Here is a 144,179-nt window from a genome sequence, read left to right on the forward strand (position 1 = left end):
TAGTTACCCCTTACCGTCGCGCCGTAGGTTCTTTATACAGTAGAAGAATGGTTTGTGCAAGGCATACCCAATAGAAGACCAAAACTTATAATTTTCACGAAGATTGGGAAATTGAGTATATCTTTATGATGATCACAGACAAGTTTTGCTGTTTAATTGACTTTAACCAAATATATTCCATTTATCGGAGTTGAAGAATGATGATGTGTTTTGATACTGGATATTAAATCTCAGTCTAATTGAAGTTGGACATGCGTGATATATAAGATGCTTGTAACTAACCTGTTCTTGTGAGATTTCTACGTGAGATGAGAATATTGTCCACTGAACAACTTCGTTACAACCTGGAGTTGTTAGAGATCCAAAATACCTATAATATTCATTTGTGTTATCTGGCAGGAGTTGTCTGTAAAAAGGATAATAATATTTTTTATAGCAACATTCAAACCATAAAACATGTAGATATTCGAATAATAAATATTTTTTGAAAAAGGAATAACTTGGTGCTCTGAGATTTAAAACAAATGTAAGCGTAATCAACGACATGGACCCTGTAAACTATTTCATTATTTGAGGAACTGAAGGTTGAAAGAATATGAATCCAATAGTGACCAAGTAAATTCCAATTAAAGTATTGTAAATTCTACATAACAGTTTGTAAAATCCTGTGAATGAGGTTTTCTTCTCAAATAATTTGTGTTAATAATATCAAAAATATTGATATTTCTTTATGTTTACAATACTTTCTGTAATACAAAAGCCGATCGCCAATAGTACCTCAATTTGGAAAACGCTTCAGAGAGTATTAAAAGCTATTACTTAAAATTTGTCACAATTAAGTATGACGCCATTAGCATAGTGGTCTATGTGCATGGGCGCGATACTCGAGAGATGCAGGTTCGATTCCTGCGGGGGTGTCTTACTTTTTTTAAAAAGATTTTTTCTTTTGGTTATAATACCGTCGCTGTAGGATTGGTTTGTCGAATAGACCAAATGTCAAATGTTCAGGAGACGAAAAACAAATTTGATTATCCTATATTTAAATACATGAAGGTATTTAAATTGTTGTTTTTACAGCATATGAATGCTGTTTTCATTACAAAGAAATTTAAAGAAAAGGATGGTTATGGTCCATTTAGATACAAAAAATCATTCTGCAATAAAAGGTTGATTTCGACAAAAACGGATATTCCACAAACCAATCCTATAGCGACGATATATTTTCTCAGAAGTGTTAATGTTAATGTATGTTCAATAATTAGAATGTTACATTCAAATCTTGTGAATAATTATTCGTTGAATAAAGAAAATAGTTAATTAAAAAGTTTAATATTAGATATTTCTTAAAACCTTAAAAGTTTACCTACATATTTAAAACAGTACCTAGTGTAAATTAAAGCGTTTTACTATGCACACAAGTTTTAAAAGAATACATATTGAAATTTAACATATCATACAATACAGGCGGACCTCGACTTACGAACGTTCGACTTTCGCACAATTCGCTATTTCGCACATTTCAAAAAAAATCGTTTTTTTAAAACGTCGCGCTGGCCGTGGGGTTAAGATATCCCCTTCTCGCTCACTCACAAGCAAGTGCATTTCTTGCGTCACTTGCATCCTGCTCGCACCCGTCACTTTGCTTGTGAGCTAGCTAGGATAGGTGTCTTGAGCAGGAGCGCGTGCGGGCGTGTCATGTTGTGCGTTTTGTTAATTTTCTTCATTTGAAATACTTCACCCTAAAAATTTATAAACATGAGTGAGAAACGGAAAAACTGCAGTATTGATACGAACAAAAAGAAATCAAGGACTTATAAACTTCACATGACGTTCTGATTGCGGTGAATCTTTTGCTTCAATTGGACGTTCGTATGATACAAACAGGTCTACTACGATATGTTCAATTTTGAAAAATAAAAATAAAATTAAGGAATACGTTCAAAATTGTGGAAATATATTATCTTTAAAGGTTGTTTCTAAAGGACACGGCATAGTGATGGATGAAATGGAAAAATATTTGTCATCATGGATCATGGACATCAAAAAGATGTCCCTCTGAATATTTCAATTATTCAAGCGAAGGCTCTTAGTTTGTACAAAGATTGGAAGGCTAGAAAAAGAAGATTCTAACACGATTTTTCAAGCAAGTAACAGTTGGTTTATATTAAATTCACTGGAAAATCGGCTGATGCGGATAAAGATGCTGCAAAAGAATTTATTTCCTCATTATCCAAAATTATTGAAGATGGAGAATATTCCTCTAGCCAAATATTTAATGTAGATGACACAGGTTTATTTTGGAAAAAAATGCCTAGTCGTACATTCTTATCTAAGGAAGAATCAGTTGCCCCAGGGCATAAACCTTCTAAAAACCGATTGACATTGCTTCTTGGTGGAAACTTGGCTGGTGATTTAAAATTGATGCCAATGTTAATTTATCAACCAGAAAATCCCAGAGCATTGAAATGGAAGGATAAAGAATTGCTTACAGTAATCAAATAAAAAAACCTGGGTTTACTGCGTTAATATTAAACGATTGGTTCACTTTACATTTCGTGCCAGCAGTTAAGCAATGTTGTAAAGTTAATGATTTACCATTTAAAATATTTTATTTAAAATAAGAAAAAGAAGCGTGGCAAAGAGCTACCTCTTGGTAACTTTTTAAGGGAAACACCCGCAAACCCCACTTAAACATGTCTCTTAAACATCTTATATTTACTTGATAAATAAATATTTCAAAATACACACAATTTAATTTTTTTTACTTCCCTCTACTTTCGAACATTCAACATTCGCACACCTTTTCAGCACAAAGTCGAGGTCCTCCTGTAGTTGTAACAGTTTTAATATACTCTTTTAAATCTGGCTGTTGGTAAAGTTTTTCTCCTTTTAAATCTGTCTTCAATGGGTTAATTAGAAATTCAACGAAACTGAAGAGTTCTGAACCATTCAACTATTTTTTTATTCAACGAATAATTCACAAGATTTAAAAATGTAAAATTCTTTATTTATAAATTTATTTCCTTACTTGGGTGAAAAAATCAGCGAATTTCTCTGGCCTACCGTTGAAACAGACGCAAATATGTCCACAACATTGGTAATGTGTGTGTTGTTTGTAGTTGACAACTGGAATCAGAAAAAGTAAACATTGTATGTTAAGTCAATGAGAGCATGGTATGGTCTCAAGAGGGTCTGCATTTTCTCCAAGTAAACTAATCTCCAGCTGTTAAATGACACGTATGTAGTATATTAACCTAGGGGCGGCATGTTATATGAAAGTATGGTGAAGCAGGCTAGTATGGTGAAAACGTATGGTGAGGCGGGCTGATAATCGAGTTGCGGCAAAATTTCCACGTTAACATAATATTATATGGGTAGGTTATAATGACCAAAGTATATCCGCCGTGATGCCCTGATTTTTTTTTATCGTGTCGCTATTTCTCGTAAGTTGTCGGCTATTGTTGGCCTGCTTCATTCAGCTGTGTGAGAAAGCCGATTCTTTGCCACACTTTTTATTTTATATCTCTATGATATTAACTGTGGGATGCTGGTATGACCTGAGAGGATACGAAGATTGGCAAGATTTTGTGTCACTATAAGGCGTCCATATGCTCCATCTGAAGAGCGGACATGGACTATCAAGAAGAAACAGAAGATGTGAAAATGATCAGCCATTGAAAGTAGTCATGAAGAGTTGGTACTAAACAATTAAAAATAAATTATTCACGATGGCTGAGCGGTTACACAACTGGTCTAGAATGTCGTGGGTCCCGGGTCTGTAAAAAAATCATATGTTGTTTTTTAATGTGTGTTTGGACCCGGAGTATGGACTTAATAGGTTGAACAAGTGGCTAACATACATTTTTCATAAAAAACAAAAATCTGACGATACAACCTCTTGGTTTCAAAAAACAAGTTATAAATATAATATAATTTATATATTTTTTTTTTTTTTTCCGACCATGTCCGATCCTAATAGGATCATATGGGCCTCCACAGAGTAGAGGTTTGTATTAACAGATTTTTTTTTTTAAGAGAAATGGATGTCAGCCACTTGCTCAACCTAATAGGTCCATACCCTGACTCACACACAAATTGAAAAACAATATATTGTGTACTTGCCAGACCCAGGATTCGAACCTGAGACCCACGGCATGATAGTCCAACGCTTAAGCCACTTATTTTATTCTTTCATTCGTTTCTATTAAGATTACAATGCGAAAAACTAGCGACATCTATAAATAGTATTGGGATAGTAATAAGTTGAATGTGTGAAACTATTATTCAAGAATCCTAACTTAGAAATAAATAACAAAATTAGCGTCGCACTTTAGATAAATTAAAATGAAATTTCTATATAAAAAAAAAATCTAAAAACCTGACTTTTGAGCGTTTACAAGAATGAATTAATTTTCACTCATTCCTGTGTATGCAGATTGGTGTAAAAATTACTATTTAATGTACAGGTTGGACAAATGGTTGCTCGACCTGTTGTGTCAATTCTCTGAAAAATTATAAAATAACAACATGTGCTTTGCGTGATTAAACCAGCAATTCATGGGTTATATTACGCCACTCTGATCACTTCAATTATTATTAACCACTGGCAACATTCTTTACCTTATATAACACGGCTAAGACGTGAAGAGAGTCGTCTTGGGCAACACCTCCGTGTCTTTTACTTCTATTTTTCTCCAAGCCGTGAACAAAATGAACTTCCATTGGATAACTGAAACCATTCGAGGCTGGTAAATCTCAAATTTACAGTAAACTTTACTTTGGGGAATAAAATTCTACATAAAACACAGTGACTATCTATATCAGTGATTCCAATTTTTTTTGGTTGGGGGAACCCCTGACATATTTTGTAAAATTTTCAGGGAACTTACCTGGCGCCATGGCCCTCGCCCTGAAGTGGGCCCCCAGGCTAGGATTTTTATCAGGCCCCCTACCTATCGCTAAGGTTAAAGGCAGAGTGACGCTTTTTGTCTTCACGGTAATATTAAGACCTACATCAATTATGAAGTTGTCGAGTATCGACACTCAACTAAAAATTGCATTGCAAAACCATATATTTTAAAATATTAACATTAGCGAATAAACTTCAATTCAATTGCAATGAGAGAATGTGTGTTTATCTCACTTATGTGGCAGATTCGGCACACCAGGTCCCCTGACCCCGGCCCCCAGGCTAGAGCCCTGTCAGCCCCTCCATTGTGGGGGCCATGCCTGGCGGATATATATTATATTCGGCTGTTCTGTATGTATGCACTATAATCCGTCACTTTTACTTATTGGACACTTGTCTGGTTTTTGGAGTGGCGGATTACTGAGAAAGTAAATGTAGGTAATAATAAAATTCCAAACCTTTCACCGTTTATTTTGTGTTCAGAATTCCAGTGGAAGTGAATTTGCTGCAACACAAATTTCTCTTCATAATCCCCGCCGATGATGTAAACATGGTCTTCAGAATTTATCTTAATATTCACTGAAAGCCACCATCTTAAATTTATTATTAAATTATAATGACAAATTGTCAAATGCTATTAGAAACGGTAACTGTCAAACAAACTAGTGTGACAAAAACAGAAAATCACAACTTAAAAAGTTAATGTGATATTATATCTGTGGTATTATAGACAAAATAAGGATCATAATGTTGTCCGTAAATGACGTAATTCAGTGGTGAAGGGTGGAGGTAGGCTGTTAAGATCCGCCATAAATAGTGCACATTTAACTTTGTCAGTCATACGTATTTGTTTTCATTAAAATAAGATTACAATTTACAGATGGTGTTGGTAAGTTTTTAAAATTCAATTAAACCCTGCGGACACCAAGCCATAATAGATAATAGTCAAAAAATACTCGTCTATCTATAAAATATCTAAAATTATGCAATTAAATCACACATAACTTTGGATATTTTATAGATGGAATAATAATTTTATCTATTATAGTTTGGTTTAGGCTGGAAATGAATTCAAAAAAATGAACCAACAATATGACTTGTAATACGAGGGTGGGTCAATAATTCCTTAGAAAAAAGCATTAAAACAGTTTTTATTTTTGTATTTTTTTTTTATTTCTCAACATAATCTCCTTGGAGCTCAATACACTTGGTTAGACGTTTCTCAATTTTTTTTAAACCGTCAGAAAAATAAGTTTTCGGAAGGTCCTCAAAATAAGCATTTGTCCGATCGATGACTTCTTCATTTGAAAAAAAACGTTGTCCACTTAGCCATTTTTTTAAGTTTGGGAAAAGGAAAAAGTCACTGGGGGGGGGCTAAATCTGGCGAATACGGTGGGTGGTCGACCAATTCGAACTTCAATTCTTCAATTTTAGCCATTGATCGTAAACATGTGTGAACACGGGCATTGTCCTGATGAAAGAGGATTTTTTTCCTGTTTAAATGAGGCCATTTTTCTTCAATTTCGTTTTTTAGCTGGTCCAATAAAGATGCATAATAATCCCCTGTTATTGTTTATCCTTTTTCCAAATAGTCAACGAAAATAATTTCACGTGCATCCCAAAATACAGTAGCCATAACCTTACCAGCTGATTTTACGGTTTTCGCCTTCTTTAGACATGGTTTGTCTTCGCAATCCACTGCTTTGACTGTTCTTTCGTCTCGGGAGTATAGTGGTGTATCCATGTTTCATCTACAGTCACAAAGCGACGAAAAAATTCATCCGGATTGCGTTGCATGAGCGACAACAGGGCTTTAGAGGCCACCACCCTATTGCGTTTATTGTCGACTGTGAGCAAACGCGGCACCCATCTTGCAGAAATATTTTTCATGCCCAATTTGTCATGTAAAATAGAAATGACGCTACCTTTTGAGATCCCTGTAACCTCAATTATCTCACTCAACTTTAATCTTCGGTCACTTAACACCATATCGTGGATTTTATTGATCATGTCTGGTGTAGTCACCTCTACAGGACGTCCTGAGCGTGGTTCATCCTTTGTTGATGTACGACCACGTTTAAATTCATTTAACCAGTTATAAATAGTTGCAAGTGAAGGAGCAGATATACCGTGAACTAAATCCAACTCATTTTTTATTTCCTTTGCTGTTAAGCCTTTTATATTAAAATGTTTAATAACAGCTCTAAACTCAATTTTCTCCATTTTCCATTTTTCCATTTTCCACAAGCAAATTTTTTTTTTAAATGTACGAAAAACACACAACAACCCGACCAATCTGATTGAAACTTCGCAGCATACTGAATCGGTAGTGCCGCTGCATGAAAACAAACCGCTTACAGTACTAGTCGCGCCACTTGTCGGCTTTTCTAAGGACTTATTGACCCACCCTCGTATGTATTCTTAATCCAACGAAAACAAATAAGTATGCATGAAAAAGTTTGCATTATTTTGTCATATTACCCAAAATATACGAAAACTATTATGGTTTGGTTTAGGCAAGGCTTAATTGATTTTTGAAAACTAACTAACACTATCTGTAAATTGTAGTCTCAGTTCAATAAAAACAAATACGTATCGCTAACAAAAATTACTATGCACTATTTATGGCAGATCTTAATAGCCTACCTCCACCCTTCGCTACTGACGTGATACAATTTTCAGTATTTTTAATGTAAAATACGATGTTTGTATCGTGAACCTACCTCGAAAAATTATATCGCGGTCGCGGTTTTCAAGTATCAACGTTTTGTCAACATTAATTTACAACCAAATTAAAACCAACAAAAAAAAAACCAGAATTTTTTAGCAATACCATTCACACAGATAGTAGTTTCCACGCCGAATTTGGGCGCTTTATCACTTGACTACCGGTATAATCGAGTATGATGAGAAAAATATGTATTTATACTAATCAACGGATAAAATATTTATAATGAATAAGTACTTATTTTGTTAAATGTATTATTATATATTTTAAATTTGAATGTCATCTAATACTATGAACTGTCAGCCAATTTTTACTACGTGGACACATCATGTAGGCCAGCTATTTTCGGAATAAAATAAGCATCTTAAAAAATATGAAATAGGAACAGAATGATAAATATTTGTGAAAGCTTACCAAATAAACATGTTTCTCAAGTTTATGTTTAAGTTTCTATAGTTTTAAATGATAAATATTGTTTATAAAATATACACAAACAGTTTATTCAGAAGTTATGACGTTTACAAGAACGCACGAGCTAACTTGTCCATAGCCTGACGCAACATACATTCTTTGACAAGTTAACTCGGCTCTGGCAGTGATCAAGTACGCTAACAGATCTTGGATAACATAGCAATTTCAAATCAATTTGAATGGAGCACAATGTTTAAAAATTTGATGTAATCATGGATATATCATTTTCATAAATGTGTTCTCGATCCAATACCATACTTTGCCATCCATCCAACATGTGACAAATACCTATTACAGTGAGTAATCAAGCATCAAAGTGTATCATTATTAGGGCTTGGATTTATATGCTAGTGGATGTCAAGTTAGGGTGTATGCATAGCCATGGGAGTTGCACAGAAATCAGTTTCGAAAGACGCATAATCGAAAAATAAAATTTTATTGTGCATATAAATGCATATTTGAGACATTAGTGCATATTTCATTAATAAATGCATATTTTAGGGCTTTTGCATTTATAATTTTATCGAAACATAACTAAATCAGGTAGATGCACTTGCATTTTTAATGGCATCCCCGAGCATTTCATCAATTTATTAGAAAAAGTGAAGTCAACTCGGGCACCTTTATTTAAATTTTGCGCTATCACCTCTGGACGTTGAGAGATCATTTTCCGCATATAAACAAAATACAGACAGATATGCGGAAAATTTAATGCCAGAGAATATTGAAAAAAATATTGTAACTTATTTTTTCGGACAAAAAAAACAGCAAATAGTATTTAGGAATAGTTAAGTGTGTCGTTTTTGTTTTTTTAAGTTGTGTTTAGTTTCCACAGTTTACATTTACATTTTACATTTCTTGTTCAATTATTTGAACCCACTTGTAAACAAACTATTTTGAAAATTGTAATCGATTAACTTTATATTGATTATTTGTGTTTTTTTGTTATTGTATTATATTGCTTAAGATTATTAATTTGTTATTCGATTTTTTATCGGCAATATTGGGTGAAGTGGGTATTTACAAAATTTTCCCATAAAAATGTCAATTTTTAACTGCATATGTCTTTGGTTTCAGTGCATATTTCAATGGTTTTAAGTGTATATGTGCATGCATATAATCATGTTTTTTGTTGCATATAAATCCGCTCCCTTATCATTATTATTAGATTCCACCACTATGTGATTAGGTTAGGTTAGGTTAGGTTAGGTGAGGATTCCAACCCAAATCTAGCGTCCTGCGAAGACAGCATGGATCCGCTGTTCGGTACTAATAATTGACTGTAGCACTATTTGAAAAAAGAATGTTTCTTATTTATTGTTAAAAACAAATAACGTATCTTACACATGATGTTTTCATGAAAATTTTATATTTTATAGTCCCCACACATTGAAACCGATAACTAAGCCAGCCAGCAGATAGTATTCGATATAGTATCGATAGTATTTATATTTTATGAAACAATTAATTTTATGACTGAAATATGAACTGAACTGAAAATAAATAACAAATATAGTCAATACCTGTATGTCCATTATTCTGACACTCGGCAACAATATACTTTTCGTAATTAAAAAGTTTTAGCTCAATCGATTCTTCCTTCTCTATGTCATTGTCCATTATATCGATCGGAGACTGTTTTTTTCCTTTACATGCGTCAGACCAATTCTCAACACCTGAAATTATTCCACACAGGCTTGGATTAACATATTATTATAGTATATTCAGTGTCATTTTTCTAGAAAAGGAATCGCCATTAATTTGTTGTAAAACAAAGACCATAAGAAAAATATAAGGCTTGATGCATAGAATGTCGAAATTATGTAAAATTAACTACAGTAGAACCTTAATATTATAACGGACTGATGTGGGTGAGAAGGTATCCATTAAAGCCGAAAGTCTGTTATATAAAAACACAAACAAAATCCTATTTATTCGTCTTCAGATGATATATCTAGACACACCCGTTGTGGAGTAACGTTAATGTTCGATATCAACGCGCTTGCTTTCCGTAAACCTGCTTTATAAAAAGAATCAAGTTTTGTTTTCACTTTTGAAATCGGCTTTTTTACAACGTTTTTATTAGGTCATATTCTTGTTTGTCCAGTGGTTGTTTATCCAATATAAATCTTGCAATCGATTTTTAACTAACTTCCCGACTAGCTAGACATTTGAAACTTTCAGAATATATCAGAACACGATGCCAATACATTCTTTTAATACTTTTAGCCATCTTTAAGTAGAATTGAATTCATTTTCAGTTAATTCCGTTTTGTATGAAAAGTTATTTCAGAAGAAATCCGTAAAAATTTTACTTTTTACGGTTTTACTATTATTGGTTGCTAGGGGTCTGGGGTTCTAGCAACTAAATTATTAATATATATGTGCGTTACTATGGAAATCAATATGAAATGTCAAAATGACATTTCAGTATTATTTCTATCAATAATATTAAAGAATGATCGTATGGTCCGGCTATATGAAGCGGCTTTCTTTGCATATGACACACAATTGAACCTCAATTTTAATATTAGTAACTTCTCTATAGACTCTATAGATTTAGTGTTTCCCAACATGGGGCGTACGCCCCACCGGTGGGCAATTTGAATGTTGTGGGTGGCCATGTTTAAATCATTAATATTTGGTACATTTTTTTTTGTTAAAAAACGCATTTTCGAAAATATTTTTTTGATATTGCAACCACGACTTTCCAAGAAAAGTACTGTTGCCATTCCCATTGTAATATTTAGTTGAATGCGGTGCTTTAGCGCTGAAAATGATTTGTTACTGAAAAAAGACATCGTTTTGATAAAGAGTTTACCGGATTAGTACCTCACATAAAAACTCTTTGCATCTCGCATCAAGCACAAGGATCGCAATAATTTTCTTCCGAGTTGTGCATCTAATATAATATACATAGGTACTTACTTACGAAAGTTAAATTAAAAATAGTATTGTCTATGTGCATTTTTTATTTGAAGCAATTCATTTTTTTCAAAATTTGTTTGTTAAGTATGGGGTGGGGGGATGAAGATTTTTGAAGCGTTGAAGTGGGGCATGGCACAAATAAGGTAGGGAAACACTGTTCTATAGTATAGAAAATTATACGATCATCTTGCCTTTCAGTAAGTCACATAAATACTTGCAGTGGTTGCTCTATGCACAACAGTCAAACTAATATTTACCAGCTGCACGTCCAAAAACCTCTCTTTTATTCATATGTCTTTTATCTTATTCTAACGCTTATTGCTGAGATTATTACGCATGGCAAATGCTTTCTCACTCGCACTTATCGTTAGTTTTTGTTCGGGCCTTGACCCCTGGTACACTGATTAGGTTAGCTACAAATGACTTTACACTTTTACTATCAGACTTCTTTGCCAATTTCTAGGGTGTATGAAATAACAATACAATGATTAGATAAGCAGCCAATAATACATCTTTTTGGGATTACTAAATTTTTTATAACTGCATGCGAGTAAGTTTACTAAGCAGTGGTAAGTGGCAACCAAATAATTTTTTTTAATGTCATAATATTATTAATAGTAAGTATATTTATAAAAATCCTTCTCTATAGTCAACTAATATGGTAACGTTGCTCTCTGTGGATGAGAAGTATTGTAAGTTAATTAAAATTAATAAGGATTAATCAACTGGGAATATTGCGTACTCCTATATTACGGAGTTCAATATTAAGTACATATTGTGTTACTCTAATTTGTTGATTATCTTGAACCCTTTTCATTGTTACAAATACAATTAAAATATAAACCAAAACTATCATGACAATAACTGTTTACACACAAAAAGGCTGACTGTCTCGCCAATCTCATTCTTCAAGCGTAAAAGAACGCATTTGTTCCTGCTGTATGGTGTTATTTGAAAGGTTGTGAAAATCGGTAAATGTTAAAATGTTCTGCGTGGTGTAGTTCGTATTTTTTTCTGGCAAGTTTGCCACTATCTTTCTACTGCGCAGGCGCATATGTCGCACAAATTGCAACTATCACATGAACTTTCAGAAGTCGCTTAATTTTTTTGATCCATGCATGCAGTCTTGCAACTTGCACGATATTACATGTGTATAGATATATGCATTTCATTGTTATAGTCGCGGCAATACGTACTGCCACCAATAAATCCATGCACGTGTAAAAAGGCTAGTATATTTTGTTATCATTTAACTTAGTATATGAATAATTGCAGATGGTACATATTAGTAAGTTTTTAAAATTTAATAATACCCTGCCTAAACCAAACCATAATATACATAATTTGAAAACACATCTACTGGAAAAATCTTTGAAAAAAATACGATGCCTGGTGTTTTTCGAATCCACTGTATTCGCGTCAATGTGCTTTACCAATTGAGGGTTTTATTGAATGTTAAAAACTATCAACACCATCTGTCAACAGCATGACGTATTAATTCTAAGTTCAATGAAAATAAATATGGCTAACAAAATGTGTACTATTTATGTCCAATCTTCACAACCCAATTCTACTCTTCGCAACTGATATTATATTGAGAACTAATCATATAAATTACCATGTTTAACTAAGTTTTGATTTTAATTTGCCTGAATATATATTAATAATTATAGATATCTATTAAAAAATATTTGTAAATATATAAAATATGAAAACATACCATCGGCTGGGTAGTACCAATCGGCTTTTAGATCAACAATACCCTTGTCTTCCACTGTTTGGGTGTACACTGAAAAATCATAATTTACACAAACCATAACATATTCTAATAGTTTTTAATAATCAAGAAGCCAAAGATTGAACGAGTACAAGTGCATTTTGGTAAGTAAATCTACTTCTAAGTTAAGCATGCTATTTTAATTCTTCATAACTGTTTTCAACACTTTCATCGGCTCTACAATCCGATCCATATATTGCTGTGGCGAAGGGTGGAGGTAGGCTGTTAAGATCCGCCATAAATAGTGCACACTAAACTTTGTCAGACATATTTGTTTTCATTGAAATAGGACTATAATTTATTTACAGATGGTGTTGGTTAGTTTTTAAAATTCAATTAAACCCTGCGAAACCAAACCATAATAGATAATAGTCAAAAAATACACATCTTACTATAAAATATCTAAAATTATGCAATTAAATAATACATAACTTTGGATATTTTATAGATAGAATAATATTTTTTATCTCTTATAGTTTGGTTTAGGCAGGGCTTAATGAATTTAAAAAAATGAACCAACAATATGTGTAATATCAATCTAACGAAAATAAATAGGTATGAATGAAAAAGTATGGACAATTTTATCGTATTGCCCAAAGTATACCAAAACTATTATCGCTTGGTTTAGGCAGGACTGAATTGATTTTTAAAACACCATCTGTAAATTATAGTCTTAGTTCAATAAAAACAAATACGTATGACTGACAAAGTTTAGTATGCACTATTTATGGTGGATCTTAACAGCCTACCTTCACCCTTCGCTACTGATGTCCATGCTCAGGGTATAAACACATGTAAATTTGCCAAACATGGAATTCTACTCCAAGACCCACAATTTCACAAACAGACATATTACCATTCGGCCATTGCGAACACCAAGAAAAAATACCGATATTGAATAGGTACATATTATTATTCTAAAAAATATTCTCGATGTTCTTACTATTCAAAAAAGAAGTCAGGCCAAAACAATCATATTATATGTAGTTGCCATGAAAATAATAATGATATTTTTTATACACCATGTCCATGGGATATATTTGAATATTGTGAATAAAATGGATTATTAGTTTTCATACAAAGCTGTTACATATTTATGTTGAAATCCTGTTTCACTTATTTTTAAATTATAATAATATGTAACTTGTACTCATTTAATTCTAAGCACCTCAGTTATTATAGTCGTTGGGAACTTTTAAATAAATATTTGGTAATATTTATTAATTAATTTAGAAAAAATATCTACCTTTACTCGATAAATACACGCACATAAAAAAACAAACACGAATTTTGTGCATTTTAATAGTTTTGTATGTTTAAAATAATATAAATGGTGAGTGCAATGTGATACTTGATTATTTACACTTGAAAAAATTTCAATACAACTGAATCAAATGATTTAACTCTCTACATTTGCTGGGCCACTAATGTGTACTGAACTGATTGTAAAGGAGCCCTGCATCATATATAAATACAATATTATATTATTTAGATAAATATATATTTGTTATTGTAGACAATATTATTTAGTAGTTATTAATTGTCTTAATCACATTATTATCTCATATTGCACTGCAATATTAAACAATCATTGTTTTGAATTAATTATAAAAGAAACCAAAGTATCATTTATACATTTTAATATTGCTTTTATAAACAAATATTAAATTATTTGTATCAAATTATCTGTGTCTAATAAAATTAAATAACCCACGGTGGCCGCGCGGCTTAAGCGTTGGACTATCACGCCGTGGGTCTCAGGTTCGAATCCTGGGACTGGCAAGTGCACATATTGTTTTTCAATTTGTGTGTGAGTCAGGGTATGGATCTAATAAGTTGAGCAAGTGGCTGACATCTATTTCTCGTAAAAAAACAAAATCTGTTAATACAAACCTCTACTCTTTGGACGCCCATATGATCCTATTAGGATCGGTCATGGTCGGGAAAATAAATAAATTAATATGGTATGAAAGTATGGATACTAAACCAAGAGATGTAACACAGTTGAAGTTTTCGCGATGGGATTGTATAGACGCATCCTCAAAATTCCTTGGACTGGGTGACAAATGTTGAAGTTCTCAATCAAATGGGAAATTACCGAGAAGTTCTGCGTAGTATTAAAATCAGAAAACTACAGTATTCGACAAGTTGTCGAAGGAAAGATCAACGGTAAGTGTAGCAGAGGCCGACGCCGCATTTCGTGGCTTAAGAACCTCCGTGTATCTACAGCTGAACTGTTCCGGGTAGCAGATGATAAGGCTAAGATCTCCCTGATGGTGTCCGATCTCAGCTAGGGGATGGCACAATAAGAAGAAAAATAAAATTAACTATTCAAGTTCATGTCTTTATATACATATCAACGATGTTCAATCTCTTTTCCCTATAAAATTTTCTGAAAATAATTTCAGCTTGACGTTAGTGCCACTTTTGTACACAAAAAAATAGTATTTTACAGAGCCATAAAATATCTTCTTTTGCAGCTGGAGAAAGTTATAATCCTAGGTCTTTTGAGTATAGTAGAAGCATGATTATCAGGATTTCTTCATGAGCAACAGAAAAAGGTACGGATGATCAATGCTGGAGTTTTCAACGTCTGCTAAGCAGTGATTCTATAAATATCTTGGCTATAATATGTTACACATGTTCTGTTGAATTCCTAAATTTTCCAAATACGTAAATAATACAATTCGATTCCATATTGAGAAGTCATTTATTTTGATGATTCATATTTTACCCAATCATTTTAGGATAGTCTGTGTCGCATTTTCACACATCATTGTCATATTATGAAAGTTAACACGGGTTCGGCGACTTCACGAAATTAATGGTCATTAACTTAGAATTGACAGTTTCAGTAAATAAAAAACTATTTTGTATGTTGAAATAGTTACGATTTTGACAGATACAGAATATGAAAATAGTGAAGTGTGCTGCAAATGACTCCACAATGTAAAATGAATTGCAGCAAATTTAAACAGTAGACCATAAATTCATTTTTCAGCTTCACTTTCATTTATTTAGGTTCCAACTAGCAGAGAAGGTTTCATGCAACGTCTTTATGGTGTATTTATGGTTAAGCAGTAGGGTTTCGCCCCCAGGCCACCTCAATGACCCAATCTCATAACCCCTGCCTTCTGGACCACTTACAATTGGAAACGCCCGAGGTGGACTCTTGGCTCCTAAAGGTTGAGAATATCCTCGGTAGACGTCGGGCTTCAAAAAATTTTGTGTCAAGTTCCAATGGTTGATAGCTTCAGTGGCAGCGAATGTAAGGTTCCAAAGGTTGAGAACTTATGTGGTTTCTAGATCAATATGAGCATTGTACCGGACCATCTCCAAATTTTAATTGAATGTATGGTCACAGAATTAGCACCTGTATATCGAATTACAAATCTCGGTTACATGTAAGTTGTACGCAAAACATTTCACCGAGGCACAGTTTGCCGTGAGCTTTCTTATCGGAAAGAGATGACCGTATACTATACGGTCTCGAATTTGATTAGATTCAATATGAACATTAATTCAATTTTCATTTTCAACAATGAAAACATAATCTAACCTAACCTAACAAATAATCCAGTATATCGGCTATTTTCAAAATTTGTTTGCTGCTGGCTTCTTGTAAAGTGTAAGCCGACAAGAACCGTGTTTTATTTAGACATGAATTTTATGTCAGTACTATACGACCCAAAGAGGCTGGACAGTCTTTAATATACGGCCATATATTTCCAATACAACAATTGTAATACGGAATACTGCATATGTACAAGTTTCCGGACACGACAAATCTCTGGGACGTGACATAAAATATTGTAGTTTTTAGCTTATTCTTTTATATTGATACCAAATAACACAATAAATGCCTAAATCCAAAATCAATAATCCTATAATTGACAGAATTAGGAAGGAAATTATTATATCTAATTCGTGTGTTGTTGGTATAGTTGTAACGATAAATAAACTAAATAAAGTGAGAAAGTTAAATAAAATAATTACAAGATAAAAAGAACTTTTTATATACAACGTAAACTTGTACTTGATATTATGATGTAAATAAAAAACAAACAAACAAAAATATAGAATACTGAAATGTCATTTTGACATTTCATTTTGATTTCCATAATAACGCACATATATATTAATAATTTAGTTGCTAGGACCATCCCCTTAGCAACCAATAATAGTCTTTTATTTTGTTAACTGTCAATTCATGGTGGAACTGCACTGTATTGTTGTTTTAATTTAATAAAACGCATTTTTTTTTAAGTTGAAAATGTCCCTCTGAGGCGGACAAAACCAGTCCTATTTTATTGATTAAAAGTGGAATAAGCACTACAAAAAAAAATTCCGTTTTATTAAATTAAAACAACTTTTACTTTTTACGGATTTTTCTGAAATAACTTTCCATACAAAACAGAATTAACTGAAAATGAATTCAATTCTGCTTAAAGATGGCTAAAAGTATTAAAAGAATGCATTGGCATCGTGTTCTGATATATTCTAAAAGTTTCAAATGTCTAGCTAGTCGGGAAGTTAGTTAAAAATCAATTGAAAGATTTGTACTGGCCAAACAAGAATAAAACTTTGTAAATAGTGAAAACAAGTACCGTTGTTAGGACTTGTCGAGGTTGAAGATTAGAGAGTAGGTAGTGGGGAAGCATCCCTTGAAACTGCAAAACACTCGCCGCCTTTTTTTTTCGCACCAAAGTTTTGTTACTTCAATCTATATCCATGTCTCATATCTCATGTGAAAAGCCAAATACACTACAATATTTAATTTCCCCAAATACGTGGTTTTAATTAAAGTGTATCACCCCGACATAAACCCATACATATCAATATTGTGGATTAACTGTGGATTAGTGGTGTAATTCTATCATAAATATAATTTTATTTAATAATTCTATAATGCTTACAGGTCTATTCTTAACGGTTATCACTAGGGAGCGGATTTATATGCAACTAAAAACATGATTATTTGCATGCACATATCGATACCTCAGTTCAATAGGGGAACAACTCAAAAAACCTTGTTCCTAGATAATGGGCGTTTGAATTTTTTTGCAGAAATTCTCATTATAATTTTAAAGCCTTGATTTTGACAAAAGTGTATGTTTTTTATATTTAGTTTAGTGTAATTCAGCAATGCACAATGAAATTGTACAGTTTAATAAGGAATTAACCAATAAATTTCAGTATTAAACGGAATTACTGATAATCTCAGAAAGCGTTATTCGAGAAATTTTTGACTCTTTTTTTTTGCTGAATTATAAAGAGAAGGCATTTCTGCATCGAACGGCATTATTAACTCAAAACCTTTAAATTTTGAGTTGTTCCCCTATTGAACTCAGGTATCGATATGCACTTAAAATCATTGAAATATGCACTAAAACCAAAGAAATATGCAGTTAAAAATTGTCATTTTTATGGAAAAATATTGTAAATACCTACTTTACCCAAAATTACCGATAAAAAATCGAACAACAAATTAATAATCTTAAGAAATAGGTATAATACAATAACAAAAAAACACAAATAATCAATATCAAGTTAATCAATTAAAATTTTCATAATAGTTTGTTTAGAAGTAGGTAGGTACCTACAAATAATTGAAAAAAAAATGCAAAATGTAAATGTAAACTACTATGGAAACTAAACACAACTTAAAAAAACAAAAACGACACACTTAACTTTTCCTAAATACTATTTGCTGTTTTTTTGTCCGAAAAAATAAGTTACAAATTTTTTTTCAATATTCTCTGGCATTAAATTTTCCGCATATCTGTCAGTATTTTGTTTATATGCGGAAGATGATCTCTCAACGTCCACAGAGGTGATAGCGCAAAATTTAAATAAAGGTGCTCGGGTTGACTTCACCTTTTCTGATAAATTAATGAAATGCTCGGGGATGCCATTAAAAATGCAAGTGCATCTACCTGATTTAGTTATGTTTCGATAAAATTATAAATGCAAAAGCACTGAAATATGCATTTATTAATGAAATATGCACTAATGTCTCAAATATGCTCTAATGTCTCAAATATGCATTTATATGCACAATAAAATTTTATTTTTGGATTCTACAGCTTTCGAAACGGATTTCTGTGCAACTCCCATAGCTGTGCATACACCCTAACAAAACATGCACTAGCATATAAATCCGGGCCCTAGTTATCACTTTAGCACGTTTCCGTTATTTTCATTGGTCCAAATTAACACGGAAGGCATTCCATAAACAAAACAATTGTTGGCGGCTATCTCCAATTCATAATATGACGAAAATTTAGGTTAGTAGACATGTCAGTCAAATTTGGATATGTTCGTGCTGCCGAATCCAACCAGATAAGACCGGACACAAGCGGATAAAGCCGAACCAGCACCATCTTGTCGGTAATGAGCCAAACCATTGCTGACTGAAGAGAAAGCCGATACATTCACGACTGGTCCTACCTTTCCGCCCCTCTCCTGTCATTGTCTATAGAGTGCTCATACTGACGCGTCTCTCGTGTTCACTTATAGATGAGTTAAATGATAAACAATACACTAGCATTAATACACCTTCTACAAATATAAAGCATAGATCAATGCAACTTATTTTTTGGAAATCGATATTACTACCGGTTTATGTGTGAATGACTAGTCTGACTTTGACAGCTGATGAATAACAGGAATGTATATTATTTTTAAATAACACTGATAGTTAATATATTTGATTTGAGAATTTTTTATAATTCTGCAGTACAACAGTCGGATCTTGCATCTCAATATGTAAAATTGACATGCTCCGTCTCGTTCTCAAAGTTAGCACGGCCAACATATCTCCTTTTGACAGTTCAGACGGTTAACTTTTTTAGAATATGTAGTGATAAATGTCTCACAAATAGCTCTTTTTGGATGTTAAGCAGTGTTGCCATATTTTTAAAGTGGAATTATAGTACAAAGCCTCCAAAATTATAGTATTTCAGCAAAAAATATAGTACTGGTTGAATGACCAATACTTTTCTGCATTTTCAAAAAATTACACGTAAAGTGATTAACGAGACCTTTTTTAGACAAAATTACACGTAAACTAATTAACGAGAGATTTCTTTTACGTAAATTCCTACTGACAAAATCAAGTAATTCCGTTTTACACCTAAGATGATTAACGAGAGCTCTTTTTTTTAGATTAGTTCTATTGCGAACTTATTTTTCGAATTCTCAAAATTATAGTATTTTCGGACTTTTATATCGTATTTAGTATGCAGGCCGAATTTATAGTACGGTAGGCATCACTGATGATAAGTGATATGTTAGAATAGTTGGTGCATTATATTATAATCAAGTTGTTGATGTATATTATATAAGATCCTTTTTTTCTAATAAATGAATTATTACATTACATTAGTGCCTTGGAGGTATCCTGTGGTAGTCATTTGCTCCACCAAAAGGAACAGAGAATAATTGACCATATATTGCTAATATTTTTATAACCCATTGCAATGCTCCCCTTTGATGTTTTCGATGACTGACATCCTAGTGTAAATTTGATGTATTGTAATCAACTGAGACTATCTCTTTTGATTGAGAACTCATATGAACCTTGCTACAGGATTCACATCAAATATATATCATTTGTAAACTAATATTTCTATTCGTTTTCATATTAGTCAGTAGCGTAACTTAAAAATTTGGCCCCTCGCCCTTATATTATAAAAAAAAATTAATTGGTGGCGCTTTTAGCAGTGGACTGTAATTTGAGAGTGATGCTGGATCTAGTAGACGGGGGGGGGGGTTTATACAGGATGCCAGACACTGACCTTTATGTTGAGGGCTGGCGGACGCTGGGGCCGATTCGGTGTTCATGAACTCACGCATTGATAAACGGACGGTACACTTTTGATGGATGATATATTATGAGGTTGATGACTGATGATGATAAGTTCCGGATGGATGATAAAGGTGCGACGTTCACTCAAACCGTAACAGATTTAGTGCAACAAATGTCGAACAGATACGATAGAAAAATAGTATAAATGAATACGTGTATAAATTAAGGCGCTAAGTACCAAAAATATAAAAACTGACATTTTTAACCAATAACGTCAACTATGGTCTAAGTGCCTCAAGCAAGTCAAAAAAATACAGCAAAATATTTAAATCTGGCGACGTTGTAAGTCCGTTGGCGTGTTTTATTTATAATGGTGTAAGTACCACTGCATTGGTCAACGGCATTCAATATAAAATGACGATGGTATATTGACACTCGCGAGTTCTTAATTCCTAAAATTATGGAAGCTGCCGAGATTGCTTCACACTGTGAAAACACATTTTTCAAAAGGTCTGCTTCATGCAATTTTACTGCAATGACTCAGTATTTTGTAACCACAGGCAATACTACTTTTTGGTACTTAGAGCCTTAATTAATACACGTATTCAAATATCAAAAAGTCACTACGCAGGCTACCGCCTTTCAAATTAATAGCCTCACTTCAAAGCGTAGGTTCATTTGAGTAACCCTCGATGTATGTTTTGACAAGCTGTAATATAATAATATATCTTGAATTTATCACCTTCCTCCTGGTTTTGTGCAAAGTAGTTCTGCCACTGATTTTGGTTCTATATTATTTGATTTCACAATCAAATTGCACAACAAACATTTTTGGGTAGATAAGCATTGTTTGAATAAACATTCCATTATGCTTTGTCAACATTTTAACTAAATTAACAATTCATCGATTTATTCGTAACGTCATGATTACAGCAATATTCTCATAAAATTATTTATTGTGATTGAACTTTTTAAATTCATTCATGTGAGAAATTGAAATCTCAACTAAACGAATGCTTACTGAGATTGAAAATTATCCGCACGAAAGCCCGCCCCTGCATGAAATACAAAATGCTGCCTGCCCCAATTACACACAGAGAAATTAAATTTATTGTTTAAAATTTATTACATCATGTTACTGTCCGACAAGAAGATCTAGGCGATAACCGGAAGTCACTGTAGTCGAAGTGCGATTAACTAAATAGGAGGGGCTTGTTAGTTCACAGTTTTAACACGTGGACAACTCGTCGATAACCGGAAGTCATTGCAGTCGAAGTGCGGTTAAAAGTAGGAGGGGCTTATTGGTTCTCAGTTTTAACATGTTGACAAGAAGATCTTGTTCGACAGTAGTAGGTCTTATAAATCAATGGGTTCTTTGTACATATCCCTGTGCTTAAACCATTACGCTCCTTTCACATTATACGGTTTTCACCGTATGGTAAAAAATCGAACGGCGACATTCTTTTACTGGCATGAAGAAAAGCATGGCCCTTCACATTACAACATTGGCAAAAACTGAAACGGCGCCGTACAGCAGCCGTCCATTGTCACTGTATGCACGGCGGCTGGACGGTCACCGGTGGTGTACGTGACCTAATGCACGCTTTCATATTAGACGGTTTTAAATCGTATAAACAACACAACACTCAACCACAAACTGAGCTTGTGACGGAAAAAAACCGTGCTTAACCGTATAGTGAGAAAAGAGTGTGAACTTGTTGCCGATTCGGATTTTTACCGTACGGTTAAAACCATATAATGTGGAAGGAGGGTTATGATTGTTCTTATGAAGTATAGTTCCAAACTAAAATGCACGTGGGTTTCTATGCGCAAATTATCTTAGTCAATATACCAATCAGAAGCCTGTTATTTTAGTAATCCTCCACGCCAAAAACCAGACAAGTGTCCAATTAGTGAAAACGGCGAATTATAGTGCGTACATATAAAATATGGTAAAAATTAAAACAGGTTTGACAAATTTGTACTAGCAAATTACGGTTTTATTTATAATCAAAATCAAGTATTTAAAAATAAATTCTAAATATTAAACAGTAAATCACTTGACACAACCAGTTGTTCAGTGAGGCAGATATTCTTGAATGGCTTAGGATTCCTGGCTTTCCCTATGACCAAAAGCTTCAGTTTGTGTGTCCCGGTTGCATTGAAGCACGGCATAATTGTGATGCGGTTCTCGGGCACTTTCCTCCCTAGTAAATTACTTTCTTCGCGATGAACGTACGTTTTACGAAGAAGTTTCCAAAATAAACTCGTCTCATCTGCGCTGTATAGTTACTTGTACGCGGCGAACTACTGAATTTGACAATCGAATACCGGTCAATTTATAGCTTGATTTTGTGCTTTCAACTAGTAAAAATAACGGCGGATTATAGTAGTTGTTGGATAATCGAGCGGCAGATTACTGTGAATGTACTGTTTTGTATTTACTCGAACATGACTTTGCTAAATAAGGTGTTTTATGATTGGTACATTCCTTCCCTTAATAGTATTATGGCAGTTATTATTGAGTTTTGAATTTTTTGTAATTTCCTGATGATGATAATATTCATTGAACTTTATATTAGAAATTAGGGTAATTGTGCCGCAGAGGTGGACACGAGTTTTTATAATTTTTTTTTTTTACGAAAACAGTTTATTCCATGTAGACAATTATAATAAATACCCTTTTCTGTCGGCGCATCGGCTTTTCGATCCAATAATCGTTAATTGAAAATTTGAAATTTTCATACATTTTGATATACCATTATCACAAACTATGATTATATGAGGTAATGTTAGGTTGGGGTAGGTTCGATTAGGTAAGGTTTGGTTTGGTCTAAAAAGAAAGTTGTAAAATCTCATGTCCACCTCTGCGGCACATTTACCGAAATTAGCAGTGAACTTTTGTGTTAAGGTTAAGAGCGTACATAAGTGAAACAGCAAATAATTTTCAACAGTATATGAAACGAAATTTCGCAGTCGTCACCAATCGGAGATTGACAGTTGAGGTGTAAACACGTCAATTTGTTTTGTGATGGCGTCGGAGGAATATATTCTTAAATCATGTAAAGATGACTAAAAAATGTTCCGCATGTACTTGAAAAAGAAAACATGTAAATGAATATACTATTATTATTACGAATATAATAATAAACATAACATTAAAAGGACGCATGTTGAATTTTTATGACAAATTATATTTTGTTCGGCTCGCGTCATTTGCATAATCCGCGCATTGCCTAGTCACGATCTTTTTAGATCATGCCTCAGCTGAAGGGTAGCCTTAATGTATTTGCCATTGTTTCAAGCTTCATTCATTCCCGTTCAATAATTGAAGAGTGACATTCCAAACCGGCCTTAGTCCAAAATTACAAATTTTCATGTTTTGATGGAATCTGATAGAGTGTGCTGAGATCTATAGTCTCACTAAAACTTATATTTTACAAAAAATCTTGTCTCATCAATTTGATGTCGAAATGTGCCTTTTTTTTCAAAACAGCACTAAGGTAACGGTCTATTCTTTCCAAACTTTCCAAACAGTTGAACTCTTTTTGCTACATTTGCGCTTCAAGCGGCCATAATATAATATTGTAACACGTCAGATTAGAAATGTCAGACGAAATATTAGAGAATTTGTGTTTTATAAGTTCATGTGCACATTAGTAAACTATTTTCTTTATTGAAGATGATCCTACATTGTAGTATTATTATATAATATATTATTATGCTGTAAAAATTACAATGTTTATCTTTTTATCAAAAAATGCAATAAAGTGAACGAAATTTAATATTATTTTTATTCATTAATCATCCCAACAGACCTGTCCATGACCACATTCTATTACACAATCATAATTGTACACACAAAAGACACTCAATTTTACTTTATTGTGTTCCAAACTGTACTTAGTACAGACTTAAGGCGATTTTGAAAAAATCTCAGTTTTTGAAGTTTTACTATACTTTTTAATATTATTTATATATTATGTTTTCGAGTCTTTGAATATTCTATGAAATTGCCAAACATTAGTACCGAAAAATTAAGAGAAAATCAGATTTTTAGACTTAGGCCGGTTTGGAATGTTACTCTTCAATTATGTAATACAGTTTTAATATTAAATTTCGATTCACATTCTTAGTGCAGTTTGTGGTCACACTGTAAATACAGGTTCATGACAAAACCAATTAAGCCCGCTAACACATTTAATCCTGTGATGGGACAATTTTTCCTGTGACCCACTTATCCCATCAACAATCAAGGCTACTGAAAATATATTACCGCATGTTTTTATTTATGATATTATAATATATATACTTCGTAGGTATCTACTAAAGCACTGTTTCCCAACACATGGAACGTGATCTGAAGGGGAGTCGTGAGATAATTTTTAAGGGGTAGCCAACTCATAAATTTTGATGAAAAGCAACATGTTCATACACTTTCGTTACAAAGTTATTCCATAAATAAGAAAAAATGTTGCCTGCACCGTTGTATTGTTAAAAGTTGCTTAACATTTCAAAATATGTAGTTGCACGATACGATACTATGTATTTTACCACGTTTTTCTTAGCTCGTATTCTTATTTGTCCGGTGGTTATTTATCAAGTACAATGCTTGCAATTGATTTTTAACTAACTTCCCGACTAGCTAGACATTTGAAACTTTTAGAATATATCAGAACACGATGCCAATGCATTCTTTTACTACTTTTAGCCATCTTTAAGTAGAATTGAATTCATTTTCAATTAATTATGTTTTCTATGAAAAGTCCGTAATCCAATCCACTATTATTGGTTGCTAAGTGGGTGGTCCTAGCAACTAAATTATTAACATATACGTGAGTTACTATGGAAATCAAAATGACATTTCAGTATTCTATATTTGTTTATTTTTTATTTACTTCATATCGAGTACAAGTTTGAGCATAATAATTGAACAGAAAATTTAAAAACATTGTATATAAAAAGTTCATTTTATCTTGTAATAATTATTATTTTACCTACTTCATTGTATTGATTGGTTATATAAGTTAAAGTTAATATTATTTGTGGTCAGTGTTTATTTGCCTTTTGGTGAGAGTACACAGTGCCTGAAAATGCCGAAAGGCGAAACCTGGGTTGCAAGAAACGACTCAAATAGAATAATACAAAACTTAAATCCATTAGAATTGAAATTCCATCAAGTACATTGAAGTTAAATTCCCTCCACCAAACCCGCCCCGTTCCACCCTCGGTCTTAATCGAGAGTATCACGGGACCCATCAATTGGTGATGTGAAGCATCTAAGAATTGGCCTGGGAGTGTCCTTTGAGAAAGTGCCCAAGACTTAGGTTGCTACGCTCAAAGTGAGCTCTGACTGAGTTTACTCTAATGCAAAGTGCCAGGGAGAGAAAAAGCACATGGAAATTACTAAAAAGAAAGTGAAGCTACTTGTTTATTAAATCAAAGAACGAAGCTAATCATACAGGCAGCAATATTTATGTGAAGAGATCTTCACGCCCGTAGTAAGACGCCGCAAAGTTTTTGAAAGCAAGATAATTGGCCTTAGTAGCAACCAGGTCGGACGGGCCGATGGGTCCAACAGCTGGTTGGACCGACCTGAGCATTTCCTCCCGTTCGGAGCACATACTCAGACACTCCCATAGGATGTGGTTGGCATCCTGTATTTCCCCTCCGCATGGACATGTCGGACGGCTTGCAAGTCCAAGCTCGAAGAGCTTGCCAGCGAATCCACCATGACCAGTCACAAATTGACTGGTGTAATGGTCTGGAGTCAGATATTTGGTTATCTCCATTCGCCACTGTATGTCTGGAAAAAACGTATATGTGTGCCGGCCCTTGGTCGATTCGTCCCACTTTCGCTGCCAGGTCTTAATGGCCGCATCGAGCGACATAAGTCTAATTCTGCGCTACTCCTTCGCCAGCTAGCCGAGGAGGGGGGACGAGGTGAAAATCACCGTCGACCTCCTCGCCCTTGAGGAGCAATATTGAAGCGCCGCTGGCCTGAATGTGCAGGTCAAGTGGGAGAATGCCGGCCAGGACCGGGAGCACGTCAGTTGAGGTAGTACGATAGGCCTTGGTAATGGACAGAAGCGCGATGCGCTGTCCTCTTAAAAGAGAGATTCTAAGTTTGACACTTTTGGGAATGCGCGGGCATGGAAGGCCACCCCAGCCTTATGGACTTGGGTTTCGGCATGGTGTTGGAAATTTAACATTGTGTCCATTTTGACGCCTAGATAGGTGACGATCTTCGACACTTTCACTCTCGTGTCACCGAATCGGACTGTGGGTGGTCTCGAACAGCTAACTCGTCTTGGTCCTTTGAGGACAATGGCTTCTGTCTTGGAAGGTGCGAATGATAGTCTAGTTAATCTACCCCAAGCCTCAATTGATGCTAAGGCTTCGCCAACGGTGCTCTCAATCTTCGCCCTGGACCAGCAGCAGCGCATCGTCTGCGTAGGCGATGACAGTACAGTCGGTTGGAAGCGGAATTCTAAGGAGATCGTCGAAGAGTACGTTCCAGAGAAGGGGCCCGAGGACTGAGCCCTGGGGACATCCCATGCTGGTGTTCCTCTCTATTGTGGTTGATCCAACTCGAAACTCGATCGATCTATTGGTGAAATAACTTTGAATTGACGCGAACAAATTTCCTGGTAGTCTCTTCAGCCGGAGCTTTTGAAGTATAAGAGGCCAGGACGCACTATCAAACGCACCTGCAATGTCCAGGAAAACTCCTAGGACGTATTTACGGCGGGAATTTTCAGTAATGGCAATCGCATTCCTTATGGCGTCGACTGTTGATTTGCCTCTTCTGAATCCAAATTGCTTATCGGAAAGCGGCGAGTGTGTCTCCAGGTGGGCTTCAATCCTGCGGCACAGTAGCTTCTCCAGCACTTTGCCCAGAGCGGGCAGAAGTGTTAGAGGGCGGTAGGCTTTGGGGCTAGACGGTTCTCGGCTGCCAGCTTTGGGGATTACCTTAAGTAAGCCCCTCTTCCAGCAGTCGGGGAACGTGCCGCTCCTGATGCAGTCACTGAAGAGGGCTGTAATCTCTGGCGCGGCGATGGCCCATGTGCGTTTGACAAGTAAATTGTCAATGCAGTCCGGGCCTGGGGCTTTGCCAGCAATCAACGTGCGTACGATGTGGTTGATCTCCTGTTCGGAAGGCAACGATGAGTGATCCGTGTCGACGATGAGTGATCCGTGTCCATCAAGTACAATCAGTCAGTGACGTCCCTAGAAAAAATGCCGCCCCTAGGCATCTCCAATATGCCGCTCCATTTTTTATACAGTATTTTTTATCACCCTTTTACGACTACTCTACTACTAACAAAATACCTATTATACCACTAAAACATACAAATTCAATTTAGATATAAAAAGCGAATAAATATATCTAAATTATCAGAGTCTGAGGTTCTATATTATATAGAATCTATATGGTTAATATTCTGACACATTTGGTTTGTACCATTTAGCAATACACAGATTTATTATTTCCACACCATTTTTACTATGCTATTATTGTAGGTAGGTACAACATGTAAACAAAATAATTTTAGTTATGTCTATATATACCAAATGATTCTCCTCGATTTGCCGCCCTTCGAGTAACTGCAGCCCCCAAGCGACGCTCAATCTTCCTACCCCCACGGGATGTCACTGCCATCAGTTGATATTATTAATATTAATAGTGAAATGATTATTCTTTTTATTCAACACGAATATACATAAGGTTTAAAATGTTAGATTGTTTATTAATAACGTAATAACACAATTTTGAAAAACCCTAAAAACAAACATTAATTGCACACTCGGTCCAACTATTTTTTTTATTAGAATATTTCAAAGAACCTATGTTTTTTCTGAGGTTTGCCAAAAATTAAAAAGTCAAGAAATCACATCAAGTTTTACTAATGTCTTTTACATATTTTATGATATGCATGCTACCCCTGTCACAACAAGGTATGATGATCATTGAACACTGAACAGCTTTGAGCAACTTAAAAGATCCGCAAGTAATTGCGTTATAAAAAGAAGTCTGTCAATCATGCAATTTGGAGCAGTCCTTCACACTCAATTGTCAAATTATTCAAAACATCCTGTGTGACGACGCATCACAATATAAGGATGAATGCAGTACATACTGTCTTAACTTGCTCATTTAATATAATCTCTACAAGGGAGACACTATGGACAAGTAGCGAAGGGTGGAGGTAGGCTGTTAAGATCCACCATAAATAGTGCACATTAAACATTGTTAGTCATACGTATTCGATTTTATTGAATTTTTGGTACTGTTCGGTTATACGGAATACAGCGGAAAACGCATTTTGAAAATAGCCGATAAACTGGATTATTTGTTAGTTTAGGTTAGGTTAACCTAACAAATAATCCAGTTTATCGGCTATTTTCAAAATGCGTTTTCCGCTGTATTCCGTATAACCGAACAGTATCGAATTTTTTATTGACTACAATAATTTACAGCTGGCGTTGGAAAGTTTTTAAAAATCAATTAAACCCTGCCTAAACCAAACCATAATAGTTTTGGTATACTTTGGATACTACAAATTTATACACGCTTTTTTATGGATACTTATTTGTTTTCGTTGGATTAAGAATACATATTATTACACATGTTGTTGGTCCATTTTTTAAATTCGTTAATCCCGTCCTAAACCAAACTATAATAGATAAAAAGTATAAAATATCCAAAGTTATGTAAGATCTATTTGCATAATTTTACATATTTTATAGATAGACGAGTGTTTTTTTGACTATTATCTGTAATGGCTAGGTTTCGCAGGATTTAATTGAATTTTAAAAACTACATAAATTATAGTCTTATTTCAATGAAAACAAATACGTATGACTGACAAAGTTTAGTGTGCACTATTTATGGCAGATCTTAACAGCCTACCTCCACCCTTCGCCCCTGATGCACAGAATTTTTTCATGATTAAAATTTACACCTAAAATTCACAGAATTTTTAATCTTCATGTACTCTACCATCAAAAGTTGTATTATTCGTATTCCCTAGCCCTAAGCAACGCATGACCTGCCTACAGGCACGGTATGTCACCGTCAGTAGAGTTAGTAAACAATAATTAGTAGGTACCTACATATTATTAAAAGATATATAATATATCAAGAGATATATAATATATCAAGAGATATAACAAAATAAAAGAGGTACCTAATCTTTTATTTCGTTTTTTTTTAAACTCATAATAATACACTACTATTTTGATTAATTTAGAAATTAAAAGTCCTTTTAATGCGTGTTAATCATTTTATAATTCATTAACTGTGCAAAAAGTAGATTCTAATTAATTTAAATGCCCAGCGCAGTGTACTACAGGTGAATACAAATATATTCTCGTTTACAAAAATCAGAGTGAGTCCGGCAATGTGGCAACATGAATTTGTCGAAAACTTTATAGTAGGTACATTTCAAAAATGTTGTCTCAGCACAACGTTTTCCCAAATTCTTACATTTCGACACCTCCTACGTATAAGACGATAAATGCAAATGGTACCTTTTCAGTAGTACGATTTTAATAATTAATGTTAATGACACCACAACTTTAATTTAAATGCTGGAATCGCATTTTTTAGTTACGCCTATAATTTATTGTATTTTTTTTTCGATGTCATTTTATTATCTTTAAAATTATTTAATAAAAGCCAATTAAGTCAAAATAGCCAAAAACGCAGATAGACTATTGGATGGCCTCAAAGAAATCTTTAGAATGAAAATATTTAAAGTTACCTATCAGCAAACTTTTTAAAATAGGTAAATAGAAATACATAGATCTACCAGGAAAGTTGTCCTCTTAAGTGAAGCACCCGGGTTATTAAGAGACACTCTTTCTTTCCATGGGTATCCCGAAAGAAAGGGTTGAGTATAATGCAAAGACTACATGAGATAAATTAAATGTAAAAATTGAATGTTTCATAGGGAATTTTTTTTTGCCGGAGTTCATAACTAAACCATATTTTGAAATATTTACATTATAACTTTTAGAATATATTGAGGGTATACTGACAGAAAGCATTAACTCATTAAAACAAGTTCTGAGATAATCGCAAAAAGGACTTTTATGATTTAAAAACATTTTTTCTACATTATAAAGACTAACCTTTATGGCAAACACAATATACGACATGTTACAAGTCCTGTATTTTGTTTACGCAAAACGCATTAGGTCATTATCATGCTTTCTATCAGAATAAAAAAATAACAATATGATTTAATAATGTTTCTATTTTCTCACCATTATATCCTATGCCTTTGTGCGTTTTACCAGTACGTAAAGCGTAAAATTGTATACATTTTGGCATTTAAAACAGAAAAAACTGAAATAATGCGTTTTGTCAGTATACCCTCGATATGAAACACGATGCCAATGCATTTTTTTAATACTTTTAGCCATCTTTAAGTAGAATTGATTTTATTTTCAGTTAATTCTGTTTTGTATGAAAAGTTATTTCGATACCATTATTGGTTGCTAGGGGGTCCTAGCAACTAAATTATTAAATAATATATACGTGCGTTACTATGGAAATCAATATGAAATGACAATTCATTATTCAGTATTTCTATCTAGTACAAATTTTTTTGATCGTTTAAGCTAGTCAAGTTAAGTTTATATGATTCAACAGAAAATTTAAAAACGTTTTATATAAAAAGTTCTTTTTATCTTGTAATTATTATAAAAAATATTTTTTCAAAGGAAACAAACAAATGTTACAAAAATTGTGTTTATTGGAAATTTTTTACATAATACAAATACATATGTACACTGAAATCCTGATTTTATATTTTCGAAAATAGTGACCAAAATACGTAAAGGGAAAATGTTAATTTTTAAAAAAAAAAATTTAAATTGGTTTGGAGCATAATAGTAAGTCAATGTGTTTTTTCATCCTTTCTGGAATTTTCTTTTTCTCTCAACTGACATTGCGGATAAATTACTTGAACGGGCATAAACAAAATCAAAAAATTATGCAATCATGTTGCGTAACCTGGATCTTGGGTAACGCAGCATGTCTATAAAATGAATACACACACGCGTCTAATATTCAATTTAATGGTGTCACCCATTGAATTGAATGCGTTCAAAGAAATTGGATATCAAATTTAAATTGAGTTTTGATAATTTCATATGTAAATTGTGGGAATGAAACAGGACTGCGGAAACTACACACAAATAGTTGGGAAATCAAAAAGATTAAGATTGGGGGAATGTTAACTTTTCTATGCCTCATGATATTACTATGGCAGTATCTGAGAGACCGCAGATTTTTAATGACACACGTTGAATGTAGAGCGAAGTTCTTATTAAAATCGCTGTAATACCGGTAATTTGTGGCTTAGTATTTCACAGGGAACTCAGAAATAATGGGAACTGAAATACCCAACGGGTAAGGCGATAGCAGGTAACCGTCTCGAGTAAGGAAGAATCCGGGCTAAACTTACACACGTGTCAACAATACGTTGTACGTCTAATACTGAAAACTGCTCTCGGTTTATGCATTTACGCTCATTTAATGTTGGTGTATTACACACACTATTGCACGTGCATAATGCGTGCTTCATTTTCGTAGGACATTCACACATTCAAAAACCCTGCTTCAACGTGCGGCGTATTGAATATAGCCAATCGGTATTCTATTTATTATCTGTTCTGTGGTATTTCATAATTTATTGAAACAGATGTCAGTGTTTAATTTTTTAGACTATGCAAATCAATCGAGAGTGGCTAGTAATTTGGGTTTAAAGTCGGACAAGATAACTCGCAAAATTTGTATGTGCGGCCTGTCGATCACGGCCTTATAAAGCTAGAAAACTCGCTAAAGGCATAGGACTGATTAATTTCGAACACGTAATATCGGGGTTCCACTGTATAACAAAATACATATGTAATTACAATTTCTTGCATCCATTCATGTGAAATGGTTCAAAACATAATATACACAATGGCAATCTGCATTGTTTACAAATGTATGAAGTACGTTTTGGATCTTTAACTGTGCTACAAAAGGCGCAACGACGACTTGTGCTTTTTCCAATCCAATGAGAGGTTTCTTCGGGTATATATTTTTGTTGTCTTTTATCGATGTATGCTAAAACAAAACAATATAATTTATAGCAACAATGGTCCAATCATATTAGGTGAAAATAATTCCCCAAAAAGTGAGGAAGTCGAAAACTTTATAGTACATTTCAAAAAACATTACAATAGCGTTGTCTCAGCATAACGGTTTCCCAAATTTTTACATTTCGACACCTCCTACGTATCAGGTGGTAAATGCAAATGGTAAATTTTCAGTAGTACGATAATTTAAATGCTGGAATAGTAAAGTTATGCTTATAAAATATTGATTGAATTATTTTTCTTCGATATCATCATTTTGTTATTTAATTATTTACTAAAAGGCAATTAAATCAATATAGCCAAAAATGCAGTTACAAGGTGTCGGTTTGTGTCACTTGTATATTACTAGAGCGTTGGAGCGGACCCTTTTTTGAGTTGCTCCGCTCCGGGACCTAATACTTGCTTCAGCTCCGCTCCGGGTAAAAAGCGATAGTTGAGCTGTGAGCACGTCAATTTGTTTTGTGATGGAGTCGGAGGAATTAATTCTTAAATCGTGTAAAGATGACTAAAAAACGTTCTGTATTTACTCGAAAAACAAAACATTTCAATGAATATATTATTATTACTTAAATAACAATAAACATAACATTAAATAGACGCATGTAGAATTTTCACGACAAATTATGTTTTGTTCGTCACGCATCGTTTGCACAATCTGCGTGTCACGTAGACATGATCGTTTTAGACCATGCCTCAGCTGAATTATGTTGAACGAAGCTGAACACTGCCGAGTAATAAATAACCTCACTTTTTTGACAGAAGATGCAAATAATGAGAGACGATTTGCTGTCGGAAATTTTGTTTAAGGCTATACTTTCTTTTTCGAGTAAATGTGCAACGTTTTTTAGTCATCTTTAGACAATTTAAGAATATATTCCTCTGACGCCATCACGATACAAATTGACGTCCTCACAGCTCGACTATCGCTCTTCGATTGGCAACGAGTGCGAAATCACGTCCCACCTATTGTGGAAAAATTATTTGATGTTTCACTGAAGTATGCTCTTAAGTGAAGTAGCCGGGTTGTTAAGGGGGAGACGCATGCCAGCAGAGAACCTAGCGGAAATATACGAAGCTTGCAATTTGAGATTTTTTTTTGATAATTTACAATTTCAACTATATTATTTAATAAATATGTATCCGAAAACATTAAAAAGATTTTTTATTTTTTTTGAAACTTAAAGATAAACAAAAAATGTGAATTCATTACAGGGTCAAATCTTATTATTGCATTATATTTTATGGTCATAATTATCATTAAAATATAGTTTATTAAGTTTTAGATTTTATGTGGTGTAGATTTTTGACTAATTCGTCGTTTTAATGTTTTTTATATATATTTTAAAAAACATCGATTTTTATAAAAAGATAAATGTGTGTAACTTGAAATCCTTTTTATTTATATCAACTCGAGCTTCAATATTGTGACTATGCCTAAAATAAAATTTGATATAAATAAAAAGGATTTCAAGTTATACACGTTTATATTTTTTTTAAAATCGATGTTTTTTAAAATATATATAAAAAATATTAAAACGATGAATTAGTCAAAAATCTACACCACATAGATTCTAAAACTTAATAAACTAAATTTTAATAATAAATATGGCCATAAAATATAATGTAATAATAAGATTTGACCCTGCAACGAATTCACATTTTATTACATTTTTTTACAATTGCCAGTTTATCTTTAAATTAACAAAAAAATAAAAAATCTTTTTAGTGTTTTCAGATACATATTTATTAATTACTACAGTTGAAATTGTAAATTATCAAAAAAAATCTCAAATTGCAAGCTTCGTATTTTTCCGTTAGGTGCCTCTTTTCGCCTCTGATAGTATAAGCATCCCCCTTAAGAGACACTCTTTGTTTCCATAGTTATCCCAAAAGAAGGGTTGGGTATAACGCAAAGACTATATGAGGTACATTAAATATAAAAATTTTCATGAATGTTCATAGGGAATTTTTTTTGCCGGAGTTCAGAACTAAACCATCATATTTTGAAATATTTACGTTATACATGAAGTGAATTTCATAATAAAAATTATTCATTAGTCATCCAGAAAAACCAAAATTTCTATTGGTCATTTTTAAAAAATATTTTTTCAAAGGAAACAAACAAATGTTACAAAAATAATGTTTATTGGAATTTTTTTACATAATACAAATACATACACTGAAATCCTGATATTTTTATGTTTTCGAAGAGACCGACAAAAATACGTAAAAAAAGGGAACATGCTAAATTTTTACTAAAAAAATTATAAATTGGTTTTGTGTAACGTGTTTTTTCACCCTTTCTGGAATTTTCTTTTTCTCTCTTCAACCGACATTGTGGATAAATTATTTGAATGGGCATAAACAAAATCAAAAACTTATAAAATCATGTTGTGTAACCTGAGTCTTGAGTAACGCAAACATGTATAAATATATTTACACACATGCGTCTGAAATTCATTTCAATGATGTCACGCATTGAATTGAATGTGTTCAAAGTAATTGGGTTTTAAATTTTAATACGTTATTTTAACTGAGTTTTAAGAGGGTTCTGAGGGAATAAAAACTTAAAACTGATAGTAAAACAAAACAGGACTGCAGAAATTATACACAAATAGTAAAAAAGATTAAAGACTGGGGTAATGTTAATTCTGAACACGTAATATCGGGGTTCCATTGTAAATACAGATGCATAATATGGAATTACAATTTCTTGCATCCATTCATGTGAAATGGTTCAAAACATAATATACACAATGGCAATCTGCATTGTTTACAAATATATGAAGTACGTTTTTGATCTTTAACTGTGCTACAATAGGCGCAACGACGACTTGTGCTTTTTCCAATCCAATGAGAGGTTTCTTCGGGTATACATTTTTGTTGTCTTTTATCGATATATGCTAAAACAAAACAATGTAATTTATAGCAACAATGATCCGATCATATTAGGTGAAAATAATTCCCCAAAGATTGAGGATTTTCGACAAAAGTGCTATTAAACAAAAGCCCGCGTCTGGAAAATGTATGTTTGCAGTTGGGTGTTCTGCTGTACACACTCTGTAGATAGCATTTAGAGGGCTGGAATCCGGTTGACTTGAAGAACTGGCAAGTCAGGTTGAAATTCTCTTTAGTTGTTCGCAGAACATGGCCGAGCCAGGTCCAAACGTCACCTCTTCACTCTACTCGTAAAGTCATACATCACACCATTTGTTTTCGATGCTCAGTATAAAACTGTTGTCAACACTACGGACTAGGTAATTTGAGATTTATTATATTTCATGATTTTTTTGTTGATAATGACCATTTGATCCAATACCTTTTTTTTTTGATATAATGGCCTTATCACGTGCAAGGATTTACTGCTGACAGAACGTATTATCGCGGCCACAACAAGAAAATGCATGTGTAAACAACATGTATTATCAAAAAAGTTTGGAAACATCAGAACTTTCACGCGACAGTTGAGATTGTTCGATATCTGCGCATTAGAACGATAGTAGCGAGCTTGCCGGTAAAAAAACCAACTACGCCACGCACTCATTTTGAGGTTAACCGATTTTCACAACCTGTCAAATAGTATTATAAAATGACATCGCGTTTTGCTTACTCTTGAAGAATGAGATTGGTAAGACAGTCAGGACTTTTACGTGTAAACAGTTATTATCGCGATAGTTTATAATACACTCTTGCTGCAAGTAATTACCTTGATGTAATAAAATACTGAAAAACAGCACCAGAGACGATTAGTTTGTGTAACTTTTTTTTAATTGACTATATATAAATACCTTTCTTAGAAATTGTCAAATATCATTTAATAATAAAAAAATGTGACCATTTCCTTCTACACTCTACTTTCTACAAGCCGCAACCTGCCCTATATACACTAGCAAGAGCATGTGATACATACTCATCGTGTACAAGATCAATTGGCAGTGCACCAGGATGGTTTTCAGTGGGTTTTCTTATAAAAAATGAAAACAGCAATTACATTGTTATTTTTGTTTATTATCGACAAATAGTAAAAGAAATGTTACAATGTCATGACAAAAGTAAAAAAGGAAATATATTTTTTATTAGAATTAGATAAGTCACTATACAATTAATTACGTGATTGATACCGTAGAAATAGAACAGCATTTTTAACAATATGGAGGTAAAAGGTATAAAAAATATAAACAGCGCGATTTGCTGAGTAAAAGGCAAGTGCCAGGTATTGAAGATAATGGAAGATTTTTAATACAAAAATCAAATCGACAATTTCTCAAAAAAAAAAAAAAAATAACTCCCCAATGTAACACCTTTACATGAACGTACATATTAATTATGTTAATCCTTATAGTAATGCATTTTAAAATAAAAACTTAACTATTGCAGATCTCAATGCTAAGTTATAAATTACAAAAGATACTCTGCACGTACTTCAAAGAAAGAAATATCAAACAGAATCAGTTTGATTTCTTTGTGATTTAATGTAACAGACAAAAATACTTTCCAGTGCCTTCGTTAATGAATCATTTTTAATATATTGGATTGATAGTTTTTTGTACTCAAATTTAATGTCACTCGGTAACACGGTAATGCAAGACGTTCGAACTCCGTGATCAGTACAGTACAGACAGCTGGACGAGTGCGACTACTGTCACTGTCATCTGTATCTGTCGCGGTGCTCGAATGGCTAGTTTAACGTATGTGCATGTTAACCCAGTACAGAGAATGTTTTATGAATCGTAAATATCGGTTAATAAAAAAAAAAACTAATAATTGACAGTTGTTATTGTTTAGAAAGACAAAGTATTGAATAATTGATGGTATGCAGAGTTTGATAACATATAATAGGCTAGTAATATTAAAATGATGGTCTCTCCTGCATAACTAAAGACAACTAAAATATCACATGACATGAAGACTTCTTGTCTTCGCAGGCGGCAGGGTGCCAAGTCAAATGCGGAAGTTGTTCCGGTTGAACTTGTCTTGGTATCCCCCGCCTCCGCCTCCCCCGAAGCCCCCTCGGCCGCCGCCTGAACTGGAGTTCAGAAACAACTCAATGTAGCGGTGATCCATGGTTGTTTTGTCCTTTCTCATGGCCTGTAATGAAGAATTGGTATGCCTTTATTATAAGATTATTCAACTGCAATCCATGCTTTAAAATGTATGAAAAACAATGGCACAGCCCGTGAACGATGACTTAAGTTTACGTCAGTGCATTTATTAATTAACAATATTGTCTGTAAGATTTTAAATTTCGTAAAGCCTCAATGACATTGAGCTACTTTACAAGCTGCTTGTTGGCGAATTTAAAAGCGGGCGAGTCAGCTACTGCAATTGTGATGACACACAAAACCACAAAACCAATCTAACAAGCTAGCGAGTTGAAACCGTTATTTTTGGTACTATTTTGACAGGACGTATTGAGTAGTTCGATTTTTTACCTGGAGGTCGCTACTATTACTTTACTGCGCAGACGCAGTAGGCCCACACGCCAGCGTGTAGCGCGTAAAGTTGACTGGCTTTCAAGTTTTCTCGGTAGATTGTTTACAATCTGCTTGTTAGCTTGGTCAATGACACTGGGCGAGTTTACAATTGTAAATTCGCCAACAAGCAGTTTATAAAGTAGCTCAATGTCTTTGAGGCTTAAGTCATTAAGTTGACCTTACTAATTACACTCTCTAGTTCAGCATATCTATTCTATACACAAGACGACTTTCGGCCGCTAAGGCAGCTATCTAGGGTAGGTTTGTATCGAAGTATTACCACTTATTGTAACAATTACAATAAGTGCTATGTTTTAACAGCACCTCTTTTGGCTGTGGTAAATTTTAGAGCAAGATAGACAGTGTTGACTGTTTAGACGGCTAACTTATTGTAATTGTTACAATAAGTGTTATTCTATAATATATCATATTTCGAGTGCTTAAAGTCAGACAACGTTATCTACAAAAAAGTGTTTATTTTTTTTTTTCAGATAACGTTATTTTACATTTACGGCTACATGATAGTCAAACAACGTTATTTCAATCTTTTATAATTTCTTATTAAATCGTCAGTAAAGTTTAACGCTAACTACATAAGTTATCCTTGTTTTCATATTTTTTTAAAACTATCCCTATAAATTTTAACATCATCATAAGCAAGATAAATGTACAATACACAATAAATTATAAAATATTAACATTAGGTTTTAAATAAACATTTCCCTTGTTAAGTTACAAGAATCTAAAATAACGATTTTTGGCTCTCCTGTAAAGTTGCACTTTTGTAGATAGTGTTGTTTGACACTAAGCCCTCGATTTGTTATTAATACTTCGATACAAACCTACCCTAGATAGCTGCCATAGCGGCTGAAAGCAGTCTTGTGTATAGAATAGATGCGCATTTATAAAACAACTCACTTTTTTTAACACTACCACACCACTTATCACGGTAACGAAATACATGAAAGAAAACATTAGAAGAAATCACATATATATATTGTAACCCCCACCAGGAAGGTTACATGTAAGTTGTACATATGCAGTTCATCGTGGGACACTTATTAGTGCGCCGCAGTATGTGAAATATGAGTTCGTATAATATTTTATCAAATGACAAGTTCTTCGTTGAACATTTCACCGTGGAATACTTTTGTACGTATCTTACAAAATGCGGCGATAATTTGCAAATTGTACCGTTCTTATTAGATTAACTCTAACCTAACCTAGTAAAGACATCTCCACATGTTGTACCATATGTACAAATATATTCCACGGTGAAATGTTCAACGAAGAACTCATAATTTGATTAAACGTTACACGAACTCATGTTTCACGTACTGCGGCGCACAAATAAGTGTCCTGCGGTGAACTGCTTATGTACAAATTTCCGGATACGCACCAGGAATCCCAGTTTAACAAATATTATATATATATTGATGGCATATTATATAATATGTAGAGCAAAATCAATAAACATGTGTACTGTAAAAATAAGTTGAAAATATTCTCTACACGACTGTAAGATCAGTTCGCAAAACAAATATATTATTACATAGGTACTGGGCAATGACTACCCAAGTTTGGAAAAAGCAGCAGTAGTGAATTTATAAATGGAACAGACTGTCCCGCCCATATAATACAAGGACTAGTTGGTGTCTTACCCTGATGGCATCGTCATGGCAGACAAATTCCACATCGGCTTCTCCGGACGGACGGTTGTTGTTGTCGAACAACAGATTTATATTAATCGGACGCAAAGGTTTGAAAAACTGCAACAATGAAAATATCCTTAATAAGAATGTATAAAAAAAACATACGAGTTAGTGCAAGATTATAAGACCAAGTTGATTTTGTAATAAAGGAATACAATTCCAACCATTTTTTATGACAAATAGTCTCTATATAGCTAAACAACTTAAGCACGGACCTCCGCAGAAGCACACTTTCTTTCATGCGCATAGAATAGGTGTGTATACGCTGCGTCTGTGTGTGAAGTCTGTTTTACATGATAGAATAATATAATTATAGTTTTACAATGGATACCCCATCTCGATTGGGGTATTACAAAAAACTTTTACAAAGACAAGTACGAGAAATCATTGTTTTTAATGTGAGCGAATATTTAAAAGTGATGAAAAAATAGTAGTTTGAAATATAATATTGTTAAATCGGCAAATGAAGCAAGCAAACAAGCCACCTATTAGCATCATTCAGAGAGTAATACGGGAGGCAAAAAATCGATAGATATGACGTAACATACATATCGGTTATTCCTTAATTACACTCCGAATAAATGCTGTGAGCACGATATAAAAATTGAAGATTCTTATAGGGCAAGTGATTTAGGAATACACATACTTTATAATAAAAATTGGTACGGAGTTGGATGACAGCGATGATTATTATTTTCAGAACAGAACAGTGAATCAGATGAGATGTCATAGTAATGCGCGATTTATATTGTTAGTAATTTAATAATTCATATTGAAAGTAATTTTAACAATTTGCTACGTGTAATATGGGCTGCTGTTTTCGTAACTGACCGAAAAATTGCAAACCCGAACTTCAAAAATGTCATGGCTTATGTTGTCTAGTTATAGTTACCAAAATGCTCAGTAATTATCATCAGCTGTAATCGACTATTTGAGGCGTCAATTCCAAAAAGCGATAACTCCACATTTGGTCAAAATCGAGAAAAAAATACGCACGTATTCTTTGTATAATTTTACACAATATGTATTATCTATAAATTCCAAAACGCAACATTACCATATGAAAAAAAATATTTTAAGTTTTGGTTTATTACAAAAAGCGCCAAATCCGTGTTTCATATTATTTAAAGCTTGGTTGATTTCGCGTGTGTTTAAGTCAACCAATAAGGGAACGTTCAATATTGAAAAGGGCGTCTCCCATACTGTAGCATCTGGTAAACTCATGACAGTGCCACGGAAATATGTGCCTTATGCGAAGTAAATTAAAAAGTGAGCTACAAATAGCGCTATGTCCAATTTTATTTTGCCTATATTTTTTACATTTAAGAGTTTATCGGCTGAAACAAATTGCCATTTGGTTCTAATTTCGACATAGAATACAACGGAAAAAATAATCTCACGTTAAAACAAATAATTGAAGCTTGAAACATAAAAACGTTGTTTCCCGAAAATATTGAATTGTGGACTTATCGCTTTTTGTAATTAGACGCCTCATTTATAGAACAATTGTTAAAAGCTTAATAATTATTGAAATATAAGATCACGAAAAGGATAAAAGATAAAACTTTTCGAGATAAAGGATTAAGAGAAAAAATGATTTATTTGTTCATGGTTCGATGCCACGTATGTATAAAAATTGTGAATAACTTACGTAGGCAACATCATTATGAGTAGCTTTGAAAGGGAGCCCTCGCATGTGGACGCAGTGGCCTCCGTCCATACTGTCGCCCGCCCTCCATCCGCCTCTTCCGCCCGAGTTATCCTGTGACCAGCTATTGTAGTTGTCATTGTAAGGACCTAGAATGAATCATAACAGAGGTAACTACCTATTGCACTATGCAGGCAAATCAATTATGAGGTCGTTTGTGAACTGGAACAAATATGCATGGCACACAGGTTAGAAGTGAAATGTAATTTTAAGAAAAATAAACAAAAATATTTGTGTTTTTTAAGACTAGGAAATCATTTTCCGTCGCCAATGAAAGAATTACATAACGTCATTGAAACTAGAAAATTGTGTAACTCCAAAAACACTACTTTACAGGAGAGACAAAAAACATTATGGTTTCCTATACAAATATATGGTTTTGGAGTTAAATCATCCATGATTTAACAATGTTACAATTTTTCTGGAATTACAAAATTTGCAAGATGGATAGATATTATCAACGGCCACTAGATGGCATTTGAAGTCAATTTTTGATTAAAACTGAGTTACAGAATTTTCTAGTTTCAACGACGATAAATAATATGAGCATTCGTGTTATAATCAATACATTCTTCTACCAAAAAAATCAATTTCTTTCAAACTTTCTATATGTTAATTTTTATGATGGCTTTTGTTCTCATACTCCATATCTTTAGGTGACTTTACGCTTCCGCGGTTAAAGAAGTATACCAACCAAAATATGATTACATCAAAAGATAATAAAACGATCAATGTCTCAGGTGCATTTGACAGTTTTCACTTTAAAACATTGTGTTGGCAAATAGGGCAAATGAAGAAAAAATAATCATGCCAACCTCTGTGTCCGCCTCTGGGAGGGAGTGGCCTCATCCTGTCGCCGTTGGAGAAGTTTCCGCCGCCGAATCGGTTGAAGCGGTCATAGGGCCCCGGCCGCTGGCCTCCGCGGGGGTTGCCGTTAGCTCCGCCCTTCTCCAGCGACACCCTCATCTCTTGCGGCGAGCTCCTGAACACTTCTATGTACCTGTTAAATGCGGCCCGACAAAATGCACACTATTAATTGATTTCCTCGAAAATATATTATAACTGTACCGTCAAACAAAGCTCCTGTTCAGATCTGACCAAAGACACTCGAATGAAAGCAGCGAGACTTCGATGCTCCTCTGTCCTGATCTAATTTTAAATGAAAATACAGGAATGAGTGAGAAGTATGAAATCAGTGGCGTGCGTGACTTTTGAGATTGAGCATGTTCTTCAATACAAATAATACTTTTCGATCAAAGTTTTGTACTATTCAATTAGTCGTTTTTTGCGACCCGGGTGTCATCTTTCGGTATCTTCAGGCACTATTAATTGGTGAGTGGCTGAAGATACCGATAGGCGAAACCAGGATCACAAAAAACGAATATCACTTAAGTAATTCAGGGATGCATAACATCTATCCATGTGATGGCACGCCACTGATGAATACGTATGAGCATTCCAGAGTAGTTATTCAAAAAAACAATCAGAGAAGTCTTGCTGGTTTACCATTCTGGGGAAAAACGAATACAAACAAAACAGACGTATTTTTAACAGATTTTAATTCTGACTCTATTATTGTTCAATGTTTGATTGTTTACGTAAATAAGAATTCAATTTTTGGTCATATACTTAAAATTTTATGTGTATAAAAATATACAACAATACATCTACATATTAAATTGTTTGGGAAAAGTATGGTTGACAACTGAAAATTAAACTATTTTTCATCCGTTTGTTTATTTTACGTACCTTCTCTTATACTGAAGTCATTAAAAAATAGTCTACAGTCCACAGGCACAAATGCAACTCACAAGTTATCATTCATACACATGGGTTACAAAATGATAAATAATTAGGTTATGCCTTAATTTTTTTATGTTGACTATGTAACCAAGGTACACAATATTTTCTGTTTCTTCAAATGAAGTTTTAATACAGTTTGCAAAGCAAATAATTTTTGTTGCTGTTAACCTGAGTATAACAGAATAATATGTAATTATCATTAAATAAATAGATGTGATTGATTATCTTTGCCATAGTTCCCAAATGAGATAGTGTAGAAGAGTGGTCCCATAGTCCCGCGCGGCGGATCGGTGATAAACGGACTATTGAAAAGAGGTCTCACCTCCCAGCCCCCGGCCCCTGTGTCCCTCCCCCTCCCATTGCCGAGAGGGTCGCCCGACATCCTCTTCTCGCCCCCTATCATCTGAATCTCACATCGCTTACAAGTAATGGCATATAAACAATATTTAATAAGCAAAAGCAACATTATTACGGCTCCTTTCTCTTTAGGATTGTATGAAGAGTTCAATGGGTGATTAAGGAAATAATAAATAATGAATTTAATCAATCGGCGTACTATTCAAAAAATGTTATACACTCAATATGAGTTATACAATGTTACGGAAATTTAATTCAATTAATTATATTTCAAATTTATATATTCCATTGGCATAGGATTCACATTTTACAAATTCAATAATTGAGGCCTCCCCTGCGACAACACTGTATATCGATTTTCACGAATGTTGGGAAAATGAAAAAAATGTTTTGAAACATTAAGGCAAACACAACATAATCATTATATTATTTCTACGGAATTAAAAATAATTTTCAACCACCTGAGAAATTAATTCAATTCAAGCAAAATTTTGACATTGTTTTGGTGGTGAATCCTTCTTTACCTTTACCAGATCGAGTTTTATATGGTAACCCACTATCCTTCAACCTCTTAGCCATATTTCTCTACCATTTATCTATCTTACTTCCCCCCCTCCTCTTTATTTATCTACTTGGCGAGAGCTCAAAAGACGACGTGTCATTTTGAATGATATACATACAGTGTTGCAGGAAGGCAACTTAAAAATTGTTTTTAATTGTATATGGTTGTTCAATACACCATACAATGCCCAGGGAGATGTTCAAAATTGTGGCATTCATAACTCAGAACCGCCCAAAATCGAAATACAGTGTTGTTGCAGGGGAGGTCTCAATTATATGATCCATGGATTTTGGCACACCTGTACAGCTTTCAGCGGAAATCGAAGGTTTATCAGCACATCTGTTAACAAGTCTAAAAACTATTTTTGGAAGCCAAGCATCATCGTGTTTGCCGCAAATTACATTGTGATATAGACAAATATCCCCTTCTAAGCATTATTGCGACAACACAATCTCATGATTTTAAATTCATTATCATCAATGGTTATTGTTATGCTTTACAACAGTTACAAAATTCAAGTTTATTTTCCGTAACAGGCTATACAATTTCAGACTTATACCTGAACGAACCGGTGGATTCAAATATGTTACATAATTTTAATTACACAATTTCCCCCTCCCGTATGTTTAATGCAAGATTGATTTTTTTGTTCCAAAAATTCTCTAAGTTCAGTTCATCGACCCGAAAACTTTACAGGCATGCCAAATGGGTCGCTTCACGTAGACCGATACCAATGCAAAATTATTATTAGGGATAATAAAAGACAATGAATGCAGGGTGATTGCTTATCGTCGATTGTTATGTTTTGAGAGATGTTTGTATGCCCCCCCACCTGTGTCCTATTTTCTCCCTGTCTTTGTGAAGGGCCTTCTCCGCAGACTCCTTGTCAACAAAGTGTACGAAGGCCTCGCCCGAGCTGCGGCCCGCGTGGTCCGACAGAATGGTCACCCCCTCCGACGACACCGCCAACCCTGCCCACCCCAACCGAACCCCATGGAAATACATCAATACATCACACAGTCAGTGCCATTCTTTAGTCTGTATGCGCGGCGCCAGCCTCACTCGGCCCCCCGCATTATTGTAAGGATATCTCGCGACATCTTTTGACTCAGTGGCCGATTCTCATTTTACCCTACTTATTGTATGGTCATACAAATTTAGAATAATTATTGATCTTGACAATTTGTAATTCATAATGTAGCATTAATAGCTTCGGAGAAAATTAATTTTAAATGTTCCTCTTATTGTAATTTTGCATACAATGTCACGAGTAATATGTGCTATTTAACCATTTATCGGCTGATCAACGAGATAGCACTACAGTCAACAATGTTAAGACGCATATAGCAACTTAAGCATGAGGCGCCATTGAGATTAGTGACGTATAAAAAAAATCTGACAAGCCACCAGAAAAAAAGTTTTAAACGTTATTTACAGTACACTCTCAGTAATCCGCCCCTCGATTATCCGACAACTACTATAATCCGGCGTCATTTTTACTAGTTGAAAGCACAAAATCAAGCTCTATAATTCGCCAGTATTCGATTGTCAAATTCAATAGTCTGCTGCGTACAAGTATACAATACAGATGAGGCAGGTTTATTTTGGAAACTTCTCCTTCGTAAAACGTACGTTCATCGCGAAGAAAGTAATGTACCAGGGAGGAAAGTGCCCAAGGACCGCATCACAATTATGCCGTGCTCCATTGCAACCGGGACACACAAACTGAAGCTTTTGGTCATAGGGAAAGCCAGGAATCCTAAGCCATTCAAGAATATCTGCCTCACTGAACTGGTTGTGTCAAGTGATTTACTGTTTAATATTTAGATAATAAACTTAATTTATAAATTAGTTAATACTTGATTTTGATTATAAATAAAACCGTAATTTGCTAGTACAAAATTCTCAAACATGTTTTAATTTTTACCATATTTTGTATGTATGCACTGTGATCTGCCGCTTTCGCTAATTGGACACTTGTCTGGTTTTTGGGGTGGCGGATTACTGAGAGAGGTACTTCTTTCTGACAAAGGAAAAATATTTTGAGTATTGTTTATAAAACCAAATACAAAAGACTAAGCATATTATAGTTAACACTGTTGACATCAATATCTTAGGTACTTTCGAAAACGGACCCCATATATGAACTTCTTGCCATGTCAATAGAAAATATATGTGACACTATAGGTATACTTTATCACCGTGAATGCATTTACAAATCAAACACTGTGATAAATTGACCACTGAATTAATTAAAGAATGTAAAATTAACTATTAGTTCATAATAATTAGTCAATATATATAATGTCGTTTGCTGGTGTATGATAATTAAAACATATTTCAATAATCTGCAATTCAACAATTCTGACTATAGACGTGACATTGCCTCATTGATTAGTCAATTTTGTAGCTGTCATTGTATTTTGGTCTACGCATGTTGATTTGACTTTTTTTGATTTAACAGAACTCAACATTTTAAGCATGTCAGAGTAAATCCTTTGATAAGGTTAAATTAATAACCATATCCAAAGTACCTCACTTGGATAATTTTATAAGGTTAAATGGAATAAATCCACATTTTTGTATTGAATACAGTAAAACCTCGTTAATACGAATTCCACGGGACCGAAAATCGAATAAAAAATTACGAATTATGAAATGTATGGGGGGAAAATATTAAAATTAATTTTTTTTTTTTTTTTGATTTTCATCAATATCGTTTACGATCATAGATTTGCCTACCAAATATCCGGTGCCGTGTGTGTTAATGAATCATAAAATGTCAGGATTATTTTAATTACCTTCTTAAAATAAGTAATTTATGATGTTTTACGAAAAGTCTGTCACAATTTTCAATGACCGGCTCATGAAATAGTGTACTTTATTACGATTTATTGAATATTTTTATATGCCAGGACTCAGAAATAATTTCGAATTACGAAATTTGAATTAAAGGTGTGGTTTTATATGAAAATAATGTTAAAGGGACTTTTTTTCACGAAAATTTCGAATTACAGAGAATTTCGAATTATCCGTGTTCTTATTAACGAGGTTCTACTGTACTGCAATTTTCTCAGAAATAAAAATGTGTTTTTACACAATATATATCGAAAGTGCTAAGAGCTAGTTAAAAGAGCATTATGAACGTCATATCATGGCAAAAAAGAGAATCCAAACGTATTGGATTACATTATTTAATGTCATCTTCATGACACATTAAAAACATATGAAAGTGCTGTATCTGTGATTCGGACCCCGAGACTTGTGACTTCATAAGCGGACACATTATCACTCTGCCATCGCAGGCGTGTTACTCATCTGATAAGTTACAAATTTTCAGCAACGCCTTATTTCAAGATACTTCAAGATACATAATTTTAAAGAGTAGTGACCTAGGAAAAATTAGTAGTAGTCAAAAGACGAGTTTGTTTAAATTGTATTTTATGGGGTTACTTCATATAAGGTAATTGGGGTAGTACTGTATAACCAGCTCAGTCGCAAACCTAGTTAAGGGTAGTTGAAATCCCACACGTTTTTTAATCAATATATTTTAAATATTTGGATCTAGGGGCTTGTCCATGTATCTTGAGATATTTCCACACACCGAGACACATACACATCCATATATATTATGGCGTGTTAGCAGACAAAGGTAGTAAGCAATTTACGAGTGAATCCTTTCACTAGCTGTATGTATACCCCAATATCAAAAGGATTTTCATCATTTGTGGTTTATTCTAGATTTGTAATAACAGAATATAAAAAAAAATTTTTTTTTGGAAAATACAGTGGTGTGCTTCGATCTAGCATTTAGATAATACATATAGGTAGGTATATTGTAATCAATGAATTCATACATAAGAGGAACATTAATTTAAAAAATAAAATATTGTCTGATAAAAAGAGAATTAGCCATAACCTTTGATTATATTAGCCATTGTGAATTCGGCCTTGGAGGAAAGCAATAATTTTCATCAAGGAAATGTATGATTCCGGGTGTGACTCTCAGAATGAATTCATACAGGGTTCAAAAATGATACGAAATGTTACGACAGCGGCCGAGAACAAAACAATTGCCGTTACAAACATCTGGCAACATCTTATGCCCTTTTGTGAATAATCATTATCTTTTATGTTTTGCATGCAAAAAAGAAAACTATTTTTAATTAACAGGGCCCATGCATGGTAGGTGGTAATTATCCAATTAAATATTCAATGTATTTTTGAGAATTTAAAAAAATAGAAAACAATTTGGTTAATGCTATCCAGTAGATACACTTAACACTACGTGTACCTATATCAAATCAAAGATAATATTTCTTCCTACCGTTGAAAAACATTACAGTACATTAACTATATCATGTGGAGATATACATATTATATTAAATTTACTATTAAACAATCTGAAACCTGACTGACTAAATTTAAACACATTTAAAATAATCCTTAGTAATTCGAAATTATTTCAGATAGAATTATGAATTACATTTAATGAAAAACTAATGTAATAAAAACTGACCATTTGACGCTAGTTTTTAATTATATTTAGAGAAAAATTATGTGACGGAGAAGAAACGAGATTTTGACAGTGATGAGAAATGTGTAGGCGAAACAAAATCATTTGACTTACGATCAGTACAAGATCAACGAATAACTACGGGACAAAACAAAAAATATTTATGAACTGCCGATTTAGAATATTGACTTCTGTAGAGAATAATTAGAAATAACGTGCTATTTTATTACTAGAGTTAAAAAAATAAATAAATTTAATTTAGTACAAAATAATAAAATGTGAAAATTAAAATTCACACAGTATCCGAAGCAAAAAAAAATCTTGTTTAATTTCCAATTGTATAAAATCAATATAACATGTACATTCACATCATGCGAAAAAAATTAACAAAACATAAATAGACATTATTTGTCTATTGAGATATAATTTTCAATTTGAAAGAAGTGGTGGTTTGAGCGGGTGTGAAGTGGGGGGGTGGGAGATTTTGCTTACCGTTGAAGAAGTGAACAATCTCGTCTTTAGAGCAGCCGAAGGGTAACCCCCGGAGCTTGACGATGCCCCCGCCGACGGGGATGTGCGACTGGCCGTTGCCCATGTGCGTGTGGTTCATGGCCCACTGCATTTCTTGCCGGTCAGACACAAACACTGTAACAAAACGAGCCCTATTAAGTTTTGTACTATTTTATTTGAGTCATTTATTGTGATACAGGTTTTGTATTTATGTCAGTGCTTTTATTTATAAACAAAATTTATGATAATTAATAACATTGATAATAGTGGTCAGTAACCTACGGCATTGGTGACACAGAATCTCTCCTTTCCTTACTCTCGCGAAATTGCTAATTCAATTGCAAACAGGCAAAATGGCAGGAAATTTATGATTAATAAATCGCTGGTTTAAAGGTAAAACTCATTATGTAACATTTTGATGTTCAGAGATAATGAGGTTTGAACATATTTTTTGCAATTAAAAATCCAATTTCAAATTAACATTTTTTCTTCTTTTTGCCTAAAATGTATAAAAAATTAGAGAATACATTGAACGTAATCAGATTCTGTAAAAAAATTAGGAACATTTAAAAAAAAAAAAGAGTTATGTATATAATGAGTTTTTCCACACACATGTTTGTTAGTAAAGTGATAGTATGTCAATACTTTGGCAAGGGTTTTGCAATGTTTTTTATTGTTTTAGATTCTTTTTGAGTAGGTACTTACTAAATTTAATAATAATAAAAGAATAAAAATATTTAAAAACAGTTTTATTTTAACCAAAATAGGAATTCGTAACAATTCAAATTGAAAACAATTAAACATACACTGAGGTTAATAATAATTATTTCACATACACTGGTGATGATAATAAGGACAAAACAATAATTATAATAAATTGAGGTAAGATAAACAGCATTAAAAATATTTTTTAATCCTTAACACATCTTGAGCGGGAAGGGTATTTCTACCCGCGCGCCGTACCGGTGCTCGTCGGCGGGACGGGTAGAAATACCTTTTACGCCGGCTCCACTTGAAGTGCGGGAAAGGTATTTCTACCCGATTATTGCATACGAATATTTTATGTCAACGGTTTGAAAATGTTTCAAACTACACACACATCTACAAAAAAAAATAATTTACCGTCGATTCATTTACTTACACACACACTCTTGCGCAGCCCAAATGAGAGCTTGTGCGTAATCAGGAAATTTGTTTAGAGTCACTAAATCAGCGAACTATATTTCTGTAGACGATAAGAATGCTAAAACTATATGCGTCTTCTTTTTACACTTGTTTATTTTTTGATGGGTGAGCAGGAAGACAACATTTTGTGAAATATCGATGTATTCTTTAAACATGGTTTGTTCGCTGTACTGTGAATGCGATTATATGTATATTTTTATGATGTGTGATAAATACATAGGCCTCCTTTTCATACTATAATATTATCCTTTGTGAGCGAGTGAAAAGACGACAATTTGTGATAGACGGAATGCATTCTTCGCACTTGTGTAAGTGATATTGTGCGGTGCGATAACGCTGGTATGCGAGCGGAGCAATAAATTATAACATAAGTGGAAACCAATGTTATTTAGATGTCTGTAATCTACTACGATCTATATTGAATATCAGTATTGAATTTTCAGTCTTGAAATACGGCGCTATAGAACGGGTGTGTTTTTACAAGTGAAATATATTTAAGTAATCGATATTTTATTTAATCTTTAAAAAATGGCTTCAGACAATTATGAAAGCGATGACGAAATATTTGCCGATAATTTGTCTGCCTATTCGGGTGAAGATTTACCAGAATTAGGCAGCGACAGTGATAGCGACAGCGATAGTGAAGAGTTCCCTCGCACGAGAAGGGTACCAGTGATACCGTTACAAATCAGTGATTCTGAAGACAGTGAAGTGGAGGAAGAGGAAGTCATGGAATGGTCTGAAATAGACAACCCACCGCATATTGAACCATTTTTAGGCAACGTTGGTATTTGCGTAGCACCAAACAATTCTGAAAATGTGATGGATATAGTTAGTTTATTTATTGGAGATGATTTACTTAGCATGATGGTAGAGGAAAGCAATCGATACCGCACACAAAATGAATCCCGAATCAAGAAAATGAAGAAATCTATCAAATGGAAGCCTGTAAATCTTGGTGAGATGAAAAAATTCCTCGGACTCATTTTGCTTATGGGACAAGTTCGAAAAGACACAAGAGATGATTATTGGTCTACTGATCCGAGTATAGAAACACCAATATATTCTAAAACAATGAGTCGTGATCGTTTTAGACAAATTTGGCAATCGTGGCACTTTTCAAATAACGATATCATTACGGATTCCAGCGATCGCCTTGAAAAGATTAGGCCAATTATGACATACCTAATACCGAAGTTTTCTTCGGTTTATAAGCCTCAAAGGGAACTTTCTTTAGATGAAGGTATTATACCGTGGCGGGGAAGACTTGTATTTAAAGTATATAATGCATCTAAGATAATAAAATACGGTATCCTAGTGCGCATGGTCAGTGAAGCCACTACGGGATACATCTGTAATATGCTCATTTACAGTGGGCAAGGAAGACCACTATTAGACACCATCCAATTGCTTCTTGGTCCGTATTTAAATTTGTGGCATCATGTCTATATGGACAATTATTATAATAGTGTAAAAACCAGTGAAGCACTTTTAGAAAATAAAATTAGGACGTGCGGAACAATGCGAATAAACCGAGGCTTCCCAGAATGTTTTAAACACGTCAATCTTAGTGCAGGACAGAGTATTTTCCGTCGGCGAAAGGATGTATTGTTACAACTCTGGAAATCAAAGAGAGATGTTCGAATGATTTCAACAATACATCCATCTACCATTTTAGAGAGTCACAACACCGATTGGAATACGAGACTACACATTTGGAAACCGCTGTGTTATCGAATATAATAAATATATGAAAGGGGTTGACCGTGCGGATCAGTATCTCTCTTACTACTCGATCATACGAAGAACAAAAAAATGGACAAAGAGAGTTGTCATGTATTTGTTAAATTGTGCTTTTTTCAATTCTTTTAAAGTTTATAAAGTATTAAATCCGACCAAAAGGCTAACTTACAAACAGTTTTTGCGTAGTATAAGCAAATTTTGGATAGCCGACCATATCGTTGAAACCGTCGCAATTTTGGAAGAAGCAGGGCCATCTACATCACGATTACCAAGAAGAGTGGGTAAAAGTGATCATCCTGGTAGGTTATCACTCGATATGAAGAAGCATCGAATGATAAAAATTGTTACAGATGGTAAAAAAAAATACCCACAAAGACAGTGTCGAGTGTGTTCGGTGCACAAAAAGAAAAGTTTGACTAGTTATATGTGTACATTTTGTGACGTCCCCCTACACAGGGGTGAGTGTTTTCATAAATATCATACTTTATCCAAATATTAGAATAATAATTTTTGTGCGGGAATTTATTTATAGTGAATGGAATATTTTTTACGAAACCTTCCTGTAAATATGTGATTAGCACCATGTACTTATGTTATTTTAAACAATTTGTTCTAAAAAGAAACACAGCACTGAGGAGCAATATATGGTGAGTGTGAATTCCAAATTTCATTTAAAAATAACTGATAGTTTGGAAGATAGAGCGATTTTTGTAAAATTCGATTTTATTTCAATTGCCGCTGGTTTTCGCCCGCTGCGTGTACCTGTGAATTTGTATTGAGGCCCGCGCAAAATGTGTTAACAATGTCTTACAAAACGTCTGGCTCTGGTAATGTGTCTAATGTGTCGCGATCAATAGATGGTAAATTTTCATACCAATATCTTAGCTCTTCCGGAATGTCACCGTTTTTACACAACTTCATAAGATCCTTTTTTTCACATTAGATATTGGTAATATGGATTGATATGAACCTACTAATTGTAGAATAACATTACTCCGTCTCCATTTTCCCGCTGCATAAATTTTTCTGTAAGGTCCTGTATGGTTATACCGATATTGGATAATTCCAGGTATTTTTTTCTCATAATGTAGACATTTAATTTGGAGCCACATTACTAGCTCTCCATGTTCCTATTATTTATTAATTTAAAATTTCTTCGTCGTATCGGGTCTTCAATAGCTATAATGTGTCGCTCCAGAAGTTAGCGAAGGAAACACCATTTTCCTCGGCTTGTAATATATAGTCGAAGTTGCAGCTTACTGGACAAGCCTTGCATGAAAATAGGTGCTCCATGATTTGCATTTTACCACACTCGCAGGTTGGGTCATCAGGGAACCCCCATTTCACCATGTTGTCTCGGCTGCGCCCTACCTAGGGTAAGACCTACCATGGTTCGCAGTCTGTTTAGGGCTTTCCATGATACCCAAGACTGGCTCCATGTGGGAGGTGCTCTGATAGCTTTACCTAGTCTTCGAAACCCTCAGAGGTTAGGTTCGCCGCCCATGCGGATAGTCTTATCTTATTCGGGTGGGACGGTCAGACGTATAGTTGTCGCCATAAAGCCTTTTCTGGATTTTAGCCTTGTTTTGCACATTTGATACCCATGCATGACGTGTTGCGGACTCTCTCTTGGGCTAGCTTTTCAACTCAAGCTACAGTTTGAAGTCGGATTAGAGGGGGGGAGGCTGTTCCTGAAAGCACGAGAACTTTAGTGACAGGCGTATATTTCAAGCACCCCGTCACGATCCTGCAGGTTTCGTTAAGCGCAGTCGTCCACTTGTCTCATGTGCGTAGACATATGCCACACCGGACAGGCATACTCGGCCACCGAGGACTGAGACCCTGAGTGTATGTAGTTGAGCTCCCTACGTATTATTGCTTAGCTTTCTCATGATACTGTTCTGTTGCTGCATTTTCATTTTAGTATTAATGCAGTGTTGCTTATAGGACAGCATCTGATCTAAGGTGATTCCCAGCTATTTGTTGGCTGTTTGTGGGTTCTAAATGCACCCCATCCCAAACAACATCAAGCAATTTCCCTGCGTCCATGTTTTGGAGATGGAACGCTGCTACCCGTGTTTTACCTGGATTTGGCTTAAGTTGATTGAGGTTGTAGTATGTCTTTAACTCGCTTAATGTATCTTTAAGCTGTTTCTCAATCACTTGAAGCTATTGCTTTGGTATAACACGGCTAGATCATCGGCATAGAGGAAATGTTTTGTGTTGACTCCGATTGGCTGATCAATAGTATAAACGTTGAACAGTATGGGCGCCAAGACGGTACCTTGTGAAAGGCCGTTCCATTGTTGTCTCCAACGGCTGCGTTTTCCGCCCAGTGTTACAAAGAATCTTCGTTTGGCCAGAAGGTTTTCAATCACTCCTGTTATTTTGAAATCATTCAGGAGGTTGTAAATGTAAAGTTTACTCAGCAGAATTCTATGGTTAACTGTATCGTACGCGGCTGTTAAGTCTACGATGGGAAACTCTTAATGTGACCGATAACCAGTTTCATGTTCGATACATTAAAATAATTATGTGGCACTTTAGTGTATGTAGTTTGCTGACCACCGAGGTATAATGCGTTTCGCCAGTTTGTAGATTGAAAAGTAAGTATTACCTTCGATGTATCGCGAGCCCATGTGCTCTTTATCCATCTTTCTGGCACTCTCCACATCTCCTTCAGACACGAGCTCCACAAAGCACTCCCCTGTTGGCCGACCCGGCCGAACTTCAGTCAAATGTACACCTGCAACAATAATTGGAATACGTTGCATCACAATGAAAAGGACGACATACGCATTGGCCGGCAAATGTTTGCTGTCGATCAACACAGTGTTGGTGTTTCAACACACATCAAAGCTACCAACCCTCGCCTTGCTTGGCTCTTCTCTTGAACCGATAGTGTAAAAAAAAAAAAAACAATACCAATTCAATCGCATCGTGCATGTCCTGGGCACTGCAGACATGTATATAAATAGAAATGCACACATGCTTATCTGGAATTCACTTTAATAATAATTAATATGCATTGAATTGAATGTGTTAAAATACCTAAAATCGATTTAAAATTTTAATATGTCATAATTTTAATTGATTTTGAATATTTCAGATGTAAATTGGGAAAAATAAATACGTACAATCGGGAATAAAACGTACTAAAATGAAACAAAACTGCAGAAACTATAGACAAATAGCAGGAAAACATGAATAGCGGATATGAAATGGATGGTCCACCTTAATAAATTCCATCACTATAATATGGTCAGGATGCCAAGCTGGCCTCACAGGTCTATCTGACTTTGCTGGTTGAATATTATTTAACTTGTTGACCATGGAGCATTTAAATAACATGCTAATTATATCGAATGGCCAAATAATGAGGGCATAAATGGGTGTGCCGTCCGCGTGGAAACGATCACAAAATTCATCAAAAAAGCGTGCTGACTGAGCGAGCAGCCTCGCGAGGCAAATGCTCGGTCAGTCAGTACGTGGCTCGCCGGGCAAACAGTCACGCCGCCTCGCCCGAGCATTGCCTCGGGTGATCCAAAACTTGTCAGTTCTTGTCGATGCACGAAGGTGCTTCAATATTGTTGCCGCGCGCACTCAGGACGGTAATATTAGATTATACCTAGCTCGCTCGCATAATGGATAAATAACTGTGTTTGAAGCTATTCTTCAAATAACCTATTCCCGTATTGTATATTTTTTTAACTCAAAACCTTTAAGATTTTTGTTTCTTTTTCATCACAAGTCGATGATGAATTACTAAAAACACAGTAGCTGTAACAGCATTATACTAAATTGCTCGGACGGGTTGTGGTTTGGCCTTGCTGCGTGCGGCAGCCTCGCGTAACTTTAATTTTGTTTCGAGCTGCCTCGCGCGGCAATTGTCGCGAGGCTGTTCGTTCAGTCAGTACGCGGTTATTAACTCAGTAATTTAAGTAAGTATAACTTAAGGCCGTACATCAGTCGAGGCACGGTCTAAAAAGATCGTTGCTAGGCGATGCGCGGATTGCGGGTGCAAATGACGCCTGTCAAACGAAATATTATTTGTCATATAAATCCAACATACGTCCATCTTATGTTCTATTAGTAACAATAATAATACAGTATAACCTCGTTTTTACATGCCCGGAATTCACGTGTATTTTTTTCAGTCCCGATGTATTTAAGTACATTTAATACCCGCATTTACGTTTTTCTTTCCCGCGATTTACGTCGGAAATATTCAAAATATGCGAGTTACGCGCACTTGACAATGATTGGGTCGTGACATTCGAACGATTTTTCAACAAAAATTTTAATTGAATGTTGTTTTTTAATAAAACGTTATTTTTTGGAAACATAAAATTTAAATGTTCTTTTTTTCAATACTGAATGTTGTTTTTTAATAAAACGTTATTTTTCTGGAAACATAAAATTTAAATGTTCTTTTTTTCAATACCCCCTTTTACATTTTCCCTCCAATTAGGTTTTTTTTCTTCAGTCCCTTAAAAAACGTAAAATAGGGGTTATACTGTATATTCATTGACATGTTTTCTTTTTAAAGTAAATGGGTAACGTTTTTAGTCATCTTTACACGATTTAAGAATTAATTGGCCCGTCGCCATCACGAAGCAAAGTGACGTGTTTCTAGCTCGACGTTCTCTCACTGAATGAGAGCGAGTCCAAAATTTCGTCGCGCCTACAGTTGAAAATTATTTGCCGTTTCACTGATGCGTCACCTTAAGATAAAATCGGTAAAGTTATAGTACTCCATATCGTTTTCGTTTAAGTCTTTTGAGACAAAAAACCAAACCAAAACCTAACAACCTATTGAATAGCAACCCAAAACCCAACAAAAAGCTACTTAATTTTTGTATAGAGGTTGTTAGGTATTGGCTTGGTTTTTAGCTAGGGGCGGTAAGTTATATGGAAGTATGGTGAAGCAGGCAAGTATGGTGAGGCAGGCAGGTAATCAATTTGCGGCAAAAATAACGTTAACATTATTAATTATATGGGTACGTTATAATGACCAAAGTAAATCCTCCATTCCTTCATCCCATTCAGTTGTATGAGAAAGCCGATTACTTCCCCCTCTTTTTATTTAATACCTCTATGGTTTTTAGCTCAATGACGATAATATGGAGTACTATAAAATTACCATAAAATCTCCAGTCGATTTTCAAACAAAAATGGCAAACGTGTGCATTATTGTAGGGAATAAGTATCAGTAATTCAGCAATTCAATATCAGACGAAAATACCAAGGTACCTACCAATTTGAACATAAATTTATCGGATTATTATGAAATTGCAGAAACTGTTATAGATAGTCAATGTGTTCTTTGTTAAGTTTCTGGTGCGGAATACATAATTGCGGTATACAAGAGAGAATAATGTCAGAATAATCGCAATATAATCTTACCATCTGCTCCGTTAAGTACTTCGACGCCGCTTAAAAAATCCAACACGTCCCGTGCGTTTGTAGAGAAAGGCAAACCGCGGAGCTTCACGACGTGGCTAGCATCCCCCGAAACCGACATTTTCGTGTCTTGCTTTAACATTGCTGGGTTATAGTGTCAACGTGTGATTGACGTAATTAATTACTGGAACTTTTAACAAAATACAGCAAAGAACGCTAACATGTTTTGCCCAGCGGATTAGCGACAAAACAAGATAATTAAAATGGCGTCGCCGAAGCTAGTCTTGCCAGCTATCGGAAATCCAATTCGTAATATTTTTATTTCAAGCTAAAAAAATCTTTTAATAAAATTTCGTTACTTTAGTCCAATTATTGTTTATCGGCTGAATTATTAATTATCACGTAAAATTGTTGTGTCAGAAATATAATTTTTTTGTCAAAATATTTTTCTTTTTCAGAAAGTAGGTAGGTATGGCAATTTAGATTCCCGGCAAAGTGACATGTCAACAACCGCTAACTGCTGTCTATACAAAAATACTTGTTTTTTTATCACAACTCAACTCTCGTGAAACTTCTGACTCACTCTTTTGCATGAATAACACTTCAATGAAATGGGTGTGTAGTCTGCCTTGATTAACGAATTGTGATCAAAGTTACCCAGTGGTTTTAAGGTGCTTGGAAAAGGTAAGCAAAAGTTTAAAATATTTTAAATAAATTATTAACTCTTGCGCTTTGCATTGCATACCGCTCTGTATTATCAATCAATAATATTAGGTGTGTACTTTTTCTTTATGAATATGCGCTACAATATCGACATATTACGTACCTATGCTTATACTATCCTGTTTTAAATATAAAACTCTCCTTACATACCTAGGTACTTTTATGAGTTTCCATGTATGTACCTAGATATATTTTACTATCATTTTGAAAGTTTTTGAAAGTTTTTGAAACCAAACTTTTTTGACTTTAATGTAGGTACCTACCTTCATTCCTGTGAGGACCCCGATTCTCGGTGATTTGATTTTTATTTTATCTGAAAACTACTAGGTATATAAATAAAATTAGGGTACTGTTCGGTTAAAGCGGATACAGCGGAAAACACATTTTGAAAATAGCCGATAAACTGGATTATTTGTTAGGTTAACCCAGTGGTCGGCAAACTATTAGTCAACAGAGCCAAATATCAATAGTACAACGATTGAGATTTCTTTGGAGAGCCAAATTTCTTAAACTTAAATTATATATGTAGGTACACTGTTTATTGACTTAATAAACTTTAGTTGCAGTTTTAAGTCTTAATTAAACTATAGGTACACTGAATAAAAATTGATAGCATACCTAATAATGATCTTATGTATTGATACAAATTAAATTGTAAGTAAGGTATCCATAAAATTAAATCATAACAATGACTGACAAACACTCAATTTGAATAATGGTTTTGCATATCCTTGGAAAAGTTGGGTAAGTCAGGTTAGTATATTGTTGTTTTTAAGTTTAATCACGATTCTGGGTTCTCATCAATAAGACGACTTCTCAATTTACTCCTGATTTCCTCTCTAGAAATCTCTTTACTAACCACAAAACTTGCTATATTAACATTATTGGAAGATTGTATTCAGTAATAAAATACAGAACTTGATTTTTCTTGACTCTTCTAAAGTTCCTCAACTGCTTTCTTCCTTGCATCACCGACAGGATATTTAGTGCGAAATGACGCGTGTTTAGTTGTATAGTGTCTCTCCAAATTTAAATGCGCCAAGTTTTCCCGACAAATAATACAGGTCGGTGGCCATTTAAGTTTAAATTCACGGTTTTCGTCTTCCTTTTCTTTGCTTCTTCTTTGTCGCCATGTCAAATAGGGCAGAGGGCAGCGGAGCCGCACTCAAGGGGCCAAAGAGCCGCATGTGGCTCTCGAGCCGCGGTTTGCCGACCACTGGGTTAACCTAACCAAACCTAACCTAACCTAAACTAACCCAAACTAACAAATAATCCAGTTTATCGGCTATTTTCAAAATACGTTTTCCGCTGTATCCGCTTTAACCGAACAGTACCAAAATTAGTATTAGGTACCTACATACATTTTACTATCAATTTGAAAGTTTTTGAAACCTTAAACTTTTTTGACTTTAATGCAGGTACCTACCCAAATTCTCAGTGATTTGATTTTTATTTTATCTGAAAACTACTAGGTATATAAATAAAATTAATATTGTAACGAAAGATGTTGAAGGAAGTTCAAATCATTCAATTTAACCAAAACTGGTTGACAATTATTTTACTTATTATTATGAGGTTTTTAAAATTAATAATAGACAGTCATTGCCAACCTCGGCATAATTTGGACCTTGTTAGTGTGGAGTTAGCGTAATAGTATTTTTTACTGGTTGTTAACCGTTTAGTCATCTATTCACTATTGGGTCGATGGGGTGGATCCAAACATATGTGAAAGATGTTAAGGGTGCTTGTTTGTTACATCACAGTATACCTACGCATGAGTCGGGTGTGTAAATGTGGCGCGGTAGAGGGACAACATCTACATTAGGTAGGTAATTCATATTTTTATTATTTTTTTCACAGAATATTAAGAACACAGCAGACAATGGCGAATTCGTGCATAGAAACATCAGCAGCGCCCGCATGGCTCTCCAAACTGGAAAGCCAGCGAGAGAAGTTGGGAAAAGGAAAACTGGGCCATGACAGCGGAGCTGGTGCAGCCTGCAACGCCTGTGGTTAGTTTCCCAAATTACCCCTTCCTTAGAATAGCACAAGTCAAATTATGTTCCAGTCTCATACGTGTATTTGGATTGGTTTTAATTTTGAGATTTGAATAGTTAAGTAGGTACTGTTCAGTTATACGGAATACAGCAGAAAACACATTTTGTAAATACCCGATATACTGGATTATTTGTTAGTTTGGGTTAGTTTAGGTTTGGTTAGGTTAACCTAACAAATAATCCAGTTTATCGGCTATTTTCAAAATGTGTTTTCCGCTGTTGAACAGTACCGTTAAGTATCTCCTGTCCCTTTTTGACTGATTTTAAATGCTATTTAAAATTTACCGTTACCTGATTTCTGTGCATTCCAGTGGCGAAGGTTGGAGGTAGGCTCTGGAGATCCGACATAAATAGTGAACACCAATGTTGCCATCTTTTGGTCACCAAATCATAGTATGCGGTGCAAGAAATTATAGTATTTCGGCAAAAATTATGGTAGGTACATGTTGTCATCTGTCGAAAATGTATAGTGTCGAAGATGTTTTTTGTTTCTCACAAAAAAATAACAGAATTTGTGAAATTTCGAGGCCCTTTATTATTATTTAAGTTCCTCTTCCGATCAAAAATTTTTACCAGCGAATTCAATAAATTAATACTAATAAAAATAAATACTTAAAAACTATAATAATTATAGTACGGTTGGCAACGGTGCACACAAAGATTTGTCAGTCATACTTATTTGTTTTCATTCAACTAAGAATACAAATTACAGATTGTATTGGTTAGTTTTAATGACATTAATATGGACGAATCATCTGGAAAAGAAAATGACACTCACTTTATTTCCGGGTCTGCCGAATGGCATAATCTGTTCTAACGCCATTACAAAAAAGGTGATATTGCTATAAATTCCTGATGCTTTTTGTTGGGTCTGCCGAATGGTTCGGTTCAAACGGGTTTTCTCAAATGAACATTGACATTAGAAACACTGCTCTAACCCTATTACAATAAAGGTCATATTGCTATAAATTCCCGATGCGTGATATCGCATAATGGAAATTGCGTGACGTCTACTTATACAAGCGAATTTACTTGCTAGCTACTGTATTGAGTGCGTCGTCCATTAATAATGTCGTTGGTTAGTTTTTAATATTCAATTTTAACCCTGCCTAAAGTAATCCATAAATATTCTTCTATCTATAAAATATCTATTATGCCATTAAATCATACATATTTTGTAGAGATTAGAATATTTTTTAGTATTATTTTTTTGGTTTACGCTGGGTTCGATCGAATTTTAATAACCATCTGCGATTTGTATTCTTAGTTCAATGAAAACAATTAAAGATGACTGACAAAGTGTGCATTATTTTTGTCGGATCTTTACTCCACAGCCTACCTCTACTATTATGGTTTTGGTCTATGCAGGGTTTAATCGAATTTTAAAAATTAACCAATAGGTTCCGTCTGCAATTTGTATTCTTAGTTCAATGAAAACAAATAAGTATGACTGACTAAGTTTAGTGTGCACAAATTATGTCAGATCTTCACAGGCTACCTCCGCCATTGTTATATTCATACCGGAGCTGCTGTGGAGTCATTAAAAAATATGAAATCTGACCCACACTCCATAATTTGTGACCTTTTCTTCAATTTTAATAATCGGGACATTTAAAAAATGCATGTAATAAAAAAGCGAGTCAGACAATTTCACCAATAATACCCTAAACCACACCGACTCTACAATTTCGATTCATACTGTTCCTTAAAACAATCTTTTTATCCCAGTAAGCTTTCATTATAGTTTTGATTGAGTTTTGTACTCATAACTTCAAGAATTAGTTTGAAGTAAAAATATCTATGAAGAGTTGTATGTCATATCTCTTCTATTTTTAATTGCAGCAGTGATGCTTTAACCTTATTTCTATTATTACTGCATTTCTATTTATAATTTTTGCTGACCAATGAATGACATTTTTTTATTATCAATTATCAATAAATTAATATAATTAATGTCTGCATTTAATACAAAAAAAACATTGCTGGGAATTTCGCAATTAAATTATTATTATATTAACACAATGCTTACTTTTGTAATTAACGTGTTAATTTGCATTTGAAAATTAATTAGCAAAAACACAATTTTGTGCGGCCCGTAAGCATTGGGTTAAATTACCTATTTGTTATGTACATCAATATGTACATAACAAATAGGTAGGTATTTTGATTCAATTCATGTCTCTTCTACAACCACATGTCTCAAAAAACACCTTTCAAAAGAGGCAAAAAACAACTTTATTCTTTCAGTTTCTAATTCAGAAATAAATTTTCTTCTGTGAAATATTTATTTAGTACATATTTTCATGAAAAAAATGTTGTGTTTCTTCAATTTATCGCACTATACTTTCGACTTATAAGTCGTATTGTTGAAGATACGAGAATGCGTTGGAACTTTACTGTGAATCATTCCACAATATTACTGCAGTAAACACGTATCTTGACTTGCGAGAAAGAACTTGAGATAATCATTGGTCGAGTTCAGTATTCTGTGTACTTACAAACACGTATCTCAAGATAAGAAGTTATAATATTTATAATAGTCTTTTATTGTGATACGATTTTTTTGTAACTGCATGAATATATTATGTTATTAAGTATATTTTGAGATACTTGTTAGTGGAATATGTGTGTATTCCAATTCTGTATTCATTACATCACATAACTCAAAACAGGCAAAAATCGAGATACGTGCTTGTAGAAAATTAATTACGCTATGCCATTTGACTTTCCATAATAAATTGTTTGTAATATTAAATGATTGAAATTTAGTATGAATTCAATTCAATTCGTATAAGAAGAAGAAGAAGAAGAATACATGTGTACGTATTTGGTGTTCATTCTTCACAAACAATAGGATATTAAAAAATTATAGTATCATGTACATATTTATCAAACTTATTATTAGACTCAACAGGAAAATGACGTCATCATTAATGATTACGGTTTGTTTTCCTGTGGCAATTTAACTCCTGTCATAATAATAGTATAATTTAGGCGTCTTGCACACATGCATTCAAAGAGAACCTCACTTGATCTTACCAAAAACTTGCTAAATAATAATCCTGAAGGGGTCCCGACAAAGCCGCCCGAACCAAAACCGCCCAGACATAAACAATTTCAAAATGAGACAATTTTTATTTTTTACATAATATTATATTTTAGATACACAAATAAAAAAAACAGGAATAATGATATAAAAAAAATAGATATTCTAAGTATTCCATTAGGAAACTCAGGTATAAGCTTTGCAGCTGTATCAGATTAAACAAGTATTATCTGCAATTTTATTGTTTTTAGTACTAAGTGTTAAAAGGTAATGATTTTAAGTTATTACTCTATTAACAGTTGTAACGGATTAAATCTCATATTACACTGATTATCGTAAGTATCTAAATTTCTATCAATACGCAATTCGAAAAACCAAAAAAGCACTTGTTTTATATATTTTTGTATTTTTTTACGGTAGTTTTTATCTAGGAGGATTTATCCGGGCGGTATACGAGCACTTGTATGGGCGGATTTGGTTTGGCGGCAATGTCCGGGTGGTTTTGTCGCGGTGTCAATCTTGAACAATGTCATTAGGAGCTCAATTTATATAAGCTGTACCATAAAAGATATGGGGAATATTAATTCGCATAATTGAATAGAATATTTTCACAAAGCGCTCAATTTAAAAAGATCGTCACATCGGAAATGGATGATATTCACAAATCAACTACAACTGTCAAATGATCGATTTGCACTATGGAAAAAGTAGTCTTCACATATCAATATACTATTGTAACTTATTAATCATAAATGAATACAAATACTAAGAAAAATAGGTTTAATGAATTTAAACAATATTTTGACAATATTCCCATCCTATTTAAAAAAAAAAATTTTAAATATAAATTAAACAAACAAAAAATCGAGAAGTGTTATATTACCTATCTACATGTTTTCGGTTTGAATGATACATACATAGTTCAAACTCACGGTACCTACTGATTATCAGATGAATTTCGGCGGCCCGAGGATTAAAATATCAAGAAATCAATAAATAATATTGTTTAAAACCAAATGAACCCTAGTTTACTTATATTTTCTATGACCCTAGTCATATTATAGACCGCAAGCTTGATATGATCTACGTGCATAGAATGGATGTTCTTAAAACCCTCTGGTTTGCATGTCACGAGGGGCGAGATTGAAAACCTATCTTAAAATATAATATATTATGCAGTCGACGGCTTGAAAAATATTTTTGGGATTGACAGGATCTATTTTTTAAGGGATATATTTATAAGGGATTATGGAAGTAATGTGGTTAATTATTTTGATTAATCGAGGCCCTACTTACTGTATTTACCCTTTTCATGTTTCAAGATGACAATCACAGAACAGATAATAAATAGAATACCGATAGGCGATATTCAATACGCAGCACGTTGAAGCAGGGTTTTTGAATGTGTGAGTGTCCTACGAAAATGAAGTACGCATTATGCACGTGCAATAGTGTGTGTAATACACCAACATTAAATGAGCATAAATGCATAAACCGAGAGCAGTTTCAGTATTCAACGTACAACGTACGTGTCACGTGTGTAAGTTTAACCCGGATTCTTCCTTACTCGAGACGGTTACCTGCTATCGCCTTACCCGTTGGATATTTCAGTTCCCATTATTTCTGAGTTCCCTGATGACAATTTATGTTAGATAAGTATGTACTGCGTTAAACATTACTTATATTGACACCTACGCATCATTTTTGCGATTGCCTTCTAATAAATTGTATTGCCGCTACAATTATTACTTTGACATTTGTGAATTTCTACCTTTTCTTTGTGCGATCTATTATTTATCGGTGAAAACATTTTTACCAATTTGTGTAGTTGTCAAAATTTAGTTAACTTATATTTACAATGAGTGATTTTTGTTTTATGAAACAAACTATTTTATGTGATTTCGTTTATTTGTTTGTGAAATCATTTAATATCTGTGAAAACTATTTTCCAAATGTTAAAGTTATTTTTTTTTTGAATTTTGATTATTGCAATGTGCGATTAATTCCCACTCAAAAGATATCACCTTGCTTTATTGCTGTATTGTACTAACGGTGTTCGATAATGCCTTGAAAATTTGGTGCGTGCATTTCGGATTGCGTGTAGTCTATGACTACACAACAGCTAAAGTTATCATGTGAACAAGAAAATAACTTAAAATGTGATAATATTATCATATTTATTGCTAACCGTTATAGTAGGATTATTAAAGTAGATAGCTAATCAATCCTTAAAGAAGCTACTTAATCCTTTTTATGCCGCAATATTTAATTGGTGTAATTAATGTAAGAAATGGTGTAATTACGGCGTGTAAATGTGCTTTCGGCAGTTAAACAGTTAGTCAATTATATACCTAATAATAATAATAATAATATCACATTGTTAAATATGAGAATGTCAGAACTGCCAATGTTTTTTACAAACCTAATAATATGCATGTAATTATATTACAAAATCGCAATAAATACTTAAATAAGAATTTACATAATATAAGGTAACACTTGCAACGATCAAATTGAAAAGAGAAAAATCACAATAATGGAGCGTTGCGACATTAGACAGCTTGAAATTCGGCAACCTGTCAAAAAGGTAAAATGGCCGGGCCGGCAACAAACTAGCACCTCTGACGGGCAAGTAGTCAAAGTTAATAACCTCCGCTGCTTTTAGATGGAATTGTACATGTTGAAGCCATATCAAAGCAAATGTAAATTATCTCATACAAAACTGAAGCAAGGTGATTTTCTTTTATAGTACAGTCGAACTTGGTTATTACGATCACAGAAATAGCAAGATCTCGGTTGTAATGAGGAAACATTCGTTGACATTTTAGTTTATGATTTTCTCCATACATTCACTTTTATAACGAGCTACTTCTCGGGTTTACCAAGCAAAACTGTTAATGTGTTGATCGTTTAAAAACAACATTTTCGACCCTCAACAATAAAATCAGAACGTTCAGTTAACTAGACCGATTCTGCCGGGATCGGATGACGTTTATGACACCAGTTAAGTGTCTTAAGTACCTAATTGTTATTTTCGCCGACAACATTGAAAAAGTATCCACGCATATCGTTGAAATTGCATGTAAAAAATCCTACCGTAGGTACGTACCAGTGCCGGCGGCTCAGCACTTCATTACAATAAACCGTCTCTGTTCTGGCAGAACACACTAACTGGGGAATACTAGTTTTGAGTAATTTGACTTTGAAGTTGTTAAAATGTTTGAAATGGTCTATCATGTGAGTTTATTAAGTAATCGTAAAAAGGAAGACTTTAAAATAAAGACTGTTTATTTACTAAGAAGGTTTCCAGACGGTAAAGTTTGAAATAAGGAACATTTTGGTATAACTAACTCAACATGTAATTTTTTCGAATTAGTGTCTTCTGCCAGAACAGTGTCGAAACAACTTCTTTTGAAGTTGATGAATGCCATGCTTGTTTTGGGGATTTTTACGATGGTTTTCAGATTTTTTATGTTCTATGCATAAATAGAATGTGGCGCGAAAAATGTTATATAACGATATAACGAGTAATGCTTATAACGAGCAAATTCAGTCGGTCCCATCTTCCTCGTAATAATTAAGTTCGACTGTATAACGTATTTGAGAAATTGCCCTCCCGGCAGAGAGGCAGTGGTTTGGAATAGAATTAGAAATATACCGATGCACAGTGTATTAATATAATTGTTGGAAGAATATTTCTCAACATCTCAAGTGATTTGACAGGCTGGCGACGAGAAATAATTTAATAATAGCTGAAAGCGACACGCATACTCTGTTGATAGAAGTTTGGTGAATTTTGTTAGGCTGGCGAAAGCAATTATGTAAACTAAGCCGAAAGTGACAATACTTTGAGCGCCTTTCTCGTTATTTTTCCAACCAGCAGAGTTGAGTGGACTCTCTGGACATTTATATGTCAAGTTACATATTATTGTGTTTTGTGAATGTCAACTGAATTGAATAGATAAAATTGGCGAGTTGTGGTTGCCTCAAGTTTGTATGTGTGAGGTCGCCTATCATGTCTATATTATATTAGTTAATGACTGCTATTATTCTAACAGGTCCTGGGTGTCCCGGATTGGACCTTCATTTCTGGAGGAAGGTTTGCCGAGCGTGTCACTGCACAAAGGATGTTCACGATGTGCAAGATGACTCCGGATGGGCCCAGTTTGAACTTCTTGGCACAGCAAGACCAAAGAGATCCAACAGTAAGAATACCTATTCGATATATGAAAATGAGTTTTTTTATACATAACAAAGTTGATCCGCAAAAAAGTTATTTCAGTAAGTACATCTGGATTATGTCAACATTAAAAGTGTTAATTGTAAATTTTAATCATTATTACCATAAAATTTGAATCTTTGTTAGGGTAATCTCTGCATTAATAATCCCTTCATGGTAGATTTCAACTCTGGTTCATTTATTTCTTGTACAAAAGAAATACTGATCGAGTTGTGTTCTGATATCACTCTGGTATTCAAATATAAAATGCAATCATTGTCTCAATTTTGGATACCACTGGAAAAAAATATCTGTATTTCAATTACAGAGCAATTAAATTATTGGTCATTTTTATGACTACCTATTTGTGACAGAAGACTAAAGCTGTGATTATATTGATATCACGTCGCGTACTGTCACGGCGACAAATTTAGTCTATAGTTTCGTCATTTTGCAGAATATTTTAAACAATCACCACCTCTGTAAATTCAATGAGGAGAGTGCCAACTATTTTGAATTATTATTCATTATTCTTGCTAATTTCAATTAATTTTAACAGTTTCTACGTGTGCGTAGGTTAAAATTACTTGCGATATTACATCCATAGACAATATTTTGAACTGAATCCAACCTGTAGGCCATAGATAATAGATAATATTCTTATAGAAAATACATGGTGTCATCCGCTAAAAACAAAAAACACGCGATTTTGACATGAATCGAAAATGTGTAGGCGTGTAGAAAATGATAAAAAACGTTCATTGAGGAATGCAGTTGTCGATGCAGTGCGATACAACGTTAGGTGACCTCATTGTTGTTCTGGTGATTTCGGCAGATTTTGCCAACTGACAATGTTCGTTTAAAGGTTCAAAATGTGCTACGAGATGGGAGCATCAGTCTGATTAGATTTTAAGCACCAGGAAAAATGAAATTACACACTTTTTCCTGTAGCGGCAGCTTACTGTGACGTCACGTGATAGTACACGACGTGCAGCATAATATAATCACAACTTTACAGTCCTATCGGTGACGGATATCAATGCAGAGTTTCTTTGAAATATTGTTATCAAATATTCTAATAAAGCAACAGTGTTCTTATCAGTATCAGTAACCTCGTCATAAAATATGACAAAATCACAGGTGATATGAATTACTCATTGACCTTGAAGAATTTGTCAAAAATACTTTCTCATTTCGAACAAGAAATAAACTTCTTACTTACAATTATTGATCTGGACGGAGAATGAATTAATTTTTGTAATAGGAATCTGATTTTGCAGTAAGTTCAACTAAAAACTGAGATTTTCTTTTTTTTTCTCTAAATTGGAAACGATAAACAAAGGGTAATATTAATAAATAATGTATGTTTATTTTTACCTCAATGGTGTACAAAATATTTCTTCTATTTTACAAAGAATCCTAGAGAAATATTATTTAGAGTAGGGTTTCCCAAACTTTTCCTGCTTTTTTCTAGTGGGTATATATCTGAAGTGTTTTTAAGTTATCTATGTTCAATAATTATTTTGTTATTTTTTAAATATAACACATAAAAATATACCTAAGCTAATAACGTTTTTAATGACTTCAACTATTTTGTGTCCCTGAATTGCAAATTCTCTTATATCAGGTGCGATATTAAAAAGTTGAAGTATATATCGTCGGTGTTTTGTAAAAAGGGCGAATCAACCATTTTGGCGAAATCGAGATTCTAAAGAAAATACAACATGTACCCCACTAGCTTTGTTGTGTAAAAACGGCGAATTTTTATCTCCACAGGAAAGTAGTTAAAAACGATAATCTACTAATATTAAATTAATTAAAATTACTAAATAAAAAGCAAATGTGACATATTAGGCCTTTTAAAATATTATATAATAATACCTATTATAATGACAGTATTCTTTCTAAGCTTTATTATAAACTTGTTAGATATTTATAATCATCTACAGGTAAAAAACAAATAAACGTCAAAAGTTAAAAACCCTCCTCCTGTAAAGTAGCATTTTGGTTAATTCGCCCTTTTTACAAAACACCGACGAAATGGCGTCAAGCCTATTCCTGGACTTGGACTTTGTTGCGGCATAATAATGCCTCGCATAAATATGATGTAAAATAAGTAAACCAATAATAGCTTGTTTTGACACACTTCTGATAACACCAGTGTTCCGCAGAACATAGTTTGGGAAACTGTGATTTAGAGAAGGGTTTTTCTACATCTTTTGGCCTGCGGCACCCTATTGAGTCTTAATATTTTTCGCCCCCTCCTCCTCTCCCTAGTTCTCAGCAGCTCAGAGGAAAAATTTTCAAAATAAACAAAAGTTCACATTACCAATTCAAACATGCTAAAATTGTTGTAATACATAAAAATATTGTAGGAATCGCTCAATGTATAGTCCAAATTCTCTGCTTTTTACTACATTTTTATCATTAAATTTGATATCGGCAATGTAAACGACCTATTTTAGTTATCACCTTTTTTGTCGATTTTGAAAGTGCAAGTTACGGGACAAATGGAATATTAATCTATTGGTAACAATGATATCATATTATTATTCAACATGAATAATAATCCAACGTGGCTCTCAATATTGTAGTCCACAATCTTGGGAAACTACAATTGAATCACATTTTTTAAGGATATTGTGGTTAATGTAAAAATGTTTGATAATATTTCCTTTATGTGTCATAGGTAACTGGAACCGTTTGAAAACAAAAAAAACAGCAAATCACCATAAATGCTTTGCTCCTGTGTGTAACATAATATGGACCTCTGTAGAATGGAGATCAAACACACATTAAAAAACAACATGTGTGTGAAACATAAAAGGTTGCTCGGTCTTGGTCTGCCAGGGTTCACTCATACAAATATCATACATTTGTAAAAAAATAATAAATAATTAGTGTGGTTAGTTCCAAATCTATGTTTTTTATATTAGTATTATCCTTTTCTGCTAACGCATCTACGGCTATCGGCCAAGTGATATTGTAATAATATAAACTATATGTAGATAAATATTAACTCTGTGTACAATACAATAAGACAACCACTAGATGTTACCACATGTCGCCGACCCGGTATACATTTCAGGGACGGGTTGGACATGAGGGTATTAGAGCCTGTCCACATGGCGCGTTGCTGCGCGTTCTTCCGAATCACCAGGTTTACAAAATATTTCTACGAGCTCTTCCCAGATGTGCGTTTTATATTTCTATTAGAATAATCAGTAGATTCCATGTCTCATAATATAGCCTTCCTTTTTTCCACTTCATCAATAAATAATTCTGTATCGAAGTATTCACGCTCCATTTTGAAAAAAAATAATGTCTATTTTAAAACTAGCCGACAAATCACTTCCGCGCACGTTGGCGATCGCGTTGTTACTGGGCGCAATAGTTGGCGGCATAGTACCTCGACTCGCGCACGGCACGTGCCAGGTCGAGAGTCTGGTGTTTGCCCGGTGCTTTCCGCGCGAGAGTCGTCACGCGTGTGCGCTTGTGGACAGCTGAATTGGGTCACATGTACTCGGAGAACGCGTGATTTGTCACTTGTGCGTAAAAACGCGCCATGTGGACAGGCTCTAAGGGTGATTTTTTTCTACAAAACATGTCACAATTTAAAATTAAGATCATAATTATTATTATGAAAATGGTTTCAGGTGCCAAGTTTTTAAAGTCATGTACAGTCACAATCACAAAATGTACTCGTGAACTATCCAGCACGATTAAATGAGGTTGTGTTCTTAACTGATCCATTATTTCTATTCAAAGAGGAACATATCGATAGTTCTTTAAGTTTATTAATGTTTTTGTGTTTTAATGAGAAGGAGTCATGCGAAAACATTCAAATCATCTCTGTTCTGGCAGAACACACTAACTGGAGAATACTAGTTTTGAGTAATTTGACTTTAAAGTTGTGAAAATGTTTGAAATGGTCTATCATGTCAGTTTATTAAGTAATTGTAAAAAAAATGACTTTAAAATAAAGACTGTTTATTTATTAAGAAGGTTTCCAGACGGTAAAGTTTGAAATAAGGAACATTTTGGTATAACTAACTCAATATGCCATTTTTTCGAATTAGTGTCTTCTGCCAGAACAGTGACGAAATTATATACATTGGTATGAAAATAATAATATTCTCATTTTATATATTGAAGAAGTGCAATCCTATGTTATTCTGCTTCACGCATTAATAGGTATGAGGTGATGTGAAACTTATTACTGACTCATCTTGTTGGTAACTTTGAACCTTTGACTTTCCAACGGGACATCAGTTGTACCTTATAGCTGTTACAAATTGCTGCTAATTTCTAAAACACCGTAACTCCTGGATGGCACGCCATATAGGACCGATTTCATAGACGTATTCTACATTTAAAAAGTTGAAAATTCTGGCTTTAGAAGCAGTTCACCAATGAGTATCGATATTGCTCGTGTATAATAAACTTATACTGTTATTAACTTATACTATATTTTTCATTATAGTTACCATCATCAAGGTGCGTGGGATTGCTGATGAACCAGTCAAATTGGAGTGGGTTCCACCCAACACATCACCGGAATTGGTAAATTTACAAAAAACATTGTTTTATTTTACATCATAATCATCGACACTATACTCCAATGTGGGTCTTGGCCGATTTTGAGAAACGTCTCCACTTCCCTATGTCTGCTGCTAGGTTCCTTCAACCCTGTGGCCTCAAGGATGCTACTTCACGACAATAGTGTAGGTCCTGACCCTTTTGTTCCCTTCTGGTCTGTTTAAGAGGTATCTATTTGGCGGTCGGATGGGTGCCGTCCATCTTTGAGACATGATTAATTGTTTTCACACAGATGAATGAAATGTGTAAAGAAATACACGTACCTCGCAGTAAGCACAAGACAAGCAAGTCTCCACATAATAATTATAATATCTACCTATAATTGACGCCTTTGGGTCCTGGATTCGAATCCCTTATCTGACAAAAAAATCATGCGTTATTCAATACGTGTTTGGACTTAAGAGTATGGTATTATTAGGTTGAACAAATAGCTAACAACCATTTCTCGTAAAAAACCAAAATCTGTTAATACAACCTCCACTCTATGGATGCCCATTTATAATCTTCTTAGGATCGAACATGATAAAAATAATTAATAAATATTAAATCTAGGCTTATGGTTGTTTTAAAGATTTGTCGATAGTCTGCTTCCAATCTTGCACTGAACCGTACCGATATTGTGCTTTATATTTGTACACAAACTATAATGATTTCAGGTGTCAGACTACATGTCGTGTCTGGGAGGTGGGTTAGCTCCTGTGACCGGGTCCGACGGCGCCATCCGAAGACGGGAGCAACTGCGAAGACAGGTTCCTCCTCACGATATCAGCATCGAACTCTGCACGCACAAACCTACTAAGGAAGAGATGGATAATCATATGGTAAATATGGCTGACAGGATTTTGCACATCAAATATCAATTGATGCAATGGATAGATTACGGAGTTGTTTTTTGACGAGGTGTGTTCAAGTTGATTGTATCATTCAAAAATTGAATTGGATTGGGATTTGTAGATCGAGTGACATATAAACCCTGTACATAAACTGTTAAAGCTTTATTTCAGGTGACGGTTAAGAATTATTGTCATATTTTCGTTTCAAAATTTACAAAATGAATATAAAACACATATACTATTCAAAACGACAACGATTCGTGGTATATGTGAGTATATACGACTTACAAGGTTTTTGTAGATAAATTTTTTAACTGATTAGAATATATCATGTAATATATGCAAGAATCTTACACAGGGGTAGATATTTGATATATATATTGGGTTGCTGCCAAAACTTGGTATATCGATAATTTAGGTATTTAGAGTTAACAACGGATTATGTGCCTATATATAAATATGTATGCTAGAAAATAAATTCAAGGTCATCCGATATATAGAACATGCACAGTGTCTAATTTTAGAGGGCACGTCAAACTTTCAAATTGCAATTAGTCTATAACATGATTATGAGAATTAATTATAATCATAATATCGTCACTGTTCTGGCAGAAGACACTAATTCGAAAAAATGACATATTGAGTTAGTTATACCAAAATGTTCCTTATTTCAAACTTTACCGTCTGGAAATCTTCTTAATAAATAAACAGTCTTTATTTTAAAGTCATCCTTTTTACGATTACTTAATAAACTCACATGATAGACCATTTCAAACATTTTAACAACTTCAAAGTCAAATTACTCAAAACTAGTATTCTCCAGTTAGTGTGTTCTGTCAGAACAGAGACGATATGGCGATAATAAAAGAAAACATTTCATTCAAAAATAAAATCACAGGACCAATCATAATATAATAAGTGACAGTTATGCCTTGATTACACGTAATGAGTATGGTGGCGAGACAGCAAAATGTCACTAGGCCGAGAGAGTGGTGTGGGCGAGAGAGTGTCTATAAGTATTTTTCTCTTTTCGACTTTTGTGGCGAGTCAGTTCATTTCGATCAAAAAGCATGCTGGTTTTGTGTACTAAAACATGGATCGTAGAAGGTACATTCAAAAATATACTAAACTGCTCATACCACTACTGATAGAAGAATTAAATGAAGTTTTGCGCGAAGAAGACAAGACAATGGATTTTAAGGAGATCAGATCATGGTGCAACATACATTCTTTTTAGTGAATTGGAGTTAGAATACCCTGATGAATTTAGAGCGCTTCTAAGAATGGCGAGTACGCACCGAGTGTGTGTTTAAACATGCCGAGCGGGCTAGCGAGTCAGTGCTGGTAGGGTGGGGGGGTTTGGGCACTTGGTCTAGTAAATAGAAAAGGGTCCGAGTGACTGTCTCGCCATCCTACTAGGCCGAACGCTCGGTAATATGTTTATACCGACCGAGCACTCGACCGAGAACACGGTCTTGCCACTGTACTCGTTACGTGTAATCAAGGCATTAATCCACATAATAGCCTCATGCTGAAACTCTTTCGGGGATGGCATAATTGTTGCATGATTACACGATCTGCTTCTTGGACTGAATCTTACCACACTCATAAAGTGGGGACTCTCTCAAGGTACTATATAAACACATCTGCAATGCCCACATCGGGTTCGTTTCAACCTATTTGCGTGGAAGCCCAAAGCTAGGGACCTCACTCAACGGATCCACAATTAAAAAGTAGTTGTTCACGCCTGATGAGGCATCCTCTCTGTCGCTGTCTGTCTAAGGTAGCTCCTCTCCTACAATCCAGAAAGGATTCCTTGAGCAAATACGCCTCTTTGATGGAACGATACGCATGCCTGTGTTAAGATGTGTGTCGATATTGTTGACATGAGAATTTCGGGACCTGACGGTGGCACTATATTCAGCAACAGAATATACTAGAGCAAATGCAGCTGCACGCAACGTATGTGGGTCACAACGCCAACTTCTCGTGCACTAATCCAGCCTGTTTGAACACTGCTATGTAATACTAGTGTTGTCAATAAAATCTTATTTTTGACCATAATGGGATTTACGGTTTTTACAAAATAGACTGATGCTATTCAAAAAATTAGTTTTGAACAAACAACTCTAGTTTTACAAAACTTACGTAATGTATTTTCTTGGTATCATCAGGTTAACTCATCACGTGTGTCCAACGCAACTATTGTGTTTTCCATTACCTGGCCATTAGATATAATTAGCATGTTATTTAACCTTTTCACCGCGGAGCATTTAATTACCACATTTAAATAACATGCTAATTATATCTAATGGCCACCTAATTAGGACACAACAGCTGTGCCGTCCGCGCTGTAAGGATTAAAATATGTAGTAATTAATTAGTAATTAACAGGTCTGCAGTGAATGCGTTAACATCCCTCTCATATATGTCCGGAATTTTGTACATAGTATGCGGTTCACCGTATCATACTTCACCGTGAAATGTTGTATCGGAAATATATGATCGTATATTAAAGACCGTCCAACCTCTTTGGGTCGTATAATACTGATATAAAATTCATGCCTAAATAAAACACGGTTCTTGTCGGCTTACTTAGGAAGTCAGCGGCAAACACATTTTGAAAATAGCCGATATACTGGATTATTTGTTAGGTTACGTACATTATTGTCTGCAATGCTCCACTAACAACGCGTAATTTTTTCATCTTGGTAGTATAGAGATGACCGTATAGTATACGGTCATCTCTTTCCTATAAGAAAGCTCACGGTGAACTGTGCTACGGTGAAATGTAATACATACAATTTACATGTAACCCTCATATCGCCCAACGATGGCCGAGCGGCTTAGGCGTCAGCTTATAATGTCGTGGGTCTCAGGTTGGAATCCTGGGTCTGGCAAATACACATTGTTTTTCAATTTGTGTTTAGTTCCAGAGGTTGGGCAGGTGGCTAACATCCATTTCTCGTAAAAACAAAAATCTGTTCATACAAAACCTTCAGTCTGTGGAGATCCATATTATGATCTTATTAGGATCGGATATGGTCTAATGATAATAATAATAATATGGATTAACAGGACATTGTTATTAAATAATGAAGATTAATAATTACTATATCAGATATCAAATTTGTGACTCAGTATATCAGATTTATTACAACATATTACCATCACGTTACGTGCTGTCATGGTAAGCTCATGCTACGGAAAAAGTGTGCAATGCAGGACAACAATTAGTTCACTTCACGCGTATTGCGCTACATCACCAACTGCACGAGTCAGTGAACGTTTTTTATTATTTTCTGCATGCCTACACATTTTCGACTTATGTCAAAACCGCATGCTCTATGTTTTTAGTGGTTTGCTCTATGGATTTTCCAGTAGATTATTATCTATGGTCTGCTGGTTGGGTTCTGTTTGAAATATTATCTATGCATGCAGTGTCGCAAGTAATTTTGACGTACACACGTAGACACTTATTAATTTTATTAATTAATCAAAATATCCGAGGAATACTCGAGTTGGCACTTTCCATACTTTATGGAGATGGTGATCATTCAAAATATATTGCGTAATGACAAAACCATAGACTAAATTTATCAGCATGACAGCATGTGACAGCACGTACCGTGATGGTAATGTGTTCGCCCCATTAGTCATCATCACAATATCCAGTATTTCAGTGCTAAGATACGTAATAGTGCAGGCGTAGTGAATACATCTACATTTATGATGACCTTTATCTTTGCAGGAATATATTTCACAAATCAAGCAAAAAGTAGTCGGCGTGGGCAATATTGTTCGAATTGGCAACCTGCGCAGAGGAGACATGGTCACCGTCGGCACTGAAGGCAGTCATCCGGTACCCGGCACCAAGTCTTACAGTCTGCCGCTCAGGTTATCCGGCCTCAACAGGGGACTCCGATTTGCCGATGTTCCCAAGAATGGCACTGACAAACTTCTGGTTTTGGACAACATGGGCAATGTTGTCAACAAGTCGGCCCACCTGCAGAACTACGCAGTCAGCCCCATCCTCAGCCGTGTGGTCAAGGACAAATTGACTTCTATGAGGATCGAATCAGACAGAGTGAAGAGCGCAGTGGAGCACGGGCCGGTCTACGATAGGCTGTTCAAAGATTTGAGTCAACTCAATGTGCCTGTCGAAAACGACGTCTACTTGAGTCCGATTAAATCATTCCGTGACGAATACAACGTCAATCCGACATTTAAAAACGAGACGACCGCATTCACCGAATTCCTCAACAGTCAAATCGTGGGTGCCGATCCGAACAGCCTCAATAACAACGCAAATTCGGCTGACAATCAGAAGGAATCCATCAATCAGTATCCGCAGAAAGGCACAATATTCGCTCCGAATGGAGAAATCTGGTCATGGGCCGTCCAAGAGCCGGCCAAATCGGTGTCCATCAAAAATACCAATCCTCACTTCATGTCCGCCACGGATAACGTGGGAGCTATAGATCCGCAAAGGAGCGAATCGCTGAAGAAACAAAACGCTCTGAATAAATCTTACGAAGACGGTTCGGACGCGCCACCGCCACCCTTGCCAAATTACAATACATATCCTGGAGCAATCACCGGTGATACTAGCGGAAATGAATATCCAGGAATCAGAAGTGAGCAAAACGTCAATAAAAATATTCCACAGTACGAGACCGTTGGGAAACATCCGCAATATGCTACCGGCGGTTTCATCGGAAACCCTGCCGAATCTGGTTTCGGTAATATTAATGAATCAAAACTGCATGGACCCCAAGAGAGTGTTATGGATTCCATGGTGGAAAATGTGGGTAACCTACATATTCACCAGCCTGAATTCCAGGATTCGTCATATTCCGTTCCCTGCTGCCGCTGCCAGGTTCCCATTGAGGAAGGTGAGATCGCCGTGAAGGCTGACAGGGCAGGAGAAGATGCCACGTGGCACCCGCAGTGCTTCTCTTGCGTAATCTGCAAAGAGCTGCTCGCCGACCTCTTCTACTTCTATCACGCAGGCGAGATATACTGCGCCAGAGATCTGGCGGTGGTTTTGAACATCCCACGGTGCTGTGCGTGCGACGAGTTGATCTTCTCGAGGTCGTATACCGCGGCAGAGAACAAAATCTTCCACGTGGACCACTTCTGCTGCTATCACTGCGACACGCCTCTCGGGGGACAGCAGTACGTGCCGGACGAGAAGTCAGGCCAGCCCACATGCCTGTCGTGCTACGATAAATATCACGCAGAGAAGTGCCACTGCTGCAAGAATCCCATCGGACCCGAACAGCAGGGCGTGTCATGGAAAGACTTCCACTGGCACGGCACCTGCTTCAATTGCACTGGGAAAAATTGCGGCAAAAGTTTGCTGGGTGGAAAGTTCATTATCAAAAATGATCTGCCTTATTGTAGCTCTGCATGCGTTCAATAGGAAATGCATCTTGTTAACATGTTAACTGTAAATTTTGGAAATGTAGGAAAATGTAGATCAGTGGTCGACTTCTTCAATAATGTTCCCTAGTTAAATTTCGTCATGGAATCCTTTTATATTACATACTTTTGTGTAACAGAACACTTTAGATATTTTTACCATGACATAAAATCTTGGTTTAAGGTCAAATACTTTGATTTAAAATTTGCGTTTTGTGCAGATGATTAAAATGCACAGATTTATATAAATATCAAACCGGTCTATACAAGTGTATGTATAACATATGGAACCATGTTGTGACTACCACATTTGCTGACACTGACAACTGAGGGGGGTGTCCCGCCTTGTGAAATACATATCCAAACACGAACCATAACTAAACACAAACTTCTGTGCATTGTTTCCTAGTATCTAGGTAAGTACGTAAGTTAATGTAATGCCCAGGTTCTGGATTAAAATATCACAAAGGCAGTTTATTTATTACACAAGTTGTGCAGCAAAAACGACCTGATCCAAATATTGTCTCGTCTGCCAGATATAAACATACCAACAATGTTTTTTTTAAACATAAAACGTATTTTACATTTTTTCCGCGGAATCTGTTTGAGAAATGCTTGTCTACATTAAATAATATGAATAAAATGACAGGCATTCATTAAAGCTGAGCGCACACCACAGACGCACAAAGCAAATGTATCACCGCATTTGTCTCACCACTTGTGGCATAATCGTCCACACCACATTACACCTGACAGCACACTTGCACTGCATTTGTAGTTACAGTGTCATCAGCCCTCGAAAAGTGTGGCAATTAATATAGAATAGATATATTTGAATTCACACTTATAATCATGGTTGTGCAAGTTTTAGCTATTCGATAGTCTAATGTTAATACCCCATATCTGACCTATATGATGAAAATGACTTTATGACGTACTAAAAACCACAAAAATACTGCCCATCGACTGCGAAATTACCGTATCTGTAGTTATTTTAACAAAAATGATCCAGCCATTTTAGTAATTTCCCGTATCTGAACATTGTAGGAATAAACCTGTAGTAGCCCGCATCTTGCCTCTAAGTTGTCAAGCCTGTTGCATGACGTGGGTTGAATTCAGCTTCAAAATGTCACTTGAATTATTTAAAAGGTAAAAGAGTAAATAGGTTATATAACAAATTTGGATGTTTATCTTTATATCAGTGGCGAAGGGTGGAGGTAGGCTGTTAAGATTCGCTATAAATAGTGCACACTAAACTTTGTTAGTCATATGTAATTGTTTTTATTGAGCTAAGACAACAATTTACAGATGGTGTTAGTTAGTTTTTAAAAATCAATTAAGCCCTGCCTAAACGAAACCATAATAGATTTGGTCTGATTTGGGCGATACGACAAAGTTGTGCACACTTTTTCATTCATAGTTATTTGTTTTCGTTGGATTAAAACTACATATTAAACATATTGTTGGTTCATTTTTTTTAATTCATTAAGCCCTGCGTAAACCAAACTATAATAAATAAAAAAATATTATTCTGTCTATAAAATACTCAAAGTTATGTACCTATGATTTAATTGCATAATTTTAGATATTTTATAGATAGACATGTATTTTTTGACTATTATCTATTATGGCTTGGTTGCTCAGGGTTTAATTGAATTTTAAAATCTAACCAACACTATCTGTAAATTGTAGTCTTATTTCAATTAAAACAAATATGTATGTCTGAAAAAGTTTAATGTGCACTATTTATGGCGTATCTTAACAGCCTACCTCCACCCTTCGCCACTGCTTTATATACATATAATATGTCAAATTTTATTAGATGTTATCATTATATTAGGCGTTATGTGCTTTACTTTACCACTTTTTACTTTACAGGTTATTGGCATGCTATGTACTTACAACATGTGTGTGCTATTTAACAGTCAGATACGGGATATTAAATATTTAGTTTTTTTAGCTTCCTGCACAATTTGTAAAAAGTCACTTACGGGATATTAACATTAGGCCATCGTAATTGTTTTATTACTAAAACAAAGAATTTTTTTATTCTTATCGAATATCTGAACATAGATTCGAATTGTTGAGTTTAGAACTGTAATTATTATTGTTATTAAGTGTGAACATCTGCATACCCCAATCGTCATTTTTATTACAATTTGAATTTCGATTACCAAACAATGAATAAATTCAATCTGTCAAATAACAAATACGTTCAATCTTGCAATCATGCGCTCAGCAGAAAATGTTCATATGTATCAGGGTTCATTAAATGGTTCTTGAAGTATTTCCTTCCTGCTCGCTTTTTGTCTTTGGTGTGCGTGTAATCACTATGTAATCACAAAAGATTCCATGACAACCTTGTAGCGCCTGTACACGTGCATGGAATTACTGCCGGCAATAGTGCTTATTTTAAACTATCGTGACAACAACTGTTTATACGTAAAAGTGCTGTCTGCCTCTCCAATCTCATTCTTCAAGAGTAAGCGAGATGCGACGTTGTTATTTTATACTACTATTTGACAGGACGTTTTGAAAATCGGTTAACATCAAAATGAGTAGTTCATTTTTTACCGGCAGGCGCAGATCTTACTTGCGCATAAAAAATCAGCACAATTCAGAAGCTTCCAAACTTGTTTGATTCATGCACGCAATCTTGCCAACTGCCAGATAATACATGTTTCCCCATACATTTACTTACTGTGCACAGTAAATCCATGCACGTGTAAATGGGGTATTACAGTTTTAAGTCGGAGATGTTGAAATCTGTTACAGTACTGTAAAAACATTCCCAAACTGAACGATCACTGACTTACAATTTGCTAGTTCTCCTACAATTTTCTAGGTTAGACTTTTGCTATATACATAATATTTAGTTCACCATTCAATGCCTTAATAATATACAAACTAAGCCATAATAACTGTCGCATACCAATAATTCATTTATTATTCAATTACCAAACGTTCGAGAAGGAAGTAAAACCGAAAAATACAAGGTATTTAATGGTGCCATAAAATATATTTAATGCTAAAAAATGTTGCAGTAGTACCCATCTTATCATTTTGGGTTAATATCCATGTTTGAGAGTTATAGGTGAGCACCGGCTTCACAAATGTCCTCTTGGTTCTTGTAGAGAGTATGCGTGACTTAAAATGTATTAATAACAAAATAGACAGTACAGTAGGTTGTAAAAGGATATAAAATTTATTCAACGCACCTAAATAATGTACCACATTCATCCAAAATCAAACTTCTGAGAATGATTGATTAAATTAAGTAAAATTTTTTTCTTTTAATCCTAAAAGGATCATATTATGGACCTCCACAGAGTGGAGGCTGTATCAATAGATTTTTGTTTATACGTGAAAACTCTGGGTCCAAATACACTTTAAAAATTACATTTGAATTTTCCAGACCCAGATTATAGTCCGAAATGTTACAGTATAATTTTGATTAGGTACTGATTTTTCAATATTAGTTGCATTCCTTATAATCAATTTTTCATGGTTTTGAATATATTATATTAGTATTTAAGTCATATAGTATTATATGTATGTATACAATATACAGGCGGACCTCGACTTACGAACGTTCGACTTTCGCACAATTCGCTATTTCGCACATTTCAAAAAAAATCGTTTTTTTAAAACGTCGCGCTGGCCGTGGGGTTAAGATATCCGTGGGCGTGTCATGTTGTGCGATTTGCTAATTTTATTCATCTGAAATATTTCACCCTAAAAATTTATAAACATGAGTGAGAAACGGAAAAACTGCAGTGTTGATACGAACAAAAAGAAATCAAGGACTTATAAACTTCACACGACGTTCTAATTGCGGTGAATCTTTTTCTTCAATCGGACATTCGCATGATACAAACAGGTCTACTACGATATGTTCAATTTTGAAAAATAAAATTAAGGAATACGTTCAAAATTGTGGATATATATCTTTAAAGGTTGTTTCCAAAAGACACGGCATAGTTATTCGAACTCTACTTTCGAACATTCAACATTCGCACACCTTTTCAGGAACCAATTATGTGCGAAAGTCGAGGTCCTCCTGTATTATTTTAATTCATTTCATATAAGTAAACGATTTTAGCAGATATTGGATACAGCAACTCAAATATCTATTATATTATAATATTTAGGTAAAGTTTGATTTAGCTATTTAAATTATTATAACAATTAAAAATTATTATTGTGTATACTTGTCATTGTTATATAGAAAATCACAAATTTATTAAAACCTCTATAGTAATACCAGGGTATAATGGGGACTGAAATACCGTATAATTCATAAATAACGGGTAACGAGTAGCAGGTAACCGATCTTGAGTAAGGAATAATCCGCGATAAACTTAAATACGTGTCAAGAATACGTTATACGTCGAATACCTACAACCGCTCTAAGTTTATGCATTGACGCTCATTTAATATTAATGTATTACACACACTATTGCACATCGTGCATAATGCGTGTTTCATTTTTGTAGGACACTCACACATTCAAAACCCTGCATCAAAATATAGTGTATTGAATATTGAAATAGGGTTCCCGTTAACGTGCTCAACATTATGTCTACTCCACTGACGTAACCAATAGAAGATTTATGGTAGATTGACTTTTGATTGTACTTCCAAAATCATATTGTATTTTATATAGATTTTTGACATTCCAAAAAATATTTATACATTAATAATACGTATTGCTTATTTTTATACAATGCTATTGTATATTGTATTTTTCTTATAATAAAGATGTTCCTATAACATTCGTGCCATTGTAATCCATTGTGATAATCGTAAAAATTATAATCGGGGTGTATTTTTTATGCAAAATTTTTTGTACTGACCATATTTTGAAAGAATAAAATATATATTTTTAATATGCCAACAATGTTTTTCATTTGCATTTTAAGTACATAACCTAACATTTGATATTGTTGGCTAACCTGTGGCCCGTTTGGCACGCGGGGAAATTATGGTGGTATGCGAAGAAATTGTCAAACCATGTAAAACCTCCACCATTGACACGCAGAACGTTCCGGTGGATATAGCGTACACTATACCCGGCGATGACAAATACGTGGCACATGTGCCAATTTGCAATTTGCTATTGTGCAATTTGGCACGCTACATGTTTTCGATATCACGTCAAAAAAATATTCAAAATGTTTATAGTGGAAAAATATAAAATCAAACATGGAAAAACATTCCTGATACTTTTATGTTAAAAAACTAGCAATCTCGTTATTGACCATTTTTTCTTCCACATACTCATGTGAAAGTATTATTTCTATATTGAATCATGTACTTACATTTCGCATCGTGAGTGTAAAACCAAGGTATCTACAAAAAACATATTTTGGTTATATTAGGGTTTGAAGTCTTCGTTTTGTTAGGAGAAATAGAGTTTCCAAAAAATACCATAATATTTGGTTTATATCTACATTATATTGCATGTTCTATCAGTTACTTCACTTTTACATTATCAAGTTCACAACTTTTGCAGTTTTTACTTAATAATCATAATTAAAAACAGTTACAAGAAAAGAAATCAAACCAAAATGAGCATATTTTAATATTTCAAAGAGAAAGTTTAAAATTGGGCTTTTTATAAATAACATAATTACAAGATAAAAAGAAAACGTTTTTAAATTTTCTGTTGAATCATATAAACTTGACTTGACTAGCTTAAACGATCAAAAAAATTTGTATTTGATAGAAATAATACTGAAATGTCATTTTGATTTCCATAGTAACGCACGTATATATTAATGATTTAGTTGCCAATAATAGTGGATTGGATTACGGATTTCTTCCGAAATAACTTTTCATACAAAACAGAATTAACTGAAAATAAATTCAATTCTACTTAAAGATGACTAAAAGTATTAAAAAAATGCATTGGCATCGTGTTCTGATATATTTTAAAAGTTTCAAATGTCTAGCTAGTCGGGAAGTTAGTTAAGAATCGATCGGAAGATTTGTACCGGACAAAGAACCATCAGACAAATAAGAATACGAGCTATGAAAAAGGTTGTAAAAATCCTAAAGAAGATGCAAAAATGGTACTAATGTACACTACATAATTATAATACATCAAAATTATTGCGGATGATGGCAGAGGTGATGAACTGACGGCCTGAAAGTATGAATATTAAATAATTTGTCATAGGTGGTGTGATTATTAATTATGTTGGTATGGTATCATTATAACATACCTTATTATTTCAATTTATATATTGTGATACTTTTTTCCTTATGATGCGCACGTTGTACATCTTCTTTCTTCTTCGACCATGTTTTCCCTTTAGCAGGAGCACATGGACACCAGACGGCGCCTCCAAGAATCCCTGTCGCTCACCAGTCGTCTTGCGTCATTACGGGTCATACCAGCATCCCGTAGCTCCGCCGTATACACTCTATAGATAGTATTTAGCGGCCTTCCATCATCATCATCATCAGGGGCGCGACAACCCGGTGTGGGTCCTGGCCTCCTCCAACAGCTCCCTCCACCTGTCCCTATCCAGTGTGGCCGCTTTCCAATTTGATACCCCCAGAATACGGCAGTCATTGGCAGCTCCATCTAACCAGCGAATCTTTGGCCTCCCTCTTCTTCTACGTCCTATTGGATTGCTAGATATCACTCTCTTTGCCGGTTCATTGTCATTCATACGGTGCACATGACCTAGCCATCGCAGTCTCCCAATCTTAATTGATTGAACTGCGCTGCAATCTTCGTAGAGCTCAGCATTATATCTTCTCCTCCAATTGGTGCCATCCCTGATCGGTCCATATATACGGCGGAGAATTTTTCTTTCAAAGATGTTCAGGGCTCGTTCATTTCGTAGAGTTAATGTCCAGGTTTCCGATGCGTAGGTGAGCACTGGCTTTACAAGTGTCTTGTAAAGAGTGCTTTTAGTTCGGCAAGATAGTAAGCGGGACTTAAAATGTCTTAACAGACCAAAGTAGCATTTATTCGCAGACATGATTCTCTTGTTGATTTCTTCTGTAATATCATTATGTCGAGTTACTAGAGATCCAAGGTATATGAAACTGTCGACCGTATCAAACTTGTATGCACCAATATCTAACTTTGGTGCGACTTCTCGTGGTGTGGTTAGCGGCCTTCCAGGATGCCGTAATCCGGTCAGCTTGAAGAACAGGTAAGTCAGGTTGAGGTTCTCTACTGGCATCCGTGTCACCTGGCCGAGCCATATCCAACGTCGCCATTTTACTCTCAGCGTGATGAGAGGCTGCATGGTTTGTTCTATTATCTTTTCGTTACTCCTGAAGTCATGCCACTACACACCCACTACACACCCAGTATACGTCCCAAGCATTTGTTCTCGAAGTTACGGTTACTCTGAGCCTACCGGAAAGTAGCACCGTCAGAAAGCAAGCGTGGAATAGAATCGTTATTCAACTACGCATTAAGTCGTATTTTAGGGATTATCAACACTCAAATGTAAATATATTTATTAGTATTTTTATATTGTGGGGCTTATTCATATTATTTGCCGTCCTCCGGAGTTGTGCAATCTACCTACTTCATACAAATGTATGAAAATATGGAATAAAAAATAAACAAAATTTGATTAATATATTTAAAATAAAATATATTCGTCTATTTTTCCGCCCCCTAAATCCTACCGCCCGACAGATGATTGGACCTTCTACTACAATTTTCTGGATGAAAATTAGTTTACTACTGAACTTTCCCCGCCATACTATCAACATGCGTTTTTTTAACGGTTTGTGATGCACTCTTGTCTATTTATTGATTTATTGATCTACGACATACTGATTGTAATTTTATTTTGAATCTGTTTAAGGTCTCTTTTCTTCTCGGAGCGTAGTTTAAGACAATAAAACAGGCCATCTGTTTAACACACAACGTCAGCTCACTAGTTAGTTGTTGTTTGTAGCAAACTGAACTAACAGACTGAAACGACCATTTCAAACCAATTCCTACCTATTTTTTTTAACTTGATACGTACCTACCTAAAACATCTTAAAAACAGATCTGTTTGTTATAACAAAATTCTAATGCCATAGATCCCATTAATATCTCTGGTGAGTATCAAAACTATACTTACCATAAACAAATGTGATAGATAATACATATTCAATTGAGCTTTGTCATCGTCGGATAATTATTTTTTAACGAATGACAACATTGAAACAGGATTCTCAAAAGTAGGGAGCACCAAGAAATGTGACAAATGGTTGAATGTTTGATTATTTGTTTTTAAATTATATATATTGCCGAGATATTAAAACAATTTGCTTTTATTTCAAAATTAAAATTTTGAAAAGAACCAACTTAATCGCTATTAAAAAACAAACATCAAATTCCTGAACGTGGTGATTAAACATAATTAATTGTATTTAATGTGACAATTAATTATATTTAATCACCACATTCTGAATGTCAGCCTGTGGTAATTACATAAACAACACATTTTTTTTAAATTTCAGTATATCTTTTTTATATCGGATTTTATTTATATATCATTCTACAGTGACACCGTTATGGGTACCTGCAGCAAAAACCATTTGCAATTGTGTTAGTGCTGTTTGCTTGCATTGGAATGGGTATTGTAGCAAACAATACCACTACACCTACGAATCGTCCATGGTGCCACTGTAGATTGATTCCATTATATCATCATTAGGAGGGTTACACGTAATTTGTACATAAAACATTTCACTGTGGTACAGTTTGCCGTGAGCTTTCTAATCGGAAAGAGATGACCGTATACTATACGGTCTCCAATTTTATTAGATTCAATATGAACTTTAAATCAATTTTCATGGCTGATTTTGGCATAATTCATGAATTCAAAAATGAAAACCTAACTAACCTAACAAATAATCCAGTATATCGGCTATTTTCAAAATTTGTTTGCAGCTGGCATCTTGTCAAGTGTAAACCGACAAGAACTGTGTTTTATTTAGACATGAATTTTCTGTCAGTACTATATGACCCAAAGCGGTTGGACGGTATTTAATATATGGCCATATATTTCCGATACAACATTCCACGGTGAAGTGTGATACGGCGTGCGATTAGGAGTGTGACAACCTAGCTATTATTCAAATTTGGTAACCCAAGAATAGTCATTAATTTCTCCATCTATCCTATGATTTTAACTGGCCTCTTCTGCCCCTACTGGATTGCTGGACAACTCTCTTTTTGCTAGTATTTACATGGTCGTTCATACAATGCACATGGCCTATTCAGCGCAGTCTTCCAATCTTTAATTATTGGAATCGTCGTACAGACCATATAGTTCAACATTGTATATTTTCTTTCAGTTGTTGACATTGCTGGCTAACTATTAAATATGGTAGAAGATTTTACTTGCGAAAATGTTTGGGACTCGGAGGGTTAATGTCCAGGTGTCAAAAGCATATATATTTGGAAGTGTCTTGTGAAGCGTGCTTTTATTTCGATTTCGTTATAGACCAAAGTAGGCTTTATTTGCTGATGTTTTTGTTAATTTCCTCGATAGCCATTTTTCTGATAGTGTTATGTCGATTCACAAGACTTGATGAAACTATCCACTATAGCAAACTTGTAATCCGACATAATGATCATCCCAGGACAGGCCTTTAGATACTATATTCACCTAGATTTGTTGCGTACACAATTTCTGACAGTTCGTGAAGTATTCGGGGCCATTCATTCAAACAGTATGCAGCCAATGAGGGATCAACTGATTAGTATGGAATGGTTTTCAGCCACTGAGATTTTATATCACTGTGATGCAGGTTTTCCCAAACCAGAGGGTTGGAGCGGGCCCTTTTTTGAGTTGCTCCGCCCAGCTCCGCTCCGGGTAAAAAGTATTATAGTATAATACATATTATGTAAGTATACAAATGTTACAAATTTTAAAAAAATAAGTAGTTTTGAAAATAAAAAAGTTTATTATTCATCCTTTTCATTATTAATTCTAGTAAACATAATATCCGAAAGCAAATCGTCTTTCATTATCTCTTCTGTCAAAAAAGTGAGGTTATTTATCACTCGGCAGTGTCAAATTTGATATTTTCATTGGATTTTAGGACGAAATTTTAATAATAAAAAAAAACATCCGGATTAGTGGAGCACCACAAATTTCTCATGCTCCGGGTAAAACCCCATTGCTTCACTGCTTCGAGCTCCGCTCCAACGCTCTGGCCCAAACTAAAAGTGGGCAATGAATGATTTTCATTTGAAAGGGTATATTCATGATCGGGGCGAAAAAATCAAGCCTCATTGGATCACCCAATACACACCCTATTATAAGAATTTAGCTTGTACATATAAACTGCGTCACTTACATGCTCTGACAGTAAGTTGCAATCAAAAATAGTGACCGAGGTATGCCAGCGACAGAGATGAACAAAATATACCAGCTCTAAAGGTATTAAGCATTGTTAAAATTTTAAATAGCCGGATAGAATAGGATAGCTGAAAATAAAACATTTAAATATCAATGAGTCACGTTTAACTACTTAACCCTTAAATGCGTGATGGCAACCCTTTAACGTTTATATTACTTTTCTAATCGATCACATTTGATTTTTAATATATTGTAATAAATTAACAGTGGCACCTGTGAATAAAAACTATAACTATTTTATCAGCACACCTTGTTCACTACAGATAACTGCAAGTTTGAATATAAAATTTCATTCACACAAAAAATATAAAAAAATAATAAATACAGTTTGTTGTTGAGAGTCAACACCATGTAGTTAAGGGTTAAAGGTGGTACTTTGCCTAGGAACATCACTGATAATTCTATTGAAAGTAAAAACAGGGAAGGGAGACTGGAGATGAGTTTCTATAAATGAGGTAGAGAAAGTACAAAAAAGTTTGAGAAATACCGGATTATATGATGTCGCTATGTGTAACCATACTATAATTTTTGGCTTATTTTGAGAATGTGGCAACACTGCGTATGGTTTTCTTACGTTGCAAGAGTTGATTTTTGTCTCCGGCACAACCATTTATATTTTTAACCGGTTGTTATAACATCTAATGTCGCAACACTCCGTTATTGTGTAAGCTTCAATGGATCCTAAATGGTTTCTAACTAGATTAACAAGTAAGTAATAATTTAATATTATAAACATAATAATAATCAGACCGCTTTCTGTATTAACGTTGACTATACAAAAATACTAAATTATCAATAGCGGTAGTTAAAATAAATATATAAGATGTGACATTTAAGATTGGTTGTTATTGCATCTAATTTGTTATCCGTCGCTGTATATTATTTTAAATTCTCTCCTTCATCATGGATTACATCTTTTTCATAGATCACAATTAATTCAGTAAATTATGTCACCATTTCTCGAACATTCATGGAATGTTCGAGAAAGGATAAATTTAACACGTGTTTTTGAGTGAGGCATTTTTTTTAAATAATAATATGTACACGTGCTAAAGCTTAACAGTGAGTGAAGCAGATGTGGTAGATAAATATTAAGTGATAACTAATTTTATAAATTAATAGTATTATAAACAAAACCCAGGTGTTATTGAGTTCAATGAATGCTTAAAATTTTTTTCTCATGACTTATGACATTGACATGTTTGCTGTTAAACCTTGGTATCACTATCAGCCAGGGTCCGTCCACTGCTGGATGAAGGCCTCCTCCTAGCTCTTTCCACTCTTCTCGGTCCCTAGTCCTAATTTGTCACTTACATATGCCGAACTTGATGGTTGTTTAGTGCCCCGACAATGAACAATGAATGAACATCACACAGTCTTGATAAAAAATAATTGTTTTGTCGTGCTATACACTAATCGAGTATACAATTTCAGTCTTATAGCGCCTGTACACGTGCATGGATTTACTAGCAGCAATAGTGTGTATTTTAAACTATCGTGATTCTGATATCTGTTTCTACAATCTCATTCATTAAGAGTGAGCGAGACGCGATGTTGTCATTTATGGTACTTTTACTACTATTTGACAGGTAGTGAAAATCGGTTAACCTCAAGATTCGTTCGAAGTTTTATTTTTTTCCTAAAAAAATCCTACTGTTACACGAAAATTCAGAAGCTTCTATTTAGAAAGATTTTATTTATTTTTGCAAAGTTTAATGCCTCCCGAAAAAAAAACTGTCTCTTTGTAGATAGCTGACTATCCTGGAACATTTAAATATGACGGAAATGTTTAATATTGTCGAGTTTGCAAGAAAAATATTTCGTGCACAAAGAAGTTTCAAATATACCAGCATGTCAAGACAAGTCTTCATATCACAGGATTGCAAAAGAAAGACCCACGACAACAACTTATAACAATGATTCCACTTCCAAAGGCAAACAAAAAACCACTTTAGCATGGATTTAGCGATGGATTTAGTTTTATTTTTTTCCTAAAAAAATCCTACTGTTACACGAAAATTCAGAAGCTTCCAAACTTTTTTGATTCATGAATGCAAGCTTGCAACTACAGGATAAATATTTACCTATACATTTTCTTGTTATGGCCACAATAATACTTACTTACGTAAATCCATGCACGTGTAAACGGGGTATAACTATTGTTGTATTCTTATATCCATTGTACTACATATTGTAATGGTAATTTATTGCACAAGCAAAACATTTAAAGCTGCCTCCAAGCCTGTCAGTGTTACAGACCTCCACGTACCTAAAACCGCTACTGTTTGAGATTAGATTTCGTGGAAATACTCACAAATCTCAGTGTGTATGTCAATTTAAAGATATTTGTGTATTCGCCTGTATAAGATATCCGAAAATAAATAATAAAATTGTTATATAATATGTACATAACAAGTTTAGACGATTTGAAACTAAAAATGAAAGGGAATCATAAAATTATTCAGGGCCGCAATTGAAAATTAGCCCAATGGCATCATGCGAAATGCAGCACAAAACAATGTTGTTAGACTAATACAATTGGAGTGTAAATTTTGAATTACTGTGAGTTATTTGCTGAATCGGCTTCAAGAAGGTTACAAACTTTCATGGATTCATGAATCAGTGTATTTCCTGGCGCCCTTTGCCATACAAAATTTCAGAAACATTTTATTTGTTCAGTATGCTATGTGACCCTTTCAATTGACAATTGATAAATGAATATTTTTTGACGATTATCTACTATGGCTTGGATTGAATAGGGTTTAATTGAATTTAAAAACTAACAAACACTATCTACAGACATTGTAGTCTTAGTTCAATGAAAACAAATACATTTGACTGTCAAAGTTTAGTGTGCACTATTTATGTAGGATTTTAACAGCCTACCTCCACCCTTCGCCACTGATATGTAGGTACTTCATATATTTCAACATAAGATTCAGTTCATGTAATTGAATTTAACAAAATTGTTTATGTTGGGTATTTTGATACCCTCTATTTTCTGCTGCCTGGGTGATACACAGCCCCAACACCCCCTGCTTAGTGTGCCCTTGTTTAGAAACAATTATTGGTGGAACATTCCTTCTAAAAGAAGATAGGATTGTAATCCCCTAAGATGGAATTTTCAAACTCTTCGGTTATTATGATTATTTATAGTAATTTAACGACGGCAATAATTCTACCATTATCAATTGAGCCCATATCCAGAAAACGAGCGTTATCTTGAAAACGGCGTTCAGAGATATTGGCAGTTAAACATTTCAGTTGGTTGTTGTGGAGATACCCGTTATCGAAAAATTTTAATTCTGATGAATAAAAGTAGTTTGAGTGATTGAGGATAAACCCCCATGCTTATAATAAAATATACGGTAACAAATTTAACACTGTTTTTCCGTATAACATAAAATAATCGTACAACTCTAATTTTGATGGTAACATCCTTTACCCTAAGTTTTTAAGTGAGTCACTTGAAGTAATGTCTTCATCAGGAGGTCCATTTCTAACATTTATTGGGATAAATTCCAATATATTTTAAAACCAATCAGCACTTTGTTGGCTTCACAAAAGGCAAACAAGACAAAATGTCTTCCATTTACTTTGCATCCCGTTGGATTTTATTTTCCATTTCCCGAAACTTGGAAAATAAATTAGTTTGTTCAACGACTGAAAAAAATGTTTAAACTCTTAAACTTATGTCTTGGAATTGGAAGCATTATCAGTCTTAACAGTCTTTGAATAAATTATTGTATGTTCTGCTTGAATTTTTTAGATCGCATCAACTACCAGCAAATTTTTAGCACACTGGTCCGAAGGACATTGGGCGAAAATCACGATGCGGTTTTTATACCGATACCAGGTAAGAAAAATGTTATATTTTTTAAGAGAATTTTGGTGAAATATACCAAATGTCTAATCCAAGATAAAGATCCACGCTGACCAACTTAATGACAGCGTTATTGTCAGGTATTGGAAACCAATCAATATAAATGAATGTTCTTATTGAATCTAATAAAGTTGGAACATCACTGTCTGCAATGCTCACGAGTAATTTTTTTTCTATCTCAATGCTATACGACAATCTCTTTCCGGTACGACAGCTCATGGCGAAATGTAATACCTACAATTTACATGTAACCGCATTAGTCATATATCAGTAATTTAAAACTCCATAATATGAATCTTAAATTATGCATTTTTAAATATATTATTTTGCATTAATTCTTCATTTGTCGTCATTTGGTAAATAGGCCTCAGCGATACGCAACATACATAGCAGTGGCGAGGGGTAGAGGTAGGCTGATAAGATTGGACATAGATAGTGCACACTAAACTTGTCAGTCATACTTATTTGTTTTCATTGAACTAAGAATAAAATTTGCAAATGGCCCTTGTTAGTTTTAAAAATCCAATTAAACCCTGCTTAACCAAACCATAATTGATAAAAATATTCATCCATCTATAAAATATCTAAAATTATGTATGTATAGTTTAATGGCATAATTTTAGATATTTTATAGAAAAACTAATATTTTTTTACTATTATCAACTATGGCTTGGATTAGACAAGGTTTAATTGAATTTCAAAAACAAATAAACACTATCTACACGTAATTGTAGTCTTAATTCAATGAAAACAAATACATTAGACTGACAAAGTTTAGTGTGCGCTATCTATGTCAGACCTTAACAGCCTACTTCCACCCTTCGTCACTGATACGTAGGTACTTCATATATCCCAACATAAGATTCAGTTTATGTAGTTGAATATAATAAAATTATTTATGTTGGGTATTTTGACACCCTCTATTTTCTGCCGCCTGGGTGATAACACACCCCCCCCCCCCCCAACACCCCTGCTGAAATATTATTGGTGGAATATTCCTTCTAAAAGAAGGATGGGATTTTCAAACTCTACAGTTATTATGATTCCAAAATAAGATTAATACAATAGTAATTTAACAATGGCAATAATTCTGCCATTATTAATTGTAGTAACTCAACTCTCTTTATATTAATTATAAAAAAATTTATCCTGTTCATTTATAATATTAATGTAATCAACCATTTACGATATTTTACATTATATCTTTAAGAATTTATTTAATCCAATATAAGGTACCGTCTTGGAATTGGAAGCATTATCAGTAGACACCGGATTATATGCAATTGCATATTTAGCCTATTCTCACCGGTTATTGCATATTTTATCTAAAATCTAGTGATGATGCATATTTTCGTTATATTTACAATATTGTGTAGTATACGTTGTAGCCGGCCAACCTATTAGCCGCACGTCTATTGTTTTCGTAGAATAATATTATGAGGCCAAATAAAACACAGACTCACGCGAGACAAGGACGGACGATACCGTTCTGCGTCGCGCTCGCCTACTGCAGCAATCCTCCCACTAGGCAATTAAATTACGCATGTTATTGTTGACACGCTCATTTCATCAGTAAACAAATTTTATTTATTTTTGCAAAGTTTAATGCCTCCCGAAAAAAAAACTGTCTCTTTGTAGATAGCTGACTATCCTGGAACATTTACATATGACGGAAATGTTTAATATTGTCGAGTTTGCAAGAAAAATATTTCGTGCACAAAGAAGTTTCAAATATACCAGCATGTCAAGACAAGTCTTCATATCACAGGATTGCAAAAGAAAGACCCACGACAACAACTTATAACAATGATTCCACTTCCAAAGGCAAACAAAAAACCACTTTAGCATGGATTTACGTGAAGCATTGCTTGCAAGTAATATTTTGAATGATCAAAGACACAATCTTACTACCGAACATTTGGAACAATACCTGCGCATCTATTCTATACACAACACTGCTATAAGCCGCTATCGGCAGCTATCGAGGGTAGTTTTTCATTTTTTGTATCAAAGTATTAGCACTTATTGTAACAATTACAATAAGCTAGTTGTAATTGTTACAATAAATGCTATGTTTTAACAGCACCCTCTCTTGGTTGTGTTAAATAACTGTTTAGACGGCTAATTTATTGTAATTGTTACAATAAGTGCTAATACTTTGATTCAAAAAATGAAAAACTATCCTCGATAGCTGCCGAGAGCGGCCTATACCAATCTAGTGTAGGTATAGAATAGATGCGTTGATTGTTAACATTCACAAGAGTAACAAAATGTTCAATTGTTGTTAATTAATAATTAATAATTATCGTCAATACTTACTAATTGTATGCTGATTTTGAAATAAAAAAACTAAAATTATATTTAATCCCTACACCGCTGACGGCACAGCTGTTGTGTCGTCGTTAGATGGCCATTAGATATAATTAGCATGTTATTTAAATGTGGTAATTAAATTCTCTGCGGTGAAGAAGTTAATGCTGCATATTTTGACACTTTTCATGCATATTTTAAGCATTTTTCATGCATATTTTCATGCTTGAATGAATTATATTATTACTAGCTGAGCAGTGAAGTATGCATAGATGGCGCCATAGTTTTCTCTTCGGGATGGGTTTTTTATTCACGTCAGACAGTTTGACATTTCGCTGATAGTAGTAGAATGAGGTTGCGGAATCCTTCATCCAGCAGTGGATTGATCCTAGTTGATGATGATGATGATAACGATATGAGTATGTAGATAAATATAATATCACCAATTTTGATAAATACAGCAATTCAAATGACAGAAAGGAGTAGAATATGGGTAGGGAGGCCTTTATTCAGCAGTGGATTGGATCAGGTCGATGCTGATGATGACGATATTAATATGTAGATAAATATAATATCACCGATTTTGATAAATACAGCAATTCAAATGACAGAAAGGAATAGAATCAGGCTAGGGAACCCTTCATCCAGCAGTGGATTGATCCTAGTTGATGATGATGATGATAACGATATGAATATGTAGATAAATATAATTTTTTGTCAAAATCTACTGAAATTTTAAATTTTGACTTGGCAACACTGGGTTGATCGCATAGTCAGTGTTGCCATGTCTTCTGAAATTTCAGTAGATCTACTGAAATTTTTGTCAGGAAAAAAAGAAATTATGATTATGAGAAGACACTTGTGAGATTATGTCAATATGCACGCTTTCACCAAACACAATCGTTGAATTTCATACATTTTTGTCAATCTACTGATATTTTGAAGAAAAAATCAAAAAATCTACTGAACTTTGAAAATTTTAGTTGGCAACACTGGTTGATACCTTTTAAATATTTTTGGGTTATAATGAGCTTATTAAATGTATAAGTTTCATTGGTTCAAAAAAAAATTCATTCAACAGCCTTACAAAAAAAAAAAAAGTGACATCAAATTTTGAAATATTATTCTTTGCGTTGAAATGACGATACGTGTGCGCCCGCAGTGAAATGAAATAAACATTTTTAATGTGAATTCGTATAAATGTTATTGTTTATTTGAATAATTATAGTTATCTATAGGTACTTGCTATAAATGTGAGTTATTATATAGTGATGTGCATCTTTAAAATCATTATAAGACGTAAATAATCTCAGCTACAAATTCGTAATGATGCGATGACGGATGATAGTTTTTAAAAGTGATTTTTTTGTGACTGTGTTGAGTTTTATAAAATTGTGCTCACTTCGAATTATAGCCACTCGAATGCATCCGATAAGTAAATATGTGGTGAGTAAATTGGAATAATGTAGTTAAGTATACATAGCGTGATAAATACGTAGTGTCAAAAGACTTCCTTTCCGTCAGAGGTGTAGAAACTTAACTAAAAACAAAGAACTTAATTCATAAAAATTTAAATAAACCAGTTCTAATATGTTTATCGGTTTATCTTATTATGATTAGTTTGTGAAAATTGATTGTATATATCGGTTAAAACGCATTTTAAATTTAAAGTGGCCATCTTTGGTTAGTTTGTTTGAGTGTTGCAAACATTGTGAAAAAATAAATTCCTGAAATAATCAGTTGTCAATAAAGTGGCGTGTCGCTGGAAAATGTATCGGAAAATGAATAAAAATCACCGACATCTTGTGGAATTTCGTCAAACGGCTGTCAACTATGGAAAACCCATTTTAAACGATCCGAGAACCGATTTTTTTTTTAACCCATCGGACATGACGAATAAGGCACACAATCGCTCGCCAAACACCGGGAAAGCTGTAGGATAATATTATATAGGAGATTCTGCTTAATTTTTTTAGATTGCATCAACTGCTGTGTAGTTATAACTACTCTGGTCCGAAGGGTGTTGGGCGAAAACCATGTTGGAATTTTTTTTCCGATAACAGGTAATAAAAATGTTATATTTTTTAAGAGAATTTTGATGAAATATAAGTAGGGATTCCAATCCCGGGATCCCGAACTATTTTCGATACCTATGAATCCTGAGATTGATAAACATAATCCTGAAACTTTCGGGATTGATTTTTTTATCAATTTTTATGGAGAATAAAATAAAACCGAAAATATAACATAAAAAATACTTTTAATAACAAATAACTACATTAGAAATAAACTGAGTTTGAATGAAGTTTGATTTTTACCCATGTGTAAGTTGCCGATTCATTTTATTTTTTCACAAAAATTAATAAAAATGAGAAAGATTGGAAAGAAACAATGCTTCGCACTATTAACAAAGTAATTCCACCATGATCTCATACGTTTACGGCAGTTTCATGTTTGGAGTCTTTACTATCAGAAACAGCAATCTCATATTAAATTCACATTATTATTTATATTACAATATTATTTACTCCATTAAACTTATGTATTTCCAAGATTGAATGTATGCAATATTAACAATGAATGTCTTAAATAGATAGTGCACACTTAACTTGTCAGTCATACTTATTTGTTTTAATTGAACTAAGAATACAATTTGCAGATGGTGCTGGTTAGTCTTTAAAATTCAATAAAACCCTGCCTAACCAAACCATAATTGATAAAAATATTCATCCATCTATAAAATATCTAAAATGATGTAGGTATGGTTTAATGGCATAATTTTAGATATTTTATAGAAAAACGAATATTTTTTTGGTATTATCAACTATGGCTTGGGTTAGACAAGGTTTAATTTAATTTCAAAAACAAACAAACACTATCTACACGTCATTGCAGTCTTAATTCAATGAAAACAAATTCGTTAGTGTGTGCTATTTATGTCGGATCTTAACAGCCTACTTCCACCCTCCGTCACTGATACATAGGTACTTCATATATCCCGACATAAGATTCAGTTTACGTAGTTGAATATAATAAAATTATTTGTTCGGTATTTTGCAACCCTTTATTTTCTGCCACCTGGGTGATGCACACCCCTGCTTAGTGCACCCTTGTTTGGAAACATTATTGGTGGAACATTCCTTCTAAAAGAATGATGGGATTTTCAAACTCTTCGGTTATGTAATCAACCATTTACGATATTTTACATTATATCTTTAAGAATTTATTTAATCCAATATAAGGTACCGTCTTGGAATTGGAAGCATTATCAGTAGATACAGGATTATATGCAATTGCATATTTAGCCCATTCTCACCGGTTATTGCATATTTTACCTAAAATCTAGTGATGATGCATATTTTTGCTATATATTTACAGTATTAGTATTCGTTGTAGCCGGCCAACCTATTAGCCGCACGGCTCTTAGAGCACACTTGCCAGCCGGGCGTCTATTGTTTTCGTAGGATAATATTATGAGGCCAAATAAAACACAGACTCACGCGAGACAAGAACAGACACTACCGTTCTGCGTCGCGCTCGCCTACTGCAGCACTCCTCCCACTAGTTAATTAAATTTTGCATGTTATTGTTGACGCGCTCATTTCATCAGTAAACTAATTTTATTTATTTTTGCAAAGTTCAATGCCTCCCGAAAAAAAAACTGTCTCTTTGTAGATAGCTGACTATCCTGGAACATTTACATATGACTCAAATGTTTTATATTGTCGAGTTTGCGAGAAAAATATTTCATGCACAAAGAAGTTTCAAATATACCAGCATGTGAAGACAAGTCTTCATATCGCAGGATTGCAAAAGAAAGACCCACGACAACAACTTATAACAATGATTCCACTTCCAAAGGCAAACAAAAAACCACTTTAGCATGGATTTACGTGAAGCATTGCTTGCAAGTAATATTTTGAATGATCAAAGACACAATCTTATAGGGTATCCATGGAAATAAGCCAAACCGAATGGTTTATGACGGTCTCACCTTACGCCGAAACCGTTTATTGGCGTAATAAAACTTGTCGAGTGTTCACTCACTTATCTGCGGATTTGTATATACGGGTGCCGCCGTGTTCCATTATGCTCCATTCAAATAACGGTGTTTGTACATGCGCGTCTATTTGAAACAAGTATTCCTTATATTAAAACAGAAAAATATTTTTCCTCTATGGTCAGTTTTTGATGTCTATGGGCACTTAACTGTCAAATAAATGACAATTTTTCACATTTTGCCGCTGGATATCCCTAGTGGTCCATATATTTTGAACTCGCTATTACATTTACTTTAATATTATTTCTTTTATTTTTCGATTAATACTACATTATGGCCGGATAATCCGAATGCCGAATAAACGTTATTGAATAAATAATCATTACAATATAAACAAATGAAAGTAAATGGTTATCGTGATAGTATACCTACCTACCATATAATTATTATGCATAAATCGATTCCAGCGTAATCATGTGAATTGAGTTGTTCAAAATATTATATTACTTGTATTTATTTGATTTCATGAATCTGCGTCTGATGTGTATTTACTAACGAGACTCTTAAATTTGAAAGCGTCGCAGCTTTTACGAAATTTGCGGCATTGTAGATTAGCTTTATCTACGAAAGCAAAGTTTAGTACCTATAAATAAAGCATTTATGATTGAATAAAATGAAGCACCAATTATAGGATTAATTGTAAAATAGATAGTACCATTAGACAATAATCAAAATAATACACTGAATCATAATGAAATACGGAAGAAAACAAGTACCTATGACAATTATCAACAAACGCGGGCTGTCAGTTGCGATCTGTCAAAAATGGACTCTGCCAAATTTAGCAGTCGGTTCGCTAAACTTATGGTAGAGGGGCATTAGGTGTTCGGATTCGGCGAGATGCTTATGTACTAAATTTGGATGAACGCAATTATACTGGCGTATTATATATCTGGTGTAAAATCGCATTCGAAAATTTTGGGTGAACACCCTATTACTACCGAACATTTGGAACAATACCTGCGCATCTATTCTATACACAACACTGCTATAAGCCGCTATCGGCAGCTATCGAGGGTAGTTTTTCATTTTTTGTATCAAAGTATTGACACTTATTGTAACAATAACAATAAGGTAGTTGTAATTGTTACAATAAGTGCTATGTTTTAACAGCACTCTCTCTTGGTTGTGTTAAATAACTGTTTAGACAGCTAACTTATTGTAATTGTTACAATAAGTGCTATGTTTTAACAGCACCCTCTCTTGGTTGTGTTAAATAACTGTTTAGACGGCTAACTTATTGTAATTGTTACAATAAGTGCTAATACTTTGATGCAAAAAATGAAAAACTAACCTCAATAGCTGCCGAGAGCGGCCTATACCAATCTAGTGTAATGCGTTGATTGTTAACGTTAACAAGAGTAACAAAATGTTCAATTGTTGTTAATTAATAATTAATATAATTATCGTCAATACTGTCGTCATTAGATGGCCATTAGATATAATTAGCATGTTATTTAAATGTGGTAATTAAATGCTCTGCGGTGAAGAATTTAATGCTGCATATTTTGACACTTTTCATGCATATTTTAACCATTTTTCATGCATATTTTCATGCTTGAATGAATTATATTAGTATTCTGCTTAATTTTTTTAGATTGCATCAACCGCTGTGTAGTTATAACTACACTGGTCCGAAAGGTGTTGGGCGAAAACCTTGTTAGAATTTTTTTTCTGATAACAGGTAAGAAAAATGTTATATTTTTTAAAAGAATTTTGATGAAATATAAGTAGGGATTCCAATCCCGGGATCCCGAGCTATTTTCGATACCTATGAATCCTGGGATTGATAAACATAATCCTGAAACTTTCGGGATTGATTTTTTTATCAATTTTTATGGAGAATAAAATAAAAACGAAAATATAACATAAAAAATACTTTTAATAACAAATAACTACATTAGAAATAAACTGAGTTTGAATGAAGTTTGATTTCTACATTCATTTTATTTTTTCACATAAATTAATAAAAATGAGAAAGATTGGAATAAAACAATGCTCCGCACTATTAACAAAGTAATTCCACCATGATCTCATACGTTTTACGGCAGTTTCATGTTTAGCTGACTAATTAGATTTATAAAGCGGATAGGCCCGAAGTACACCAAGATTTGCTTTACTATTTTAAATCTCGCTAACCCGTTCATTAAGTCTTTACTATCAGAAACAGCAATCTCATATTAAATTCACATTATTATTTATATTACAATATTATTTACTCCATTAAACTTATGTATTTCCAAGATTGAACGCAGTGGCGCACCCAGGATTTAATATTGGGGGGGGCCCAAGAAGTAGAATGTAAATTAGTCTCATAGGCTCTTTTTCTTCTTCTCGTTTATCGGTCTTTTGTCTATTACTTACACTATGGTCCCCACATCCTGAAACGGGCCCTCAGGCTAGGATTCGTGGCCCCCCTACCTACCGCTAAGATTAAAGGCAGTGTGAAACACTACATTAACGTAAAATTGTGTTTTAGTTCAAATTAAGGGTACTTATACAGTGAATTATTGGCGCTTTTTAATACATCTACTTTAATAATGGAACTGTCGAGTATCGACACATAATAAATCAACAAATATATCGCACAATTATATAAGTAATTGAAAATATTCATGACCATAAAGTATAATAGCGCAGCAGGCGACTTTTTTACTATTAAAGCTAATTTATGATGTGTGTTTATCTCACTTATCTGGTCAACCCGACACGCCGGGCCCCCCACAGCCCGGGCCCCCAGGCTAGAGCCCTGTCAGCCCTCCCCAGCCATGACCTACACCACTCCGGGATTCGGGTGGACACCGAGAATTTTTTGACAGTTCCATTAAAGATTGGGTTTCTAAAAAAACCTGACATTAGTGTTGTATTAGAAATTAAAATCTAAGAAATTTTTCTAAAAGGGGTGCTGGAGAATTACAAATTATTTTTTGCCGTGTTTTTATTTGTCTAAGCCCAAAGGTATAGTTTATTGGCTTTCAATTTCAATGTTTAAAATCATTCTGATAATTTTCATGTTTGGGGGGTGCCAGGGCCCCTTGGCCCACCCCCTGGGTGCGCCACTGATTGAACGTATACAATATTAACAATGAATGTCTTAAATAGATAGTGCACACTAAACTTGTCAGTCATACTTATTTGTTTTAATTGAACAAAGAATACAATTTGCAGATGGTGCTGGTCAGTTTTTAAAATTCAATTAAACCCTGCCTAACCAAACCATAATTGATAAAAATATTCATCCATCTATAAAATATCTAAAATGATGTAGGTATGGTTTAATGGCATAATTTTAGATATTTTATAGAAAAATGAATATTTTTTTAGTATTATCAACTATGGCTTGGATTAGACAAGGTTTAATTGAATTTCAAAAACTAACAAACACTATCAACACATTGTAATCTTAGTTCAATGAAAACAAATACATTTGACTGATAAAGTTTAGTGTACACTATTTATGTAGGATTTTAACAGCCTACCTCCACCCTTCGCCACTGATACGTAGGTACTTCATATATTTCAACATAAGATTCAGTTCATGTAATTGAATTTAATAAAATTGTTTATGTTGGGTATTTTGAGACCCTCGGAGAAAAAATGGAGAAAATTGAGTTTAGAGCTGTTATTAAACATTTTAATATAAAAGGGTTAACAGCAAAGGAAATAAAAAATGAGTTGGATTTAGTTCACGGCATATCTGCTCCTTCACTTGCAACTATTTATAACTGGTTAAATGAATTTAAACGTGGTCGTACATCAACAAAGGATGAACCACGCTCAGGACGTCCTGTAGAGGTGACTACACCAGAAATGATCAATAAAATCCACGATATGGTGTTAAGTGACCGAAGATTAAAGTTGAGTGAGATAATTGAGGTTACAGGGATCTCAAAAGGTAGCGTCATTTCTATTTTACATGACAAATTGGGCATGAAAAAATTTCTGCAAGATGGGTGCCGCGTTTGCTCACAGTCGACAATAAACGCAATAGGGTGGTGGCCTCTAAAGCCCTGTTGTCGCTCATGCAACGCAATCCGGATGAATTTTTTCATCGCTTTGTGACTGTAGATGAAACATGGATACACCACTATACTCCCGAGACGAAAAAACAGTCAAAGCAGTGGATTGCGAAAGGCAAACCATGTCCAAAGAAGGCGAAAACCGTAAAATCAGCTGGTAAGGTTATGGCTACTGTATTTTGGGATGCACGTGGAATTATTTTCGTTGACTATTTGGAAAAAGGAAAAACAATAACAGGGGATTATTATGCATCTTTATTGGACCAGCTAAAAAACAAAATTGAAGAAAAAACGGCCTCATTTAAACAGGAATAAAATCCTCTTTCATCAGGACAATGCCCGTGTTCACACATGTTTACGATCAATGGCTAAAATTGAAGAATTGAAGTTCGAATTGGTCGACCACCCACCGTATTCGCCAGATTTAGCCCCCAGTGACTTTTTCCTTTTCCCAAACTTAAAAAAATGGCTAAGTGGACAACGTTTTTTTTCAAATGAAGAAGTCATCGATCGGACAAGTGCTTATTTTGAGGACCTTCCGAAAACTTATTTTTCTGACGGTTTAAAAAAAATTGAGAAACGTCTAACCAAGTGTATTGAGCTCCAAGGAGATTATGTTGAGAAATAAAAAAAAATACAAAAATAAAACTGTTTTAATGCTTTTTTCTAAGGAATTATTGACCCACCCTCGTAATTTAACGATGGCAATAATTCTATCATTCTCAATTGAGCCCATATCCAGAAAACGAGCGTTATCTTCATAACGGCGTTTAGAGATATTGGTAGTTAAAAATTTCAATTGGTTGTTGTGGAGATACCCGTTATCGAAAATATTTAATTCTGATCATTAAAAGTAGTTTGAGTAATTGAGAACACGGTTTATTAAACAAAAAACTGTATTGGATAAACCACCATGTTTATAATAAAATATACGGTAACAAATTTAACGCTGTTTTTCCGTATAACATAACATAATCGTACAACTCTAATTTTGATGGTAACATCCTTTACCCTAAGTTTTTAATTGAGTCACTTGAAGTAATGTCTTCATCAGGAGGTCCATTTCTAACATTTTTCCATTTACTTTGCATCCCGTTGGACTTTATTTTCCATTTCCCAAAACTTGGAAAATAAATTATTTTGTTCAACGGCTGAAAAACATATATTGCCAGCACTTACCCACATACTTATACAAGTATAATATTTTCTTGACAATCTTTCCTTTAAAAGTTTTATAATTTTGACCACTATTCGTTTTTGACCTATTAATTAGTTTCATCAATGATACGCCTTTTTTAGAACAAATAGATTCAGATTTTGAAATCTGAAGAGTAAAAAAATATTTATCGCAATAACAAATGGAAATGCCGCGAACATCAGAATCTGACATTGGAATGGCGTATTCAATATGGCGTCTATATGGGTTCTAGTGGTTCCATTTTCCAGAAAAGGTGGTTGGCCTGTATGTCGTGTATTATGGTATACAGATAAACAGCGTACCCCGCGCGGTCAGTTTGGACTGTCTACTGCCACCTTTTGTTAGGATATCAAAGCAATATTTGGTGAGTGCATGCATAGGTGTATGCCGCGTAATTTAAACTGATTTAGCAAAAAACAGCGTTATCGCGATTATGCTCGTTTCCCGTATATGGGCTCAATTGCAGTATAGAATGCTCGTCACCTTCATCGCAGATAATGACCAAATTGAAAAATTATACTTGGTAACGCATGGATAATCTTTCCAACTCTGTATTTTAATTATAAAAAAAATTATCATGTTTATTAATAATTTTAATGTAATCAACCTTTTACGATATTTTACATTCTTTTTTTAAGAATTTATTTAATCCAATATAAGGTACCGTCTTGGAATTGGAAGCATTATCAGTCTTAACAGTCTTTGAATAAATTATTGTATGTTCTGCTTGAATTTTTTAGATCGCATCAACTTCCGGCAAATTTTTAGCACACTTGTCCGAAGGATATTGGGCGAAAATCACGATGCGGTTTTCATACTGATCCAATGGGCGTTGGGCGTAAATCACGATGAAGTCATAGTCATGATTGAAAGTAAGAAAAATGTTATATTTTTTAAGAGAATTTTGGTGAAATATACTAAATGTCTACTCCAAGATAAAGATCCACGCTGACCATCGTGAACAATCACTAACTTTAAATACCTAATACACGGAACAATTCAGCTACAAACTCGATCGGGTTGATGCGTGTTTTGATTGGTTCATAATCATCATATGAGTGATTCACAAGCATAGTGAACCAAGTCCATTCTGGTTATTTTTGAGTAAACTAGGTTCAAACATAATATTTAAGTATTTCTTTTTCTGTAAGGGTATGATTTCCATTACACAATAACTTAAATGTACTCTAAAATAATTATCGGACCCTTACAGAATTAGAAATACTAAAATATTATGTTTGAACCTAGCTTACTCACAAAAAACCAGAATGGACTTGGTTCACTATGCTTGTGAACCACTCAATCATCATCAGCCGGGGTCGATTTTCTGCTGTATGAAGGCCTCTCGTAGCTCCTCCCACTCTTCTCGGTCCCTAGTTCCTTACTGCCACGTAATCCATCGATATTTATGAGTTTGTCTATCCAGCAGGTTTTAGGGTGTCCCTGTGGTTTATTTTGTGATCTTTAAGCATTATGCCCAACATGCTACGTTGCGCTACTCGTAATTTTTTAATTTCTCTTACATTAGGAGTCCATGTCTCTCATGCGTACGTGAGCGTTGCTAGTACACATTGGTTGAACACTTTACGCTTAAGACACAATGGGAAGTCACTTTTGAAGATATTATTCAGGCACCCAAATGGTCTCCATGCCAGTTTGATTCTGCAAGTAATCTTGTCATAATGAGTCGTGGTTCACAATATACCATATAATAATATATACACTCAGTTGCTTGTGTTAACAGTGTTATAAGTAAACCAAAAGTATCTCTTGGTCAGCTTGGCGGCAACACTAACCAGTCTTCCCTCATGATGTTGTCACTTAAATGCCAATGGAAACTATTGGAGATTACATTTAGACAAGTAACAAGATGCTGATTGCCGGCAGTCGACCACCTTTGGACACAAAAGCCTATCGCCCTCTAACACTCTTGCCAGCTCTCGGCAAGGTGTTGAAGAAACTATTGTGGTACAGGATTGAGGCCTGTGGGTTGAAGAAGATTCCGCAGACAACGTGCACCGTGTCAATAGCATTTAAGTCATAGTTAAAAAACCTAGAAATATGTACATCATATAACTAATCTTAAAATGTATTTCAAACCAAAATTTACAGCAATATAATTTTTTACGATCAGTAAACTCGACTGTGTGAACCGACGCATTTACATTTCCCGCAGTCCGAAGGAATGTCTACGCGTCAAATTTCATCTGTTGTATTCCAAGAATCAACGAGTAAATAATGCATTTCTGCAAAATTGCAGCGAGAAATACATTATTTAATTGATAACATTTGTGTCATAGTCAAATTTCACAGACAAATTTCTAAGAATTAATCCATATGGTGGGAACCTACAGTGGTCAGTCAACTCACGCTGATTCTGATTCCTTTGTCTTCTTTTACTATAAGAACAAAGGTGGCAATACAACAGTAACTAGTACCTTCAAATCATTCAAACTAACTACACGCTTCTCGCTTCGACGTTAAATAATTTTCATTGCAAACACAATTCTTCGTAAATATTATTTGTAAACATCTCGTTGTACGAACTGTAATTGAGCTTGTATTTTTGTTTGTTAATATCCGTTTCCAACTTACCGTACTATCATTGCGTATGCGGGCGACGCGCTGCTACTAGTTGAAGCAAATAGCAGCGCGAATATTGAGTGTGCCGTCAGCGAAGCCTTAAAATCAATTGTGACTTGGGGAAAACTAACTAGACTGTCTTTCGCACCGAGTAAAACAGAAGCCTTAAAGGACCATGTAGGAAAGTAAGTTTGCGGCCGCCCACAGTCCGCATGTGGGATACTAGAGTTAAAGTATCGAAATTAGTCACCTATCTTGGCATTCAAATAGGTAATGTTAGATTTCGATCACAATGCCAGGCCCCAGGTTCACAAGTCCGGGATAGCCATCCAGAAAGTTGGTCATGTGGCTGGGGATGAGTGGGTCTGACGATAAGGGCACTCAGAATAGCCTATGACGACATTTTCATGGGGATCGCTGCCCACGCTGCCAGCGTATGGTACATGCATATCCACAAAAATGTTAAAATTAGAAATATACTTTTAAGTAGGCAGCGCAGTGCACTGTCATTCACTAAGTCCTACCGTACAATATCCACGAACGCACTCTCTTTCCTGGCCGGGATCCTTCCTCTTGACCTGCACATAGAGGTACGAGGTACATCACGATGCTCCTAAAGGGTCAGAAGGCTGTTGTTGGTGACTTTCACCTTGCTTTGCCTCCAAATTACTGAGGAATCGGACAATACGTCAAATGATGCTGGATGCGGCGTTGAAGACCTGGCAGCGAAAGTGAGATGCCTCCACCAAGAGCAGACACACATATTTGTTTCTTCCTAATGTCCAATGGCGATTGGAGATAACCAGTCTGACTCCTGACCATCACACTAGTCAATTCATGATTGGGCATGGTGGGTTCACTGCCAAGCTCTTTTAGTTTGGACTTATCACCCGACCAACATATCCATGGGGATGAGAATGTATTTTTGTATTTTTGGGTATAATTGTGATGCATTAGTCCGTATCCGGAAATTTGTACGTATGCAGTTGGCAGTACTTCAGTTCACTGTGTATCGAAAGCCGATGGTTGTATAGCATTGAGGTCAAATTCATGTGTAAATAAAACCATCAGAATGCAAGGGAAAGGATATAAGTAAATTGAAAATACAATCATATTGTATAATATGTTTATATAAAAATCTAAATGATTCAAAAGTAGGTGGTTCGATCAAGTCAAATATCTTATAATAATAACAGCGTTATTGTCAGGTATTGGAAACCAATCAATATAAATGAATGTTCTTATTGAATCTAATAAAGTTGGAACATCACTGTCTGCAATGCTCCACGAGCAAAATTTTTTCGATCTCAATGCTATATGACAATTCTTTCCGGTACGATAGCTCATGGTGAAATGTAATACATACAATTTACATGTAACCGCATTAGTCATATATCAGTAATTTAAAACGCCATAATATGAATATTAAATTATGCATTTTTAAATATATTATTTTGCATTATTTCTTCGATTTGTCGTCATTTGGTAAATAGGCCTCAGCGATACGCAACATACGTAGCAGTGGTGAGGGGTAGAGGTAGGCTGATAAGATTGGACATAGATAGTGCACACTAAACTTGTCAGTCATACTTATTTGTTTTAATTGAACTAAGAATACAATATGCAGATGGTGCTGGTTAGTTTTTAAAATTTAATTGAACCCTGCCTAACCAAACCATAATTGATAAAAATATTCATCCATCTATAAAATATCTAAAATGATGTAGGTATGGTTTAATGGCATAATTTTAGATATTTTATAGAAAAACGAATATTTTTTTACTATTATCAAATATGGCTTGGATTAGACAAGGTTTAATTGAATTTCAAAAACTTACAAACACTATCTACACATTGTAATCTTAGTTCAATGAAAACAAATACATTTGACTGATAATGTTTAGTGTGCACTATTTATGTAGGATTTTAACAGCCTACCTCCACCCTTCGCCACTGATACGTAGGTACTTCATATATTTCAACATAAGATTCAGTTCTTGTAATTGAATTTAATAAAATTGTTTATGTTGGGTATTTTGACACCCTCTATTTTCTGCCACCTGGGTGATGCACACCCTCAACACCCCTGCTTAGTGCGCCCTTGTTTGGAAACATTATTGGTGGAACATTCCTTCTAAAAGAAGATAGGATTGTAATCCCCTAAGATGGAATTTTCAAACTCTTCAGTTATTATGATTATTTATAGTAATTTAACGATGGCAATAATTCTATCATTCTCAATTGAGCCCATATCCAGAAAACGAGCGTTATCTTCATAACGGCGTTCAGAGATATTGGTAGTTAAAAATTTCAATTGGTTGTTGTGGAGATACCCGTTATCGAAAATATTTAATTCTGATCATTAAAAGTAGTTTGAGTAATTGAGAACACGGTTTATTAAACAAAAAACTGTATTGGATAAACCACCATGTTTATAATAAAATATACGGTAACAAATTTAACGCTGTTTTTCCGTATAACATAACATAATCGTACAACTCTAATTTTGATGGTAACATCCTTTACCCTAAGTTTTTAATTGAGTCACTTGAAGTAATGTCTTCATCAGGAGGTCCATTTCTAACATTTATTGGGATAAATTCCAATATAATTTTTAACCAATCAGCACTTTGTTGGCAAACAAGACAAAATGTCTTCCATTTACTTTGCATCCCGTTGGACTTTATTTTCCATTTCCCAAAACTTGGAAAATAAATTATTTTGTTCAACGGCTGAAAAAAATGTATTGCCAGCACTTACCCACATACATATTATACGACTATATTTTCTTGATAATCTTTCCTTTAAAAGTTTAATAATTTTGACCACTATTCATTTTTGACGTAATAATTAGTTTCATCAATTTTTTAGAACAAATACATTTAGATTTATACTCTGAAGAGTAAAAAAATATTTATCGCAATAACAAATGGAAATGCCGCGAAACATCAGAATCTGACATTGGAATGGCGTATTCAATATGGCGTCTATATGGGTTCTAGTGGTTCCATTTTTCAGAAAAGGTGGTTGGCCTGTATGTCGTGTATTATAGTATACGGATAAACAGCTTACCCCGCGCGGTCAGTTTGGACTGTCTACTGCCGCCTATTGTTAGAATATTATAGATTTAGCGAAAAACAGCGTTATCGCGATAACGCTCGTTTCCCGTATATGGGCTCAATTGCAGTATAGAATGCTCGTCACCGTCATCGCAGATAAGGACCAAATTGAAAAATTATACTTGCCAACTATAATCCTTCCAACTCTCTGTATTTTAATTATAAAAAAAATTATCATGTTTATTAATAATTTTAATGTAATCAATCTTTTACGATATTTTACATTCTTTTTTTAAGAATTTATTTAATCCAATATAAGGTACCGTCTTGGAATTGGAAGCATTATCAGTCTTAACAGTCTTTGAATAAATTATTGTATGTTCTGCTTGAATTTTTTAGATCGCATCAACTTCCGGCAATTTTTTAGCACACTGGTCCGAAGGATATTGGGCGAAAATCACGATGCGGTTTTCATACCGATACCAGGTAAGAAAAATGTTATATTTTTTAAGAGAATTTTGGTGAAATATACTAAATGTCTAATCCAAGATAAAGATCCACGCTGACCATCGTGAACAATCACTAACTTTAAATACCTAATACACGGAACAATTCAGCTACAAACTCGATCGTGTTGATGCGTGTTTTGATTGGTTCATAATCATCATATGAGTGATTCACAAGCATAGTGAACCAAGTCCATTCTGGTTATTTTTGAGTAAGCTAGGTTCAAACACAATATTTGAGTATTTCTTTTTCTGTAAGGGTATGATTTCCATTACATAGTAACTTAAATGTACTCTAAAATTGTAATCGGACCCTTACAGAATTAGAAATACTAAAATATTATGTTTCAACCTAGCTTACTCAAAAAAAACCAGAATGGACTTGGTTCACTATGCTTGTGAACCACTCAATCATCATCAGCCGGGGTCGATTCTCTGTTGTATGAAGGCCTCTCGTAGCTCCTCCCACTCTTCTCGGTCCCTAGTTCTTTACTGCCACGTAATCCATCGATCTTTATGAGTTTGTCTATCCAGCAGGTTTTAGGGTGTCTCTGTGGTTTATTTTGTGATCTTTAAGCGTTATGCCCAACTTGCTACGTTGCGCAACTCGTAATTTTTTAATTTCTCTTACATTAGGAGTCCATGTCTCTCATGCGTACGTGAGCGTTGGTAGTACACATTGGTTGAACACTTTACGCTTAAGACACAATGGGAAGTCACTTTTGAAGATACTATTCAGGCACCCAAATGCACTCCATGCCAGTTTGATTCTGCAAGTAATCTTGTCATAATGAGTCGTGGTTCACAATATACCATATGATACGAGGGTGGGTCAATAATTCCTTAGAAAAAAGCATTAAAACAGTTTTTATTTTTGTATTTTTTTTTTATTTCTCAACATAATCTCCTTGGAGCTCAATACACTTGGTTAGACGTTTCTCATTTTTTTTTAAACCGTCAGAAAAATAAGTTTTCGGAAGGTCCTCAAAATAAGCATTTGTCCGATCGATGACTTCTTCATTTGAAAAAAAAACGTTGTCCACTTAGCCATTTTTTTAAGTTTGGGAAAAGGAAAAAGTCACTGGGGGCTAAATCTGGCGAAAACGGTGGGTGGTCGACCAATTCGAACTTCAATTCTTCAATTTTAGCCATTGATCGTAAACATGTGTGAACACGGGCATTGTCCTGATGAAAGAGGATTTTTTTCCTGTTTAAATGAGGCCGCTTTTCTTCAATTTCGTTTTTTAGCTGGTCCAATAAAAATGCATAATAACCCCCTGTTATTGTTTTTCCTTTTTCCAAATAGTCAACGAAAATAATTCCACGTGCATCCCAAAATACAGTAGCCATAACCTTACCAGCTGATTTTACGGTTTTCGCCTTCTTTGGACATGGTTCGCCTTTCGCAATCCACTGCTTTGACTGTTCTTTCGTCTCGGGAGTATAGTGGTGTATCCATGTTTCATCTACAGTCACAAAGCGACGAAAAAATTCATCCGGATTGCGTTGCATGAGCGACAACAGGGCTTTAGAGGCCACCACCCTATTGCGTTTATTGTCGACTGTGAGCAAACGCGGCACCCATCTTGCAGAAACTTTTTTCATGCCCAATTTGTCATGTAAAATAGAAATGACGCTACCTTTTGAGATCCCTGTAACCTCAATTATCCCACTCAACTTTAATCTTTGGTCACTTAACACCATATCGTGGATTTTATTGATCATTTCTGGTGTAGTCACCTCTACAGGACGTCCTGAGCGTGGTTCATCCTTTGTTGATGTACGACCACGTTTAAATTCATTTAACCAGTTATAAATAGTTGCAAGTGAAGGAGCAGATATGCCGTGAACTAAATCCAACTCATTTTTTATTTCCTTTGCTGTTAACCCTTTTATATTAAAATGTTTAATAACAGCTCTAAACTCAATTTTCTCCATTTTTGTAAACAAGCAAATTTTTTTTTTAAATGTACGAAAATAAAAAACAACAACCCGACCAATCTGATTGAAACTTCGCAGCTTACTGAATCGGTAGTGCCGCTGCATGAAAACAAACCGCTTACAGTACTAGTCGCGCCACCTGTCGGCTTTTCTAAGGACTTATTGACCCACCCTCGTAATATATACACTCAGTTGCTTGTGTTAACAGTGTTATAAGTAAACCAAAAGTATCTCTTGGTCAGCTTGGCGGCAACACTAACCAGTCTTCCCTCATGATGTTGTCACTTAAATGCCAATGGAAACTATTGGAGATTACATTTAGACAAGTAACAAGATGCTGATTGCCGGCAGTCGACCACCTTTGGACCCTAAAGCCTATCGCCCTCTAACACTCTTGCCAACTCTCGGCAAGGTGTTGAAGAAACTATTGTGCTACAGGATTAAGGCCCATTTGATTAAGAATGTACCGCCTTCGGATAATCAATTTGGCTTCAGAAGAGGCAAATCAACTGAGGACGCCTCTGGAACGTGGTCTACGACGATCTACTTAATATCCGTTTCCAACTTACTGTACTATCATTGCTTATGCGGGCGACGCGCTGCTACTAGTTGAAGCAAATAGCAGGGCGAATATTGAGTGTGCCGTCTGCGAAGCCTTAAAATCAATTGTGACTTGGGGAAAACTAACTAGACTGTCTTTCGCACCGAGTAAAACAGAAGCCTTAAAGGACCATGTAGGAAAGTAAGTTTGCGGCCGCCCACAGTCCGCATGTGGGATACTAGAGTTAAAGTATCGAAATTAGTCACCTATCTTGGCATTCAAATAGGTAATGTTAGATTTCGATCACAATGCCAGGCCCCAGGTTCACAAGTCCGGGATAGCCATCCAGAAAGTTGGTCATGTGGCTGGGGATGAGTGGGTCTGAAGATAAGGGCACTCAGAATAGCCTATGACAACATTTTCATGGGGATCGCTGCCCACGCTGCCAGCGTATGGTACATGCATATCCACAAAAATGTTAAAATTAGAAATATACTTTTAAGTAGGCAGCGCAGTGCACTGTCATTCACTAAGTCCTACCGTACAATATCCACGGACGCACTCTCTTTCCTGGCCGGGATCCTTCCTCTTGACCTGCACATAGAAGTACGAGGTACATCACGATGCTCCTAAAGGGTCAGAAGGCTGTTGTTGGTGACTTTCACCTTGCTTTGCCTCCAAATTACTGAGGAATCGGACAATACGTCAAATGATGCTGGATGCGGCGTTGAAGACCTGGCAGCGAAAGTGAGATGCCTCCACCAAGAGCAGACACACATATTTGTTTCTTCCTAATGTCCAATGGCGATTGGAGATAACCAGTCTGACTCCTGACCATCACACTAGTCAATTCATGATTGGGCATGGTGGGTTCGCTGCCAAGCTCTTTGAGCTTGGACTTATCACCCGACCAACATATCCATGGGGATGAGAATGTATTTTTGTATTTTTGGGTATAATTGTGATGCATTAGTCCGTATCCGGAAATTTGTACGTAAGCAATTGGCAGTACTTCAGTTCACTGTGTATCGAAAGCCGATGGTTGTATAGCATTGAGGTCAAATTCATGTGTAAATAAAACCATCAGAATGCAAGGGAAAGGATATAAGTAAATTGAAAATACAATCATATCGTATAATATGTTTATATAAAAATCTAAATGATTCAAAAGTAGGTGGTTCGATCAAGTCAAATATCTTATAATAATGACAGCGTTATTGTCAGGTATTGGAAACCAATCAATATAAATGAATGTTCTTATTGAATCTAATAAAGTTGGAACATCACTGTCTGCAATGCTCCACGAGCAAATTTTTTTCGATCTCAATGCTATATGACAATTCTTTCCGGTACGACAGCTCATGGTGAAATGTAATACATACAATTTACATGTAACCGCATTAGTCATATATCAGTAATTTAAAACTCCATAATATGAATATTAAATTATGCATTTTTAAATATATTATTTTGAATTAATTCTTCGATTTGTCGTCATTTGGTAAATAGGCCTCAGCGATACGCAACATACGTAGCAGTGGTGAGGGGTAGAGGTAGGCTGATAAGATTGGACATAGATAGTGCACACTAAACTTGTCAGTCATACTTATTTGTTTTAATTGAACTAAGAATACAATTTGCAGATGGTGCTGGTTAGTTTTTAAAATTCAATTGAACCCTGCCTAACCAAACCATAATTGATAAAAATATTCATCCATCTATAAAATATCTAAAATGATGTAGGTATGGTTTAATGGCATAATTTTAGATATTTTATAGAAAAACGAATATTTTTTTACTATTATCAACTATGGCTTGGATTAGACAAGGTTTAATTGAATTTCAAAAACTAACAAACACTATCTACACATTGTAATCTTAGTTCAATGAAAACAAATACATTTGACTGATAATGTTTAGTGTGCACTATTTATGTAGGATTTTAACAGCCTACCTCCACCCTTCGCCACTGATACGTAGGTACTTCATATATTTCAACATAAGATTCAGTTCATGTAATTGAATTTAATAAAATTGTTTATGTTGGGTATTTTGACACCCTCTATTTTCTGCCACCTGGGTGATGCACACCCTCAACACCCCTGCTTAGTGCGCCCTTGTTTGTAAACATTATTGGTGGAACATTCCTTTTAAAAGAAGATAGGATTGTAATCCCCTAAAATGGAATTTTCAAACTCTTCAGTTATTATGATTATTTTATAGTAATTTAAGGATAGCAATAATTCTACCATTATCAATTGAGCCCATATCCGGAAAACGAGCGTTATCTTGAAAACGGCGTTCAGAGATATTGGCAGTTAAACATTTCAGTTGGTTGTTGTGGAGATACCCGTTATCGAAAAATTTTAATTCTCATGAATAAAAGTAGTTTGAGTGATTGAGGATAAACCCCCATGCTTATAATAAAATATACGGTAACAAATTTAACGCTGTTTTTCCGTATAACATAAAATAATCGTACAACTCTAATTTTGATGGTAACATCCTTTACATTTCATTATGTTGAGAAAATCAACAAAAACTTTTTGAACTAAAAAGGTTTTTGAATGTTTCAGTAGTGTTATAGCGGGATTTGATAGACACATTGATTTTGTTTCATAAATGACAGTTAATCGTAGCGGCTTTTAAAAGAGGCGATAAAATTTTCATGTAGAGATTTTAATAATGAATCCAACGATATATATATCTTAATTATTTCAAAAAAGTGTTATAGCGGGTTTTGAAACTCAGCGACACACATACTAGTATATTTTCTTGATAATCTTTCCTTCAAAAGTTTTATAATTTTGACCACTATTCATTTTTGACGTAATAATTAGTTTCATCAATTTTTTAGAACAAATACATTTAGATTTTATGCTCTGAAGAGTAAAAAAATATTTATCGCGATAACAAATGGAAATGCCGCGAACATCAGAATCTGACATTGGAATGGCGTATTCAATATGACGTCTATATGGGTTCTAGTGGTTCCATTTTTCAGAAAAGGTGGTTGGACTGTATGTCGTGTATTATGGTATACGAATAAACAGCGTACCCCGCACGGTCAGTTTGGACTGTCTACTGCCGCCTATTGTTAGAATATCAAAGCAATATTTGGTGAGTGCATGCATAGGTGTATGCCGCATAATTTAAACTAGTTTAGCGAAAAACAGCGTTATCGCGATAACGCTCATTTTCCGTATATGGGCTCAATTGCAGTATAGAATGCTCATCACCGTCATCGCAGATAAGGACCAAATTATACTTGCCAACTATAATCCTTCCAACTCTCTGTATTTTAATTATAAAAAAAATTATCATGCTCATTAATAATTTTAATCTAATCTACCAGTTACGATATTTTACATTATATTTTTAAGAATTTAATAAATCCAATATAAGGTACTGTCCTGGAATTGGAAGCATTATCAGTCTTAACAGTCTTTGAATAATTATTGTCTGTTCTTGATTTTTTTAGATTTGAACATCAACTGGTTTGGAGATATCAGTACCCTGATCCAATGGGCGTTGAGCGTAATTCACGATGAAGTCATGATTGAAAGTAAGAAAAATGTTATATTTTTTAAGAGAATTTTGGTACTTAAGATAAACTTACTTAAGTACTTAGATAAAGATCCACGTTGACCATCGTGAACAATCACCGACTTTAAATAGGTACCTAATACACGGAACAATTCAGCTATAAACTCGATCGTACTGATGCGTAATTTGATTGGTGCATAATCATCACATCATCATCAGCCGGGGTCGATTTACTGCTGTATGAAGGCCTCCCCTAGCTCCCCCCATTCTTCTCGGTCCCTAGTTCTTTGCTGCCACATACAGCCATCAATTTTTATGATTTTGTCTGCCCAGCCGGTTTTAGGGTGTCCCTGTGGACATTTAGTGCCGCCAGTGCGTCCAGCTGCTATCCACTTGCCGAAAGACATGTCCAGTCCTTTCTATTTCATCTGCTTAGCGACCTCTATAACATCGTGTTCTCTTGTCTGCTTCCTTATCCATTGGTTTGTTTTGTGATCTTAATGTGTTATGCGCAACATGCTCACCTTTCCATGTCATGTTGCACAACTCATAATTTTTGGAAATCTCTTACATTTAGAGTCCATGTTTGACATGCATATGTGAGCGTTGGTAGCACACATTGGTTGAACACTTTACGCTTAAGGCACGGTGGGAGGTCACTTTTGAAGATACTATTCAGGCGCCCAAATGCACTCCATGCCAGTTTGGTTCTGCAAGCAATCTCGTCAAAATGGGTTGTGGTCCATAATATACGCTTAATTGCTAGTGTTAACAAAACTTTTAAAGCTACCTCCACACATGTCAGTGTCACAGACCACCATGTACCTAAAACCGCCACTGTTTGAGAGTAGATTTCGTGGAAATACTCCCAAATCTCAGTAGATTGTGTGTATGTCAATTTAAAGATATTTGTGTATTCGTCTGTTTAAGATATCCGAAAATAAATAATAAAATTGTTATATAATAATATGTACATAACAAGTTTAGACGATTTGAAACTTAAAACGAAATTAAAATGACAGAATCCTAATTCTGCTTAATGGCGGCATTTTGCCTAGGGACGTTACTGAGTACAATCATAAAATTATTCAGGGCAACAATTGAAAATTAGCCCAATGGCATCATGCGAAATGCAGCACAAAACAATGTTGTTAGACTAATACAATTGGAGTGTAAATTTTGAATTAATGTGAGTTATTTGCTGAATCGGCTTCAAGAAGGTTACAAACTTTCATGGGTTCATGAATCAGTGTATTTCCTGGCGCCCTTTGCCATACAAAATTTCAGAAACATTTTATTTGTTCAGTATGCTATGTGACCCTTTCAATTGAGAATTGATAGATGAATATTTTTTGACGATTATCTACTATGGCTTGGATTAAATAGGGTTTAATTGAAATTAAAAACTAACAAACACTATCTACAGACATTGTAGTCTTAGTTCAATGAAAACAAATACATTTCACTGACAAAGTTTAGTGTGCACTATTTATGTAGGATTTTAACAGCCTACCTCCACTCTTCGCCACTGATATGTAGGTACTTCATATATTTCAACATAAGATTCAGTTCAAGTAATTGAATTTAATAAAATTGTTTATGTTGGGTATTTTGACACCCTCTATTTTCTGCCACCTGGGTGATGCACACCCCCAACACCCCTGCTTAGTGCGCCCTTGTTTGGAAACATTATTGGTTGAACATTCCTTCTAAAAGAAGATGGGATTGTAATCCCCTAAGATGGAATTTTCAAACTCTTCGGTTGAACGGCTGAAAAAAATGTATTGCCAGCAGTTACCCACATAATTTTGACCACTATTCGTTTTTGACCTAATAATTAGTTTCATCAATGATACGCCTTTTTTAGAACAGATTCAGATTTTATACTCTGAAGAGTAAAAAAATATTTATCGCAATAACAAATGGAAATGCTACGAACATCAGAATCTGACATTGGAATGGCATATTCAATATGGCCTCTATATGGGTTCTAGTAGTTCCATTTTTGACCATTATTCAGATAAGTTGGTTGGACTGTATGTCGTGTACGGCATAGATATTATGGTATACGGATAAACAGCATATCCCGCGCGTTCAGTCTGGACTGTCTACTGCCACCTTTTGTTAGAATATCAAAGCAATATTTGGTGAGTGCATGCATAGGTGTATGCCACGTAATTTAAACTGATTTAGCGAAAAACAGCGTTATCGCGATAACGCTCGTTTCCCGTATATGGGCTCAATTGTAGTATAGAATGCTCGTCACCATCATCGCAGATAAGGACCAAATTGAAAAATTATACTTGCCAACGCAGGGATAATCTTTCCAACTCTGTATTTTAATTATAAAAAAAATTATCATGTTTATTAATAATTTTAATGTAATCAACCTTTTATGATATTTTACATTCTACTTTTAAGAATTTATTTAATCCAATATAAGGTACCGTCTTGGAATTGGAAGCATTATCAGTCTTAACAGTCTTTGAATAAATTATTGTATGTTCTGCTTGAATTTTTTAGATCGCATCAACTTCCGGCAATTTTTAAGCACACTGGTCCGAAGGATATTGGGCGAAAATCACGATGCGGTTTTCATACCGATACCAGGTAAGAAAAATGTTATTTTTTTTAAGAGAATTTTGGTGAAATATACTAAAGATCTAATCCAAGATAAAGATCCACGCTGACCATCGTAAACAATCACTAACTTTAAATACCTAATACACGGAACAATTCAGCTACAAACTCGATCGTGTTGATGCGTGTTTTGATTGGTTCATAATCATCATATGAGTGATTCACAAGCATAGTGAACCAAGTCCATTCTGATTATTTTTGAGTAAGCTAGGTTCAAACATAATATTTAAGTATTTCTTTTTCTGTAAGGGTATGATTTCCATTACACAGTAACTTAAATGTACTCTAAAATTGTAATCGGACCCTTACAGAATTAGAAATACTAAAATATTATGTTTCTTTCAAAAAAAACCAGAATGGACTTGGTTCACTATGCTTGTGAACCACTCAATCATCATCAGCCGGGGTCGATTTTCTGCTGTATGAAGGCCTCTCATAGCTCCTCTCTTCTCGGTCGCTAGTTCTTTACTGCCACGTAATCCATCGATCTTTATGAGTTTGTCTATCCAGCAGGTTTTAGGGTGTCCCTGTGGTTTATTTTGTGATCTTTAAGCGTTATGCCCAACTTGCTATGTTGCGCAACTCGTAATTTTTTAATTTCTCTTATATTAGGAGTCCATGTCTCTCATGCGTACGTGAGCGTTGGAAGTACACATTGGTTGAATACTTTACGCTTAAGACACAATGGGAGGTCACTTTTGAAGATACTATTCAGGCACCCAAATGCACTCCATGCCAGTTTGATTCTGCAAGTAATCTTGTCATAATGGGTCGTGGTTCACAATATACCATGCGATTAGAGATAACTAGTCCAATTCTTGATCAGGCATGGTGGGTTTGCTGCTAAGCCCTTTGTGTTTGGACTTGTCACCCGACCAACATATCCATGGGGATGAGAATTTTTTTTTGTATTTTTGGGTATAATATGCATAAGTCAGAAATTTGTACGAATGCAGTTGGCAGTACCTCAGATTACTGTTTATCAAAAGCCGATGGTTGTATAGCATTGAGGTCAAATTCATGTGTAAATAAAACCATCAGAATGCAAGGGAAAGGATATAAGTAAATTGAAAATACAATCATATCGTATAATATGTTTATATTAAAATCTAAATGATTCAAAAGTAGGTGGTCGTATCAGGTCAAATATCTTATAATAATGACAGCGTTATTGCCAGGTATTGGAAACCAATCAATATAAATAAATGTTCTTATTGAATCTAATAACGTTGGAACGTCACTGTCTGCAATACTCCACGAGCAAATTTTTTTCGATCTCAATGCTATACGACAATCTCTTTCTGGTACGACAGCTCATGGCGAAATGTAATACGTACAATTTACATGTAAGCAGCGCATTGGTCACATATCAGTAATTTTAAACTCCATAATATGAAAGTATTATGCATTTTTAAATATATTATTTTGCATTAATTCTTCGATTTGTCGTCATTTGGTATATAGGCCTCAGGGATACGCAACATACATAGCAGTGGCGAGGGGTAGAGGCAGGCTGATAAGATTGGACATAGACAGTGCATACTAAACTTGTCAGTCATACTTATTTATTTTCATACATAATTTTGAAAAACACTTTCTGAGAAAATATATTATTACCAACAGAAAAAATCTTTTTTGAAAAAAGTAAGCCACCCCGGCAGGGAATCGAACCCTGCATCTCTCGGGTTTACGTCCCATCCGCGCATTACCCCTATGCCACGCGGTGACATACTATTTGCGACAAATTTTAACTATTGGCCACTTTTAATACCCAAAAGAAAATCGATTAGCAAAGTAGCTTGATTTAGAAGAGCGCTATGAGTATGTATGTTCAATAATAAGAATGGTACATTCTTAAATCTTGTGAATTATTCGTTGAATAAAAGAAATAGTTATTTGTTTTCATTGCACTAAGACTACAGTTTGAAGATGGCGCTGGTTAGTTTTTAAAATTCAATTAAACCCTGCCAAACCAAACCATAATTGATAAAAATATTCATCCATCTATAAAATATCTAAAATTATGTAGGTATGGTTTAATGGCATAATTTTAGATATTTTATAGAAAAACGAATATTTTTTTACTATTATCAACTATGGCTTGGATTAGACAAGGTTTAATTGAATTTTAAAAACAAACAAACACTATCTACACATCATTGTAGTCTTAATTCAATGAAAACATATACATTAGACTGATAAAGTTTAGTGTGCGCTATTTACGTTGGATCTTAACAGCCTACTTCCACCCTTCGTCACTGATACGTAGGTACTTCATATATTCCAACACAAGATTCAGTTTATGTAATTGAATATAATAAAATTATTTGTTCCGTATTTTGCCACCCCTTATTTTCTGCCGCCTGGGTGATGCACACCTCCAACACCCCTACTTAGTGCGCCCTTGTTTGGAAACATTACTGGTGAAACATTCCTTCTCAAATAAGAATGGGATTTTAAAACTCTTCGGTTATAATGATTCCAAAACAAAATAAATACAATAGTAATTTAACGAGGGCAATAATTCTACCATTATCAATAATTGCAGTATAGTATGCTCGTCAACGTCATCGCAGATAAGAACCAAATTGAAAAATTATACTTGCCAACAATTTTATTTCCAAATCTCTGTATTTTAATTATAAAAAAATTTATCATGTTCATTAATAATTTTGATCTAATCAACCATTTACGATATTTTACATAATATTTTTAAGAATTTATTAAATCCAATATAAGGTACTGTCTTGGAATTGGAAGCATTATCAGTCTTAACAGTCTTTGAATAATAATTGTCTGTTCTTGATTTTTTTAGATTTGAACATCAACTGGTTTGGAGTTATCAAATCACTGATCCGATGGGCGTCGGTCGTAAATCGCGATGAAGTCATGATTGAAAGTAAGAAAAATGTTATATTTTTTAAGAGAATTTTGGTGAAATATACTAAAGGTCTAATCCAAGATAAAGATCCACGCTGACCATCGTGAACAATCACCGACTTTAAATAGGTACCTAATACACGGAACAATTCAGCTATAAACTCGATCGTGCTGATGCGTAATTTGATTGGTTCATAATCATCACACCATCATCAGCCAGGGTAGATTCACTGCTGGATGAAGGCCTCGCCTAGCTCACCCACTCTTCTCAGTCCTTAGTTCTTTGCTGCCATGTATATCCTCCTGACCATCACACCAGTCAATTCTTGATTGGGCATGGTGGGCTCGCTGCCAAGCTCTTTGATTATGAATTTGTCACCCGACCAACATGTCCATGGGGATAAGAATGTATTTTTGGGTATAATTGTGATGCATTGGTCCGTATCCGGAAATTTGTACGTATGCAGTTGGCATCACCTCAATTCACTGTGAGCTTTTGTATCGAAAGCCGATGGCTGTATAGCATTGAGATCAAATCATGTCTAAATAAAACCACCGGAATTCAAGGGAAATGATATAAGTAAATGGAAAATACGATCATATCGTATATGTTTATATAAAAATCTAAATGATTCAAAAGTAGGTGGTCGTATCAAGTCAAATATCTTATAATAATGACAGTTAACTCATTTCTATACGACAATCTCTTTCCGGTACGACAGCGCATGGCGAAATGTAATACGTACAATTTACATGTAAGCAGCGCATTGGTCATATATCAGTAATTTTAAACTCCATAATATGAAAGTATTATGCATTTTTAAATATATTATTTTGCATTAATTCTTCGATTTGTCGTCATTTGGTAAATAGGCCTCAGCGATACAATTTTCAAACTCTTCGGTTATAATGATTCCAAAACAAGATAAATACAATAGTAATTTAACGAGGGCAATAATTCTACCATTATCAATAATTGCAGTATAGTATGTTCGTCAACGTCATTGCAGATAAGAACCAAATTGAAAAATTATACATGCCAACAATTTTATTTCCAAATCTCTGTATTTTAATTATAAAAAAATTTATCATGTTCATTAATAATTTTGATCTAATTAACCATTTACGATATTTTACATAATATTTTTAAGAATTTATTAAATCCAATATAAGGTACTGTCTTGGAATTGGAAGCATTATCAGTCTTAACAGTCTTTGAATAATAATTGTCTGTTCTTGATTTTTTTAGATTTGAACATCAACTGGTTTGGAGTTATCATATCACTGATCCGATGGGCGTTGGTCGTAAATCACGATGAAGTCATGAATCACGATGAAAGTAAGAAAAATGTGATATTTTTTAAGAGAATTTTGGTGAAATATACTAAAGGTCTAATCCAAGATAAAGATCCACGCTGACCATCGTGAACAATCACCGACTTTAAATAGGTACCTAATACACGGAACAATTCAGCTATAAACTCGATCGTGCTGATGCGTAATTTGATTGGTTCATAATCATCACACCATCATCAGCCAGGGTAGATTCACTGCTGGATGAAGGCCTCGCCTAGCTCACCCACTCTTCTCGGTCCTTAGTTCTTTGCTGCCATGTATATCCTCCTGACCATCACACCAGTCAATTCTTGATTGTGCATGGTGGGCTCGCTGTCAAGCTCTTTGATTATGAATTTGTCACCCGACCAACATGTCCATGGGGATAAGAATGTATTTTTGTATTTTTGGGTATAATTGTGATGCATTAGTCCGTATCCGGAAATTTTTACGTATGCAGTTGGCATCACCTCAATTCACTTTGAGCTTTTGTATCGAAAGCCGATGGCTGTATAGCATTGAGATCAAATCATGTCTAAATAAAACCACCGGAATTCAAGGGTTATGATATAAGTAAATTGAAAATACAATCATATCGTATATGTTTATATAAAAATCTAAATGATTCAAAAGTAGGTGTTCGTATCAAGTCAAATATCTTATAATAATGACAGTTAACTCATTTCTATACGACAATCTCTATCCGGTACGACAGCGCATGGCGAAATGTAATACGTACAATTTACATGTAAGCAGCGCATTGGTCATATATCAGTAATTTTAAACTCCATAATATGAAAGTATTATGCATTTTTAAATATATTATTTTGCATTAATTCTTCGATTTGTCGTCATTTGGTAAATAGGCCTCAGCGATACGCAACATACATAGCAGTGGCGAGGGGTAGAGGTAGGCTGATGAGATTGGTCATAGATAGTGCATACTAAACTTGTCAGTCATACTTATTTGTTTTCATACATAATTTTGAAAAACACTTTCTGAGAAAATATATTATTACCAATAGGAAAATCTTTTTTGAAAAAAGTAAGCCACCCCGGCAGGGAATCGAACCCTGCATCTCTCGGGTTTACGTCCCATCCGCGCATTACCCCTATGCCACGCGGTGACATACTATTTGCGACAAATTTTAACTATTGGCCACTTTTAATACCCAAAAAAAAATCGATTAGCAAAGTAGCTTGATTTAGAAGAGCGCTATGAGTATGTATGTTCAATAATAAGAATGGTACATTCTTAAATCTTGTGAATTATTCGTTGAATAAAAGAAATAGTTATTTGTTTTCATTGCACTAAGACTACAGTTTGAAGATGGCGCTGGTTAGTTTTTAAAATTCAATTAAACCCTGCCAAACCAAACCATAATTGATAAAAATATTCATCCATCTATAAAATATCTAAAATTATGTAGGTATGGTTTAATGGCATAATTTTAGATATTTTATAGAAAAACGAATATTTTTTTAATATTATCAACTATGGATTAGACAAGGTTTAATTGAATTTCAAAAACAAACAAACACTATCTACACATCATTGTAGTCTTAATTCAATGAAAACATATACATTAGACTGACAAAGTTTAGTGTGCGCTATTTACGTTGGATCTTAACAGCCTACTTCCACCCTTCGTCACTGATGCATAGGTACTTCATATATTCCAACACAAGATTCAGTTTATGTAATTGAATATAATATAATTATTTGTTCGGTATTTTGCCACCCTTTATTTTCTGCCGCCTGGGTGATGCACACCCCCAACACCCCTACTTAGTGCGCCCTTGTTTGGAAACATTACTGGTGAAACATTCCTTCTAAAATAAGGATGGGATTTACAAACTCTTCGGTTATAATGATTCCAAAACAAGATAAATACAATAGTAATTTAACGATGGCAATAATTCTACCATTATCAATAATTGCAGTATAGTATGCTCGTCAACGTCATCGCAGATGAGAACCAAATTGAAAAATTATACTTGCCAACTATTTTATTTCCAAATCTCTGTATTTTAATTATAAAAAAATTTATCATGTTCATTAATAATTTTGATCTAATCAACCATTTACGATATTTTGCATTATATTTTTAAGAATTTATTAAATCCAATATAAAGTACTGTCTTGGAATTGGAAGCATTATCAGTCTTAACAGTCTTTGAATAATTATTGTATGTTCTTGATTTTTTTAGATTTGAACATCAACTGGTTTGGAGATATCAGTACCCTGATCCAATGGGCGTTGAGCGTAAATCGCGATGAAGTCATGATTGAAAGTAAGAAAAATGTTATATTTTTTAAGAGAATTTTGGTGAAATATACTAAAGGTCTAATCCAAGATAAAGATCCACGCTGACCATCGTGAACAATCACCGACTTTAAATAGGTACCGAATACACGGAACAATTCAGCTATAAACTCGATCATGCTGATGCGTTATTTGATTGGTTCATAATCATCACACCATCATCACACCATCATCAGCCAGGGTAGATTCACTGCTGGATGAAGGCCTCGCCTAGCTCACCCACTCTTCTCGGTCCTTAGTTCTTTGCTGCCATGTATATCCTCCTGACCATCACACCAGTCAATTCTTGATTGGGCATGGTGGGCTCGCTGCCAAGCTCTTTGATTATGAATTTGTCACCCGACCAACATGTCCATGGGGATAAGAATGTATTTTTGGGTATAATTGTGATGCATTGGTCCGTATCCGGAAATTTGTACGTATGCAGTTGGCATCACCTCAATTCACTGTGAGCTTTTGTATCGAAAGCCGATGGCTGTATAGCATTGAGATCAAATCATGTCTAAATAAAACCACCGGAATTCAAGGGAAATGATATAAGTAAATTGAAAATACAATCATATCGTATATGTTTATATAAAAATCTAAATGATTCAAAAGTAGGTGGTCGTATCAAGTCAAATATCTTATAATAATGACAGTTAACTCATTTCTATACGACAATCTCTCTCCGGTACGACAGCTCATGGCGAAATGTATTACGTACAATTTACATGTAAGCAGCGCATTGGTCATATATCAGTAATTTTAAACTCCATAATATGAAAGTATTATGCATTTTTAAATATATTATTTTGCATTAATTCTTCGATTTGTCGTCATTTGGTAAATAGGCCTCAGCGATACGCAACATACATAGCAGTGGCGAGGGGTAGAGGTAGGCTGATAAGATTGGTCATAGATAGTGCATACTAAACTTGTCAGTCATACTTATTTGTTTTCATACATAATTTTGAAAAACACTTTCTGAGAAAATATATTATTACCAATAGGAAAAATTTTTTTTTGAAAAAAGTAAGCCACCCCGGCAGGGAATCGAACCCTGCATCTCTCGGGTTTACGTCCCATCCGCGCATTACCCCTATGCCACGCGGTGACATACTATTTGCGACAAATTTTAACTATTGGCCACTTTTAATACCCAAAAGAAAATCGATTAGCAAAGTAGCTTGATTTAGAAGAGCGCTGATGAGTATGTATGTTCAATAATAAGAATGGTACATTCTTAAATCTTGTGAATTATTCGTTGAATAAAAGAAATAGTTATTTGTTTTCATTGCACTAAGACTACAGTTTGAAGATGGCGCTGGTTAGTTTTTAAAATTCAATTAAACCCTGCCAAACCAAACCATATTTGATAAAAATTTTCATCCATCTATAAAATATCTAAAATTATGTAGGTATGGCTTAATGGCATAATTTTAGATATTTTATAGAAAAACAAATATTTTTTTACTATTATCAACTATGGCTTGGATTAGACAAGGTTTAATTGAATTTCAAAAACAAACAAACACTATCTAGTATCTACACATCATTGTAGGCTTAATTCAATGAAAACATATACATTAGACTGACAATGTTTAGTGTGCGCTATTTACGTTGGATCTTAACAGCCTACTTCCACCCTTCGTCACTGATACGTAGGTACTTCATATATTCCAACACAGTGGCGAAGGGTGGAGGTAGGCTGTTAAGATCCGCCATAAACAGTGCACATTAAACTTTTTCAGACATACATATTTGTTTTCATTGAAATAAGACTACAATTTACAGATGGTGTTGGTTAGTTTTTAAAATTCAATTAAACTATTAGAAACCAAGCCATAATAGATAATAGTCAAAAAATACATGTCTATTTCTAAAATATCTAAAAGTATGCAATTAAATCATACATAACTTTGAATATTTTGTAAATAGAATAATATTTTTTATTTATTATAGTTTGGTTTAGTCAGGGCTTAATGAATTAAAAAAATTAACCAACAATATGTGTAATATGTATATTTAATCCAACGAAAACGAATAACTATGAATGAAAAAGTGTGCACAATTTTGTCGTATTGCCCAAATTAGACCAAATCTATTATGGTTTCGTTTAGGCATGGTTTAATTGATTTTTAAAAACTAACTAACACCATCTGTAAATTGTAGTCTTAGTTCGATAAAAACAAATACATATGACTAAAAAAGTTTAGTGTGCACTATTTATAGCGAATCTTAACAGCCTACCTCCACCCTTCGCCACTGTTCCAACACAAGGTTCAGTTTATGTAATTGAATATAATAAAATTATTTGTTCGGTATTTTGCCACCCTTTATTTTCTGCCGCCTGGGTGATGCACACCCCCAACACCCCTACTTAGTGCGCCCTTGTTTGGAAACATTACTGGTGAAACATTCCTTCTAAAATAAGGATGGGATTTTCAAACTCTTCGGTTATAATGATTCCAAAACAAGATAAATACAATAGTAATTTAACGATGGCAATAATTCTACCATTATCAATAATTGCAGTATAGTATGCTCGTCAACGTCATCGCAGATGAGAACCAAATTGAAAAATTATACTTGCCAACTATTTTATTTCCAAATCTCTGTATTTTAATTTAAAAAAAATTATAATGTTCATTAATAATTTTGATGTAATCAACCATTTACGATATTTTACATTATATTTTTAAAAAATAATTAAATCCAATATAAGGTACTGTTTTGGAATTGGAAGCATTATCAGTCTTAACAGTCTTTGAATAATTATTGTCTGTTCTTGATTTTTTTAGATTTGAACATCAACTGGGCTGGAGTTATCAGTACCCTGATCCAATGGGCATTTTGCGTAAATCACGATGAATTCATGATTGAAAGTAAGAAAAATGTTATATTTTTTAAGAGAATTTTGGTGAAATATACTAAAGGTCTAATCCAAGATAAAGATCCACGCTGACCATCGTGAACAATCACCAACATTAAATAGGTACCTAATGCACGGAACAATTCAGCTATAAACTCGATCGTGCTGATGCGTAATTTGATTGGTTCATAATCATCACACCATCATCACACCATCATCAGCCAGGGTAGATTCACTGCTGGATGAAGGCCTCGCCTAGCTCACCCACTCTTCTCGGTCCTTAGTTCTTTGCTGCTATGTATATCTTCCTGACCATCACACCAGTCAATTCTTGATTGGGCATGGTGGGCTCGATGCCAAGCTCTTTGATTATGAATTTGTCACCCGACCAACATGTCCATGGGGATAAGAATGTATTTTTGTATTTTTGGGTATAATTGTGATGCATTAGTCCGTATCCGGAAATTTGTACGTATGCAGTTGGCATCACCTCAATTCACTGTGAGCTTTTGTATCGAAAGCCGATGGCTGTATAGCATTGAGATCAAATCATGTCTAAATAAAACCACCGGAATTCAAGGGAAATGATATAAGTAAATTGAAAATACGATCATATCGTATATGTTTATATAAAAATCTAAATGATTCAAAAGTAGGTGGTCGTATCAAGTCAAATATCTTATAATAATGACAGTTAACTCATTTCTATACGACAATCTCTTTCCGGTACGACAGCGCATGGCGAAATGTAATACGTACAATTTACATGTAAGCAGCGCATTGGTCATATATCAGTAATTTTAAACTCCATAATATGAATGTATTATGCATTTTTAATTATGTCAAATAAATTATATCAAAAATTATGTAGGTATGGTTTAATGGCATAATTTTAGATATTTTATAGAAAAACGAATATTTTTTTACTATTATCAACTATGGCTTGGATTAGACAAGGTTTAATTGAATTTTAAAAACAAACAAACACTATCTACACATCATTGTAGTCTTAATTCAATGAAAACATATACATTAGACTGACAAAGTTTAGTGTACGCTATTTACGTTGGATCTTAACAGCCTACTTCCACCCTTCGTCACTGATACGTAGGTACTTCTATATTCCAACACAAGGTTCAGTTTATGTAATTGAATATAATAAAATTATTTGTTCGGTATTTTGCCACCCTTTATTTTCTGCCGCCTGGGTGATGCACACCCCCAACACCCCTACTTAGTGCGCCCTTGTTTGGAAACATTACTGGTGAAACATTCCTTCTAAAATAAGGATGGGATTTTCAAACTCTTCGGTTATAATGATTCCAAAACAAGGTAAATACAATAGTAATTTAACGATGGCAATAATTCTACCATTATCAATAATTGCAGTATAGTATGCTCGTCAACGTCATCGCAGATCAGAACCAAATTGAAAAATTATACTTGCCAACAATTTTATTTCCAAATCTCTGTATTTTAATTATAAAAAAATTTATCATGTTCATTAATAATTTTGATCTAATCAACCATTTACGATATTTTGCATTATATTTTTAAGAATTTATTAAATCCAATATAAGGTACTGTCTTGGAATTGGAAACATTATCAGTCTTAACTGTCTTTTAATAATTTATGTCTGTTCTTGATTTTTTTAGATTTGAACATCAACTGGTTTGGAGTTATCAGTATCCTGATCCAATGGGCGTTGGGCCTAAATCACGATGGTCATGATTGAAAGTAAGAAAAATGTTATATTTTTTAAGAGAATTTTGGTGAAATATACTAAAGGTCTAATCCAAGATAAAGATCCACGCTGACCATCGTGAACAATCACCGACTTTAAATAGGTACCTAATGCACGGAACAATTCAGCTATAAACTCGATCGTGCTGATGCGTAATATGATTGGTTCATAATCATCACACCATCATCAGCCAGGGTAGATTCACTGCTGGATGAAGGCCTCGCCTAGCTCACCCACTCTTCTCGGTCCTTAGTTCTTTGCTGCCATGTATATCCTCCTGACCATCACACCAGTCAATTCTTGATTGGGCATGGTGGGCTCGCTGCCAAGCTCTTTGATTTTGAATTTGTCACCCGACCAACATGTCCATGGGGATAAAAATCAGCAGCGGCTTCTCTAACACCATGCATGTGTGCTGCACTGCTTTTTCCTAAACATCACTCAATGTGCAATAATGCTATTCATAAGTCATCACTTGTTTATTGCAATTTAATCCATGTAAATTTATGCCAAAAGCATATACTCAGTAAACAGTCACCAAATTCGTGCGCTCGTCGGTTAGTTTGCTGTTCATATTACATTGGGTAATAACAGTTCAAGCCGACACGTGAAAACGATAAATAACTCATGAATACACAAAATTTTATGACCATTAGGGACGCAGCTCAAAAGTTACGCGGAAAAATGTAGTAACTGAGATTTAGCAGGATTGATAAAAAAATAGATTTTTTTTATTTAAATCTCATATAAATTCATTGAAAATAGGCTGATATTGAATAAAAATTGATTATCAACATAAATATTTTGGATCGATCCTTTATTCCTTCTATATTTGCAAATATTTGAGTATAATTTATAAAAAATTAAAATCTTAGTTACCATGTTCTTTCTCATAGTGAGTGAATATGTATAACATGATGTCATATTTTTAACAATGCAGGCATTTTGCTGGAGTTTTATTGCTTTTTGTAGACGAAAAAACTGACGATTTGTCGAGAGTCGAAAAATACGTACCTACCTATTCAAAACAATCGATAGTTTTGTTTTTTTAATATTTTCTTCAAATAATATTATTTCTTACATACAATTCAGTATGATTTCTGCGGTCGTCGTTATAGTCGGCTTTTTTAGGTGTTTTGTCACGTTATTTCGATAGTTTTGTTCATAAAAATAAATTCATAACAATATATCGACGGCCCCAGGAAAAACCATGATAAGTCTAAAATCATAAATGTTCAGGAGAGCGAAAAAACTAAAATATTTACGCTATTAAATTCATCATATAAAATGAGTAAGTTTTTTCTTATCTTATTTAAGTAAATCAGATAGACCATTTTATGGTCTATATTCCTATCAAAATTTAATGGTGATTAATTAATTAACAGCTGAGATAATGTCCAAAAATCGTTTTTATTTGGAATAATATTACGCACTTTATATTTCGACTCGATTCAACATGCTTTTGCGCGGACGAAATAGATTACTGACTCCGCATAACACATTCATATTCTGAGATAGAAACCTTATTTTACGTCGCATTTTTCTTACTCTATATGATTTTATTAATTACAACTATAGTTATAACGCTCTTTTACGGAAAAATTGACATTGCGCAATATTTAACTCGAAATAGTACAGCGTGTCTATAAAATCTTAACAAGGGATATAGGGACATATTGATATATATATATTTTTATACGGAGTTTTTATAATTTAAATGTATTTAAGTATGACTTTTTATGTTTTTTTGCAAATTATTATTGATATTTTTATAAATAATCAGAATTTGTACATTACGAAATAATAAACATTCAGGAAAAATGTTTATAATGGAATAATAAAGAAGTTATGAGGAAATTAGTACATAACACTACTTACTACACCATCAATAAAATATCTATTTTTTATACCTACTTCGTAACAAATTTTTCATTAAAAATATAGAATAGATAGAAAAAAACAATGTAATGTTAATGGTAATGTATATCGCTAGAACAATTTTAATTTAATTAATATTCAGTACAATTATCGAAACCAGAGAGATAATATATTTCATTAAATAAATCATTATAAGTTCGTTAATAGTTAACATAAAGGATATACTGAGTGAATTAAATTAGTAATTATCACTTTAGAACACACATAATTATTATTGTTCAATACAAAAATACAAAAATATTAAATAACTAGTGGAATATAATATTATACATAACAATTTGGCACAAATGTACCTACCAAAGCATCGAAATGTTGGAAAAATATATTTAAGTAGGTTTATTAGTTTCAAAAATTTTAATACTAATAAACCTAAGGAAAATGTTATTTATAACCTAATAATTATTATTTAAAGACAGCTGAATTCACTTTCGTTATCAAATGAGATCGCATTATTAAAATGTTCATCAGCAGAAGTTAAATTCATATAAAATTTATACTAAGCTTGTATTACATACACATTCTATAATCACGATTAGGTAATTACCTATCTAAAATAACATTGATACAACATTATGTAGTTCTGATGTAGCAAGAGTGATAACCTTTTCAGTACCTACCTTCTATTCTCTTTTTTCAATTCAATTTTTGCAACATAATATCTTTCTGTAATTGATCTTGTAAAATTGTTATTAAAAGCTTATAAATACTGATACAGTGATCATATTAACTTTCGTTTTGTTTTTCTAATGTTTATTGTTGATATGAGTTTAATTATCGATTAGTAAACATAGTTGAATTATATTTAATTGTCAACATAAATCATGAAACATCAGTATAAGTACGTCTTAATTGAACTCAGTTATGTTAATTAATACGAGGTGTTATGATTGCAATAATTTATTTGGAAAGATAAAATAAATATGTACCTCCCCAACATTGTAATATTTAGTTTAAAATTTAAATAATCGTGGTACGAATCTGCATTTTTCTAAACGGTTGGCTTTTAAGTAGTATTTTCTTTAAATGATACATTATATTGTTATCTAATCTAATCAATTACGTTGAGTTTTATTAAATACTTTCTCAAAAAAACATAGTTTAATATCAATTATCATTCATAGCACTTTATTTCACTTACTATTCTGATCGATCTATATAACTCCGACCGATTTAACTTAGATAAAATAGTAATTACTATTTATGCTAGTTTTCATATTTTAAAACAATCATATTCAATAAATTAATACGAGGTATGTATATATGAGAGTAGGTACTAGATTTTTCAAAACCAATTGATATTTTGTTCGATATTATACCTACCGGGGATACCACAATATGTTAATCCCATCTCATACATATTATTTACCTAGATTCTAGACAACAATAAATGACTCATAAACTGACTATTATCATACACGTTTTTCGGTAAAATTCTATTGAAAATAATAGATAAAATAAGTTTTCAAAAAACCCGGCTAATCTTTTCTTTTAGGTGTCCGACATGTAATAATAATTTATAATCCACAGAGCTCGTTTTCGAGAAACATTCAATGTACAAAGTAATAATAATATATACCCTTTTATATTATTGCAAACATAAAATTAACAAGTCGGACGTATTTAAGTTTTACAATGAGCTTAAGTTGGTCCCAATGTGTACAAATCAATTAGTAAGCTTTTCGGAAATTCTCACCATTTGAAAGAGTAATAAAAATGATTTTTTTCACTTTCTTAAGTCATAAATATTATTCCGTAATTAATAAGAACTTTACTAAGAGAATAATAAAATAAACTCTCTTGTATTTGCTAGCTAGATAAGTCCTTCCTTTTAAATAATAAAATATTTTGTAATTTAAACATGAAAATACTGCCTAGTTGTTATTATCGATGTACAAGACTAATTTAATCAAAATGTGTCATACTGTACCGAAAATAAAATAATGTTTTGAAGTTAAAACATAATATTATAGGTATAAGCATCGGCCTATAACATCGTGGGTTCCGAGTTTGAATCATGGGTCTGAAAAATAGATACAAATTGTTTTTCAATTTGTGGTCGGAGTCAGAGTACGTACCTAATAGATTGAGCAAGTGGCTGACATCCATTTCTCGTAAAAAAAAAACCTGTTCTCCAATCTGTGGGGGGCCTCATTAGGATCGGACATGATCGGATATTTTAGGTGGGTACATTTTTAATTGCAAAACAATTTGTTTTCTAGTGATAGGTAATAATATTTAATTAAAATATGTCGTTTTCTGCTGGGTATTTATTTAAATTAAGTTTATTTATAATTACATACTTTTTTTACTCATCTAAATAATTGAAACAGTGAATTATTATAATGATATATCCATATCGTTTTCTATTGGATATTTGTTTAATATCAAATAATATAACAATTTCAAACTTAAACATTACCTACAACATTGTTTTTGGGTATCTAAGTAGAAGAGTAATTAACCGAAAATAGTCGAAGAAAGCTTGTGGAGGTCTTTATTTTGCGGTGGATTGAAATTGGCTGATGAATCAAAATTAATATTTAAACATTATTACTGTGTCCTAGTATAGTAAAAGTACCTACCTATATTAGTACAAAATAATTCTTTTCTATTTTGTTTGTTTTATATTCAATAATATAATATTTTGATAATAAAACACTAGTACAAGTGACTAGTGAGTAGCTTTTTAACTAAAACTGCATTTACCTACTGCAAATTCCAATATTTTCCGAAGATAAACCAATATATTTTTCAAAACTAATGTGATAAGTTAATATAAACCATGCCGTATATTAGGATCTCCGTTAAAGACTGTTATAGCAAGTATAACAACCTTCTTACTCGTAAAATAAAACGCAGTACACTTTTTTTATTGATATATGACTATACTCCTCGGATATTTATGTGAACACAAATTTGGTCGATGCGATATGTAGATATAGAGCACCATTGTCGAAAACCTAACTTTGTCAATTTTTATGCTAGAGACCTGAAATTTTTACAGGACATGCACAAAAAATATGATATTATAAAAAGCTAATAAAACGCTATTTTCAGACTTATCATGGTTTTTCTAGGGCACGTCGATATATACTTATTGTTTAATCAGGGAAGTGTATGTGTTTTAAAATGATAAATTTTGAATAAAAGATTTATAATACTTAATACTTATAATTATAGTTCAATCAGTGAAGTGTATGTGTTTTAAAATGATGTCGGTAAACGTAGACTTTATCAATAATAATAATAAGAGTCAGAATAAAAAAAGGATGGTCCGATGACATCTGTGGAAATTGAAAAGTGTTTTTCAACCATTAAAAGAATTAAATCGTCTTTCAGAAATACTTACCATGAATCAGGACTGACTTAACATGTCTACCTGTGTTAACCCATTGCAGACAGCTTTAATTTTTCAGGATCATTTAAAAAGGCACACTGATTACTAAAATTGATATAACTCATGTATTATTTATTCAATTCAAATAAATCTTTTAAATATTTATAGGTTTTGAATTTTTCTATTAAGTATTTACATTTTAAGTAAACTTTGTGTATAAGTGGAATGAAAAAAACATGTCAAATATAGTTTTTTGGTTTTTTTTTTACCTTTTTTTATACAAAATGACATAGAAAAAGGAAGATAAACTAAAACTGGAGCTAAATATAATACTCTTCAAGATATTTAGAAGATGGAGGGCCATTTTATGTTTATTACTGTCTCAAACACTTCATACCTAGCGAACTGATCATTATTTTGACAAATTAAAATAAAAATAGATTTTATAAATCAAATATTTCTTAAAAATATATTGGACCGTATATAACTAACATCATAAAATGATAGCTACATATATTATTAAGTAATTTCAACTTTAAAAAAAATCAAAATATGATTAAAAAAAATTATTTTCATCATGTCCTATTGGCGCCGATAGGGCGCGATGGGTTAAGCTTTGAGAAAAAACTTTTACAAACAGTTCAAGACTTTAATGAGAAGTGATTGAGGTGTTCGCTAAATAGAAACAACGCTGAATTGATATGCTTTTTAAATAAGGTAAGAAAATTTTGAGTGCACCCCCAATGAAAGCAATTTTGGATACTTCCGGCCGCCACTGATAAGAATGTATTTTTGTATTTTTGGGTATAAGTGTGATGCATTAGTCCCACTGAATCTAATATTGGAATATATGAATTGAATTAGGTCTACAATGACGTGTAGATGGTGTTTGTTAGTTTTTGAAATTCAATTAAATCTTGTCTAATCCTAGCCATAATTTATAATAATAAAAAAATATTCATTTTCGTATAAAATATCTAAAATTAAGCCATTAAACCATATATACCAGTAATAATTCTAAGTTTTAATGATTTTTTTTATTTAAAAAAATATTAATTTTACTTGTGGAAATATGGAGAAGAATGATTTCTCAGGTTTTTTTCTCTTCGGTAGAATCTGGCTTCACTTTTCCTTGTGCCTTGTGCTGTGCCTTTTGGTTGTTACATTGAAAGATGTGTATCGAAAATGATCGAATACAAAACACCTCTATCTACTACTACTATCACTAAAAATAAGTATTTTTTCGAAAACTAGAATATTAAATTTATTATTGACATGCTCGAAGACTATTAATTCAAATTTGATGTACAAAACATTGATTAACTCTAAAAGTTTTCAAAATAGCACTGGTCTAATGTTTTCAACCTTTTTTTGTTGGCAGAACCATGTAAATCAGTACGCAGCAAAATGACAGCGATAAGCAGAACAAAATTGTCAGCTCTAACCTATCTGTAGCTACCTAATTTCATTACTTTTGCATTTCACTATTTCTGCAACGGATGCATTCAAAAATCGTCATTAAAAATCTGATGTATATGTTACGCCGAATGTGCGAAATTGAATATTACATGAAATGGGCAAAATTTTGCCTAAATCATGAAAAATGCAAGCCCGTTGTCTTATTCATGAATTAGACAAAATATCTGGAGAGTGCGTGAAATCGGCAGTAATTTTTCTGCCTACTTCATGTCTTGGACAAATTAGATAGTAGCGCTACGGTGGTATTTTTTGCAACTAAACTAAATGTGTGAAATGCTCGTGGATTGGTCAAAACATACGTATATTATCTATGGTCGAAATAGGTGGTCGCGCTCCGGTGATATTTTTTGCAACTAATCAAACTAACCAAATTTGTGACAAATGTCATTGATTATAATATAAAAATATACCAATCAATAACTAAAATGACGTTCATGTCCATTTACTATGCGCAAAAAAACTAGAACTATAATATGATAACGGATGAATTTTATTAAAAGGTATTTTCGCGATTTGATTCGTGCTTGGGTATCGTACATGCAATGGTCGATTGTATTGTTGACACTTGTTAGCTAACCTCAAAATGGACATTCAGTTGAATAATTCAGAATTTCAAAACCTAACCTAACCTAACCCAACCTAACCTAATAATATTATATTATGTCCAATTATAACTAATAAAATCATCCGTATTAAATTTACTTTTTCTGCTGTCATGTTGACAGTTTAAGAATTCCATGCCCTGGCGACTTCATGTACTCGGCAGAAAATTTACCTTATTCATGAATAAGACAACAGGCTTGACTATTACATGAATTAGCCAAAATTTAGCCCATTTCATGTAATAGTCGATTTCGCACATTTGGCGTAACATATACATTTATATAACTAGCGCTGCAGGTGAAAATTTTGCCATCTCCGTACTCTCAAATATTGTTTTATTATTTGCATTCTTCTCTTCATTTCGCATTTGCCCCCTATAACGTATTGGCCCTTAAAAAAAGCATGATTTATCTCAATCTTACCTTATGTCTGCACTTTGCGTAGGGATATCACTGGTACTAATACAGATAATCAAATTTTCAGTTTTTTGGTGGTAACACCGCCGGCTGGATCCTAACTAGCGAAGAGAAAATTCCATTAAATACATTCATTGCTGGAGTGTCTGGAGATGGCGAGATGCTGTTTACTGGTCGCGTCCACCATAATGGTTCGCTGATCGTCGGCAAGGTCCACCGAAACATCAAGCCAGCTATATATGACGGTTCTGAGATCGCATTCAGCCAGTACAAAATATTCGTCGACACCAGTATTACTTGAACATTCTTAAATTAGTTTGATATCTCCACAAATTTGTGGATAACTTGCTTCCTGATTTCCAGGTTGTTGGTTAGGTAGGTAGGTTAAACAGAGTTCTGGAAATAGAACAAAATGATATTAAAAAATACATTTCTTATTTACTTTAAAATAAATATTAGTCTTTAGTTTTCTATATTATAACTTATAATTTTTTTCTATGTTATAATGCATCTCCAAAAAAGTTAGTAAAACACTCGTTACCAGAGAGTTTTTTTAATTTACTAAAAGGATGCCATGGTTCCTATTTTATTTTTATTTATTATTTGTTGTTATTGTGATATATTTAAGGATTTATTTAATACTTTTTCCTATTTTGATTTGTTGCAAACTTCCATAATATATTTGTGTTAAATTTAAATGGACTTTTATTATATCTTGCTGAATAACTATAATTTGTCTTTTCTAGTTCTTTACTTCGGTACATTCCGAAGTTGGCGCCCATATACTTCTAAATCAGTTTTTTGGTTACCTTTCTCACACACACATCATTCTAATCATTTGAAATTAAGCCGGAAGTACGACTGATCGGCTAAGGCTGCGCTTCTAGTGTGATACAATTACTCACGACCCTGATACATTATTACATTACATTACATTGATACATTACATTAAAAAGTTTCCCAATTTATCAATAATTTCATAATGTTAAGTGATATTTTATAGGACTAACACAAACACTAAAATTAATTCAAGTGCTTGAAAACTATTTGTCGTTCAAAGCAAGGCCCACTATAGTCAGACCGCGGAACGTAACTGTGAATTTAGATTGCAGTGCTATTCATTGATCAAACTTAGAATGCAATATGGTAAACTGTTTGTAGAAAATGATGATGGTTTCATATTAAAATAAAAGGATAATAAATAAAATAATTCATTCATTAATTTGAACGAAATATGCAATGAAAAGTCTTCATGTACATCGAACCGGTTGCCACTTTTGCATTCGAAGTTAATAAGCAATAACTAGCACTACCATCGGAATTCACGATTCATTGCTGTGGCCTGACTATATAGACGCTCTTGATTCGAAGTTTGAAAATAACGGTTGTGATAACAATTTTTTTTACACGTTTTTCACACCTGGCACACCCCGAACATGAAAATTATCAGAATGATTTTAAACATTGAAATTGAAAGCCAATAAACTATACCTTTGGGCTTAGACAAATAAAAACATGGCAAAAAAATGATTTGTAATTCTCCAGCACCTTTTTTAGAAAAATTTCTTAGATTTTAATTTCAAACCAAAAATTTCAAAACACTAATGTCAGGTTTTTTTAGAAACCCAATCCCTAATGGAAAAATTCGCGGTGTCCACCCGAATTCCGGAGTGGTGTAGGTCATGGCTGGGGAGGGCTGACAGGGCTCTTGCCTGGGGGCCCGTGCTGTGCCGGGTTGACCAGATAAGTGAGATAAACACACATCATAAATTAGCTTTAATAGTAAAAAAAGTCGCTATTATACTTCATGGCCATGAACATTTTCAATTATATAGTTGTGCATTATATTTTTTGATTATTATGTGTCGATACTCGACAGCTCCAATTTTAAAGTAGATGTATTAAAAATCGCCAATAATTCACTGTATAAGTACCCTTAATTTGAACTAAGACACAATTTGAAAAACGTTGATGTAGTGTTTCACACTGCCTTTAATCTTAGCGGTAGGTAGGGGGCCCGCCAAATATCCTAGTCTGAGGGCCCATTTCAGGATGTAGGGACCATGGTGTAGGTACTCCGAGTGCAATAGACAAAAGACCGATAAACGAGAAATTAAGCTGTTGATACCAGATGAAGGTCTCCCACAGGAGACCACCTCAAAGGGCGGACCGAACCATCATATTTCCCAAAATACCACAGCCTACATCCACTCTTCGCGGTTATCGAAACCCTCGGCCGAGCGAAGCCTGCCTCAATCGGAAATTCAAATTCGTCAGAATCCCGCCAAAGCAGACGCGGCTTACCGATAGCGCCGCCACCGGTCAATTTGTCGGTAAAACAGGGAGGTTCGCGACCGAGAGCGGGATGACGCCGAATCTGACGGTTGAACACGCGCGAAAAGCTTTCTCTTACATCAACCGCCGAACCAACAGCATCGACCGAAAAATCTCTTCTCGCCTTTGCTCGCCTCGGACGCGAAGCCAAGCCAGCATTCCGGACAGCCCGCCAAAAAGACCACATCTGACATCGGCAGATCGCCACGCCGCAAGCACTGACTCGCCTCGGATGCCAAGCATCAATCAGCAGCCCAGCCGCGACACCACGTTGCAGCCCGCCAATTACCAACCGACCGCCAACGGCGACAATAACCTGTATCGTATCTGTAACGACTACCCTGCAATACGATGAAATAAACCAGGCTTGACCAAATATCGCGTGCGTTTCTGTTCCCACCCCCGCTTTGACCTTGACGTTATCACGGCCTGCTATATCTGCTTCACACGCAGAAGACCGGTGATACTGTGAAGACGAAGAGCCTATGGGACTAATTTACATTCTCCTCCTTGGGCTCCCCCAATATTAAATCCAGGGTGCGCCACTGTAGGTAGCCTATGGTGACACTACAGCAGTGGCGAAGGCTCCATACTAAGCGATTATTTAAAGCCTACCTTCTAAGAAAACTATATCTTCAAGTATTTATTTCAAATTGCAATAAAAAAATATATAGAAAGTTTTAAAATATTAAGAGTCATCTATTGTATGAATTTGAATGTAGACTATGTAAATTAGCCAAGTTTAGAATCAAACAAAAAATTACAAGCGAGTAACGACATCTGTTGTTTTTCTTTGAATGACGATTGTCGATTATTGACTTCATAATCGAAAATTGTTTTCTATACCTTTTATGACTCATCTCTTCGAGCAAGTCTACAAATGTTATCACGTCTTGGAAGCGTTCGAGTGACCGCCTTCCAACTCTTTTTGCAAAGTTTATTGTCTATGCCTGCCGCTTTAAATAATAATAAATAAATAAGATGATTTAAAAAAATAATGTCTATTGGGTTCAATCAGATATAATTATTAATTGATTTTAAAAATAACAAATAATTGTATCTCGTGATAATTATTTAGATTAGTTCAGTCATAGACAAACATAATTTATATCGTTTTAATTCAGTCAGATTGTTGTTCAAAACATAGTGGTATAGTTTTATTTTGTGAGACAATTCTGTGATTTATTGTATTCTGAATGTGGATAGATTATCTTTTTTTGTACCCTAAGTCATTCGTCAGTGCTTCAAATACAAATTATTTGTAAAAATGTCTAGTTTTCCAACTGAAATTGGTCATTGCTGTAGTACAGATCAAATTTTAAAAATATCATTTTCAAGTTTGACGTTTATCCAAAAATCAGAAATTATCAAAGCTGGAAGATCAACCGTTCATTTAAATTTGCATACAGCAAAAAAAACTTATGTTAGACATTTCCACAACAATTTATATGACAAATATTCGTTTTTGACTGGCAGTTGTCAATTAAATAAACTATATTGTTGGCCATGTATGCTATTTGCCACAGATAAGTCTGCGTGGAATTATTCTGGTATAAGTGATTTAAATAATTTGACAAATTCAGTGGTAAAACATGTGACTACAGAAAAACATTTACATTCAATCGTAAATCTGGAATCTTTTGGTAAAACTAGAATCGAATTTGCCGTTGATAAACAACAAAAGGCAATTGCTAGAGTACACAATGAGAAAGTCGACAGAAACCTTAATATAATGCGTAGATTGATAGATACAACAATTTTTTTGGGTAAACAAGAATTATCTTTTCGAGCACACGATGAAAGTGAATCATCAAATAATCGTGGAAATTTCATAGAATCTCTTCAATTTTTATCATCTTACGATTCTGTAATTGAAGGACATTTTAATTCATTAAAATCTTCGTGCGCCTTTTCTGGATTATCAGGTGAGATTCAGAATGATTTGATTTCGTCAATATCATCCGTAATTATTTCAGAAATTAAGGCTGAAATTGCAGAAGCTAGTTTTGTTTCTATAATGATAGATGAAACACCAGACATTAGTCGCCGTGAACAGTTAACAACCATTTTGCGATATGTTTCAAATAATTCTGTAGAAGAACGATTTTTAGGTTATGTAGACGTAAGTTCAGAGAGAACTGCCATTGTTTTGAGTTCACATGTATTCTCCATATTAGAAAAGTTTAATTGTATTGAAAAATTGGTAGCGCAAAGTTATGATGGGGCTGCAGTAATGTCTTCAGAATTAAACGGAGTTCAATCAAAAGTTCGAGAAAAATGTTCTATGGCCATATTTGTACCGTGCCATGCTCATATTTTAAATTTAGTTTTATCTAGATCCGTTGAAAATGTTGCGGAATGTAAAAAATTTTTTGGACACATTAATAAATTAGTGAGTTTTTTTAATACATCTACAAAGAGAAGTGCATTGCTCAATGAAATAATGGATCGCCGTCTTCCAAGTGTTGCATCGACCAGGTGGCACTACCACTCTCGTATACTTAATGTAATACATGACAATAGATCTGATTTCATAACGACATTCGAGACAATACAGAATAATTCTTCTAAATGGGATGAAGATTCTTTAACCTTTGCAGATGCTTATGATAGTAAATTTAAAGAATTTGAATTTAACTTTTACTTAGGAATATTCTCCGAAATCTATGCCCGAACGGATATTTTATTTAAAATTATTCAAAGTAGAACTGTAAACATTTCTTATTCCATTAAAAAAATTAACGAATTTAAAAAATGGTTAGAGACCGACTTCCAAAATAGTTTTAGTAATTTATATAATAAATATAAAAACCTCTGTGAACCACCAAAAAAACGTCGCAGAAATGAATTAAATGATGAGCAATATTTTAAAATCATTTTTAAGGAGGTTTGCGATAACATTTTAATGCAAATGAACGATAGATTTGTTTCATTTGAAAAATTAAATTTTTTAGAATTACTTGAACCGACGCTATTTAAATCGTTTAAACGAAAATTTCCAGATAAACTATTTGAATCCCTGAAAAACAGTTATTCTGGTATTTTTGATTCAAGTCAATTGAAAAACGAACTTAAAGTCATTTATTCTTTACCAGAATTTCAAGATTCAAATTTAAGAGAGTTGTTCGAATATTTCAAAAACAAAAAATGTCTAGTGGAAGCTTTCTCACAGACTTATAAACTAGTCAAATTATTTTTAACGCTACCGACCACGACAGCGACGGCAGAAAGGAGTTTTTCTACTCTAAAACGTGTCCACACATATTGTCGAAATACTCAAAATCAAACTAGATTATCGAATCTTTCAATTATAGCTATTGAAAAAGAATTATTAATTAAATTAAAACGTGGGCAAACATTTTATGATGATGTTTTAAAAAAATTTCTGCAGAAAAACAGACGAATTGACTTAGAGTACAAATGATCATATATTAAGCCTTTATATTAATTACCTACTGAAATATCTTGAAGTGTTTTGAATGGCAAAATGACAACAACGGCTTTTTTCAAAGCCACCAATGATATATTTTTGGGCGTATGTTACGTGTATGAATGTTTATGAAAATACATAATTTAAACTCATCGCTCAATTTTA

General features: G+C 34.1%; 4 protein-coding genes across 4 annotated transcripts in view; 2 read left to right on the forward strand and 2 right to left on the reverse strand.

Annotated features, from left to right (window-relative positions):
• The window catches only part of LOC147073362 (carbonic anhydrase 1-like), a 17,686-nt gene extending 3,432 nt beyond the window's left edge, over positions 1-14,254 (reverse strand). Inside the window, exons 1-7 of the mRNA XM_085945452.1 lie at positions 14,060-14,254; positions 12,757-12,825; positions 9,632-9,784; positions 5,368-5,488; positions 4,621-4,729; positions 3,029-3,126; positions 283-406 (exon numbers count right to left, since the gene is read on the reverse strand). Coding sequence (XP_085801578.1) covers positions 283-406; positions 3,029-3,126; positions 4,621-4,729; positions 5,368-5,488; positions 9,632-9,784; positions 12,757-12,825; positions 14,060-14,111 — 726 coding nt within the window. The 5' untranslated portion in view covers positions 14,112-14,254. The remainder of the gene's footprint in view (positions 1-282; positions 407-3,028; positions 3,127-4,620; positions 4,730-5,367; positions 5,489-9,631; positions 9,785-12,756; positions 12,826-14,059) is intronic.
• Positions 14,255-34,909: 20,655 nt separating this feature from the next.
• Positions 34,910-58,032, reverse strand: LOC147073363 (heterogeneous nuclear ribonucleoprotein H2-like). The gene is made up of 8 exons (XM_085945453.1): positions 57,756-58,032; positions 54,967-55,095; positions 49,404-49,556; positions 45,228-45,366; positions 42,489-42,673; positions 41,617-41,762; positions 39,915-40,022; positions 34,910-37,867 (listed from the first exon to the last, which is right to left on the reverse strand). The coding sequence occupies exons 1-8, from the start codon at positions 57,892-57,894 to the stop codon at positions 37,721-37,723; spliced, it is 1,146 nt and encodes a 381-aa protein (XP_085801579.1). The 5' UTR covers positions 57,895-58,032; the 3' UTR covers positions 34,910-37,720.
• Positions 58,033-58,226: 194 nt separating this feature from the next.
• Positions 58,227-83,553, forward strand: Tes (testin LIM domain protein). Its single transcript, XM_085945454.1, has 6 exons — positions 58,227-58,436; positions 60,336-60,487; positions 67,637-67,783; positions 72,281-72,360; positions 73,053-73,217; positions 76,981-83,553. The coding sequence occupies exons 2-6, from the start codon at positions 60,358-60,360 to the stop codon at positions 78,652-78,654; spliced, it is 2,196 nt and encodes a 731-aa protein (XP_085801580.1). The 5' UTR covers positions 58,227-58,436; positions 60,336-60,357; the 3' UTR covers positions 78,655-83,553.
• A 29,390-nt stretch (positions 83,554-112,943) lies between these two features.
• LOC147073365 (uncharacterized) lies at positions 112,944-138,541 on the forward strand. The gene is made up of 9 exons (XM_085945641.1): positions 112,944-113,109; positions 116,632-116,715; positions 119,220-119,306; positions 122,152-122,235; positions 123,466-123,555; positions 125,763-125,846; positions 128,662-128,745; positions 130,389-130,470; positions 138,318-138,541. Exons 1-8 carry the CDS (start codon positions 112,944-112,946, stop codon positions 130,466-130,468), a joined length of 759 nt encoding a protein of 252 aa, XP_085801767.1. The 3' UTR covers positions 130,469-130,470; positions 138,318-138,541.
• The last annotated feature ends 5,638 nt before the right edge of the window (positions 138,542-144,179 follow it).

The sequence above is a fragment of the Rhyacophila brunnea genome, unplaced genomic scaffold (genome assembly GCF_057557595.1).
Source record: "Rhyacophila brunnea isolate RB1 unplaced genomic scaffold, BYU_Rbru_1.0 scaffold_18, whole genome shotgun sequence".
NCBI classification, from domain to species: Eukaryota; Metazoa; Arthropoda; class Insecta; order Trichoptera; family Rhyacophilidae; genus Rhyacophila; species Rhyacophila brunnea.

Coding starts and splice junctions, on each gene's coding strand:
- LOC147073365 (XM_085945641.1), top strand. CDS start 112,944: ATGCTGATTGCCGGCAGTCGACCACCTTTGGACCCTAAAGCCTATCGC. Junction 113,110..116,631: donor TCAATTTGGCTTCAGAAGAG/GCAAATCAACTG, acceptor TGATTTTTTTAG/ATTTGAACATCAACTGGTTT. Junction 122,236..123,465: donor CGATGAAGTCATGATTGAAA/GTAAGAAAAATG, acceptor TGATTTTTTTAG/ATTTGAACATCAACTGGTTT.
- Tes (XM_085945454.1), top strand. CDS start 60,358: ATGGCGAATTCGTGCATAGAAACATCAGCAGCGCCCGCATGGCTCTCC. Junction 60,488..67,636: donor TGCAGCCTGCAACGCCTGTG/GTTAGTTTCCCA, acceptor TTATTCTAACAG/GTCCTGGGTGTCCCGGATTG. Junction 73,218..76,980: donor AAGAGATGGATAATCATATG/GTAAATATGGCT, acceptor TTATCTTTGCAG/GAATATATTTCACAAATCAA.
- LOC147073363 (XM_085945453.1), bottom strand. CDS start 57,894: ATGTTAAAGCAAGACACGAAAATGTCGGTTTCGGGGGATGCTAGCCAC. Junction 42,674..45,227: donor AGGGAGAAAATAGGACACAG/GTGGGGGGGCAT, acceptor CGCATTTAACAG/GTACATAGAAGTGTTCAGGA. Junction 41,763..42,488: donor TCCCAGAGGCGGACACAGAG/GTTGGCATGATT, acceptor GATTCATTCTAG/GTCCTTACAATGACAACTAC.